General features: G+C 39.1%; 3 protein-coding genes across 9 annotated transcripts; 1 reads left to right on the top strand and 2 right to left on the bottom strand.

The window, feature by feature from the left end:
* Positions 1-16266: 16266 nt before the first annotated feature.
* Positions 16267-91661, top strand: LOC137254497 (GPN-loop GTPase 3). Of its 6 annotated transcripts, XR_010954014.1 has the most exons (4): positions 16267-16348; positions 16421-17085; positions 17246-17731; positions 91460-91590. XR_010954014.1 is itself a non-coding variant. In XM_067792209.1 (3 exons), the coding sequence occupies exons 1-3, from the start codon at positions 16304-16306 to the stop codon at positions 91626-91628; spliced, it is 879 nt and encodes a 292-aa protein (XP_067648310.1). In that variant the 5' UTR covers positions 16267-16303; the 3' UTR covers positions 91629-91661. The 6 variants fall into 6 exon arrangements, 5 of the variants coding, with proteins under 5 accessions (XP_067648310.1, XP_067648332.1, XP_067648341.1 ...); XM_067792209.1 differs by lacking the exon at positions 17246-17731 and having other exon boundaries at positions 91460-91661; XM_067792231.1 differs by lacking the exons at positions 17246-17731; positions 91460-91590 and adding an exon at positions 64070-64467.
* Positions 46536-85929, bottom strand: gfzf (GST-containing FLYWCH zinc-finger protein). 2 transcript variants are annotated; one of them, XM_067792183.1, is made up of 5 exons: positions 85169-85929; positions 80957-81987; positions 67453-68502; positions 47317-47458; positions 46536-47243 (listed from the first exon to the last, which is right to left on the bottom strand). In XM_067792183.1, exons 1-5 carry the CDS (start codon positions 85709-85711, stop codon positions 46671-46673), a joined length of 3339 nt encoding a protein of 1112 aa, XP_067648284.1. In that variant the 5' UTR covers positions 85712-85929; the 3' UTR covers positions 46536-46670. The 2 variants fall into 2 exon arrangements, with proteins under 2 accessions (XP_067648284.1, XP_067648293.1); XM_067792192.1 differs by lacking the exons at positions 67453-68502; positions 80957-81987; positions 85169-85929 and adding an exon at positions 48521-48651.
* Positions 91662-91722: 61 nt separating the features above from the next.
* On the bottom strand, positions 91723-97065 carry Sas-4 (spindle assembly abnormal 4). The gene is made up of 2 exons (XM_067792175.1): positions 94885-97065; positions 91723-93031 (listed from the first exon to the last, which is right to left on the bottom strand). Exons 1-2 carry the CDS (start codon positions 96964-96966, stop codon positions 91907-91909), a joined length of 3207 nt encoding a protein of 1068 aa, XP_067648276.1. The 5' UTR covers positions 96967-97065; the 3' UTR covers positions 91723-91906.
* Positions 97066-126540: the final 29475 nt, after the last annotated feature.

The following is a 126540-nucleotide window of genomic DNA, read 5'->3' as shown; positions in this document are numbered from 1 at the left end:
TCATAAACTAAGACTTTCCTAGAGCTGCGGATGATAATTTTGTGATTTTTAGGACCCCCTCTACCCTAAAAATCAACAAAAGTTTGAAAATCGTGGCACCTTATTCAAAATATTCCCCCGATACTGACGCATCTGAAATGAAATCAGAGAGAATTTAAGATAGAGATGTTGCAGGGACGAAAAATAGTGTGAAGCAAGCTTCACAAAACTGTAGTAGGTCACATTCACCACTTACCACAGCAGAATTTATTAAACTTCCACTGTCTGTATTTGTTATTTAACAATTATTTGTACACTTTTTATTCAGCTAATGTGTTCATAATTTTAAAAGTTACTCTCTAAAACTCCAATCAGTGTATTTTGTGTGCTTAAATTATGTTAAAAAGTGTGTTAAAGTTTTTGGTGTGATGGAAGTGACCTACTAGAATTTTGTGAAGCTCCACTGCTTTCCACTGAAGTTCTCGCATGGAACATCTTTATTCTTCAATTAGTCTTTCATGAAATAGTAGCTGTGTTTTTTTTACATCTATAGACGTTTACGCTTAAACTTTATATGGACAGCTAAGCGTCAAACTTTAAATACACCTGGGAAATTTCTGCGCATAAAATTTGTACTACTAAATTTCAATACGCATTATACTCAGATGTAACTGAAATATGTGTCTATGTTTCACCCTCTACACTAATTCTATATATTCTATGCGTGTCCACTATTCATCGCAACTGATTCAGCTATATATATATGTTATACATTATGGCCACCAGAGGTTTGTGTCTCCGATTTTAGGTACACCCTGTTCTGTAGCTAGTTGTCTAAGCACTGCCGCTAGATTGGTCTCCTAATCATTATCGAAGCGAGGATAAGCGTTTTTTTTACGCGCAAAGGTAAACTTATACGCTTGTAAAAAAAAAACACGGCTAGTAGCCAACTTCTAACTTTTGTTGCAAGCAAAGCATATGAAGATGAATTCGATTCACCAGCGAGTTAGGGGGCTTAGATTATAGCCTCGGCAGGTATGACTGTCATAAAAGGCGACTAACATACCAAATTGATTCAAGGGGTTGTGAAGCGCAGCCCTCTCAAGGGGTTTCCAGCGCAATATAAACATTTTCGGTAATTGTGCAGTTTAGGGTCCCCACCCTAAAATTGGGCGGAAGTCAACTTTATTTACCCGTTAAAAATATATAAACGAAAAACCGAAAAAGACCCGCGGGTACTTCCGAAACCGGGGGTGGGATCCATAGTATTTTTGCGCAGAACACCTTTCTGCGTTGGCGGCCTTGGGCTACGCCATGCCAAGTCCGGGTGTGTGGTATAACCGTGAGAACCGCCACGGTGATGCACAATTTTAACTGCAAATATCTCCGAACTGTTACGGTCTGCTGCTACGGTATATGGCTGCGATCCACTTGGGAGCGTGTTCACGGGAACACACCTAGCGATGTGGCAAAGGTTGCGATGAAAAATATCGAAAAGGAAGGAAGAGACAGACCGGCCATCACTAAGAAAATTTTTTCTTCTACCATGAGTTTCCGCCCGATACAGGAAAGCTGAAAAATTTCTGCTGACCTGGAACTAATTTCGTTGGGTATTGTCTTAAATTTTGTCTATTTAAATTGAATAATGCAGAACAATCGATTGAAGTGAAATATGAACCACAACAACGCCATTAATAAAAAGTGATGGTCGACGTCAACAGTGATAGCAATAGATCGCTTTAGCAGAGGGTGCTGCGGTTTACTAAGTGTACCGAAAAACAGCGAAAAGTATAATTTATTTGTATCGAAAAACAGGTCTAGCAATGTAGCAAACAAGCAGGCCGCCTATATTAGTAATCTGCAGGAGAGCGTTTCCAAGCAACAGATCAGTCTCAGGACCAATTTTAGTCAACAGCAACCACGCAATTGTGTTGTTTTCGCAGTAACGTAAGGACAATTAAGAAACGGCAGCAGTACGCGGCAGCGTAACCCACGAACGCCAAAATTAGCACCAAGTCATCAGGATCGTAAAGGTCAACACGGTTTTCTATTGCCACCAGGTTCACTTGATCACCTCGGACCAGAGCGCAACAACCACGAACAGTACCAACTCCAACCTGCAACGACAGCGACAACGGCAGAGCCAACACCAATGGCCTGCAACCTGACTTGGGTGAGTTCGTTCCAAAACAAAAGTAATAATAATACACAAAAAATGGAATTTTAGAATTAGAAAGTTTAATAGTCATAAAAGTAGCCTTGATATCAAAAATGTAGATCTGAAGTCACTTAAAAGTGCCAGGACCAAACAAAAGCCCGATTTAACGCTCAAAAAAAATTGTCAGTATAAAAAAATCAAATATGATAATCATTTTAAAATTAAGTACGCTTTTTCATTAAATCTCCCACAGTGAAAAAAAAAAAGTTAGTAAATGCGCTAAATCTTAGTACCTTTTCACATTTCTAAAGCTTTAAAATATGAATTTTGTTCCGAATTCCCATTTCGGAAGGATTTGAAAGAATTTCAACTAATTTTAGAAATGTTTAAAAGAATTTCAACACATTTTAGAAAATGTTCGAATGTAGTTTATTGTAGCACATGCAAATGAAAATTTTAATCAGCTTGGAAACTTGCTGATATGAGAAAAGTATAATTAACTTCATTAAACACAATCTAATTAAATGATGCTAGAAATTAAATTAATATATAATACATACAACTGTAGGAAGCAGGAATAGGAGGAGCAGTAAGAAAACGTGTAGTATATAGCATAAACATACATAATTGTATAATGAAATGGCTAAGCAAAAGCACAAGTATAGCGAAAGTTAGACAACAATACTTTAGCGTTTAAGTGTGCAAATACAAGCAAACAAAAATCTACACATACATACATACATATATAGTAGCGCATGCAACAAATATACATATATAAAGATAACATGCAACAATAAGAGTAAATAATTATTTACGGGAATTCGAGTTAAATCAATTGCATCAATTTGCATTAGATCAGATAAATTAATAAATCAATAAGTGAAGGCGTAACGTAATTAAATTATACAAACATACATACAAAAATAAGAAAGTGCGCAGGAGTTGAATTTGTTGTAAATCGAATTATATTTTACATATATTCAAAAGCGGTAACTAAAATATTAAAATTTATGCAAATAGGCGAAATTTAGGGCAGGGCAACGTCTGCCGGGTCTTCTAGCATATATATGCACGTATGTACCTATCTGGGTAAATATAAGATGCTAGACATACTCTGAATCACATTAATTTAGCTAAGATTTTAATTAACATTAAAATAAAATTATATTAAAATAAATAAATGCAACAAAAATTATGAGATAAAATAGAATTTTATAAAATAATAAAGATTTTAAATAAAATAACGGAAATAAGTTAAGATAAACTAAAATAAAAAGAAATACGATACAATAAAATTAAACTAACTATTCCAAAAATAAAATGAACTATAATAAAATAAGATTTAATAAAATAATAGAGATTATAAAATAATAGACATTAAAGTAAAATAACATTTAAAATTAATCTAAATCAAATTAAAACAAAAATAAAATTAAATTAAAGTAAATAAATCCATTAAATAAATAAACAAAATAAATAAATAACGATACAAAATACGTAGCTACAACAAAAACAAACGAATAACCCCAAAACTTTAAGTATGAGTATATTTAGTAGGGCATTTTTTTTTCTCGAAATCAACTCTTGCATTATATTAACCCTTGTCAATACACACACAATTAGTCGAGATTTTTTTTTGCTTTAGGTTTTCCTTATACTAGTGCAAATAAGCCTTAGTATAGTAATATTGCTAATTTTGACTAAGTTTTCAATTATAATGAATTTCAAATAAATATTGTAATATAAATGGGAATGCTGGCGTCTACGTTATTTAGAAGGCACTAGGTAGGCATACAGGTAAGGGGCCACCGGAATTTTAGGTGCGACGGTGGCCATGGATTTTGAGGGTGGGCATAGCACCGGGCGTCGCAACACCACCCGCGGCGCCCCTATATATATTCGGCCCTTTTTGTTTATTTTCCTTTTGGTTCTTTTATTTTATTTTCAGCAGTTTCTTTTGAATTTTGATTTCAGAGTAGTAACCGGTCATGTCCGGTTCGGTAATTTTTTTCTTGCGTCAGTTTTTTTTTTAATTTTTTTGAATTTAGATTTTGAATGTCAACGGTCTGTCCGTGACATCCGGTTCGGCCGGATGTTGTTTTATTTTGAATTTATAAGCGTTTTGAGTCGGTCTCTGCGCTCCTGTCGTTTTTTTTTTTTTGAATTGACAGATCTTGGTTTTGATAGGCATGATAGGAAATTTTTCCTGTTTATGGCGCAGGAACAGTAAGGTTGGCAAGGACCCGCCCCAGCCGACAATGACTAGCCACTGTGCACCACAAAATCATGCCGACCACCTTCCTTACTGCTTCCATCGTAAATTCGTTACCATAACAGATGGCGCCCAACGTGATTTGGTGCCCGAGGCGCTGTCGCGCTGGTCATTTTGGTCAACCTGTGAAGTTGACCATCCCACCAGTCCGAGTGAGCAGCCACAGAAGCTGCCACCTGCGTTGCGGTGGGATGGTTGGACGGATCAAGTAGTCCAGAGTGATCATCGTTGACAGTTGCTGAGGGCGCCATAACAGATGGCGCCCAACGTGGTTCCTGAGGCGCCGGGTGCGAGGGTCACTCCAGGTCAATTTGGGAAGTTGACCATCCCACCAGTCCGGGGTGAGCAGCCGCAGGAGCAGCCACCTGCGTTGCGGTGGGATGGTTCGACGGATCAGGGTGTCCGGAGTGATCATCGTCTCCGGTAGCTGAGGGATCCACGCGACTTTACGTCAAGTCTCCGGATTTTTTTCCACCCGATGAGGCAGTGCTGCTCGCACTTAAGTTTTTTTGTAGATCTTGGGGTTTTTTTTTTATTTTCCCGGAATGTTGTCCGTTAGTCGGTTTGGTAATAATATGTCCGCTAACTTGGTTTTTTTTTGTAAAGTAGTTTTTTTTAGTTTATTTGCCGAATTTTGTGTTGTTAGTGTGAGTGCGTGTATGTATGTGGAAAAAGAACCCCAGCTCATCCCACGCCCCAGGTGGTAGTTTAGAATACCACCTGGACTGTGACGGGTTGAGCTGGGATTCAGAGTGGCACTCCCTCCTGTCCCACCAGACTGGGGGAGCGGTTCCGAAACCGCTTCACCCATTGCGGCGGAGGCAGGCGGGGTGTCCAGCAAGGATGGACAGGAGGCCTCAACGCCCCCCAACCAGTCTCAGGGGCAAGCCCCTGGAGACTGCCCCTGCGTTGCGGCTGGGCGTGTTGAGACCAAACCGTGTGTGTCTGGAGTGACCCTAGTGGCCCCAACCAGTCTCGGAGGGGGACCTTAAGACCCCCTCGCATTGCGGTTAGGAGCACTAGGGGCAAGTATGAATGGATTTATGTTTTTTTTTATTAGCCTGTATCCCGAGTGCCTTCGGAAGGGGGATGTCAGCATTCCCATTGATTTCACGACCTATATCTAAAGTATTTAATCGCTTCTTTTCCAGCTTTTGGAAGTTTCATTTTTTTTTAAATATAAATTCATATATATAAACCTTTTTTTGAATTCCTAACGGCCTTACGTGGCAAAAGTTTTTTTTTGACCTATCAGTGACCTTTTTTTTTAATATGTCGCGCGACCAGTCGTTCGAACCGGGCCGGAATACCCCGTTTGGGAGTGCAGGGAATTACCGGGGAAACCAGAAACGGGGTAATAAAAATAGAGGGGCTTTCTCTCAGGCCAGGCGTCCCTTGGTGGTGCACACCCCAGTAGGCGGACAATATGGAGACCCCGCGTTAATAAACATGGGCTCGGACCTGAATGACCCTCGCGAGAAACTGGACGGACCTATAAGCACCGGTCACGTGAACGCGCACGATATCTCGGGGCTAATGCCCACTGGGCAGATCTACGCACCCGAAGGAGCTGGTGCTTTACCACCAAATCATGGGATTGGAAATTTCGGAGACGCTGCAAGTGATCGGGCGAATACCGTAGGAATGCGGGACGAAGCCAATCGTGGAGGCTCGTGGGTGGACGTGCTACACCAACTGTTCCAGGCTTCGCAGGAGGAAATGCGGAGAGAGATGGGCTCAATTAGAGCCAACATGGCCCAGCTCAACGCCGCTCTCGAATCCACGCAGAAAGCAAACCAGCAACACAGGAACGCGAGTAGGATGGACTGTAACCCATTGCCATCGGTAGTACCACCAATGTACCCGACTCCAAGCAGCATAGCCGTAAAACCGCAGGAGTGGAAAATCGCATTCGACGGCACTTGGAGTGTAGCCGATTTCCTCTTCAAATTAAACACCTTGTGTGAGCGCACACAATGCCCTGACGAACAAATAATGGCCAGTTTCCACTTATTCCTTTCGGGACGAGCCGAAGAATGGTACTGGCTGTTCACAAAACAAAACCCAAATGCGACATATGCCTTTTTGTGCTACTCGTTAAAAAGAGAGTTTGGCACTTTGAAAACGGACCACGAGATCATGATGGAGATCTCCATGCGGAAGCAAAAGGCAAGTGAGTGTTATGACGTGTTTCACGCGGACATAATCTCCTTGAACGCGCGCTTAAGGGAGCCGATGTCAGAGCTTCTACTGATTGACATAATAAAAAGGAACGTCAACAGTAGCCTTAAGCTAATGCTTTTTAATGCGGACGTAAGGACCCTCCATGATCTACGCGATGTAGCACGCACTTACCCAGGACGGCATGTAAGCGAAGCACGCGTGACAACCCCGGATATGAGGACGGAAAACGAGGACGGCGAGATGGATCCGCAGATAGAGGCGCTGGAATATCGACGCAGCAGAAGACCGGACTACTCGGGAATCCAATGCTGGAATTGCCAGGGAATGGGGCACTCCTATATATATTGTGAGGAACCCATAAAAAATCCTTTTTGTTTTAAATGTGGGTACAAGGGTGTATTCACTCTTAAATGCCCTAGGGACCATCGTAGGCAGGGAAACCAGTACCCGAGCGAGAAGGCGGGGGAACCTCGTTCGGCTTCATAGCTCCCACATCAGCCAGTGCTCGAGGCGTCGTCCCGTGCGCTGAACCAGAGGGTGAATCTCTGCATGGAGGTGGTGAGCTTCCGAGGTGCAGTAGTACCCTGGCAGAAGAGCCCTCAAACGTGATAGTAACCTTCCCTGACAGTACTGACAATTCGAATAGTTCTGAATCCGAGAGTCAAACGTCCTCATCCGCGATGAGCGAGCCCATTAGAATTCTGCGACACCAGCATAGGGATGTCGCTTGCCAAACGCAACTTTCACCAAACCTAGAAGAAAGGGAACATAGGTATAAACAAATAAGACATACCATTTTTGAACAATATCCGGTATCGGACAATATTTTGAAGTGTAGGAAGAGATACTACAGGAGAGTACAGGAGCGTAGACTGCTGGAAGCCACCACGTTAACGCTTACCGAGGATGAAAGGCCTTTAGTAAAGGCTAGAATTAAGGATAGTTTCCTTGTAGGGCTGTTGGACTCGGGAGCCAACGTCTCCATCTTAGGGAAAAACGGAGTAGAATTCCTAGAGGATAACGGCTTTGAATATCAGCCCTTACATGCGTTCGTATATACCGCGGGCGGCAACAAGCAAAAAATTTTAGGCTCAGTATCACTACCGGTCACCTTTAAAAACATCACAAAGGTTATTCGTTTTTACCTTGTCCCCTCACTTCTCCAAGAAGCCTATTTCGGGGTAGATTTTTGGAGAGCATTTGCGTTAGCTCCCGAAATATTCCCAACCGTAGAGTGTTTAGAGACTAGGCTTGAAAAGGAAGAGGAACTTAACCTCCATGAATTGTCACCAGACCAGAAATCAGAATTGCAAAAGGTCATCGAGACGTTTCCTTCGTACGAAAAATCAGGCCTAGGGCAAACCAAACTAGTGGAGCATCACATCGACACCGGTGATGCTGTACCTATAAAAAGCAAACATTTCCCTCTTTCGCCGCCGAGGCAAGCCGAAGCTTTTAGAGAACTAGACAGGTTACTCGAATTAGGAGTTATAGAAGAATCAAACTCTCCATGGTGTAGTCCTGTAGTACTGGTCCGGAAACCAGGTAAAGTTAGGCTGTGCATAGATTCGAGGAAGGTCAACGCGGTGACTAAGAAGGACTCGTACCCCCTGCCCCATATCAACGGCTTATTGAGCAGACTAAAAGATAAGCATTTTATTAGTGGCATTGATCTGAAGGACGCGTTCTTCCAGATCAAATTGACAGAGTCCTCCAAGGAAAAAACAGCATTCGCAGTTCCGGGGAGGCCTCTGTACCACTTCAAGGTGATGCCATTTGGTCTGTGCAATGGACCGCAGACTATGAGTAGGCTGATGGACAAGGCAATCCCTTCGCGTCTGCGGGAGAATGTCTTCGTCTACCTAGATGATCTAATGGTGTGTAGTACTAATTTTGAAGACCACCTGGACTTGCTAGCAGAAGTGGCCAAATGCTTGAGAGACGCAGGTCTGACAATAAACGTGGAAAAAAGTAAATTTTGTCAGAAGGAAATACGCTACTTAGGTTACCTGATAGGCAGCGGGTGTTTGAAAGTGGATCCGGGAAAAATAGAAGCAATGCAAAACTTCCCGATCCCTAAATCCCCTCGGCAAGTGCGTAGGTTTGTGGGCATGGCGAATTGGTACAGGGCGTTTATTACCAATTTTGCTGACTTGGCAGGTTCCTTGACCGACTGTCTTCGTAAGTCAGCAGGCCCGTTCAAGCTTACCTCTGAAGCTATAGAGGCCTTCGAAAAGCTAAAAGTAGCTTTGAGTTCCGCCCCTGTTTTGGCCCAACCAGACTTTTCAAGGGAATTCGTAATACAATGCGACGCTTCCAAAGTAGGTGTTGGCGGAGTGTTGTTCCAGGTCGATGATGAGGGCGCTGAGCATCCAATCGCATTCGTGTCGAAAAAGCTGAATAATGCTCAACGCAATTATACAGTAACCGAGCTGGAATTTCTTGCAGCCATAATTAGCGTGAAGCGTTTCCGACCCTATGTCGAAGGATTACCTTTTCGGATTGTTACGGACCACTCCAGTCTCACGTGGTTGATGACACAAAAAGACTTGAGCGGGAGGTTGGCGAGATGGTCACTCTTACTGCAAAGATACGATTTTAGAATGGAACATCGTAAGGGCACCCTGAATGTAGTACCAGACGCGCTGTCGCGTTTTGATGTTGACGAGTTAACTTTCACTACCACGCCCGGAGAAATAGATTTAGTCTCTCCCGAATTTTGCAGCAACGAATATTTAGACTTAACTCGGACCGTCACCGAAAACGAGGAGTCACTTCCGGATTCACGAGTGGTGGACGGTGTAATTTTCAAAAGAGTTAAGTTTCGTAAGGGGATGGAAGGGGAAGAAGACTCGCTGTGGCGTTTATGGTTGCCAAAAGGGTTGACGGAGGAAGCAGTGAGATTAGCACATGACGCTAACCGGAGTTACCATGGCGGATGGCAGAAAACCTTAGAACGTGTTAGGCAGAAGTACTTCTGGCCGCAGCAGGCTAAGGACGTCAGAGACTACGTCCAGCGTTGTGACACCTGCAAAACGGTAAAACCCACCAATCAGCAGTCGAGACCACCTATAGGGAGTACCTTTGAATCCGAAAGGCCATTTCAGCGGTTGTACTGCGACTTTCTAGGGCCGTATCCGAGATCTAAGCGGCGAAATCAATTTCTTTTCATAGTACTAGACCATTTTTCAAAATACGTTTGGCTAAAGCCCATGCAGAGAGCCACCACTGTAAACGTTATAAATTACCTCGCTTCAGAAATTTTTTCGGCTGTAGGGGTCCCTGAGTTTATTCACAGTGACAATGGTAAACAGTTTATCTCGAAGGAAATGAACCAATTTTTAGTAAATTACGGGGTGACGCACGTGAGGACGGGGCTATATTCTCCCCAAGCGAACGCATCCGAACGCGTCAATAGAGAAATCGTTTCTAAGATTAGGATTTTCCTGAAAGATAAACCTGACCATACCGATTGGGATAGGCATATACCCGAGATTTTATCAGTTTTGAGAAGTGATTTTCATACGGCGATTCAGTGTTCTCCATACTTTGCATTATATGGCCAAAATATGGTCCAGCATGCCTCAACGTACAACATTTTAGGGAAACTCGGCAGCCTTCGAGAAGACCAGGTTACGGTAATAAGCCGAGCTGACAAGTTGACTAATATTCGTGAGCAGATCCGTAGAAATTTAGATCAGGCCAAGGACAAGGGAGTAACCACCTATAACAAGCGCTCTAGACAAGTCAACTATAAGGAAGGTCAGGAAGTTTTTCGGAGAAACTTTGCCTTAAGTAATTTCAAACAGGGCATTAACGCCAAATTCCTACCCAAATACCTGAAGTGTCGCGTGCTTCGAAAAATAGGCAATGCACTGTATGATCTCGAAGACCTAAACGGGAAACTGATAGGTCGCTTTCACGCTTCGGACATTCGCCCGCAATGAACCAGAAAACGTTTCCTTGCCAATTTACAATTTGATTTTTTTTTTTTTATACCCACCAATTGGACCTTTTTTCTGGGCGTTTTGGCGGTCGGGGACACCTCGCCCGGTATTCTCCCCGAGCACTGACCTCATAGGATGTTCACACGCGTACTCACCGAGGACCGTGAACACCCTGGCAGTCCACGCTTAGGTCGGACTAGCCTTTCGGAGTTTGGACGAGTTCTCCATATCAAAATGTCTATACTCTTTTTTTTTTGTCAGGACTTTTGTGGGGGCGATAACCACTAAAACCTTTCGGAGTTTTGACGAGTTCTCCATAACAAATGTCTAATTGCCGCAAAGCCCTTTTAAACTAGGAAACAGAATTAATTCCCAAATTTGACTTAACTTTTTTTGATGGACCTATGTTGCCCGGCTAGCTTCGTAGTAGGACCTTGAGACTCTTATCTCAGGGGTGAGTCGTGCCCCACGTTGATTGGCATTGGAGGCCCCTGGCAGTGGCGTCCCACAGCGGATCCGGTTTCCTGTTCGCTCCATCGTCGGGCCTTCTAAGCGAAGCAGGTTTGTTACGGTCTGCTGCTACGGTATATGGCTGCGATCCACTTGGGAGCGTGTTCACGGGAACACACCTAGCGATGTGGCAAAGGTTGCGATGAAAAATATCGAAAAGGAAGGAAGAGACAGACCGGCCATAACTAAGAAAATTTTTTCTTCTACCATGAGTTTCCGCCCGATACAGAAAAGCTGAAAAATTTCTGCTGACCTGGAACTAATTTCGTTGGGTATTGTCTTAAATTTTGTCTATTTAAATTGAATAATGCAGAACAATCGATTGAAGTGAAATATGAACCACAACAACGCCATTAATAAAAAGTGATGGTCGACGTCAACAGTGATAGCAATAGATCGCTTTAGCAGAGGGTGCTGCGGTTTACTAAGTGTACCGAAAAACAGCGAAAAGTATAATTTATTTGTATCGAAAAACAGGTCTAGCAATGTAGCAAACAAGCAGGCCGCCTATATTAGTAATCTGCAGGAGAGCGTTTCCAAGCAACAGATCAGTCTCAGGACCAATTTTAGTCAACAGCAACCACGCAATTGTGTTGTTTTCGCAGTAACGTAAGAACAATTAAGAAACGGCAGCAGTACGCGGCAGCGTAACCCACGAACGCCAAAATTAGCACCAAGTCATCAGGATCGTAAAGGTCAACACGGAGTTCTATTGCCACCAGGTTCACTTGATCACCTCGGACCAGAGCGCAACAACCACGAACAGTACCAACTCCAACCTGCAACGACAGCGACAACGGCAGAGCCAACACCAATGGCCTGCAACCTTACTTGGGTGAGTTTGTTCCAAAACAAAAGTAATAATAATACACAAAAAATGGAATTTTAGAATTAGAAAGTTTAATAGTCATAAAAGTAGCCTTGATATCAAAAATGTAGATCTGAAGTCACTTAAAAGTGCCAGGACCAAACAAAAGCCCGATTTAACGCTCAAAAAAAATTGTCAGTATAAAAAAATCAAATATGATAATCATTTTAAAATTAAGTACGCTTTTTCATTAAATTTCCCACAGTGAAAAAAAAAAGTTAGTAAATGCGCTAAATCTTAGTACCTTTTCACATTTCTAAAGCTTTAAAATATGAATTTGGTTCCGAATTCCCATTTCGGAAGGATTTGAAAGAATTTCAACTAATTTTAGAAATGTTTAAAAGAATTTCAACACATTTTAGAAAATGTTCGAATGTAGTTTATTGTAGCACATGCAAATGAAAATTTAAATCAGCTTGGAAACTTGCTGATATGAGAAAAGTATAATTAACTTCATTAAACACAATCTAATTAAATGATGATAGAAATTAAATTAATATATAATACATACAACTGTAGGGAGCAGGAATAGGAGGAGCAGTAAGAAAACGTGTAGTATATAGCATAAACATACATAATTGTATAATGAAATGGCTAAGCAAAAGCACAAGTATAACGAAAGTTAGACAACAATACTTTAGCGTTTAAGTGTGCAAATACAAGCAAACAAAAATCTACACATACATACAAACATATATAGTAGCGCATGCAACAAATATACATATATAAAGATGACATGCAACAATAAGAGTAAATAATTATTTACGGGAATTCGAGTTAAATCAATTGCATCAATTTGCATTAGATCAGATAAATTAATAAATCAATAAGTGAAGGCGTATCGTAATTAAATTATACAAACATACATACAAAAATAAGAAAGTGCGCAGGAGTTGAATTTGTTGTAAATCGAATTATATTTTACATATATTCAAAAGCGGTAACTAAACTATTAAAATTTATGCAAATAGGCGAAATTTAGGGCAGGACAACGTCTGCCGGGTCTTCTAGCATATATATGCACGTACATACGTCTGGGTAAACATAAGATGCTAGACATACTCTGAATCACATTAATTTAGCTAAGATTTTAATTAACATTAAAATAAAATTATATTAAAATAAATAAATGCAACAAAAATTATGAGATAAAATAGAATTTTATAAAATAATAAAGATTTTAAATAAAATAACGGAAATAAGTTAAGATAAACTAAAATAAAAAGGAAATACGATACAATAAAATTAAACTAACTATTCCAAAAATAAAATGAACTATAATAAAATAAGATTTAATAAAATAATAGAGAGTATAAAATAATAGACATTAAAGTAAAATAACATTTAAAATTAATCTAAATCAAATTAAAACAAAAATAAAATTAAATTAAAGTAAATAAATCCATTAAATAAATAAACACAATAAATAAATAAGGATACAAAATACGTAGCTACAACAAAAACAAACGAATAACCCCAAAACTTTAAGTATGAGTATATTTAGTAGGGCATTTTTTTTTCTCGAAATCAACTCTTGCATTATATTAACCCTTGTCAATACACACACAATTAGTCGAGATTTTTTTTTGCTTTAGGTTTTCCTTATCCTAGTGCAAATAAGCCTTAGTATAGTAATATTGCTAATTTTGACTAAGTTTTCAATTATAATGAATTTCAAATAAATATTGTAATATAAATGGGAATGCTGGCGTCTACGTTATTTAGAAGGCACTAGGTAGGCATACAGGTAAGGGGCCACCGGAATTTTAGGTGCGACGGTGGCCATGGATTTTGAGGGTGGGCATAGCACCGGGCGTCGCAACACCACCCGCGGCGCCCCTATATATATTCGGCCCTTTTTGTTTATTTTCCTTTTGGTTCTTTTATTTTATTTTCAGCAGTTTCTTTTGAATTTTGATTTCAGAGTAGTAACCAGTCATGTCCGGTTCGGTAATTTTTTTCTTGCGTCAGTTTTTTTTTAATTTTTTTGAATTTAGATTTTGAATGTCAACGGTCTGTCCGTGACATCCGGTTCGGCCGGATGTTGTTTTATTTTGAATTTATAAGCGTTTTGAGTCGGTGTCTGCGCTCCTGTCGTTTTTTTTTTTTTTGAATTGACAGATCTTGGTTTTGATAGGCATGATAGGAAATTTTTTCTGTTTATGGCGCAGGAACAGTAAGGTTGGCAAGGACCCACCCCAGCCGACAATGACTAGCCACTGTGCACCACAAAATCATGCCGACCGCCTTCCTTACTGCTTCCATCGTAAATGCGTTACCATAACAGAACATAAATAAAATTTTTAGAGATTAATACGCGTCTTTTGATACTTCACTCGAAAATCTTGGCCTAACTTTAGGGTGGGCCCCTAAACTGCACTACTACCATATTTTCCAACCCAATTGTCAACCTCACCTACCCGTGGCGAATCCTGTTTCATGAAGAGCCGAGGCTCTGTCGACCCCGTATACCTGATGGGTCTAGGGGGTGGGAAGGCGGCATGGCCTAGAAGGTTGCATGTGCTCATACAAACTCGTTCCAGAGATGGTGGGGCTAGTACCTTTATGGTGCTTGTTACCGGAACGTACCGGATCTGCATCTGGTAAAGGACCATCAACATCGATAACACTCCCGAAGTCTTTCGGGGTGTCCTTATCGCTACAACAAAAACAAGATGAACTCGACATTTGCTTTGGCTTAGAACGCGTTTACACATGCCTTAATCTACAATAAATCGTAAATGAATAACCTACGAGTTTACATATGTTCCATCGTTGGGAGCTAGATCTTTTTATGTAAAATTTTTACGCTTCTTTTTGATTTTGTACTTCCAATTAGAAATTACACTCTAGAGATGGAACGTTTTCTATGAAAATATATTCGCATCTCTAAGGCTTGTTCCATGATTAACATGCCAACCTAATAAATCCGCACTGCGTATTTTTAGCGCACGCAAACAACCGGCGTTTTTTGCCCTAACCCAAATAAGCATGCGTTGCGACAATGTAAAGCACATTGTAAATTTTACCAAGTAGCGCAACTAACAGATGATCGGTGAAAATTCGCACATTCACACGAACAGTTCTCGACTCAGTTTCAAAACAAAACTTTAGATTATTTAACTCAAATTTTAAAGTGAGATAATCCTTACGAATTTTTGTATATAGAATATATAAGGCGTTTTTGTTGTTATTAAAACAATAGTTTTATTTTTATTAAAGCTTCTATCATTTTTTTTTTAACTTTGAAAAAACTCCGAACACCATTCCTTCATTTTATGACATTCGACTGCCTAGTCCACTGCCTTCCACTCTATTCGCAACATAACCTCTATTTAAGTTGCCAAACTATATAGTAAACAATGGTAAAGCATGTGTGCAAACGTCAAATCTAAATGTCACGCAGAACAAAAATTGGAAATCGAGTTAGGTTTTCACGCAGCAAATTCAATTTGGGTTGCTCTCATACAAGTTGTATGTGCATGAGACATTTTTGACAGAAAATGACTTGCGTGCGTTTATATTAGGTTGGCATGTAAATTACAAGAGGTTTGCTCGGCTGACAAATTTTCTGACAACTGCAGCCATTTTGCTCTCAATTCAAGTTGACATCCGTTAACTGTGTTGTTTTGTTAACGATGTTTCGGAAAATATTAGTAGAAAGCTTACAAATACCCGGTGAGTACTGAACTGCGTAATTCCTTAAAACAATTTTCAAAATTTTATGATTAATTTATTAACTATGCCATGATCTATTAGTGTGGCTGAACATAGGTAATTTTATGAAAAGTATGGACACTAAGGAATCGTGCACTTTCGTAAACCTATGAACATACGAAACCTAAAGGGCCAATTAATGGTGACTTATAACCATAAAACCATAACCAGATAAAACAGCTGATCGAACCTACCTAATGGAAGTCAATGTAATGCCACACCATAACGCTAGCTCCATAACCATACCATAGCCAACCAATTGGTTTTTGGTTTTTCGCAATATCCATAACCTAAAAATATTTGGGTTGAAGAATATATTAATTTTTTGTAGATTTTATTTATTGTTTTGGATATGTTTTGACTAACAGACTTATTTTGTGTGGTATATGTTTGTAATTTTTTGCGCCTTCTTCATTTTCATGAAATTTTCACGATTTTTAGGCTAAGGCACCAATGACTGATGCCAATTTGATACGGATAAGACAAAATATGGTTATGACTATGACGTTTTGTGAGGTTTAATTGGCCCTTTAGTGAATACTATATCGAGAAATCATCAAATATTTCACACTCCAGTATCGATATAAATGAATAGATATATCGATAGTATCCTCGACAGGCTTCCATCCCTACTATTTGAAATCAAAATCTCACTATTTGAAACCACAATGCGGTACGCCCAGGTGGTTATTGGCCCTGCAGGCAGCGGTAAAGTAAGCAAAGTTTTGGTAAACTGGCAATAAAGCACTTATTAACCCAAATATATATTACATTTTTAAATATAGTCAACATATTGCACATATATGCAGCGTCATGGACAAGATTCGAAACGTTCAATTGAAGTGGTCAACTTGGATCCAGCTGCTGAACATTTCGAGTATCAACCTTTAGTAGATATACGTGATTTGATTCAATTGGACGACGCCATGGAAGACGAGGAACTCCACTATGGCCCTAACGGAGGTTTGGTATTCTGCTTGGAATATTTAATACAGAATCAGGATTGGCTTAAAACACAACTATGCGGTGGAGACGATTCTGATAATGAGTTGGGCGGTGAACCGGATGACGATTATATACTCTTCGATATGCCTGGGCAAATAGAACTTTTTACACATTTATCAATGGGCAAGCAATTGGTTCAGTTGTTAGAATCGTGGAATTTCAGAATTTGTACCATATTCCTTGTCGACTCACAATTTATGGTTGATGGTGCAAAGTTTCTATCAGGCACAATGGCTGCTCTAAGTGTTATGGCAAATTTGGAAATGCCACATGTGAATGTTTTGAGTAAAATGGATTTACTAAGCAAAACAGTGCGAAAACATTTGGACAATTATTTGGATCCAGATCCTAAAGCATTACTTGGTGATATAACACAAGATTCAGCATGGGGACGAGCACATCGAAAGCTTTCGGAGGCGATTGGAAGTTTGATTGAGGATTTCAGGTAAATTATGTAGAAAAGTTAGAAGGGTATGGGACCTTTGATTTTTTAATTTGCATGCCACCAATTCAGGCGTTATTATTTGTTCAGAGAGTTGAACGGTGGTTGCACTTAGACAATGTTATTTTATAATGCTAATTATTATTAATTTATATTGAGCCAGTGTAGCACGGGTCTGTAGCCTTTATTGGCCTTTCACCTGTTAAATATTTGGCAGTATATTTTCAACATTTTAACAGTAGTTACCTAGCGGATGGATATGTCAAGGCTTAGTTTGGCTAGTACGTATTCATATTTTAAAGTAATCGGAAACTTCGATCTGATGACAGCTTAGTCGGCAAAAGAAATTACCAGCCTTTTATAGATTCGGTTACGAGTCTAGATATGATAGTTTCCATTCTTACGATCACGAGACTTTTGTGAAAAACTTTCAAAATTTTAAATAAAACTTGAATTATGTGAATATACAAAAAGGACTTCAGGAAGTTAGAAAGGTGATTCTATACGACAGCATGAAACTCCTTATAGCGTTGTGGCCCCAAGATGCGAATCCGAAAACGGAAAAGAAACATTTTGAGTCGAGCAAAAGATATCAACGAAAAACCCAAAAGGCATCCAACGTTCCACCGAAACCAGAACACCTTTCTAGGTATTAGTCTAGAACAGGGGTCGACTGCTATTATGCGGGAAATAAAAATTTTAACTCGGTCAAAATATATTAACGAAAAACTGGTCCGCGTGCTGGCGACTAAACTCTGTGCATGAAAAACTTACCTTTTTGAATGAAATTATCTTGGGATTACATAGAACTCATGTTCCGACTCGTACGTATCATTGCAGATCCTCCTCGTGTCCCTGGTTCAACGTGCCGGCTCGTGCAATGATAATAAGGCGAAATAAGATATATTCTCGCTTCAAGAGGTACCGCACGGAGGAAAACTGGCGAGCCTGCAAACTCGCGCGAAATAATAAAATAATAATAATAATAAAAATGAGTGCACGGCCCTTATTAAACGTGAGAAGTGCAAGTACTTCAGCAATTTGCTTGACTCGTCACTCCCGAACCATGTTGTGGCGTAACCTAAAAACCCCCCGGTGCATGTAAGTGATAGTCCACATTTTACCCTAAGCCCTGACATCCTCAATGATGCCTTTGTGAGTCGTGCCACCCCAATTCATAATTGACCGTCGAGTTGTTCGGACGTGTTTTCTGCGTGCTCGCAAGTTTATAATATATAATTTATTTAATTTTTTCTTTACTACATATTTAAAATGCCGTGTAGTTGTGGGCAAAGAGTTGATCGTTATCAACAGTCAATTCAGTGTGCTAGCTGCAGTGAACTTTTTCATCTTCCCTGTGTGGATATTCTTACAGATGACTTGGATTATTTTGTGAAATCTAATATTCCTTTTTACTGTAAAGCTTGTGAGAGAGCGCGTCGCAGTTCTTTACGCTCACCACCCCCCGTTCATCTTGTCAATAATTCTAATCAACAGTATCATGCAGATGCTAATAACAAAAACAATAAAAACGAACAATGTGTGTGCAGTGGGCAAGAACATGATTTAAAATCAATGTTGAGTGCAATTATAGACGAAAACAAATCTTTACGTTCCGAGGTGAAAGACCTACGTGCTGATTTGCACTCTTTGCTGAAGATAGTGTGTGACAATAACGATGTTGTTGCTAAAGACATCAAAGACATTAAAGCTGACTTTGTTATTATGAAAACATTTTTGCCGATGCCCTGCTCTCACTTTCAGTCGTGTGATGATGTGGGGTATGGTGTTGCTAAGAGCATTTTAACAAACGATGTTCGTGAGACTTTTGTTGTTGCTAACAATTCTGCAGAAAAAATATCGTTCGAAGCCAGAAGTGAAACCAACGATGTAGCGAAAATCTCTGTCGATAATTCTAATGACCCAAGCAGTGGTTTGAATAATTTTTCTGATATTGCTAATTCGGCGCCTGTTGCAGCTGACGTCGATGCTGACGCTTCCACGGCACAAGGCGAATCTGAGTGGAAAACAACGAATAAGCGCAAGAATAGGAGAAAAAAGAAAAATATACAAATGTTGACAAATGTGAACAAAGAAACGAAAGTAAGCAACCAAGATAAACCAATGCAAGTTGTTGTTGGTACAAGTTCAAACGTTGATTTGGCTGTAGTACGACGTAATGTTGTGAGGCGCATTATATGGTTGCATATCTCTTCGTTTTTGAATTCTGTCACTGAAGAAAATATTCTGAACTACCTTGCCGAACATATTTCTATCGATAAAAGCCAACTGCTTTGTTTTAAATTAATAAAGAAAGGTGTGGATCCGCATACTTTAAAATGGGTAAATTTTAAACTTGGCGTGCCTGAAGAGATATCTGGCACTATTTTAAAATCAGAAACCTGGCCTGCGAATGTCAAAGTGCAGCCTTTTCGTTCCGTTCGTGCAAAACGGGATTCCTGATGATGTTGCAGATATTCCCAATGTTAAGTCTAATTTTAATTGCCTAAAAATATACTTTCAAAATGTATCTGGTCTTCGTACTAAATGTTCGGAAGTTTTTATGTATAGTTCTGCATTAGATTATGATATTTTCGTTTTTGTTGAATCTTGGCTGAACGAGAAATTTTTTAGTAGTGAAATCTTTGATCCTCATCTCTATGATGTTTTCCGTAAGGATCGTGATCTTGTTAAAACAGGTTGCTCGAGAGGAGGGGGTGTTCTCATTGCTGTTCGGAGGAAATTCCAGGCGGCCGTGGTAACACTCGCTAACTCTGATACACTCATTGATCAGCTCTGCGTACGTGTTCATGGTTCTTCTGGAATCTTGTATTTGTGCGCTTCGTATATTCCACCGAACAGTGCAGATGCCTTATATATTGCACACGCTGACAACGTTCTATCACTGGTATCAAATGTGGGTGACAATCATCTTTGTGTACTTGGAGATTTTAATTTATGTAATTTGAATTGGTCTCATATTGAGGACACGGCTTCTTTTACGGCCTCTAACGTTAACTCTTCAGCCGAAATTCATCTTATTGATAGTTTCTTAAGTATTGATTTGGTACAAGTTAATGGGCTCTATAATAGGCTGAATAGAATTTTAGATTTAGTGTTCATCTCAAACAATGTTAACTACACATTGTCTGAATGCTTCACACCAATCCTGCAGACCGACAAACATCACGTTTCTATTTCCCTAGAATTGGAGTTTTATGAATTTGCTGAAATTACAGATAAGCCTGAAATTAATTTCAACTTTAGTGCTTGCGATATGTCGTATCTTAATGAAATATTATTAAGCATTGATTGGTGTGATTCATTCCGCGATAATGATGTCACATCTTGTTTTCATATTTTCAAAAATAAGGTTCATGAGTTGTGCTTGAAGCATATCCCAATATATAGGAAAAAAACATATAAGACGCCCTGGCATACTAAGAGGCTAAAACATCTGAGGAATGTTAAGTGCAAATCTTTAAAACAGTATAAAAGAACTGGAGATTCGGCGCACTACTCAAAATTTCAAAACGATTTAAAGGCATTCAAGTGCTTGAATAGGTTTTTGTACAGAAATTATGTTCTGAGCTTTGAGAGTAATATAATGTCGAACTCAAAGTCGTTTTGGCGTTTCATAAAGTCAAAAAAGGCCTGCTCATCTGTCCCTAGTAATGTGTTTTTCAACGACAAATCTGCAATCAATGCAGTTGATGCTGCGAATCTATTTGCCAATTTTTTTTGTTCTAATTTCGAACCAGACACTCGCGTCCACTCGAGTTTGCCTTCCATGAGCAACTCAGCGCTCAATTTTGGATCTTTGCGTGTTTCCGTTACGGATGTGGTTAATGGTATTGGGAAGCTTAAGCTGTCTACTAAGACGGACTCAGATGGTCTTTCTGTCATATTGTTGAAAAACTGCTTGTGTTTGGCTGATCCTCTTTCAATTATCTTCAACAACTCTCTGGCCACTGGGACATTTGTGGATGACTGGAAGCTAACTTCAATTTCTCCGATATTCAAGAGTGGTAACAAAAATGATGTTCGTAATTACAGACCTATTTCGAAGCTCTCATGTGTTTCCAAACTTTTTGAGATTATAGTAAATGATAAATTATACTTTGCAGTTAAGGGCCTAATTTCGAATAATCAGCACGGATTTGTTTCAAAACGGTCCACTGTTTCTAACTTATCTATTTTTTCTGAATACTGCTTTTCCGCTTTTCGTAATAGATTGCAAGTTGATACAATATACACTGACTTTTCAAAGGCTTTCGACAAGGTTTCGCACCAGATACTCTTGGCTAAGCTTATGGCGTTGGGTTTTCATTCCACATTTTTGAAGTGGATTGCGTCGTATCTTTCAAATAGACAATGCGTTGTTGAAATAGACAACGCCACGTCCCAGCCCTTCATTGCTTCCTCTGGGGTCCCTCAAGGAAGTATTCTAGGGCCCCTATTTTTTATATTATTTATAAATGATATCGGCTCATGCTTCGCTTTTGCGGAATACTTGTTGTATGCAGACGATTTGAAAATTTTCGCCACCATAACGAGTTCTCGTGACTCTGAAAGGCTGCAATCGGACATCCTCAATGTTGAAAACTGGTGTTGTTTAAATCGCCTTACTCTTAACATCAAAAAGTGTTTTCACGTGACTTTTTCTAAATCGGCTAATGTTCTACGGACTTCATATAGTATTGCGGGCTGTGCCCTGGAATCCGTTGAGGAAATTAAAGACCTGGGTGTATTTTTTGACGCGAAATTTGGTTTCGCTAACCAAGTTAACTACGTTATTACTCGGTCTTATGCCATGCTAGCGTTCATTCGTAGAAATTGTTCAGCTTTCACCAACCCTCACACCCTCAAGTCTCTTTATTGTTCTTTTGTCAGATCGAGACTGGAGTAGGCTGCTATAATTTGGAGACCATACCATACTAGTCCCTCTAACCGTATCGAGAGAGTTCAAAAAGTTTTTTTACGTTTTGCTCTCCGTTCTTTGAATTTTTCTGATCCTTTGCCGTCATATGAATCGAGATGTCTTTTAATTGAACTGAGTACGCTTGTAAATAGACGAACCATCTTATCGTGCTCGTTTATCATTGGCTTAATTTCTGGAGCTGTTGATTGTCCATCGCTCCTGGAAAAAATTCAGTTCAATGTTCCCTGCAGAAACTTGCGGCACTTTGAGACCTTTAAAATTAGTTTTGCAAGGACCAACTATGCGGTAAACGCGCCTTTTGCGAGGGCTTGTGCGGATCTCAATTTGTTTTTCAGTTCTTCAGGTGTTGACTGCACTTCTTCGTATGTAACCCTAATTAGTCATTTAAGATCTTTCTACTCTTAATATTATGCTAGTCTGTAAAAATTTGTAAATTTAAAGACTCAAATAAATAAATAAATAAATAAATAAATAAATAAATAAAATTCATGTTAATACCTTCCCCATACCCTGCCTCGCACATTCTGTGTCTGCGTGTCAAATGTTGGAGTTCAGAACCGTCTCAGAAGTGGAAATAGCACAATGCATATTTAAAATAAAATCGAATGAAATTGGTGATGACGGCATTCCCATAAAATTCGTAAAAGCGCTCGTGCCATATATTTTACCAACGCTCACTCACGTCTTAAATCACAGCATAACAACATCGTGTTTTCCTGATGCTTGGAAGATCGCTACGGTGCAGCCAATTTCAAAATCCAAATCTGCAAGTGTTCCTAGCGACTTTCGGCCTATAAGCATCTCACCTGCGCTCTCTATAGTGTTCGAAAAGCTGTTGTCTGAGCAATTACTTGAGTATATTGGTATACGGCAACTGCTGTCCCCGCTTCAGTCAGGCTTTATATAGCTGCTCCACTGCCGTATTAAAAATACTGAATGACATTTTGACAAAAACCAACTGACTATTGTGCCTCTTAGATTTTTCTAAAGCTTTCGACTCGGTAAACCATGACTTAATCTGCATGAAGCTAAGAAATTAGTTTGGTTTTGGTGTTTCCGCAACGCATCTTATGCGGAGTTACTTAGCGGGTAGAAGTCAACGTGTCAAAACTGGCTCACAATTATCTAGCCTTAAACCACTGCTGACTGGTGTCTCACAGTAGAGATATACGCCGCCGATTTAAGTCGTTCTTCGCACGCCGCCGCCGAATGTCAAAAATATCGGCGCGGCGGCGGCGCCCGGCGCGGTACTATATTTTCTACTAATTTAAGACTGTTTAGGCCATTTATTGTTCATGTCGAAAATTGGTCGGATATGGTCGAAAGTGTATCAACGGATGAGCATCGCTGCCAGTTATAAGAAACTAATTGCGAAATTTAACTCTTTCTAAATTTTCAAAAGTTATTTGAAAAAACACACTTTCAATGCTAACTTAACACGGACTTATTTAAACAAAACACTAAAAGAAGAGTTAGATTATAAATTTAGATATTTTTTTCAAAAAATTAATAATGAACAATCAATTCAAATAAAATTACCCAAGGCGAACATGTTTTCAAATTGTCCTCAAATAAAAATACAAAGTTGTTAAAAAAACCAAATTACACAAAAAGGTGCCGATTTTTTAAAATTTTACATTGCGATTGGCTGAAAGAATAAGCGAAATCCGTAATGCCAAATCCTTTACTAGGTTCTAGGGGCATAAACACTCCTTTGAAATGATTCTTACCTCATACTTAAGTTGAGGATTTATGTACGTATGAGAAGGGTTTGAAAAATCACTTGGGTTTACATTCAAACATCTATTGTTCATTTGCGAAACTATACAATAGCGTCTGAAATGTTAATTTTGATTTTCACACTTCATCCTTCAACACCCAAGTCTCCCGCTTTGACATTTCCTAAAGTTGGCGGCCCTATCCAAAACTAGTCCCTTTGAGTGAATCACATTGATTATAGCCTATCAACCAAGTTTAAATATCACCTACACGTTACGACTCCTTTTGCAAATGTGAATACGTAGGCACATATATTTATCTGGTGAGGCTTTGTCCTTCGCAAGAACACTCAAAGTGGTGAAGCAAAAGCTTTCCCAAGACAGTCGAACTAATGACCGTGTGTGCTACTACCCTAACGTAGTGGACAGTCCAACTAGTCTCAAAACTGAAGCTACGCGGTCATCCATAACGGGCTCTTATATCATAAGGCCGGAAAACAGCAGCTAACATCTTTCAAGTTAAAATCGGTCGACTTTCAAAAAAAATATCGTTTTGATTTAACGAGGATATTGAAATCAATGTTGTGAATACAAACGTCCGCAAACTTTGGTCTTTATTTTAAAAATTTTATGCAGGGTCCATGTAAAATTTTAATTACGTAGATGCGCCGAGGATTATACGATTTTCACCCATCACGCAATGACATCCACTTAGACTGCTTATCATTTCGAGGGCGGCATCCTTGGCCGAATAGTCACTCCCTAACGTTTCAAGGTGTTTCTCTGGTGTAGCTCGGCAGCATAGCACGACAAAAGCATCCGTTGGAAAGTCTTCGGAGCTGCACCTAGAGCTTCTAGGAAAGTGACGTCGACGAAGGTATGAGTTCGAAGTCGCAGTCTTATAGCTTCTGTGCTGGCATATGGTGTGAGGATCAGGAGGCGTGCGAGATCTTGAGGCAAAAACTACGGATCTTTCGAAATGGCCAACACGTTGATTTCCTTAAATACATACAAACAAAACCTTTCGTAAATATTATTTTTTTAAATAGAAAAATCAAGCTTTTTAAAGTAAGAACACCGGTGTACGCCGGCGCGCCGCCAACGCCGCCGCCGCCGGTATATATTAGAACCTACGCCGCCGCCGCCGATAAAGTGATGGGCGTAAACCTCTATCTCCCAAGGATCTATTCTAGGTCCTTTATTGTTTAGTCTTTTCGTAAATACATGTTGTTGTTGTTGTTGTTGTAGCAATACTCGCCCCACCTAATAGCCGCGACCGATCACAAATTGTCATCAATATCCTCTAACGGGAGTCCAAGGAAACTTGCCGTTTCAACAGGGGTGGACCATAAGGAAAGGGGTGTTAGAGGCGTTGGTTCCACATTACAATTAAAGAGATGGTTGGAGTCATGTGGGGACACATTGCAAGCGGGGCATACATTTTGTATGTCGGGGTTGATTCTGGATAGGTAAGAGTTTAACCTGTTACAGTATCCAGAACGAAGTTGAGCAAGAGTGACACGCGTTTCCCTGGGGAGTATGCGTTCCTCTTCCGCGAGTTTTGGATAATTTTCTTTAAGTACTGGATTCACCGGGCAATTCCCGGCATAAAGGTCCGACGCCTGTTTATGGAGTTCACCAAGGACCTGCTTGTGTTTTTTCACTTCATACGGCTGGGTTCTCAGGTGCCGTATTTCCTCAAAATTCTTACGGAGATGACTCCTTAAGCCCCTAGGCGGTGCTGGTTCATCAATCAGTTGTTTGTTGGGATGCCCAGGTTTCTGGGTATTCAACAGGAACTGTTTGGCCAGCATCTCATTTCTCTCCCTGATGGGGAGTATTCTCGCCTCATTATGCAGATGGTGTTCTGGGGACATAAGAAGATAGCCCGTGGCGATTCTGAGAGCAGTATTTTGGCAGGCCTGTAGTTTCTTCCACTGGGTAATTTTTAGGCTTGGCGAACATATGGGTGACGCGTAGTACGTAATCGGCTGGCTAATTGCTTTGTATGTAGTCATAAGCGTTTCTTTATCTTTTCCCCAGGTACTGCCAGCAAGGGATTTGAGGATTTTATTACGGCTCTGAATTCTTGGAAAAATTGCGGTTGCGTGCGCACCAAAATTTAGATCCTGATCAAACGTCACACCCAAGATTTTGGGGTGTAGGACAGTCGGTAGCGTAGTGCCATCGACGTGGATGTTCAATATGGTCGACATTTGGGGCGTCCATGTTGTAAATAAGGTCGCGGAAGATTTAGTCGGTGACAATGCCAGGTTTCGCGAGGCGAAAAAACTGGAGAGATCAGGGAGATAGCCGTTTATTTTATTGCATAGATCATCGACCTTTGGGCCTGGGCCTGTGGCCATTATTGTGCAGTCATCGGCGTAGGAAACGATTGTGACTCCTTCCGGTGGTGAATGTAGTTTAGATATGTAGAAATTAAACAAAAGTGGGGATAGGACACCACCCTGTGGCACCCCTTGTTTAATTCTCCTTGGTTTTGATGTTTCGTTTCTAAATTGCACCGATGCCTGCCGACCACCCAGATAATTTGCGGTCCACCTTTTAAGACATGGGGGAAGGGTAGACCCTTCCAGGTCTTGCAGTAACGAGCCATGGTTGACCGTATCAAAAGCTTTTGATAGGTCTAGCGCTACGAGTACTGTTCTATGGTGGGGGTATTGATTTAAACCGCAATTTATCTGGGTGCTAATGGCATTTAGCGCGGTGGTAGTGCTATAGAGTTTTCTGAAGCCATGCTGATGAGGGGCTAGCTGCAAATTTGCTTGGAAATAGGGGAGCAAAATGACTTCAAGCGTCTTTGCCACTGGCGATAGGAGAGATATCGGACGATACGACTCACCTATGTTAGCTGGTTTCCCAGGCTTTAGTAGCGGGACCCCCTTGGCAATTTTCCATTTCTCGGGTATGACAAAGGTGGAAAGAGACAGGTTGAAGACATGCGCTAAATATTTGAAACCCTCTTTCCCTAGGCTTTTAAGCATCGGCATGGATATGCCGTCTGGGCACACTTTTGGCGTTCTCAACCTCTTTAGCGGTGATGGTGATTGGTGACGCGCTGAATTTGTGTTTATGTGCGTGTCTATTGGCTCTCCGTCTATCTTTGTCGACCGTAGGATGCATTATATATTGTCGGCAGAAAGCGCTCGCGCATTTTTACACATCCGACAGCACTTTGTCGCCAAAGGCGATGGAAACTTTGTCTTTGTGCTTAGTCGGATTCGATAGGGACTTTACGGTGGACCAAAGTTTACCCACACCGGTAGAGAGGTTACAACCTCTTAGGTGCTCCTCCCATTTCGCCCGCTTGTGTTCATCCACAAGCAATCTGATGCGTTGGTTTATATCCCTTATTTGGGGGTCGCCTGGATCAAGCTGTCTTATAAGGTCACGTTCTCTCGCTAAGTTTGCGGCCTCCGCCGGGAAGTGGGGCCGGATTTCGGGAATTCTCCCGGCGGAATGAAATGTGCCGAGGCGGATTTAATGACCTTACGGAAGGCACGCTGTTGTTGTTGTTGTTGTTGTAGCGATTAGGTTACTCCCCGAAGGCTTTGGGGAGTGTTATCGATGTGATGGTCCTTTGTCGGATACAGATCCGATACGCTCCGATAACACAGCACCATTAAAGTGCTGGCCCGACCATCTCGGGAACGATTTATATGGCCACATTGAACCTTCAGGCCATCCCTCCCTCCCCACCCCCAAGTTCCATGAGGAGCTTGGGGTCGCCAGAGCCTCGTCTGTTAGTGAAACGGGATTCGCCGCTCGAAGGTGAGGTTGACAATTGGGTTGGAGAAGCTATATATTGCGCTACACAACCCCTTGAATCCCGGATTCAAGGGAAGGCACGCTCCCCTTGGCGGGCATCAGTCGGGATAGGAAGGGCAGCTAGGCGGCTGTCTGTAAAGGATTTATATTCTTCCCACTTTCCTTTTTTGAAGTTTATGAAAGTGCGTTTTTCAGTGACGATGAAGTCGGCGGTACGCTCAAGCGAAATAAGTATGGGCAGGTGGTCGGATGCCAATGTTACCATCGGCTGCCAGTTGACGCAGTTTACGAGTTCTGCGCTCACGATTGAGATATCTGGCGAGCTGTGACAGCTTCCTACCATACGTGTGGGGGCGTCTCCGTTTATTGTGCAGAACGTCGTTTCTTCTATTTGATCCGCCAACATCTCACCCCTACTGTCCGCCCGCAAGTTTGAATGCCATAGATCATGATGGGCATTGAAATCGCCTAAGATAATGCGATTGTTGCCAGTGAGTAAGGCCCTGATATTAGGGCGGTATCCACTGGGGCAACAGGTGGCAGGAGGGATGTAGATGTTGATGATTTCTAGGTTTGCATCGCCTGACCGGACAGATAGGCCTTGACGTTCTAAGACATTGTCCATGCGGTCGATGCCAGGATCAAATATATAATATTGCACAGAGTGGTGTATGATAAACGCGAGACCGCCTCCATTTCCGCTCTCGCGGTCTTTCCTGTGGACGTTATATCCAGAGCAGGTCTGCAATGCAGATCTTGCTGTGAGTTTAGTCTCTTGAATCGCAGCAATGCGGATGTTGTGCCGCTTCATGAAATCGACTATCTCCGTAATCTTCCCAGTTGGTCCATTACATTTTAACTGCAGAATTCTGAAGTGCATAAGGGGAGACGTCGCCACTTTGGGGGTAAGTGACGGGTGACTACGCCTGGGTTGTGGAAGGCCAGGACGCAATTGCTGTTGTGGCACTGGGACTGGGCGTCCTTGGGCAAGCATTGGGGTACCCGGATGATTTGGGCTTGGGACCTGACAACATGGCGCGATGAAACCCGTCGGGGGGTTGCCGTCGCGGAGACCAGAACATCTAGGAGAGTGGCATCACCCAAGGCAGGAGCTGCATTGGGCGGATGTCCAAAACCTATATATTCTGTGCTGGCAGACGGTGCAAACGGAGGTAGGGACTAAGAGTCTGTTTCCCTGGAAGACGGGGGCAGGGGCTGATGCTCAGCTTTGCTACCAACTCGACTACGAAGGTAGTAGTTATGAGTGGTATCAGCTGTTTGAGTTGTTGGCGCCGTGGGGCGCGAGCAGCAGCGGGTACTTGTTGTGGCTTGCTGAGCAGCGGGGCTGCTGGAAGGTAGTGGGGGGGGGGGGGGGGCGCTTAAGCGTAGACTACGGGACGCCCTTGGGCGTGAGCAGCAAGGAGCCATTTATAAAAGTTACGTGGACGTCGGGTTTTGGGATCAAGCCCAGAACAACCTGTCCGATGCAACCATCCCTTGCACGAGACACACTGAACAGAGTATGACCGTCCTAAAAAGATTCTTTTCCGGCAGATGCAGCAAAACCATTTCTTAGGACCGGGGTCAGGAGACGGACCCGGATTGGATTCGATGCCTTCCCGGAGTAAGAGAGTATGGAGCAGTCCTGCTGCAAGGAGCTGCTGGGAGGATGACAATTTGTGGGAGGGACGAAACAAATTAAATGGGGTCACACTGAAATGACAGTCCTTGGTCGGGAAAGATTCCGAGTCGCTCCGGTACAAGGAACCGACTGCCTTGGGAAGCGTTCGTAAATACATCTTCTATATCTGTCAGCATGCCAATATGAACGCTTACGCTGATGACATTCACTTATATATATCTGGAAGGTATGATGATACCAATCATCTTTGTGAAAGGTTCAATAATGACTTAGCATCCATTTCGGCTTGGGCCTCGAGAAATTATTTGTGCCTTAATACTGATAAGTCTTACATCCTCCCGATATCTAAAAAAGCTATATCTTTCTCAAATACAATACAAATATTTCGAAAAGACCAAGCTCTAGCAACATAAACCAAGAAGCTAGTCATATTACTAAAGCAATACGCATAGCAGCCAATGCTTCGATCTCTCAATCTTCCCATAAGGCCAGAAATCACGTCCCTTGGTGGAACAGCAACCTTGCAGATCTCCGAAAACAAAAAATGATTGCATGGGAAGCTTTTAAAAAATCTCCAACGCAACAGAATCTTCTCGTGTTCAAAAAAAGAAACGCAGCTTTCCGGAGGGAAATAAAAACAGCAAAAAAAATCTAGCTTCGAAGACTTCGCAAAAAGTATAAACATAAACACATCTTCACAAGAATTATGGAATAAAGTCCGAAAACTTACAAATCGGCATACACAATCAACAATAGCAGCAATTAAAACTCCACAAGGAACAACAATCGATCCACAAACGATAGCCCATCTCTTTGTATCCAACTGGTCCCAATATTCGAATGACACCAATTTTCCAAATGAATTTAATCAAGCCAAATCGTTGAATATAACACCTAACAACATCACCAACCCAACAGCAATGAAAATGGAAACCAATATATCAATGGACGAAATGTACTACACTCTAAAAAGTACTAAAGGAAAAACTCCAGGGTATGACCGCATTTCATATAATATGATTAAACACTTCAGTCTTGCCCAAAAACGAGGCTCTTGGACCTATACAATAATATCTTCCAATCGGGAATTATCCCCCAAAACTGGAAAACGGCAACCATTATTCCGATCGCAAAACCAAAAAAAGCCGTCAATCTTCTAGAATCGTATCGACCTATCTCTCTAATCTCTGTTTGTCGAAATTAGTTGAGACAATAGTCGCTGCACGTCTAGTTTGGTTTACAGAGGCAAAGAAGCTTATCTCATCCAACCAGGTCGGATTCCGACCAGGAAGAGGATGTACCGATGCTCTGCTACACATCGACTATATTGTGGCTAAAACGCTATCTACACATAACCACATCTCGATATTATCCTTAGACTTCGAAAAAGCATTTGATAGAGTGGGAGCTCATATCATCTTGGACAAACTTCACCGGTGGGGAATTGGACCCAAGATATTCAACTTTGTCAAATCATTTCTCGAAAACCGAAAAATCAGAGTCAAAGTAAATGGAAAATACTCCAAACTATACCCTCTATCAAACGGGATTCCGCAAGGGTCACCCCTCAGTACTGCTATTTTCAATCGCATTTAACGAAATAAGCCATATCATACAAAAACACAAAAGCGTTAACCACTGCATCTACGCTGACGACTTATATATATTATGTAATACTAAGAGCAATATGCGAGGCGAACGAAGAACTACAGAACGTACTAAAATAAATCGAATTATGGGCTTTAAAGTCAGGTGCCAAAATCTCCTTAGAAAAAACCAAAAACTACATATTTGTAAAAAACACAAATGCGACTACAATAGCCACGTAATAGAGTTAAACGAACAAACCATACAGACCGTTGATGAACTGCGAATACTAGGGCTTACATTTACAAAAAATTTTACCTGGAAAAGTCACCTTCTAAAGCTAAAAAGAGATCTACTTCCCAGATTAAATCTGATTTCGTATTTGTCTTACAAAGGATACGTGCATATAAACACCCTCGTACATATTACAAAACCATTATACTAATCAAAATCAACTACGGGCTGTATATATACGGGTCCGCTTCAAAAACAACCATCAACATAATAAAACCTACGTATTACAAAGCAATGCGAACTAGTTTGTTTGCTTTCCGCACCACCCCGAAAAAAAATCTATTAACTGAGTCCGGCTTGCCCACTTTAGAAGAACGGATTCACATAGTCAACAGTAACCCGGTTTCAAAAAATTCTATCTTTAAATTCCTCAATAATAAGAGAAGACGTCAAAAAAATTTTCTCACATAAACGCACATTCAACATCACACCATCACTTCTTCGCATCATCAAGCTATGCAGCGAATATAACTCGGAACAAAAGCCCAGCACACTTCGATCGCATCACCCAACATGGACTCTAGATACCCAATCATGTGATATATCACTACACACCTACAAAAAAGACACCACCCAGAACTCAGTATTTCAACAATTGTTCCTGGAAAAGGCCAACACCTACAAAAATAGCGTCTGGAAAATAATATACACCAAGGGATCAAAAACGCAAAACAGTGTTGCTTTCAGTATATCAACCGATACTGGCGACTGCATCGGCATGAAATCGATGCTCCCCTTCTCTTCAATCTTTTCGGCGGAAGAAGCAATACACGAAGCCGCAGTCTACGCTCTTCACAAAAAAAAAAACAAAATACGAGATATGCTCCGACAGTCTGTCGGTGCTTCAAGCAGTCAAAAATCCAATCTGCAACAATTGGGAAACAGTTAATCAAATAAGAGACTTAACAATAAACAAGTAAGGACGGGACTGTCTTCATGAATGAGGCTGAACAATAATCTTATCCCGTTTGTAATCTCCAAATAATCGGATGTATAAGATAAGAAATATATAGTGAACAGATGTACATACCTAAACGATTTTTAAGATAAATATAAAATAAATAAAATAATAAAAAAAAAAATTTAAGTTAAACGGTTTTATTGAAAACAATACTTACATGAAGTAATAATAATACTAAAAGCTAGAAAATAATTAGGTAGGCCCTAGGTACTAGTCATCACACTCCTCATCAATCTAGGGCATTGATCAGACAATTAAATAAAATCGTGGGACGCGTGAAATTTCTAAAAATGTGAGGCGTAGCATAACCTGATTAAAGTTCAGTTGGTCTTATATATGACTCAATAGAAATTTGACGCGTCCAACGATTTTATTTGTCTGATCAACGCCCTAGATTGATAAGGAGTGTAATGACTAGTACCTAGGACCTACCTAATTATTTTCTAGCTTTTAGTATTATTATCACTTCATGTAAGTATTGTTTTCAATAAAACCGTTTAACTTAAAACATTTTTTTTAATTATTTTATTTTCAAGTTTTTAGTCTTTATTTAATTGCCTATTATTTCTTATTCTATTTAGTTCATTTAGTGACATTTAGTGACCAGGACTCTTTCCTGACAATTTGTTACAATATAAGTCCTCAATACATAATCCTTCCAAAGACTTTACTCGACTCTGCGCCACGAATGCTTGCCCCTCCTCCAACTCCAAAATATTTTGATGTCACTTCTACCGGACTGTATGTAATATTTGTTCCAAATATGAGCCAAATCGGACATCATAGGTCGCTTTCTATTCATGTATGTATTACGTGTTCCACATACGGACCAAATCGGACCACAAATACGATTTTCTTGAATATATCGATCTTTGCGCCACCCAGCGGCAATTTTTTTCATAGGTCGCTTTCTATTCTTGTATGTATTATGTGTTCCAAATATGAGCCAAACCGGACCACAAATCCGATTTTTGTGAATATCTCAATCCTTGCGCACCTAGCGGCGATTTTTTTCATAGGTCGCTTTCTATTCTTGTATGTATTATGTGTTCCAAATCGGATCACAAATACGATTTTTGTGAATATCTCGATCCTTGCGCCACCTAGCGGCGCTTTTTTCATAGGTCGCTTTCTATTCTTGTATGTATTATGTGTTTCAAATCGGACCACAAAATCGATTTTTGTGAATATCTCGATCCTTGCGCCACCTAGCGGCGATTTTTTTCATAGGTCGCTTTCTATTCTTGTATGTAGTATGTGTTCCAAATACGAGCCAAATTGTACCACAAATACGATTTTTGCGAATATCTCGATCCTTGCGCCACCTAGCGGCGATTTTTTTCTTATTGCATTGTGATCGGGTTCTGAACTATACCTATTCCAAGTTTCAACCTTGTAGCTGATCGGGAAGTTACTTAAATTTCAATTACAACCAGGCTGTCAAGTCAAGCTAAATAAAACCGTTTAAAATGGCAAAAAACCCCCTTTTCTGAACGATCGGTTGTATGGGATATATATTATATATAGCTCCGATCGAAATGATTTTTACAGGAAATCTATTATATATGAGAATATACATATATCACCAAGTTACACGTTTTTATATTGGAAACTAAGGGAGAAATGGCCAAAAATCTTTCTATCTGAACGATCGGTTGTATGGGATAGGTATATACTATATACATATAGCTCCGATGTTGTTGTTGTTGTTGTAGCGATAAGGTTGCTCTCCGAAGGCTTTGGGGAGTGTTATCGATGTGATGGTCCTTTGCCGGATACATATCCGGTACGCTCCGATACCACAGCACCATTAAGGTGCTAGCCCGACCATCTGGGGAACGATTTATGTGGCCGCATTAAACCTTCAGGCCAACCCCTCCCTCCCCAACCCCAAGTTCCATGAGGAGCTTAGGGTCGCCAAAGCCTCGTCTGTTAGTGAAACAGGATTCGCCGCGGATAGGTGACAAAAAAAAGAAAAAAACAAATTAATCATCAAAATTGAGCTGATGGCATGAGTAGCCCTCTCTTTCAGTTAGTTCTGATATTCATACCAGTACCTAACCAATAATAATAATAATAATAATATTGCTGGTAAAGTTCTAAAACTGGTGCCAAAAGTGACCAATCTTGGTTTTATCATCAACAGCAGCTTGACATGCGATGATCATGTAAACTCTATATCTCTTCACAGACGCCCAACTTTTAATTTCCGTTTTCGGATTCGCGATTCTGGATCCAAAATGCGTCTTTTGACACCCCTACCGATATTTTTAGTCGTGTATTAAGAGTGTCAGAATGTCGTATAGAATAACCGTTAGAAATATAGTATTATAAATTACAATTTAAAATATTAATTAGTAGTCCCCAGGTAAGGTCGGACGTTGTAAAATTGATAAATTGTGGAGAACTTTTTTCCATGCCATATACTGTAAAATTTCCCCACTAAACTCACCTAAACCATCTTACTATAGCTCAATTTGAAATTGCATCTATTGATACTGCAATCGAAGAAAAAACAAGTCTTAAGCCTTTTTGATTTTTTAGCATTTTAAAATGTTACGGTCGCGACATCTCGTTGTTACGGTCGCGACATTGCCAGTTTCTTGGGTGTTTATGGAGTGATGATCCAGAACGGGTTGTTGTATACAAAGAAATATATCCTACCTGGGTAGTCTGAACAGCTCCTTCCTTTGGTCAATATCTCTATAACGAGGCCTTACATAGAAATATCATTAGTGACATTAAAGTCATTGGACTTGGCATAGTTGAATCTTTTCCATTTCCCGTTTCATTAAAAATATCAGATTTAAGTATAGTGCCTCAGTCTCAAAGAAAATGTAGCAAATGTTACGGTCACGACACGAATAAAAAGTTAGAAATACTATAAACGACTTAGACCCGGTTTTTCAGTAGTTGGTTAAGCTTAGCTTAAACTAATTTTGCTTAACCTCTAGTCAAATTTAAACTCCAGTTAAATTACAAAGCAGTTTTTAAGTCACAGGGCAAGGTCGCCTTTGGGGGGTAAGATTTTTTGTACGGCAACATTGATTTTTCATTATCTAGATAATTTGTAGATTCGGCAATGTGAACCATATGGATCAATTTGTTGTTGCATTTACATGTTAAATTTTTATCAGTATCTGGTTCACTGTTCACTGAAACGCAAGGAATATGAGCTCTAATGGTACTCAAGCCTAAATGCTTGTTGGGTATATTCGACGCCATTTCGAAGCAACGTAAATAACTTATAGGTTAACTAAAGTTCAGCCGCAGATCGGCCGCTTAAGCTTAGCTTAAACTTCAGTTAAAGTAGAATTAAAGTAGAATGATAAGCTCAGCCCCCGTTTCGGAGGGACCCGTGGGTAAATATTTCGTAGTTTTTCATTAATATCTTTTGAACGACTTAAGTTTCCGCCTTCGGATTAATAATACTGATGTCAAGACGCGTCGTTTGACACCTCTCTCAATATTTTTGGACGCGTATTAGCAGTGTCATGCTGTCCTATAAAATTTCACAAAAATGTCCTATCTGAACTCAAATTCAATATACATATCTAGCGAATTGGTACATTATTCACCGTGAATCATAGTAAGATTTCGGCATAACCTCGAAGAGGAATATCGGTTCATAGTATATGTAAATAAAAGGCTTCATTTTTTGATCTAACTGATGGACCAGTAATCAAGTGAATAATAATTTGTTGGTTAGATGAAAGCAAAGCGAAGGCCTTTCAACGCCGAATTCTTCCTTTGACACACTTTTAAAATGGTAAATCAGAGCGAAAGGACCATAATGGTTAAAATATGATTCCCACAAACTAAGTATTTTATATCAAAGGTGTGAGGAATGCTCTATAATACAACAGGATTTTTCATGAACTACGTTATAGTATTCAGAGCTTACCAGTACATTTGTATGAATGGCTCAGCAGGATAACGAGGGCATGCTCATGAGTCAGCGACAAAAACGGGCAGATGACTCGTTTTGTTAAAACAACATATAACTTTTGTGCTGAACGCTACCAGCCGTCAGAAGTTAATAGGATAGGTTATTAAAATCACTCTCACGGTCATATATTCCAGCAATTAAAAGCATATTTAGGGTCGGGACAGGGGCACATCTATGCCCTCAGCATTCAGCAATAATCATGGACACCCGACGAAGTATTGCGCTCAAATCAACTTCTAGTCACAGTTTAGTAGAATTTCAAGCAGTAACATAGCTAGACACGACTAAAGGTATGCCTGTCGTAAGATGTGACTGAAATACCAAAATGATTCAAGGGGTTGTGTAGCACAACCATTTAAAGGGGTTGCCGGCGCAATATGTAGCTTCTCCAATCCAATGGTCAACCTCACCTACCCGCGGCGAATCGTGTGTCTTTAAGAGCCGAAGCTCTAGCGACCTCAAGTTCTTCATGCATCTTGGGGGTGGGAGAGCGTTGTGGCCTAGGTTTCATGTGATCACACTAAATCGTTCCCGAGATGGTCGGGCTAGTGCCTTAATGGTGCTTGTTACCGGAATGTACCGGATCTGCATCCGGCAAAAGACCATTGACAGCGATAACACTCCCCAAGGCCTTCGGGGAGTGTCCTTATCGCTACTACAACAACAACTAAAGGTAAACTATTTCGTCTGGTTCTATTTGAAGTCGCAGTCGTAACATGTGACCACATTGAATCTTCTAGGCCACCTTAGGACTGAAAAGCGATACCAACCATCCATTTCTTTCTCTAGGAAAAGATTTCTCAACGATTTGAGAAAAATCGCCTTGGATTGGGCATTGCTGGAAAATGTGGCCAAAGTAAACTACCTGGTAGTCCCATTTGACACCGAGCAAATATGTGCATTAGATCAGCTCCAGTTGATTTTTACCGCAACTTCATGGAATAGGGTATTTGGGATTGAAATTTTCCGACGATTAAACTAGATTCCGTATTCCATCCGGTTTGGGGAGACAAAATCCTCCTTTGCTTTGAATCATTGCTGCCTCATGAGTAGATGATATACTCTTACAGATATATGTATATATTTATTTATTATCATGCATATATTTTATCAATGTCTAGTACCTTTTTGAAAACGGAATTATATTTTTCCCCTTTTTTTTCTCCTTCTAACAAACAACCGCCTGTGCGGAGTGTCACATTAAAAAAAAAACGATACACCCGAAACGTCTTGTTATTGAATCATGAAAAAGACCAAGATGTGAATATCGGATACAAAGTGATCTTTCGTGTTTAGATTAACAACTAAACGTTCACATGTACCTACACAGAAATAATTTTGTTGACTTTTTATTGTAGAATGTTTAAATCATGGAAACCTGTGAATATGTTTCGTGTATGTATGTGATTACTAAGCACATAATTGGGCGTTTGCTAAACAATGCATGCATTTTATGCAATATGAAAGTAATTCAACTTCTTCAAAACAAAAACATACGTTTATCACATTAAACCTAATTATTCATAAATAATACAATACAAGTAACGAGATTTTGATATAGTTATGCGGCCACCGTGGTGTGATGGTAGCGTGCTCCGCCTATCACACCGTATGCCCTGGGTTCAACTCCCGGGCAAAGCAACATCAAAAATTTTAGAAATAAGGTTTTTCAATTAGAAGAAAATGTTGCTAAGCGGGGTCGCCCTTCGGCAGTGTTTGGCAAGCGCTCCGGGTGTATTTCTGCCATGAAAAGCTCTCAGTGAAAACTCATCTGCCTTGCAGATGCCGTTCGGAGTCGGCATAAAACATGTAGGTCCCGTCCGGCCAATTTGTAGGGAAAATCAAGAGGAGCACGACACAAATTGGAAGAGAAGCTCGGCCTTAGATCTCTTCGGAGGTTATCGCGCCATACATTTATTTTTTTTTTTTTTATGCATGAATAAATATACTTGGTAAGAAGGAATAGAAGTAGCAATTTGTCAGTCAAACGAACCACCGCTGTATATCTAAATGGTTAGCGCAGCGTGCGTAAAGCGTACTGATCATGAAGGCTTAGCACCCTTCGAAATGGATCTATCTGCGCAGCTATGGCAGGTTGTCTGAAAAATTTTCTACTTACTATTCCAAAAACAAAATACAATTTTTCAAATATGGGAAAATTAAAAAATAACAATAATTATCGTTAGAAAAAAATTATTGTTCTGGCCTTCATGATGTAATAATAAAGGTGATGTCAAAAACATAACCTCACTTTTTCGGTAACCCTATTTTCCAGTATTTACTTGTATTACAAAAGCATTAAACTTTGATTGCTTCATTTTTATACGAAATTCCCGAAAAAATTTGTTTTCTGCAAAATTTTGCCTATATTATTTTGGGGAACACAAAGTTACGTTAATATTTTTGGCTAAACAATTCTAGTAGCAGCTTATCTTAATATATGAAAATCACGTGTCACAAATATTTGGCCGCGATGGACTCCTAAACTACTGAACCGGTTTTGAATTTGTTTTGCACCCCGTGTGTAGTTTGATCTAACTTGAAATATAGGATAGGTTATATCTCAGTTTATATTGCAAATTTTTTTATTTGTTTATACGTAATATCAAGAAGATACGTAATAATAAAATGTTACGTATACGCACCGGCACTCACATTTTCAGGGGTGCGGATATACTTCCGTGTAATTGGTTGGTGTTTAATTAAACAACGTGCTTATCAATAAAAAATGTTATAGCGAATGATATCAAGTATAGCACATCACCAGGCCCGCCGAGAGGGTGGGGGTTTCTGGGGGGGCCCGCGATTTAGAGGTACTATGACCATTTTTTTTTTAATTCAGGAGAGTCTTTAGTTGTTCCATGTGCAATTTTTAAGCCGAATTTCAAAAGCAACGAAAATCTGTATTTCGTTTTAATATTATAGTGAAGTGTGAAAAATAAAAATCTATATATATAAAAAGAAAGAGATGCGTCGGTAGATTTTGTTCAAACTTTCACACAAGTTGCGTAAACCTCACGCGGTGGTTACTACATAGGTTTGGTTGCGATCGACGTACAGGGTCTCGAGATATAGGCCGAAACGTGGACCCGAGTATGATAAGAATATGGATAACAAATGAAAGCTGTTGATGAGTGCTTTAGTAGAGGGTAATTTTCATACCACTGGGTGACTAGGGTCTCGAGATATAGGCCAAAACGTGGGCCAGTGAATGCCTAGACAGAGTTTATACAATATGGATATCAAATGAAAGCTGTTGATGAGTGCTTTAGTACAGAGTCATATATTATCCAGATATTTATATTATTAGAGATCTAACGAGTACTATTTGTCGCCAGTTCGCACATGCCATTAATTCGATCCACCATTTCAAAGCTATTGTAATTTAAAAATAAGTTCCGATCCCGGATCGGAACACGTAATACGGGCCAAGTTTAAAGTTGTACAAGATATAGAAAGTGAGATAAAAAATTAGCCTGCCTCTGCAGCTATGCTTTTGTGTGTCTAAACTCTGGACGAATATCCACTTCGTTTTCACTTTTACATTTTTAGCTGGAATGTGCCAAAATCACTTGACACTTTGTGAATAAAATAAATTTAACCAAGGCGAATTCAGTACCAGGTGTTGTTATACCAACAGCTGATTGCTTCTTCTTGATTATTTTCCATACAACGTCTTGTACAACAGTTAATTAATCGGAATCAATGAAAATTTTCTTTTGACTTGACATTCTTGTGCACGGCGAATTGGTTGAATTCGCTTTGCCACCACCTGGTATGGATTCGCCTTGCAACGCCTTGTACTACAATATGTCAGTTAATCGAAATTAATGAAAATTTTCTTTTGACTTGACATTCTTCTGCACGGCGAATTGGTTGAATTCGCTTTGCCACCACCTGGTATGGATTCGCCTTGAATTTAACCATTATTTTCGAAGCCAAAAGAAATAAATAAATTTCCATCAGAAAAGCGAAAATTTAAATTAGAAAAAAATGTAAAAATATCTAGCTATTATCTGTCTCGACTCTGCGTTCGTTTAGACCCATGATGAAATTAATATTCAGGTGTTCTCATCCCATTGACGTTTTTCCTTATTCTGACAAGTTCGGCATGCATAATTTAGAGGGTTGTCTATCATACATAACTGCCTTCGAATTCTACTACGATCGGAGTAGATTTAACTATACCTTTAGAAATATAATAACGATGTAAACCGCTACCAGAATTCTTTAGACATAAACATTACTTTGTATTCCCCAAAAGATTATAGACAAAATTTTGCAGAAAACTTCATTTTTTAAGGAAATTTGTAGGAAAATTTTAGCAAAAAAAATTTAGTACTTTTGTAGTACAAATACTGCCAAATAGAGCTGCCGAAAAAGTGAGGTTATGTTGTTGACATCACCTTTGTTATTTGATCATGGTTTAGACCCATGGTGAAATAACCATGTGAAGTAAGCCGTCAATTGTCTCGCTCTAAATTCTTCTTTGTTCTGTCATCCGGTTATCTGAAAATTTTTCACTAATGTTGTCCCCGAAAAAATTTAGTTTTTTTTTTTTCATTTTGCAGGAGTAATAAAGGATAGTTTTAGTACTTTTTTCACATACGCTAGTAGGTGCATATCGATAAACCTTTACTGGATTTAATTACAGAGATTCATCCAAAAAAATTTAAACAGGTCTTTGTTAAAACAAACTATTTGTTTTTACGTCATATCCAACTAAAGGGCCAATTAATGGTGACTTATCCATAACCAGATAAAACAGCTGAGCGAAACAACCTTATGGAAATCAATGTAATCTATTAACGGTGCCATACCATAACGCTAAATCCATAATCATACCATAGTCAACCAATTGGTTTTTGGTTACTCGCCATATCCATAACCTAAAAATATTTGAGTTGGTGAATTTAATATCTTCTTGTAGATTTTATTCATTGTTTTGGATACGTTATGACTAAGAGACTTATTTTTTGTGGAGTATGTTTGTAATTTTTTGCGTTTTCTTCATTTTTATGAAATTTTCACGATTTTTAGTTTAAGGCACCATTAATCGATCACATTGGAAATGGTTATGAGTATGGTTACGACTATGGCTTTAGGGTTAAGGAAGTTTAATTGGATATGAGTATGGTTACGACTATGGCTTTAGGGTTAAGGAAGTCTAATTGACCCTTAAGGGTTTTAGCCTGTGCAGCGCTACTAAAGACATTCGAGGAATACCCCCAGCGGGTTAGGGGGTAGGTATGTATGCCTGTCGTAAGAGGCAACTAAAATACCAAATAGATTCAAGGGGTTGTGTAGCGCAAACCTTTTTTTTTTTGTTTTCATTAACAGCCGAGCGACCCCGAAATATTCATGGATCTAGGGGGTGGGAGGCGGGATGGGCTAGAAGGTCGCAAGGGGTCATACCAAATAGTTCCCGAGATGGTCGAGCTTGGTAGCGGAACGTACCGGATCTGCATCCGGCAAAGGACCATCAACATCGATAACACTCCCCAAGGCTTTCGCTACAACGACAACAACAACAACTTTAGAGGAATGTTTTTGGCTTTCCTACAACAAGAACACCAAAACTGTCGTATTCACACCCACTACGATAGAGGAACTTTACAGTTATGGATTTTAATTTAGAATATATAAATCTGGCTCGATCGGATTAGCATTTCTGGTACTAGGCCGACTGCCGCGGGGCTTGGTACCATTAATAATACATCATGAACTCAACTGTCAGGAGTTTTTTGGGGATCTTCTGATCAAGTTTGTATAATATATTAGAAGGGCATATGTTTTAGTTCCGACTCTCAACGACAAATCAACAGAACAGATGGCAATATCAATGCATTTTAGGGATGGATACACATTTAAAAGTATTGTGATCACTTCCAAGTGGGACTGTAAAACTTTGCATCAAACCCGAAGCCCATTTAAGTGCGCAGAGTTACTACAATTCATCTAAATAATGGATAACACCTCTGCCTTTTATGTCCGGTTTTTTATGAAAGTTTCAACTGCAGTTGAAGTGACCTGAAGTTTACTTTAGACGCATTTATTTAATTTTACCGCAGTTTAGGTTAGGTTAGGTTTAAGTGGCTGCCGTCCGCATCGGAGCGGCACACGTAGGCCTTTATAGGCCCATTGTGAAACCACACGGATTTGTTCCTACTCTCCAAATCAAACCACTTCGTTGAGTTATCTATATCAGTCAGATCTACGAGAAACATCTTGCCCATAAACCGTTGCCTTCTTTTACCGAGCGCTGGACATTCACAGAGTAGATGCCTAACAGTTTCAGGCTCTTCTTCGTTGCCGCAGCTTCTACAATAATCATTAAATGGAGCGCCAATCCTTTCCGCATTCGGTCCAATACAAACGTGACCAGTGAGAAGTCCTACCACTAAGGAAAGGTCCCTCTTACGGAGGATTAGAAGCTCTCGCGATCTCTTCTCATTCCATTCCGGCCATGTGAGTTTTGCCGTGTGGCATCTATCGTGATGCTTCCACCTGGTTCCATAAGTAGATCCTCCTTTAACTTAAATTTTTTTTATTTTTAATCGATGCCAAAAACAATGCAATTTCGCACTGGTCCTGTGTATCCCTTCTGCATTGGCGTGAGGTGACACTTGTATGCTGAAAAAAACAGTTTCTGTAATGGCTTTCGTAGCAAGGTGCAGGTATTTATTTTTCTACTCCTATTTTTTCAAAGCGGGTAAAATCACTACCGTTTCAGTTAGCGTACATCTTCTGTCTTTTTTTATTTACTTCACCTGGTGATTCTACCATGGTTTAGACCCACGGCTCAATTATATGCTTGGCTTATCTCATCAGCTGATTCTATTTTTTCATTTCACTGGTATAAAATAAAATAAATGTAAGGCGCGATAACCTCCGAAGAGATCTAAGGCCGGGCTTCTCTTCCAATTTGCATCGTGCTCCTCTTGATTTTCCCTACAAATTGGCCGGACGGGACCTACATGTTTTATACCGACTCCGAACGGCATCTGCAAGGCAGATGAGTTTTCACTGAGAGCTTTTCATGGCAGAAATACACCCGGAGCGCTTGCCAAACACTGCCGAGGGGCGACCCCGCTTAGAACAATTTTCTTCTATTTGAAAAACCTTATTTCTAAAATTTTGATGTTGATTTGCCCGGGGTGCGAACCCAGGGCATACGGTGTGGTAGGCGGAGCATGTTACCATCACACCACGGTGGCCGCCACTGGTATAGGAATTGTCAAAAGGCGAGGGGAAAACGCAAAATTTAACCAACACATTGACCATTATTTTCTGGCTTGGTGGTCAATTTTTTTATAAAAAACAAATAGTTTCACATCACTTTAAGTTATTTTTTTAGTGAATGCATCTAATTTATCGCATTATTTTTCCACAACACATAAGAATTGCAAACCTTTATGTTTTCTCTCCATTCCATTCGCCCAACACCAACACGCAGATTTTGACAATCTGAACAAAGGTATGTTGTTGCTGTAGAGATGAGCCAACCATATATTTGAACGATGGTTTACATGGTCCCCCTCAAAGTTTCCAGTAAATTGGGAAATAGTTAAGAATTCAAATTACAAAAATATCGGTTTTTGCCAATGGAGGAGTTGCGTGCAAAAAGGGTTCAAGGATCAAAAATAGAAAGCTATAGTTTTATACCCACACCAAATATTATTAATATATGTGACCCGGTCTATGAAAAGGTGGCTTATGACTCAAAAAAGAAATTGTGAGAAACAGCTGTTAACAGCTGTTTTTTTTGTGAGAAACAGCTGTTCATAATCGTGTGCTTCTTCATATAAGCGAATGTTAACTTCTCCCGATTTCGCTGAAATTTTATATTTGCCATTTTTATACTCAGCTGAGCAGAGCTCACAGAGTATATTACCTTTGTTCGCATAACGGCAATCCGTAACGGCATAAACTAATCGAGATAGATATAGACTTCTATATATCAAACACGATAACTTGAGTAAATGTTGAGGTATCTTGATGAAATTTGGTATGTAGGTTCCTGGGCACACATCTCAGATCGCTATTTAAAATGAACGGACTATGCGCCCACCTTTTCGATATCGAAAATTTCGAAAAATCCAAAAAGTGCGATAATTCATTACCAAAGACGGATAAATCGATGAATCTTGGTAGGTGGGTTGGCCTTAGTAAAGTTTTGGACAATGGGCGTGGCACCGCCCACTTTTGCAAAAAGGTAATTTGAAAGTTTTGCAAGCCGTTATTTGGCAGTCGTTGAAGATAACATGATGAAATTTGGAGGGAACGTACTACTATTACTATGTATGTGCTAAATAAAAATTAGCAAAATCGGAAAAAGAACACGCCCACTTTTTAAAAAAAATTTTTAGAAGTCAAATTTTAACAAAAAATTGATTATCTTTACAGTATATAAGTAAATTATGTCAACATTCAACTGCAGTAATAATATGGTGCAGCAAAATACAAAAATAAAAAAAATTTCAAAATGAGCGTGGCCCTTTTTCATTTAATTTGTCTAGAATACGTTTAATGCCATAAGTCGAACAAAAATTAACCAATCCTTGGCAAATCGGTTGAAGCCACGCCCAGTTCTTATACACAGTCGACCGTCTGTCCTTCCGCTCGGCCCTTAACACGATAACTTGAGCAAAAATCGATATATCTTTACTAAACTTAGTTCACGTACTCATCTGGACTCACTTTATCTTGGCAAAAAAAATGGCCGAAATCCCAAAATGACCACGCCCACTTTTTCGATATCGAAAATTACGAAAAATGAAAAAAATGCCATAATTCTATACCAAATATGAAAAAAGGGATGAAACATTGTAATTCGATTGGTTTATTGACGCAAAATATAACTTTAGAAAAAACTTTGTAAAATGGGTGTGACACCTCCCATATTAAGTAGAATAAAATGAAAAAGTTCTGCAGGGCGAAATCAAAAGCCCTTGGAATCTTGGCAGGAATACTGTTCGTGGTATTACATATATAAATAAATTAGTGGTACCCGACAGATGATGTTCTGGGTCACCCTGGTCCACATTTTGGTCGATATCTCGAAAACGCCTTCACATGTACAACTACCACCACTCCTATAGAACTAAGGCCCACTCCATTTTAAAATACTCATTATCCCCTTTCTTTTAATACCCATATTGTACAGACGCATTCTAGAGTCAACCCTGGTCTACCCTTATAACGATATCTCGAAAAGGCGTCCAACTATAGAACTAAGGCCCTCCCTTTTAAAATACCCATTAACACCTTTCATTTGATACCCATATCGTACAAACAAATTCTAGAGTCACCCCTGTTCCACCTTTATGGCGATATCTCGGAAAGGCGTCCACCCATAGAACTAAGGCCCACTCCCTTTTTAAACCCTCATTAATACCTTTAATTTGATACCCATATCGTACAAACATATTCTAGAGTGAACCCTGGTTAATATGAGAAGTGGAACATACAAACATTTCATTAACATACCACTGTTGCTACTATGTTATATTAGGGTGGGTCGATTTGTATGGACGAAAGTTAACCGGTATCGCGCCATCGATTTTTCGATAGGATTTGGGCTCAGGAAAAAAATTCCACTACGCATAACTAAAAAAATACGTTTCGAGCATGCGAAATTTAATTTTTTTGACTTTTTTTCCGACCCAAAAATGTCCGCTAAAAACGTTGTCGATAACAGTTTTTAAAAAAAAATATATATATATATACATATATAAACATAAATATATAAATATTTTTTTTTTTTCAAAAAACTGTTATCGACAACGTTTTTAGCGGACATTTTTTAGTCGGACAGGGAGGGTATACATGAAAATTTTACAATCAAAGGAAATTTTTTTTAGTAGGTCATGAAAAAAACCTTAAAAATCAAAGTCGAAAAAAAGTAAAAACAAAATGAAATTTCGCAGGCTCCAAATTTTTTTTTTTTTGCGTATGCGTAGTTGAACTTTTTTTTCCTGAGTCCAAATCCTATCGAAAAATCGATGGCGCGATATCGGTTAATAAATCGACCCAGTCTAATGTTATATGCAAAAAGTTAATATCTATTCCCAATTTAGTTTGCCATTTTTGGCGAAAATTTTGAAAATTGGATTTTATCAACATATACATTGGAAAGATTATGTATGAAATATGCTATATATTAAGGAATTGTTTCAAATACTGCAACAACAAAAATGCTATATCACCGCAAATGTTTAAAACACGACAATCTCAAAAACGTTATTTTCAAAGAAGATCCCCTTTTTGCTAGCAACTCCGCAATTCAAATAAAATTTTAGTAGTTTTCGAGCTAAACGGTTCACAGATACGGATGCAGCCAGTCACATGAAGCTATATGCGTCTGGTCAAATGTAAAAACTACTTTTTTTGTGCACCGATGTAATTCTTATTTACCGTCCCTGGTTTCAAGCAAAAAAAGTTCAATTGTTGCTGGTTAAGGAAACCGCGCGTGTTGGAACACTGTGCAGCTCACATTTAATGTATATTCTAATTCAAACAAACAAAAAACTTACTAATCTGTGATTTTTGTGTGAATACAAACATACATATTTATATGCTTATTAATATTTAATATCCTTTCCTTTTATTAATGAGAATTTATTAGTAAACCCTCTGGCTCATTATAGTTAGTTTGCCCTTAACAACCGTACAAGAAATGTCCTCTTGTGAAACTCGAAAAACTTCTAAACTCCCGTCGAAACTTTCGCTTTGCGTGTTGGATGGAATGGATGGTTCATATGCGAAAGATCGGGTGGATTCTTTTCAAATTGAGCAATTTCTTGCATACCAGCATTTGCGATTATCCACGAATCTGGATTTTCCTGTTTAAATCGTTCATACCATTTTATAACCAACGGATATGTAGATAAATCAAAATTGATTGCTTCTAAGCATATCGTAGCCGTAATCAAAGCAAAATCAGCAATAGTTACATTATCGGTTGCAGCATATTTGGTACCACCTTCACGCAAATACGTTTCCAAAACGTTCAATGCATTATTAACTTTTTTCAAACTCATATCAGTACGTTGATAATCAAAAAATATTGGTGCCATGCAATGTGCTGAAATCGCTGAATAATAGAAAGCCATATTAAAGCAGAGTCGATGATTAACAATAGCACGTTTGGCTGGATCTCTTGGATATAGTGGATTATTTGGTGCATATTTATCGCAAAGGTATTGCATTATTGCGATGCTCTCGGACAAATAAAATCCAGCATCATCTAAAACTGGTATCTCTTTTTGTGGATTCATCTTAAATGCAAAGCGAGAAAGATAAATGATGTTGGGTGTACAATAAAGTCACATAAACAAATATATGCATTACCTTGGCATACTCCGCGGTCATATGTTCACCGGCAATAAAGTCAACATCGATCAATTCGTATGGTATGTTCAGAGTTTGAAAGACCATGCGCACGGCTAATGATGGTGGTCCATCAGATACAGCATACAGTTTCATTGTCATACTAAAAAAAGGAAATAACAAAAAATGTTCATGCAAATAATAATTAAGGAGGCTGATTATCGTTTATTTTGATAAAATATAGCTAAACAAAAGCACTACGACTAATAATGCCAAAAGCTCGCTAATAGCACGAATCCCCATCTTTACAACCAAAACTTTATTTATAGATTTGGATTCCAAATAAGAGCGAAAAAGGGACCTGTACATAAAAACAGCAATTAGAAATAATATATATGATATATACCACCGATCTCTATGATTTTTTCAGACAACAATATATGCTATATACGTAAGCAATCGGTGAAATTTGAAGCCTCTAGCTGTTAAAATGGGCCAGTAATTACGAAAAGCTTCTTATCTGAACAATCGGTTGTGGGGGATATGTATATGCTATATATACGACCGATCTCATAAATTTTTTCCCAACAACAATATGTGCAATATCCGAAAGCATATGGTGAAGTTTGAAGCTTCAATCTGATAAATTGAGGAATATATGACAAACATCCTTTTTTTCTGAAAAATCGGTTGTATAGGGGATATATGCTATAGTGGTTCGATACGTCCGGTTCCGAAAAATGTCTAATCGGACACCTTAATATACACGATCACCAAATTTTATCAAGATATCTCAAAAATTTAGGGACTAGCTTTCATACAAACAGACAAACGGACATGGCTAAATCAACTCAGCTCTTCCCCCTGATCATTTCGGTATACTAATTGGGGGGTCTATCTATTTTCCTTCATGGACTTACAATTTTGAGTTTTGCGACAAAGTTAATATACCATTTCATTTTCAAGAAAGGTATAAGAACAATTGTATAAAGCAATTTGAGCATTTCTCGCTAATTAAAAAAAATGTATTTACACGAAAAACCGTTGATGTTTTTTTTTTTTTTGGATGGAAAGCGATGCACCCTAATGTTAATACTAGAGACATGAAAATGAAATATAATTACTTTTTTAAAGTCGTTTAATTATGTTAAATTTAACACTGCTAGCCATTTCAATAAAGCAACAAATATCTTTTTTACAGAAAGTCAAATTTTATTTTACATACCTTTCACCCACCGAATCAATTTAAAAGTAAAATTCGAGCAATGAAAACCTAAAACTTGTTTCCAGCAATGTTGATGATAATCAACTAACAAAAAATGTTAGCTATGCAACTATTTGTAATGCCAAAGTTTCTGTCTAGTCATTTGTCTAATTCTAAATTTTTAAACACTCCAAAGCTTTGGAGAGCTTTCAAATTGTTGTTATTTTTATTTTTGCAAACTAAACCTGAATAGCTTCGATTGGGTATTGGATACGAGGAAAATACATGCATGCCTCACGTTTTACCACATACAGCTGTAAGACAAAATGTATATGGGCAAATCCCAAAAACTTTTATTTTTTTGGATACTCGGGTTTTACACACGGGCAAAAAACTTAAGGCCAGAAAAAAGTACAAGGACATTATTCGATATAACAGAAGTACAGAAGTGTTGAAATAAATGTATATTTAACATTGCGACCTCAATTTATATATATGTTGCTCGATCTTTTGACCATATCTTTTTGAGGCATTATGTAAGACGAGTAACGGCGATGCACCATAGCTCCAATTTACCCCCAATGTTCCTAACAAAAAGATATTTGCGTGATACCATGTTTCAAAAAAAATTTTTTTTCTCCAAAAAAACCAAAGTTTGGCGGATTTCCCCATAACTTTTGAAATTTTCTGATATGTACAACAACGATATTACGAAAACGGATTGAATTTGGAAATGAAAATGAGGACTTTGTTCGGAACTTCAGTCACTGCTGCAGTACCGTTGGTGTTACCAACAAGCAAACAAAAGTTTATCTTATAACTTTAAACGAGCAATTCTTATATATTTGTATAGCCGAACGATCTCGGGAACGGCTCAACCGATTTAAATAAAATTTGGCACAGAGATAATATATCACCTTCTAAGACTTTCTGCCCCACTCAGAATGTTTCACAAGGTTGCCACCTATTCGAAATAAAAAAAAATTGCATGAGATATGCCGATATGGGTATCAAACGAAAGGTATTTCACTCCGCATTACAATAGGGGCATTTTTGGTTAGGGTTGCCATTTAGGCTTGCCACCTATTCGAAATAAAAAAAAATTGCATGAGATATGCCGATATGTGTATCAAACGAAAGGTATTTCACTCCGCATTGCAATAGGGACATTTATGAGTAGGGTTGCCACCTATTCAAAATTTAAAAAAATTGCATGAGATATGCCGATATGGGTATCAAACGAAAGGTATTTCACTCCGCATTACAATAGGGACACTTTTGAGTAGGGTTGCCCTTAGGGTTGCCACCTATTCGAAATTTAAAAAAATTGCATGATATGCCGATATGGGTATCAAACGAAAGGTATTTCACTCCGCATTGCAATAGGGAAATTTTTGAGTAGGGTTGCCATTTGGGCTTGCCACCTATTCAAAAATAAAAAAAATTGCATGAGATATGCCGATATGTGTATCAAACGAAAGGTATTTCACTCCGCATTACAATAGGGACATTTTTGAGTAGAGTTGCCCTTTAGGGTTGCCAACTATTAGAAATAAAAAAATTGCATGAGATATGCCGATATGGATATCAAACGAAAGGTATTTCACTCCGCATTACAATAGGGACATTTTTGAGTAGGATTGCCATTTAGGGTTGCAGTAGTTAGACGAAATAGTACTCTACTTACTCATATTCTATTAATGCTTTAAAGGAGAACATTAAAGTTAAAAATCTTCGTAAAAAAATCTTACTCATGATTCGACTTAATTTTCTTAATTTCACACACGCTAATAAAATCGAAATGCAATATCAAGGCACGGTGGCGAATTCTAGCAAAATATATTTAAATGCATATTTTTGGCAAATATGAAATGAATAATTGAAATTTCTCACAGATTACTATTTGAAAGATTTCTCACAATAGCAAAAAGATATCTCACCATGGTAATTTGCTACCGTTGAACACTAGAGGCATATGTTCAATTTGAAAACGACATCTAACCATTTAACTACTTACCAACAGATGGCGCTTAGAGAAGGAAGTTGACATTTAATTAAACTCGTGAAATTTACAAAATTTTGGAATGTAATAAAATTGAGAGACTTTCATAGTGCATAACTAAAAAAATGTTTGAAATTAATAATTCGGCGCATGTAGATACTCAAGAAACGTTGCCAGCACAACGAAACGCTGCCGAGCAAAGCTCGGTCGCCCAGGTACTTAAAATAAAGAGGAGCACGACGCAAATTGGAAGGAAAGCTCGGCCTAAAATCTCTTCCGAGCTTATCGCACTTTTTATTTATTTATATTTGTGACCCTTTGGTTATTCGGGTTACTGCGTAGCTGCTCGTCTGCCTTCTAATGTTATTGTTGTAGCAGTGCTTCGCCCCATCTAAAAAAATTGTCATCAATACCCTCTAACTGGAGTCCAAGAAATCTAGCAGTTTCAACAGGGGTGTACCAGAGTGGGCAGGTTGTTAGAGACGTTAGTTAACATTTCAAGCAGGATATACATTATGCATGTTGGGGTTGATTCTGTATAGGTAAGAGTTTAACCTGTTACAGTACCCAGATAAAAGTTGAGCTAGAGTGACGCGCGTCCGACTAGGGAGAGTGCGTTCCTCTTCTGCGAGTTCAGGGTATTTTTCTCAAAGAACTAGGTTCGCCGGGCAATTCGTGGCATAGATGTCCGACGCCTTTTTATGTATATCACTTAGGACCTGTTTGTGTTTTTTTCTTCATACGGCTGTGGTGCTCAAGTGCCGTATTCCCTCATAATGCTTGCGGGGATGGCTTCTTAAGCCCTTTGTAGGTGTGGACTCTGAATACTGTGTTGTGAAGCCAGTAGTCACCTATGCTTCCTTAGTTTGGTGGCTGAAGACCACGCAAAGAACAGCAATAGCAAAGTTAAGCAAACTGCCTAATGTACCTAAAGTGTATTGGCATATGAAATCCCGTATTACAACTACGCTCAGAATCTCACGGAATTTTAAAGTACTGACCCTGACTCACGAACTTCAAGAAATCGATACCAATGTTTTACACAGTTACTTTTAAGCTAGTGGATGAATGCATTGAAGTAATAATCTGGGAGCCAAAAACAAGGTTTTGTTATGATGGGTTCACGGGCATTAGGGGCATGAAGGGAATGAACAGGCAAACTACCTAGCCAGCACGGTGCAGGGAGACACAGCAGTTCAGACTAGAGGTTTACGCCGGTCAGTTAATCGGCGGCGGCGGCGTGGTCGGCGTGCCGACAAAGTGATCGGCGTAAACCTCTGAATTGAATGGCTGGACTTCAGAGTATCACATTTTCCACAACTAATGAATATGGAAACATACTGCTGACGTCAATGGTATGTTTGACGATCTGGGACAATATCATTAACTTGCGGATGAGTGTATGGGAGGCTTGTAAAGCGAAAATTAAAAAAAATAATATTTGGATAGGTTTTGTTTATATGCATTTAAGGAAAGCGACGTTTCGGCCATTTCGGAAAGATCCGCGGTTTTTGCCTCAAAATCTCGCGGATCGTTCAGAAAATTTCGGGAGTAGCTCCTTGCGGAGAGAGGGAGAAATACTTAAAATGGTCACACTTTTGTAGCGTAGTTTCACCGAAGGAGATGTTCTGAGCTAACTCTAATACCCGTCGTCGGCACGATTTCTTTAAATCATTTATGGGTCCATGCTGGTCACGCACAAAGGCGACTTACGGTTGCTATCAATTATCTATTAATAGTCATGACTCTCGTGGCACAGTTTTAACGATTAGCGTCAATGCTGGCTTATTGTGTTTCTAGGAGCTACAATTCCTGACGTGTGCACAGTAGCAATCCCGACCACCAGTCGCTACCACGCATCCTGGCCCTACACCATATGCCAGCACAGCAGCTATAGGACTGCGTCTTCGAACTAATGCCTTCGTCGACGTCACTTTCCTAGAAGCTCTAGATGTAGCTCCGAAGACTTTCTGATGGATGTTCTTCCGAGCTACACCAAAAAAACACCTTGAAACGTTACTTACTTACTTAATTGGCGCTTAACCGTCTAAACCGTCTTGGCCGGAGCATCATCTTTCATTCGCATAACATGGCCTAGCCTGCGCAGCCGCTGCGTTTTAATTCGCTGGACTATGTTGATGTCTGCGTATAGCTCGTACAGCTCATCATTAAATCTTTTTCGGTACTCGCCATCGCCAACGCATAGAGGTCCATAATCTTTCGAAGAACTTTTCTCTCGAACACTCCCAAAGCCGCTTCAACTGCTGTTGTCATGGTCCATGCTTCTGCCCCATATAGCAGGACGGGTAAGATAAGTGACTTGTAGAGTATGATTTTCGTTCGCCGAGAGGACTTAACTTTTCAATTGCCTACCTAGTCCAAAGTAGCATTTATTGGCAAGATTGATTCTTCGCTGGATTTCAGTGCTGATGTTGTTGCTAGTGTTGATGCTGGTTCCCAAATAAACGAAGTCTTTTACTATTTCGAAATTATGGCTGCCAACAGTAGCGTGGTTGCCACGGCGCGTATGCGCTGACTCTTTGCTCGATGACAGCAGGGCCATGATCGTCATCAATAGAGAGTGTATTTATCCGAGGCTTGTTTTTATATTTCATTGGGGTATGGTTTTACGTGGCGGATCCCAAGCCCAGCGCACAACCCGCTCAGCGGGGGTGATTACTTGCACGTTTATATAGCGAGCCGCTTACTCCAAAATAGACGCCCGCTTGCAGCCGCACCTCGAGGTGTACAGACACTGCCGATGATATCTCCCCTGCTAGCCCTTAAACCGATTATGTCAGAGTGGCCTAGCCAGGTTGTCGCCTTCTCACATTAGCTCACCACTAAACGGGTGTTTAGCGGCTACCCAGAGGATACTTGGCCGCAATCGACCGGCAGTAGTGAGCTGCTTGAACCGCATGCAAAAGAATCGCTTTGACCATTCCCAGCTGAATGGCGGTCAGAAGCTTTCCCCACTTTCGTGGACTTCTACACACGGCTCCACCCGCCAGTCGCAGTACGCAGTCTAAGTGGATATCATTGCGTAAATGGGTGAAAATCGTATAGTCCTTGGCGCATCTACATAATTTAAACTTTACAAGGACCGTGGATAAAAGTTTTAAAATGTATATTGGTTTGATGAGCTTGAGGCCGTATAGTAAATAAAACAAACATAATTACATGCATCAAACACGAACTTTTAAGACAAAACAGAAGAGAGACAAATATACTGAGAACTCAGATCAAACAAATGCTTGACTCACGGTACTCAACCGCCGATATTTTTTACATTCGGCGGCAGCGTGCGAAAAACGTCGCAAATCGGCGGCGATTCAGACGACAATAGATTGAATGCCCAGTGCAAAGGCAGGCCAAATTGTTTATACCCCCAGCAACGAGAGAATCAACCAAATTCAATAATCTAAGCAGAGAGGACCTACAAACCTTCGCTATCTATCTGATCCACAAATCTGTCACTTTTGTGAGCTATATTAAGATGAAACGCCGTTTCACATTCTCGCTCTGGCAAGATAGAGGCTTTCCCATCTAGGTTGCCTGACTCTTAACCCTCGTCGTTAAAAAGCCTGAAGGTAGTTAAATACATCAAAAACATCCACATACAGTAATAGGCTGCCAGGTCAAGCACGATAGATCTAAATAAAGGTCACAGTCTATTGAGCCCTAGTCATGATAATTTCATAATTTATAAACTAAGCAATAACACCTTGTAGAACTGTTCTGAAAATTAGAATTAAACTACCAAAATAAGATGCGCATGCACCAGAGAAAATTAAACTCATCAAACTTTAAACACACCTCTGAAATTGCTGCGCATAAAATTAGTAGTTCTAAATTTCTATACGCATTATACTCAGATGTAACTGAAATATGTGTCTATGTTTCAACTCTACACTAATTCTATGTATCACCTCTTAAAATGGTGCGTGTTCACAATTCATCAGAACTGATTCAGCTATAGGTTATACGCAGACATACAACAAATGTTTGTGTATCCCCTTTTCGGTACACTGTGCTGTAGCTAGTTATTTAACCACTACCGCTAGATGGGTCTCTTAAGCATTATCTAAGCGAGGATAAGCGTTTTTTACGCGCAACCGTAAACGTATGCAAGAGTAAAAAAAACATGGCTATTGTAGGATACATCACATATGGAAAACTCGTGACCGAAATATGAACGGACTGCGATGATACAGGGTGTCGATAATTGGCTTTTTTTTCAATAAATACTTAGACCAGTAAGGTTTGGATGATTCGTATAGTACTTATTCTGTGCCTTTAAAAAAATATTAAATAAAACTTTGACTGATTTTTGTAATGATTTTTTTCAACTATTTTAAAGTTTGCAACTTTTTGCAAAATGAGCTTGGTTTAATTTGTTTTAGTGTTGCTCAAATTAAATCCCAAAAATATCCCGCTTTGAAGCTTATGGGAACCATCGCGTTACAGTTTCAAAAAAGCAAAATATAAATATTGACGTTGCAAAAATAAAGTGACCCGTACAGTTATGGTAGGGGAGTCAGAACTCTTTATGGTGACTTGTAGAGTCTTTTCTACAAGTTTCTCTTTCTTATTTAAAAAATTAAACGCGAGACAATTTACCTTTACTTGTTTATTAAAGTGTACTTCATTCGAGTAAAGTTACAATTCGATTGAACTTAAAAACTAAGACACGGTTCAAAATAGGTATGCTGCAGCGACGAAAGCGATGAAGGTGGAAGGGCAATAGTTATGAGCTCAAAGCGAAGAAATAATTTGAATACAAGTTATGACAACAACAAAAGCGATTAAGATATGTTAAAATGAGTGTTCATGGAGTTAGAGAACAATTGCAAGTTCGACGATAGCGAAGACTGATTGGAAAGGCAGGTGTGGCGATGATAATTTATTAGATAGGGGCGCGAAAACTTTATTTTAATCAACACTAGTTCCATAGGTGGACGCCGTTTCGAGATATCGGCATAAAGGTGGACCAGGGGTGACCCTAGAATTTGTTTGTACAATATGGGTATCAAAAGAAAGGTGTTAATGAGTATTTTAAAAGGGATTAATCCTTAGTTCCATAGGTGGACGCCGTTTCGAGATATCGCCACAAAGGTGGACCAGGGGTGACCCTAGAATTTGTCTGTACAATATGGGCATCAAACGAATGGTGTTAATGAGTATTTTAAAAGGGAGTGGGCCTTAGTTCTATAGGTGGACGCCGTTTCGAAATATCGCCATAAAGGTGGACCAGGGGTGACTCTAGAATGAGTTTGTACGATATTGGTATCAAATTAAAGGTATTAATGAGGGTTTTAAAAGGGAGTGGTGGTTGTTGTATAGGTGGTCGCCTTTTCGAGATATCGCCATAAAGGTGGACCAGGGGTGACCCTAGAATTTGTTTGTACAATATGGGTATCAAAAGAAAGGTGTTAATGAGTATTTTAAAAGGGAGTAATCCTTAGTTCGATAGGTGGACGCCGTTTCGAGATATCGCCATAAAGGTGGAGCAGGGGTGACCCTAGAATTTGTTTGTACAATATGGGTATCAAAAGAAAGGTGTTAATGAGTATTTTAAAAGGGAGTAATCCTTAGTTCTATAGGTGGACGCCGTGTCAAGATACCGCCATAAAGGTGGACCAGGGGTGACTCTAGAATTCGTTTGTGCAATATGGGTATCAAACGAAAGGTGTTAATGAGTATTTTAAAAGGGAGGGGGCCTTAGTTCTATAGGTGGACGCCTTTTCGAGGTATCGCAATAAAGGTGGACCAGGGGTGACTCTAGACTTTGTTTGTACGATATGGGTATCAAATGAAAGGTGTTAATGGGTATTTTTAAAAGGGAGTGGGCCTTCGTTCTATAGGTGTTCGCCGTTTCGAGATATCGCCATAAAGGTGAACCAGGGGTGACTCTAGAATGTGTTTGTACGATATGGGTATCAAATTAAAGGTATTAATGAGAGTTTTAAAAGGGAGTGGTGGTAGTTGTATATGTGAAGGCGTTTTCCAGATATCGACCAAAATGTGGACCAGGGTGACCCAGAACATCATCTGTTGGATACCGCTAATTTATTTATATATGTAATAATTAAATGAAAAAGGGCGGAGCTACGCCCATTTTGAAATTTTCTTTTATTTTTGTATTTTGTTGCACCATATCATTACTGGAGTTGAATGTTGACATAATTTACTTATATACTGTAAATATATTAAATTTTTTGTTAAAATTTTACTTCAAAAAAAAAAATTTTTTAAAAGTGGGCGTGGTCCTTCTCCGATTTTGCTAATTTTTATTAGGCGTAGATATAGTAATAGGAGTAACGTCCCTGCCAAATTTCATCATGATATCTTCAACGACTGACAAATTACAGCTTGCAAAATTTTAAATTACCTTCTTTTAAAAGTGGGCGGGGCCACGCCCATTGTCCAAAATTTTACTAATTTTCTATTCTGCGTCATAAATTCAACTCATTTACCAAGTTTCGTCGCTTTATCTGTATTTGGTAATGAATTATCGCACTTTTTCGGTTTTTCGAAATTTTCGATATCGAAAAAGTGGGCGTGGTTATAGTCCGATATCGTTCATTTTAAATAGCGATCTGAGATGAGTGCTCAGGAACCTACATACCAAATTTCATCAAGATACCTCAAAATTTACTCAAGTTATCGTGTTAACGGGCGGACGGACATGGCTCAATCAAATTTTTTTTCGATCCTGATTATTTTGATATATGGAAGTCTATATCTATCTCGATTCCTTTATATATGTACAACCAACCGGTATCCAATCAAACTTAATATACTCTGTGAGCTCTGCTCAACTGAGTATAAAAACGGGGATCGCCCTGTATTTCTATAAATAGAACAAACCAAATACCATTTTCTTTAAAACCGCCAACAACAAAAAGCATAACTTTGACGCGTGATTACATAAAAAGTATTACTGTGCAAAGAAATAAAATATGCAAGGAAAACAATTGGGATGAGTTTACAACAACTAAGGCATGACGTGGCTGAATGTGTTTGCAACACTTGAACTATCGTATGAGAGCGTGATCGAATCCCACTCCCGGGAGAAAAGGCTTTGAAGAGATTTACAAGGTATCGAAACAGCTTTCGCCTTTTCCGTCCTGATGTAACGAAGTTTAAATTTTTCTTCCAAATTATTCAACAAATTAAAGGAATTTCCATTTAAAACTTTTTGTATGCAATACTGGCCGGTTCGATTTATTTTTATTGTAGCTCCAAATAGAGACCCATGTACTCCCTTTTAAAAATGTACACTGCACCAAAAAAGTACATGTATACTAAAAAAAAGTGCGTATATTTTAAGAAAACCTCTCCAAAACCGTATTAATAGAATTTAAGAATATAAATAATATAAAAAAAAAAAATAAATTAATGTAAGGCGCGATAATCTCCGAAGAGATCTAAGGCCGAGCTTCTCTTCCAATTTGCGTCGTGCTCCTCTTGATTTTCCCTACATATTGACCGGACGGGACCTACATGTTTTATGACGACTCCGAACGGCATCTGCAAGGCAGATGAGTTTTCACTGAGAGCTTTTCATGGCAGAAATACACCCGGAGCGCTTGCCAAACACTGCCGAGGGGAAACCCCGCTTAGAAAAATTTTCTTCTAATTGAAAAACCTTATTTCTAAAATGTTGATGTTGCTTTGCCCGGGGTGCGAACCCAGGGCATACGGTGTGGTAGGCGGAGCACGCTACCATCACACCACGGTGGCTGCCAAAAATAATATGGTCGCCATAAATAATATGGTTTCTTATATTATAAGAACGAACTTTTGTCGGAAATATAATTTTACGAATTTTTTCTTAGACCATACGCAAATTTTCTTAAATTATATGCAATTTTTCTTAAATTTTAAGAAAAAATCGGAGTGAATTTCTATGAAACTTTTTCTTAAGAAAACATGTACGTTTTGTGTTCAGAGTACTGGCCACTTTGTGAGGCATAGTGGTCAATTTGTATAAAAAATTAAAATAATTTAAAAAAATGTAAGGCGCAATAACCTCCGAAGAGATTTTAGGCCGAGCTTCTCTTCCGATTTGCGTCGTGCTCCTTTTGATTTTACTTACAAATTGTCGGGCCGGGACTTACTTGTTTTATGCCGACTCCGAACGGCATCTGCAAAGCAGATGAGTTTTCACTGAGAGCTTTTCATGACAGAAATACTCGGAGTTCTTGCCAAACACTGCCGAGGAGCGACCCAGCTTAGAAAAAATTGTTTGCAATTTGAAAAACTTGTTTCTAATCAATTTGTATGGTTGTTTGGATACTCAAACTGTAACACGATGGAACCCGAAAGCTTTAGTGTGAAAGTCCAAAAACTCATGAAAATTGACGTTGCCCCACAAAGTACCTGTAAATCTTAAAAGGGAGTACATGGGCTCTATTTGGAGCAACGCTAAAAAAATCGAACGTACTAGTATTGCTAAAAAAAAAGCATATTGGTATTTTTCATTATTTTTAAATTTTTTGCAATACGAGATGAGGATTATTTTAGTGTTGCTTAAAATAAGAGTATTTACTCCCCTACAAAAAATGTTCAGGTTACTTTGTGGTGCAACGTCAATTTTTATATATTTTTGCTTTGAAATTGAAGCGCGATGGTTCCTATAAACATCAAAGCAAAAAAACGTCGAAAAATTTACATTGATTCATAAAGTGCCCTTTATATTTTTGGAAGGGGAACATTTGTGCTTTAGTTTTAGCAACACTAAAAAAAATTAAAAGCAGGCTCATATTGCGAAAAGTTGCAAAGTTTTAAATACATAGTTGAAAAAAAATCATTACAAAAATCAGTCAAATTTTTATTTAATATTTTTTTTAAAAGGCACAGAATAAGTACTATACGAATTATCCAAACCTTATTTTGTACGTTGAAATATGGTGGTCTAAATATTTATCGCAAAGAAAAAAAGGCAATTTTCGACACCCTGTATCATCGCAGTTTGTTCATATTTCGGTCACTCCTTTTGCACAGGTGACGGTTACGTAAAATGACAACATTTTCACCAATTTTTGAGGATTTTGAAGGTATCAAGTTTTTCGAGTGGGACCACTTGACGTGAAAAGTCCCGTATATTGTCTTATGAACGAACTTGTTATACTCAGCGTGCTTTGCACACAGAGTATATTAACTTTGATTGGATAACGGTTGTTTGTACAGTTATAAAGGAATCGAGATAGATATAGACTTCCATATACTAAAATCATCAGTGTCGAAAAAAAATTTATTGAGCCATTTACTGTTTACTCAAGAAAAATTAACGGATTGTAATAAAATTTGGTACACAGATTTTCCCTATAGCAGGAATTATTTCTAGAAAAAATGGACGCGATCGGTTAAAGACCACGCCCACTTTTATATACAAGATTTTTAAAAGGGTCGTAGATGAAAATATTAAGCTATATCTTAGCGAAAAACAGTTTTGAATCAATGATATTTCACTTATTAAGTTTTATTGTAAGAGGAAATGGGAAGACATTTTTTTTAAACGGGCGGTGCCACGTGTTTGTAGAAAAGTAATTTATCTGAAATGAAATGTACAATTGAAGCTCACGCCGAGTATATAATGTTCGGTTACACCCGAACTTAGACACCTTTACTTGTTTTTTATTATTTTTTTTCAAGTTTTTAGTTTTTATTTAATTGCCTATTATTTCTCATTCTATTCAGTGCCTCATTATTACAAGGACTCTTTCCTGACAATTTGTTACAATCTAACTCCGCAATACATAATCCTTCCAAAGACTTTACTCGACTCAACGCCACGTATGGTTGTCCCTCCTCGAACTCCAAAGTATTTTGATGTCACTTCTACCGGACTGCATGTAATATTTGTTTCAAATATGAACCACACGGACCACAAATGCGATTTTTTTTAATATCTCGATCCGTGCGGCACCCAGCGAGAATTTTTTTTTTCACAAAGCGAATTATATTTCTGTATGTAATATGTGTTTCAAATATGAGTCAAATCGGACCAAAAATACGATTTTTTGTCTATCTCGATCCTTGCGCCACCTAGCGGGAACTTTGTTTTATAAAGCGATTTTTATTTCTGTATGTAATATGTGTCCCAAATATGAGCCAAATTGCACCAAAAATACGATTTTTTGAAATATATCGATCCATGCGCCACCTAGCGGAGTTTTTTCTCCTTTTTATTGCATTATCATCGGGTTCTGAACTATATGAACAAGTTTCAAGCTTGTAGCTTATCGGGAAGTTACTTAAATTTCAATTACAAAATTCGTAAACAACGTTCGCTACACAGAGTCAAGCTAAATAAAAAAGTTTAAAAAGTAAAAGAGGTGAGGGAATGGTGTCTGTACCGTACTAGCTTCGTTTTGCATAATACTTCATTGTAAAATAATCAATAACAACGTACCAGAGTTAATACGTCGAGAGCGGTTTATTTCAATGATTTTTCTAAAAGTTCATAGTAACCTCTAAAAACCATTAAAAAGAATACAAAAATACGCCATCAGTATTTTTGGGAGTAAGGAATTATTTTACGGCGCCCCCGTTAAGTTTTTAAAATGCGAAAAATAAGGACCACTCTTAATATACATACATAGGTATCTATATATAGTTCACAATTCTAAAGTGCAATCCACTTAAATAATTGCTTTAACATTTTCTTTCAGTTGCTATTAAGAAAACTTGATGGAGGTGTGTGATTGTTATACACCATTTGAAGTTTAAGAATGTGGGCGTACGAATAAGAAATGACAAACAATATTGGCAAATTAGTAATTATCATGTATGTACAATGTGCATATATTACGATTTGCGCCATTTTTTTTTTTTTTTTTTTGTAGGGAATGAGAATCGATTAGCGAAAAAACAGTTGGGAATTTCTCTTTATTGACTAGGCAAATAAAATTGAAACCAATTAAAGCCCCTAAGAGCCAGACACAGTGACTGGGAACTATTATAACTCAATCTCAAGGAAGGATAGACGTCGAAAGGCTGCAATCGCAACAGACTTCCAATGATTTTGCTACTTGACTCTTACACCTGCTCTCTGAGAGCACAAGCGAACACGACGGAAGGAGCACATCTCCAGAGGACTTCGCACCGCCACGTTGCAAACTACGAAAGAACACGCTGCCTACAGCGCAACACGAAGAGTGTGTGAACGCTACTGTGAGTTGAAAAGGGAATCGAGGAAGAAAACAGCCGACGTGATTGACAGGAGCTTAAGATGCTAGCCAACAGGAATACCGCCCGCAAATTTTACAAAAAAAAAAACCACGACAAACGAAAGGTTTTAGTCCGGGAAAAACTCACGTAAGAACCAAACCGGCGACCTGTAAACTTTGTTGTTGTGTGACTGTAAAGATGCCATTATTTAATTTTTTAGATCGTCGATTTAGTAAGAAAGCGTTTTGATCGCCATTCGACCAGCATTATTTAATAATCAATTCCGTTGCTCGGCATATCACAGTCCATCCCGACAACTGATTTAATAATATAAATATATATTCTATAGTATTGTGGCCAATATTAGCATTTCTGTTCATCACTATGCTGCTACTAAATAAATGCACTACTGCACTCTGCTTTGAATACAAAAGAAAAGTGGAACAAAATCAAACAAATAGGAATTGGTAAGCCAAAAAGTGACCTGTCTCATCCCCCTGATGTCGACATCAACGAAATAAATAATACTTTTGTAAGACTACCAAACTCAGACGACAATGTGTGTATTGATAACTACTCCGTGCGTGTTAATGTTGACACTAGCCCTTTCGAGTTTGTTTGTGTCGATAATTGTGATGTTGTCCAAGCCATACTTTCTGTGAAGTCTAACGCAATGGGGCTTGATGGTATATGTTCAAAGTTTTTAAAAGTCATTCTTCCCAAAATCCTTCCCCACATTACTTACTTGGTCAACTCAATTTTGACGACCGGTGTCTTCCCAATATACTGGAAAGCTGCAAAAGTTATTCCAATCCGTAAACAAAATAATGAGTATCGACCAATAGCCATACTCCCTTTCCTCTCTAAGGTCGTTGAACGTATTCTACATGGGCAAATCGTATCATATGTACATGAATACAAGCTCCTGTCAGATAGTCAGTCCGGTTTCAGGTCAAAGCGGAGCTGTACAACGGCACTACTATCTGTGACAGAAGAAATTCGTGAGCGAGTGGATGAAAGTTACATTGCCTTCTTAACACTTCTTGACCACTCCAAAGCTTTCGATTCTGTAGACCACACTCTGCTCTGTAGGAAGCTGGAAAACCTATTTAACTTCTCTGGTCATGCAGTTGCCCTTATAAGATCATATCTTGGCGATAGGACTCAAGCAGTATGTATATATGGTGAAAAGTCTGACTTCCTTCATGTCTTAAGAGGCGTCCCTCAAGGCTCTATCCTGGGTCCTCTGTTATTTGTTCTGTACATCAATGACTTACCCGATGTCCTTAAGTATTGTAATGTTCATATCTACGCTGATGATGTGCAGTTATTTACGTGTTGTCCTCGTGATCAAACTAGCTTGTGCATAAGTAACTTAAACCACGATTTGAATCAAATATTTTCATGGGCTGCTATGAATGGCTTATGTATAAACCCGAATAAGTCAAAATATATTGTTATTCATAGAAGGTTTTTTCCCACTAATGATTTAGAGAATGTAGTGTTCGACAATTCCGTTATAGAATACGTAGATACGGCGAAAAACTTAGGTGTAATTTTTAACAAAACATTGACATGGAAAGACCATATTTTTAGAACGGTTGGGAAAGTGTATGGAATGCTTCGTACACTATGGTTAACACAGTATTTCACGCCTTTGCACATAAGACTACTTCTGGCTAAAGCGTACTTAATACCTACGCTACTCCATGGTTGTGTGATTTACTCAAACTGTGACTATCTGTGCAAGAACAAACTAAATGTTGTTTACAACAACATTGCTAGATATGTTTATGGGTTGAAAAGATTTGACCACGTATCTCAACATGCTGAAAGGTTGCTAAACATTTCTTTAGAAAATCTTTTAAAAGTCAAAACACTGTCCTTCCTCCATAAATTGATACACACGAAGGAACCTGACTATCTATATCGTAAGCTTATTTTTCTGCAATCATCAAGATCGGTGCTTCTTCTTAAGCACATCAGATACCGCTCGCTAACCTCTGAGCGCCAATTCTTTGTTACTGCAATACGTCTTTGGAACTCGCTACCTACTAGTCTTCGACTCTTAAGTAATGCTGTGCACTTCAGAAAAGAGCTAACATCATTTTTTAACGACTCTTAAACTGGATCTCAAATTGTTGTTGTTAAAATGTTCATTTCTAAGTCCTTTTCCTTTCTCTGTGCCTTCCTTCTTTATTTGTTAAATACTATTCAATCTATAACCAGCCAAAGGTTATCATCATTACTGCTGTCTTTTAATATTTATTAACTACTTTTCTTTAGTTTTAAGATTTACATTTACATACATAAATATTTCACTATTGTCCGCTATATTTAATTTAATTTGATTAATCTAATTTATTATTATAAATGTTCAATTTTTATAGCTCATGCTATTCATGACTAGCACTGTTAAATAATTTGTCAAAATTGTTGTGCTAGGAACAAATTTTCAAATAAATACATACATACATACAATAAACCAAGCAGCCACACTTATGTACACACATGCATGTAAACAGCTAACAGTAAAGAGAATATTTCACATACATACGTGTAGGCAGCAGCTAAGAGCAGAATTTATTACTCACACATACACGCGCATAAACTATAAGACAAAACGTGAATATCAGATACATACAGGAGAAATAAATAAGCCTGGCTTTAGACCTTAGGAGAAATATGCGAACGAGGCAACAGAGAGTATAAAAGCATCGCAAGCTGAGGAATAATGAATCAGTTTGATTTTAACACGCTTTGAGTGAAGCACGCGTGTAATTAATTTGTGAAGTACTACTACTTCAGTAGAGTTGTAAATAAAGAACATTTGGCTATACTGAATATTTGAGTTATTCATTCGACAGTTCAGCTATACGAACGTTAGCAGACGGTACATAATTATCAAGAATATCCCAAAATTCGTTACAGTATAAATTCCGTTCACTTTGTATACTTCTGTACAGTAAATCCGTAATTATATTTATTCTGATTAGTTCTTAAACTTGTTAACTAACAAATAATTAAAAAACGGAACAATATGGTTTGGTAACATTGTTTTTATGATAACTGTTTTCGTGAAAATTGGCGAAATCGATTGAAAGCTACGCCCAATTTTATACCCAGACCGTGTGTCTTTCCGTCCGTGAGTTAAGGTCGTTACTAAATTTGGTAAATATATCTCTATTTTTGGTCAAGTTATCGTGTTGACTGATATCACAATAAATTTCTATTAAAAATGGGCAAAAATATAATATAGCCACGCCCTTTTTTTCGATATCGAAAATTTATAAAAATGGGATAATGTATAAACAAATACTAATCAAGAGATGAAACTTGGCAAATGGATTGGCTTTATGACGCAAAAATTATTTTAGAAACATTTTTTAACAAGCCGTAAGTCAAACGCCGTTGCTGCTACTATTTTTTTAATATTATTGAATTTTAATATCAAAGCAATCGATACAAAAACTGGACGACTTTTGTGACCTCTAAATTCAAAGCAAAATCAGACACACCGAGGGTCCTGGACTAGCAAAAGCAACATCGAAATACTTTAGAAATATTGTGTAGAACGTGTTGCCTATCTAATGTGTTTTGCCAAATACTGCCAGTGTATTTCTGTCATGAAAATTCATCTGTCTGCCGCAGTCGATACAAAACATGTACGCTTTGTCATGCCAATTTTTAGAAAAAAATTAAAAGTGGCACGACGCAAATTGGAAGAGAACTCGCATTCCGTACTAGTCGTTTCGTCTGAGTGGACGTGCATTGTCATCCTCGGCTCAACTACAATTTTTTTCGACCTTTTTTGGTTGAGCTGAAAATTAAAATAAGCCTAAATAAAGGTTGGCTTCTGTGCTTCCTTCTGGCGTTTTGGCGGAGTTGGGAGATGCAATGCTTCCCTGACCTGGAGTTAGGGCGGTTTTTTGCACTCCTAACTGCAATCGGTGAGATTTGAAAGCTGTCGTGGTGTCATTTAAAAACCAAACGTTATATACATAACGGGATAGTGAAAAAAATATGGCAAAAAGCCACATATTGAAACAGCATACATATACATATATAAAAGAAAATTCTCGAAAAAATTCTACATAACTAAGGCCCGGTTTTTCAGTAGTTGGTTAAGCTAAGCTTAAACTAAGTTTGCTTAAACTTTAGTCAAATTTAAAGTCCAGTTAAACTACTGAGCATTTTTTCAGTTACAGTTTAAGGCCGCCTTTTGGGTAGGCTTTTTTGTGCGGCAACATTGGTTTTTTATTATCTAGATAATTTGCAGTCGATACAACAGCTTTTGTTTACCCAGCAAACATGGACAAAAATTTCTCCAGCGAAAAATATCTAGTTCCGCAGGTGATATCCAACATCATTATTTAATTATTCTTCAATCAGTTAATTCTCTAGTTGATATCCAACTTCATTCTCCAATCACTATCCAACCTTTGAGAAATTTTATAAAATGTATAGTTCTCGATTCTCCAACGTCGAAACACTCCTTAAGGCGCCATTCTTAAATTATTTTCTGACCTTTGAGAGATGTACAGTTCTCAAATGAATGTACAGTTCTCAAATGAATATTCAACACATTTCTCCAGTTGATATCCTACATTGGATATCGAGTTGAGGTGGAGCTCAAAACAAAATCTCCAAGGAGGTAACACCAAAACCAACAGCTGTTTATTGTGAGAAATATAAATTATATATATTTTTGATTTTATTTTCGTGAAAATACTGTGGTATGGAAACTTACATTCGAGTACAGTTAGAGAAACACACGTTGGGAATTAAATTTTTTCAATTTAAGTAATAGCATTTTTCGCTTTATAAAAAATTCCCTCTTTTGCTGAGTACGCTATGATTCTCAAGTTGAGCAACTGTTTCGAAACAACTCTTGACATTTTAGAAGTATGCTATTAGTCAACATGAGCTCCAACGGTACTCAAGCCCAAATGCTGATTGGGTATATTCGGCGCCATTTCGAACGAACGCAAATAAGTGAAAGTTTAACTAGAGTTTAACCCTGCCAGATCGGCCGCTTAAGCTTAGCTTAAACTTCAGTTAAAGTAGACTGAAAAACTGCAGAATAATGCTATGTTCAAACAGTAAAATAAATTGAGGCAATATCAATTCAAATTGAGTGGTGTTCATACAACTCAATTTAGCTTACACAATAGTAATTTGATGGCCGGTTGGCTCATCTCTACAGCAACAACATACCTGTGTTCAGAATGTCAAAATGTGCGTGTTGGAATTAGGTGAATGGAATGGAATGAAAACATAAAACTTTAAAATTTTTGTGTGTTGTAAGATAATGTGTTCAATGTTTTGGTTTCATTTTGAGTTTGCCATCCTCTTCTGACAAATCCTACTTCCTGAGTTGAACTTGTACTGAAAAACCGGGCCTAAAAGGAATAAATCTTTGTGCCACGGGTTTTTACTTTCCGACATGTGTTAGCTGCTTAGGCACGACTAAATGTTGCAAGTATAACTTAACTTGGCGCTTTAAGAGGCAAATTAAAAGTCCTCCAAAACGGAAAAAAGGAAGAGAACTTGTTTATATTGTTTGAGCAAAACAGTTATCCACCGTTTCGATTTCTCTAATTTAAATCTTAAAATGACATATAACTGCTATTGAATGTCAAAGGAACATTTTTATTCTGTGATCACAAGCAATAATCGCTTAAGTCCTATCCTTTTACATGAGGCTTATGTGATTATTGCTTATGACCACAAATATGTGTAAAAAATAAATCATTTCCAACAATTCACTTACCCGATTGCATCATCTATTTCTGCATCAAAATTGTCTAGTCCCATTTCTACACTTGCCTCCTTGCCTAAAATTTTTGAAAACTTTGTATTTATAGCATCAAATGATGCACGAAATGTATTATCGGTTTCCGCTGTGGCTCCATTTTTGAACTCATTGTATAATCGTCGCTTGATGTCAGACTCAATAACCGGATGTGTATGATTGTTACTCGTACGAAAAACACGAATTTCATTTTTTATATCAATTGTTGCTACCCGACTTCTGCAATTCAATTCTGGGTCTTTGCTTTTTATGCACAACCAATATTTACGATTATTTGGTTGTCTGCCTTTTATGTAATAAATAAAACCATCAACGCATAATAATTCACCTCCTTTGGCTGAACGCAAAATTGAGACATTATCTAAATTCATTTCGGTATTTTTGATTTTTGTTGGTAATTGGTAGGGTTTTTTTTTCTTGCCCGATTTTGATACATTTACATAATCATCGTCGTCATCATCATCTTTTTTAGTTCTTTTTTTCTTAATCCGTTTTGATGCATCTGAATAATCATCATCATCATCATCATCTTTGTTAGCTCTTTTTTTCTTAACCCGTTTTGGTACATCGGAATAATCATTATCTTCTTTGTAAGTTCTTTTTTTCTTTGCAGGAACCGATACATCTAAAGAGTCCTCATTTTTGCAGATTTTCTTATTCCGTACCGGCTTGGATACATCTAAATAATCTTCTTCAGTTTTAATTATTTCAATCGTATTTCCATCATCCGCATATGTATTTATATCTAAATACTCCACTTCCATTTCATTTTCACCAGCGGTCATTTCCTCGACCAAAGCTTCATAAGTAGAGTTAAAGCTTTCATCTTGCTTTTTAATGTTTGTTGATGTTTTAGATCTAGTGATCATTTTTTCAACTCTATTGCCCTCACGCATTTCATCTAATTTCGTGGGTAACGCCGACGTGCTGCTCATAAATTGATCATCTGAATCTAAGCCACTGGAAAAGCTCGATACGGAATTTTCATCTGCTTTCATGACAGCGAGGCTAAAAAAAATACAAATTTATATTAAAATAAGTCATGCTTGTCGGACTTAAACTCGATTATCTTATCTTATTATTATTAGAAACGTCAAAGGTTTGTATTTTTGCATTTTCAGATCTCTGTTTTAGAAAAGTTATCAAATATGCCGTATCAAAAGTTTGTACTGTGAGTTTCGGATTCACCTATTGACTTCTTCGGGATTATTTCTAGAAAACTTCAGGACTTTATTTGGACCATCGGAACTATTTCAGAGCCATTTCAGCTTCGTTTCGTAACTCACCTAACTGGCGATAAACCGTTTAAACGGTTATGGCAATCCAACAAGGCACGCAAGTCACTTCTTCGTTGTGATAACTGGTTCCAACTTGCAATATCAAGTGGCGACGTCCTTTTCCTCTGCTTCCACCATTCGCACACACATCATCTAGCCACCGTAGCCGCAATCTCTTCATAAAGCTCTTACAGCTCATTAACAAATCTTCGGTACCCGCAGTCATTTCACGGCTTTGTCTGTTCAATTTTAGAATTTCCGGACTATTCCGTAAATATCTACAGATAATTTCGTCCACTTTGGTGTGATGGTAGCTACGCCTACCACACCGAAAGTTCCGGGTTCAAGGTTTGGGAAAAGCAAAATCAAAATCTTAAGAAAACAATGTTTTGAACGAGAACAAAAAATTTCTAAGCTCGGCGGCCTCTCGGCATTGGTTTGGCAAACTCTACGAGTGTATGTCAGCCATTAAAAGCTTCTCAGCAATAATTCACATGCTTTCAGATGCCGTTTAAAGTCGGCATAAGATATGTAGGTCTCGTGTCGCCAATTTGTATAAAAAATTAAAAAGTAGCACGCCGTAAATTGGAAGAGAAGCTCGGCCTTAATCTCTTCGGAGGTAAATCGTGTCTTGTATTTGATTATGTAATATAGGCGGATAGTTTTGGGACTGCCTACGGGACCTTTTCGGTCTGAATTATGTTTGCAATATCAATACTATTTCAGGACCGTTTTCCGGACCATTTCGGAAACGTTTTAAGAATGATTATGATATAAAAAAATGTCACATTGTCACATGTCTTGGACCTATTTCGGAAAGATATGCAATGGAATCGTGACATACGATCACGGATCGAAAACTGTTTTCACTCAAGCGATAAAAATTAGGCTAAAAAACTATTTAAAAAAATAATCTAGTGAAGACGTGTTGTCCCTAATTCATATATTTCCATAATTCGATACATTTCGGAGCTATTGTTATTAAAAAACCGCATTCGATCACGGATCGTCTGTTACGATTCGGCCCCTGGATTTGGGATTGTTTTTGAATCAATTCAAAATATTTTTGTAATAATTTCGGTACTACCCCTAAACAACAGAGGCCGACAAAATTAAAAAAAAGTGCAGAACCAGAAATGAGCTAATATACTTTTCGAAAGGTCTTCTGTACGCTAATTCTGAATACCGCGTTAGTTTTTTTACTTTTTTTTGTTGTTTTCGATATATTCTTACATAAAGGTACGAAATCACGTTTCATCCTGCATTCTATACAAAAAAAACGCTTAATTTTTCCCTATACAAATTTACTTGTTATATATTGTAACGAATTTACTGCAATTCCCCTTATTTGCAATCTTCTGCTAACGTTCATATCGCTAAACTGTTGAATAAATAACTCCAATATTGAATAATGGAAAAATGGCCTTTATTAAAGTACTTCACAATAACACTTATACTTTGCAACTAGCTTGCTTAATAACCAAACTGACTGATGGCTTAAATAAAACTGATTTTTCGTTTCTACTGTTGCCGCCCTTTTATACTTTTCGATTTCCTTGTTGCATATTTTTAGGCTTTTCTAATTCTAGAACTTACTAGTTAGTTATCAGCTACAAAATCACCAGCCACAACTATGTTTATTGCTTCTCATAATACTTGCACAAATTATTGCCCTCTCTTGTGAGCACCTTAGATAAGATATATGCATGTGTTTGTGCGTTGCTTCTCAGCTGCGTGTACCTACATATGTATGTGTAGAAATAATGATTGATTCCTTTATGTAGATACAAGTGACTGTCTGCTTTATTGTTGTTGTGACTTCATTTACTTAGCATCAGACTAGGAATGTGAGTATCACTTACTGTCACTCATATTCGTCACACTGCCCTCCACCTAAGTCTGATCGTCCCGATCAGACAAATCTCCCGATCTAAACGCCGCCAGCATCTCCAAATGTACCACTCTTCTACTCCGTGGTTTCCCAGTGGTTTGTATGTGGTAGATGGTATCACTGATCTTCTTCACAACTGCACCGAATCTTGGATGGAACACCTTTCCGCCGGTGAGGGTTGTATAGCAGTACCAAATCTCCCTCTCGGAAACCTTCCGAACTATTTTCCTTGTCGTACCTGTGTTTCATCTTACTACTCATATCGATCGTTCCCTCGCACTTTGTTGCTGGGCCAATGAACTACTTCGTAGAGCTTGCGCTTGACGGTTTGGCTTCGCATAATCAGTATCGTTCCCACGTTTCACAACAGTAGTGCACGCTGGCTTGAAACTACTCTCGCATTCTTTCTGGGAAATTCGTTGCTTCGGTTTTGTGCGTCCATTAGGTTTTGTCAATGCCAGTGTTTCTCTCGCGGGGACTTTTGATTTTGCTTTATTTGGCCCATCCGATCTATCAACCTTTGCCTTTGACTTTCGTAGTCTTTGTCGAGTCTTTTCCACCAGTACCCGATTACTACTGAACCCTTTCTGCAAACTGAAGTTAAGTGGTATATCCTGGTTCTTATAACGCATCACCCTTCTCTGCATATCGATCTTGATGTCATGGTCAACCAAGAAGTCCACTCCCAATATGACTTCATCAACGATCTCCGCCACAACGAATTTGTGTAGAACTGTGACCTTTCCAATCAAGACTTCACATACCACTTTTCCCTGGACTTGGTTATACTCGCCAGTGATCGTACGCAACCTTGCTCCAGGTAACGGTTTTACTCTCCTGTTGACCAAGTCAGATCGGATTAAGGAATGAGATGCGCCCGTATCTACAGTCAGTACACGTTCTTTGCCATCCACATTCCCTCTGACGGTAAGACTGCTCGATTTTCTACCAATTTGCGACACAGATATCACAGGACATTCAATAGCTGGAGCTATCTCTCGATCTCTACATCTTACTCGCTTTTGGTCATCCCCTCCAGCTTTGTTATTAAGACCACCCGTGCTGTTGAAACCACTAGGATCAAGATCGCAATGACGTGCAATGTGACCGGGCTTCCCGCATTTGAAGTATTTGATAACTTTTTCACTCCGCTTTTGCGATCTTTTAAGCGCCTCCAATATTGCGTCTACCCACTCTGGCCTTTCCACTTCCACACGGCGTGCTTTGAAAACTGGCTTACACAGAAGCGACGCTGTTCCCTGAATCAGAGCATGTGATACCGTTTCTGCGAATGTTGGCTTTGAGTTTGCGTATGTAGCTCGCTTTGTTTCGACGTCCCGTATGCCATTTATAAAACTCTGGATTTTTGCCCTTGCAGTGTGTATTCCACGGGACCGTCCGCATTTGCAAGATGAGCCAATCTTTCAATATCTGAAGCAAACTCCTGCAATGTCTCATTTGCTTTTTGGTAGCGGTTTTGCAACTCAATTTGGAAATCTGTTTCTTATGTTCGCTTCCATAACGTCTCTCGACAGCGCCCATCAATGCTTCATAGTTGTTCCGCTCTCCTTCGGGAATCGTCTGTAAGATTTCGGCTGCTGGCCCCTTCAATGCTACGAATAGAGCTGCAACTTTATCTCCAGCATTCCAGTTGTTCACTGCTGTGGTCTTCTCAAAATGTAGCTTAAAGACCTGGAAAGGAACAGAACCGTCAAAGGATGGTGTTTTTACCTTTGGATTACTCGCTGGAACAACTTGGCGATTTAGTTGCAACTCCTGTATACGATCTTTTAAGGCATCTATCTCGGCCTCCATTTTATCTTGTCGACCACTGAACCCTTCCTGAAACTGTGTTAGTTTCTCTTCCATACGCGATTCTAGTTGTGCAGAGATCTGCGATGATACCTGTGCTGAAATTTGTGTCGACATTTCTGATATACGTGCCTCTTGTGCTTCAATTTTAGATGTTATTTCTGGCGACATTTCTGAGATACGTGTCTCCTGTGATTCAATCTTCGCTGTTATACGGTTCTCCTGCGATTCTAGTTGTGATGCCATATATGTCTTCTGTTATTCCATCTTGGATGTTAAACGTGTCTCCTGCGATTCCAGCTGAGATGCCACTGTCGATGTTTGAGCAGTTATTGCAGCCAATATCATGTTCAAGTCTGTGCTCGTAACTGTCTGCGATGTTTCATTTTTCTCTTCAATTTTTGTTGTTGTATCGTCGACATCAAGATGAAAGACGTACTCTTCCACGTTAATTCCTTCTGCTTCCATTGCCTCTCGTAGTCGTGCCTGAAGTTCGAGTTTAATGCCGGTTGTATTCAATCCACGGTTCTCCAACTCCTTCTTCAGTTGCTGGATCTTCAATTCACTGAACTTTGCCATGTCTTTGTTGTCCTCTGGAATTTATTCAACAATTCCCCTTCTGACACCAATTGTAACGAATTTACTGCAATTCTCCTTATTTGCAATCTTCTGCTAACGTTCGTGTCGCTAAACTGTTGAATAAATAACTCCAATATTGAATAATGGAAAAATGGCCTTTTGTATTTGTATTTTGTATTTATTAGGCAATTAATCCCAGCACAACAATTTGGCAAAAATTATTTTATAGTGCTAGTCGGTAAAAGGCATAAAATAGGAACAATTTAAACTTCAAACTTAAAGCTAATGACTATGGCTAAGAAAAGGTTACAATAAATAATATATTTAATAAATAGTAAATAAATAAAATAAACGAATGATAGAGTACATTTGCTTAGAAGAAATCAGTATTTTAATTGTCTAGGTTATTATAGAAACTTGTTAATTCTTTATTGAAGAGCAGAGCATTGCTTATAAGCCTAATTCTAGAAGGGAGCGAGTTCCAAAGACGTATGGAAGTAATGAAGAACTGGCGATCAGATATTAGCATACGATGTCTGAAGTGGGTAAGGAGAACAGATCTAGACGACTGGAGAAAATTTAGCCTCCGATACAGATAGTCAGGTTCCTTCATATATATTAATTTATGTAGCGTAGTGAGCGTTTTAAGTTTAATAAGGTTATCGAAAGAAATGTTTAGCAACCTGTAAGCATGATGAGAGACGTGGTCAAGTCTTTTCAACCCATAGACGTATCTAGCAATGTTGTTATAAACAACATTAAGTTTCCTATAACATACATAGTCACAATTAGAGTAAACCTCACACCATAAAGGAGCGTAGGTATTAAGTACGCTTTTGCTATTAGTAGACGAATATGTAACGGAGTAAAATATTGTGTAAGCTAGAGTGTACGAAGCATCCCATACACTTTTCCCACTGTGCGGAAGATGTGATCTTTCCATGTCAAGGTTTTGTTAAAAACTACACCTAGATTTTTTGCCGTGTCAACGTATTCTATAATAGTGTTGTCTAAAATTAAATTTTCCATTCCACTTTTATCTAGTGACCTTCTGTGAATGACTATACATTTCGACTTCTTAGGGTTAAGACATAAGCCGTTCATAGAAGCCCACGTACCAATTTGACATACATCGTAATTTAAGTTATTAATACATGAACTGGTACGATCACTAGGACAGCACATATACAATTGTACGTCGTCAGCATAAATGTGAATATTACAATACTTGAGAACACCAGGCAAATCGTTTATATACAAAACAAATAACAGGGGACCAAGGATTGAGCCTTGTGGGACTCCTCTTAAAACACTGACGAAGTCAGACTTTCTGCTACCAACACTTACTGCCTGAGTTCGGTCGGCCAAATACGATCTGATTAGGGCTGTTCCACAGTTGGAGAAATTAAATAGGTTGTCCAGCTTCTTGCAGAGAACGGTGTGGTCGACCGAGTCAAACGCTTTTGAATGGTCGAGAAGAGTCAGGAAAGCAGTAAAATTTTTGTCAACTTGTTCTCGAATATCCTCTATCACCGATAGGAGCGCCGTTTTACAGCTACGATTTGACCTGAATCCAGACTGGGAATCTGTGAGAAGGTTATTATCCTGCACATAAGTATTTATCTGGCAGTGCAAAATTCGTTCGACGACCTTGGAAAGGAAAGGCAGAATAGCTATAGGTCTATACCCCTTGTTTTGCTTGGGGATTGGGATTACCTTAGCAACTTTCCAACATTTGGGAAATACACAGGACGTCAGCATAGAGTTAACCAAGTAGGTTAAGTGAGGAAGGATTTTAGGAAGAATTATTTTTAAAAATTTCGGACATATACCATCGAACCCCATAGCATTAGACTTTACTGAAAGAATGGCTTGAACGATATCACAATCATCGACACTAGCAAACTCAAGAGGACCAAAATCAACATTAGCGCGAATACAATAATTGTCAGCACATATGTTGTCAGTTGAGATTGGCAGATTTACAAAATTTATATTTATCTCGTTAATGTCTACATCAGGGAGGACAGAAATATCGCATTTGGATTTTCCGATACCAATATGTTTAATCGACTTCCAGGTTTCCTTCGAACTCAAAGCAGCACTAAACTTGTTATTATAAAATTTCTGCTTAGCTGACCTAATGGCTTTGTTTGCAGCGATCCTAGCTGCTTTGAAGCAGTTGTGAGCCTCCAGGGTTTTGTATCTTTCCCATCGTGAGTCAGCAAGGTTACGCTGGTGAATTAAGTGTTTTAGATTGGCGCTAAACCAAGGGGTATTATTGTGTGTAGCAGCCTTGAGTTTCACTGGCACATGGTTGTCGAAAAGCCTAATAATATGGTTCTGTAGGAATGATGCCTGATCATCGACCGATGTCAGCGTACGAATCAAGCTCCATTCGACCGACTCCACCGCTGCATTAAGGGAACTGTAATCTATGCTTCTAAAATCACGATACGTAAAGGAACATTGGATGTGTGACGTTTGAAAGTTGTAACTAAGAAATATCAGGTCGTGTTTTGAAAAGCAAGATGCCGACAATTGATCGTAGTGGAGCAATTTCAGGGGATCATTCACAAAAAATAAATCCAGCAAAGAAGAATTTGAGTCAGTAAAGTGTGTAGGTGAAGTTAAATTGGTGGGAAAAAGTCCAAGAGACTCCATACTTAGCTTTATAGTTGAGTCGACGAGAAGGTAGGAGTTGAAATCCCCAGCGATGATTATATTATCATAGCTTATAAGTAGAGGCTCCAGAAATTCAATAAAGCCAGAGAAGTCAACTCCACGATTAGGTCTGTATGCACAGCCGATAAGAAGCCTTTCATTATTTACAGAGAACACGTCTACGAACACATATTCGACAGAATCACTTGGACTAGCACTGCAGCAAAGTTTACAGGATAAACTACTTTTAACATATATAGCAACACCACCACCATGACCACGTCTATCAGCCCTGAAAAGTTGATATCCATTTAGTTGCACCAAATCATTTTTGTGACATGAAGAAAACCAGGTTTCGGAAATACATATAACATCTATATCAGAACCCTCAGATATGAATCTCAATTCATTCAGCTTTTTATATAGGCTTTGCGCATTGAGATGGATGACTTTGAGCCCTTTAGTACGTTTGCTGAATACGCGCAACAGTGTATGTAAGCAGTCTTTGGAACTGGACAACCTATAGTCTAGGACCAGCACTATCTATGGGATATAAAGAATGCTCTGCGATGCGTAACAATAAAGACAACATAAATGATTGTTTACAAGTATGATAGGAAGAGATAAAGACGGTAACGAAGAGACTCAAGAACTTAAGTAATATACCATACATAGAAATTAATTTATTGATCATTGTTCGTTGGCGCATCATCAACTCGAAAGGAACTCGCGCTTTCTTCACCGGTATTCTCAACACGCTCTAGAAAATCCAAGCTATGTATTGCTTCAGGGCTGGCGTTGGCTGTTCGTCTGATATGTACCAGACCCTCCTTAGAAAAAACCGCTACTACCTTCCCTTTCTTCTTTAGACGGATCGCTGCCTTGAAGATCGCATAATTTTGCCTGGACAGCGAAGCATATAAATCGGAGCATTTGAATTTATGCCCACATGAACTAGTTGTAGACCCTTGATGTTTGGATTGTTTTGGCGCCTAAAGGTGCCTATACTTTTTAGCAATTTGTTTCTGTCTGTCGGCGACTGAAATTTGATTATTACGGCCGGATCTGTCACGCTGTTGTCTAGTTTCCGTAGCCGAAAAATGCTCATTATAGGAATTGGTTGCAATCTAAGAGTGGAACAGAGGTGATGAAAGACACTTGTTAAGTTTTCTCCTTCCGTAAAGGGAATTCCGTGTACACGGACTTCACTTGCGGCAATATGGCTCTCTTGCTTTGACGCATTGTTTTTGAGTGTTTTTACTTCCTCTTCGAGATAACCAACGCGCTCGAACACGCTCTCCAGCTGAGTAACTCTTGCATTAAGCTCACTGACCTCTTTCTTCATCACCACAAATTTGTCTTCTAGTTTTTTGCATACGAATTCAATGAGCCTTTTTTCCGAGTCCAAAATTTGCTTAGCAATCAGATCGTTGAACTTAGCAAATCGCTGATCCATGCTTTGCATTAAACTAGGAGAGAAGCCGCTGATCCGTTGCACCTTTTTGGCGCTATCAACCTCGTTATTAAGGTCGTCACCACGACGCTTACCATTGACTTGATCCATGGTGTTCGAAAAAAACGGGCCAAAAATAATGCTCGAAGAAACTGAGTGGCAGCTCTAACGCAGCTTAGATTATTATGACGCAGGCTTTTAGCATAGACGCAAACCACAAAATAAAGCTTGAATCACAAACAAACTTCAGTGACTATAAAACTTTTGGCGGGAAGATACACAGTTGATGAAGGTGTGAAGGTGTCAAAAAAAACAAGTTGACTGACAACAACAAAGCAGGAGCACCAATCGCAATATACTGCCAAGTTAGTAAAATTGAATTGGACAGAGGATCTTATTTTCCACAGATAAATGTCACGTTTGTTAATGTTTAGACACAGGTTGCAAGAATTAAGACTCACAATAAACAATGAATTTGAAAATTTAAAGAGGAGCACAAATTACTTTAGCTTTCACACACCAGGGTTGCCAACATTTGCCTTTATTAAAGTACTTCACAATAACACTTCTACTTTGCCAACATTGGCCTTTATTAAAGTACTTCACAATAACACTTCTACTTTGCAACTAGCTTTCTTAACAACCAAACTGACTGATAGCTTAAATAAAACTGATTTTTCGCTTCTACTGTTGGCCACCTTTTATACTTTCCGATTTCCTTTTTGCATATTTCTAGGCTTTTCTAATTCCAGAACTTACTAGGTAGTTATCAGCTACAAAATCACCAGCCACAACTATGTTTATTGCTTCTCATAATATTTGCACAAGTTATTGCCCTCTCTTGTGAGCACCTTAGATAACATATATGCATGTGTTTAGGCCACCAGCCTAAATATTCGCTACCACCCTAATGCACATTTTTTGGCAATATTATTATTTACCGGTAACGGCCCACCCCTGCCGAGCGCTGACTTCAAAGGGGAAAAACTCGACGAAAGTTAGCTATCGGCAGGTGGTGCGGACCTTTTTCGTTTTTAAATCTTTTTTTCTATTTGGAACGTCAAAGAGCCAGCAGCTAGCCCCAGGTGTGCGTTGCTTCTCAGCTGCGTGTACCTACATATGTGTAGACATAATGATTGATTCGTTTATGTAGATACAAGTGACTGTCTGCTTTATTGTTGCTGTGACTTCATTTACTTAGCATCAGACTAGGGATGTGAGTATCACTTACTGTCACTCATATTCGTCACAATATTTTTATATACGTTTTTTACCCTACGTCCTTGATCATGTCGCACATGAGGTGAACATCTTATATTGGTTATGGGCTGTGTAGCAGATGCGAGTAGTCGATAAAGATAGTTAATTTCATCTTAAATGCTTTGTTTCATAGGTTAGGTAGTAGTGGCTGCCCCATGGGCACACATAGGCCAGTATCAGTTGGCCCGTTATGGTACCACAGAAAGACACCATTAGCCCTCCTCTTCGAACGATTTCGAGGACCTGATAAAAGCCACCAAGTCCCTTATATCATGCTCCCAGACAGCGTTGTCTGGGGCCACTTAACGCTGGGCAGTTGCAGATGAGGTGCATCACCGTTTCCTCTTCATCGTCTTCTTTACAACTTCTGCAGCATCGTCGAAAGGGTGCTCCTAGCGTTTCCGCATGCCGTCCGATGAGGCAGTGCCCAGTCAGAACTCCTACAAGTGAGGAGATTTTGTCCCTACTTAGGGTGTAGACGCGACGGGATCTCTTAGTATCCCATTTAGGCCCGGATTGCTTTGATATTCTACACCCCAGGGTTAGTAGCCATCTTTCGTTCGCTTGACTGTAAGTATACTCTTTTAGCATTAGCTTGCAAGTGGCAAAAGGCATACCTAGGCGTTCTTTGTCAGGAAGAATCTGTCTGGTCGTACCCTGCCTAGCAAGTTCGTCTGCAGCGCAGTTTCCCTCTATGTGTGTCCCGGGACCCATGTGAGGTGTACACGGTTCTGTTGGGCCATCTCCTGAAGAAATCGGCGAAAGTTTAGTGTCAATTCGGAGTTGAATGAATAGGAACCAAGGGAGTTTATTGCCGTTTGGCTATCGCTGAAAATAAAGATTTCCTTGCCGGTATTTTGTGTGCCTATTTGAGTCGCGGCTCCATGATAACTGCTACTTCTGTTTGGAAGACGCTGCAATGATTTGTTTTAAAAGTTTATGATAATTTTATTACGATAATGCATGGTGTGCTAAACCCGTCTACATGCAGTTATTAAGTGACTAAAGTGCCTAAAAGTAGACTTAGAATTTGTGAAAAATTTGGTATGGAGAAATTATCGCAAACCTAACATAGTTTAAAGAACAATATCTTCAAAACGAAAATTTTTCTAAAAAATGAAACTAGATTTTCAAGAAAAATAGTTGCACTTTCCAATTGTTAGTTGTTTTGTAATAAAAAGAAATTTTCGTGAACAAAATATATAGCAGCACAAAACGTGTTTTCACCACATTCAGGTACAAATATCTCAAAACCATAACAAGTTAAACAAGTAAAGGTGTCTAAGTTCGGGTGTAACCGAACATTATATACTCAGCGTGAGCTTCAATTGCACATTTCTTTTCAGATAAATTACTTTTCTACATAAAACGGGGCATCGCCCGTTTAAAAGAAAATGTATCCCCATTTCCTCTTACAATAAAACGAGATAAGTGAAATATCATTGATTCAAAACTATTTTTTGCTAAGTTATAGCTTATTATTGTAGTCTACGACCCTCTTAAACTTTTTTGTATCTAAGTTTCCGTGGTCTTTAACCGATCCGGTCCATTTTTACCAGGAATATTTTCTTCTATAGGGAAAATTTGTGAACCCAATTTTATAACGATCCGTTAATTTTTCTTCCGGTTATGGCTCCCGAAACAGAAAATTGCTTAGTCATAAAAGGGGCGGTGCCAAGCTCATTTTCTTAAATTTGAAGTTTTTCCTATTTATTGTTATAAATCCACTTGGGAAATGAAATGCCATTGATATAAAGCTCTTTTTTGCAAAGATATAGCTTATTTTATTCGTCCACGACCCTTTTAAAAATCTTTTATATAAAAGTGGGCTTGGTCCTTAACCGATTTCGTTAATTTTTCTTCAAAGCATTCCTTGTAGTAAAGGCAACCTCTCCGAATTTTGTTACGATAGGTTTAACGGTTTTTGATTTATGATTAATAATATTTGTAAAATTGATTTTATCACAAGTGGGCGGTGCCACGCCCATTTTAAAAAAAATTTCAAATTTTTACCAAAAGTCTCAAGATCAGTCATACGTCAAATTGCAACATTCTAGGTGTATTATTTACTAAATAATCAGGTTTTTTGTGTTTTCCAAAATGTTATATATATAAAAAGTGGGCATGGTTATCATCCGATTTCGCTCATTTTCAATACTAATCTATTCTGGGTCCAGATAAGCTCGTGTACCAAATTTGGTGAAGATACTCTAGATATTTACTCAAGTTATCGTGTTAATGGACGGACGGACATGGCTCAATCAAATTTTTTTCGACGCTGATGATTTTGATATATGGAAGTCTATATCTATCTCGATTCCTTTATACCTGTACAACCAACCGTTATCCAATCAAAGTTAATATACTTTGTGTGCAAAGCAGCTGAGTATAAAAATTCTGATACTGGATTTAGAATCAACGTACCAATGTGTTTAAGAAGTATTAACTCATTTCTTGGTACAAAATAAGTCGGACTGTGTTATCATTGGATTCATGTCACGATTTAAATAGTGTAAAAGTATCTACCTCGTTGTTGTATCACCCTCACTCGTTGTTGTTGCTTGTTCTTCATCATCCGCTTTTTGATGTTCCGATTTTGTCATTGCATGTTCTTCATCATCCCCTTTTTGGCGTCCCCATTTTGTCATTCCACGATCAACGGCTTCTTTTGCCTCTTTAAGAATTTCTTTAAATTGGTCATTCAATTCGCATCCAGATGCATTCATCATATTTGATATATTTATGCCAGCCTTTTGAGCATTTTGCGCAACAAAACTTCTACGCAAACGCCTTTTAATATCTTGCGAGTGATCTCGATGCAAATGTCTACCAGAAACTCGAGTTATAATTGGACCTTTATGGGTCATTTCGGTTGTAACGCGCGCATTACATTTGTAAAATTTATCACGCCGTAAAAGGCATGTCCAATATGCACGTCCATTTCGAGGACTACGCGTATCCAAATGGAATATATAATTGTCAAGACATAACACTTTATTTCCTTTTGCTGAGGGTAAAAATGTAAATTTTGCATTATCTGAATCTGTTTTTGTGTTAGTAGATATCGCTGCAAGCGGATCGGCGGAATATGTATATGTAACATGTTGCGGTTTTGTTCGTTTTTTTTTCGGTTCCTCATCTTGTGATTTGGTTTTATTTAGACTTTCCATAATGCGTTTTTTTGGTGGCTTATTTGTTCCTGTGTTCTTGTAGATTACATTGTCTTGCAATGGCATGAATTGCATTGCTTCAACGTCCTTGTATTCCTTACCATCATCGGATAATATTTTAATATTATTCTTTACTAATAGTTTGCTTAGTTTAAATGGAGTATAAGCTTCGTGACAGTGTTTAATCTCCTGACGATCCTTTACACGATGCATACCGTTTGATAAACACTCAGTGAGTATACGAACTTTACAGGGTGGATCTTGTTTTATGCACTCCCATCGATGAGTAGTCGAAGTGATGGATTTTGATTCTAAACGATAAAGAAATCCTTCTACACATATCATTTGCCGTCCAAGAGCTGTTTTGAGCATATACAAGTTTTGTTTCTGAAAAATACATGGATAATAGATTTGTATACATTTAAAATAATTAAGCTTTATTTTAGTAAAATATGTTAAATAATTTCTAAGGTCTAAGGAAATGAGACCGTTAATTTGTATGTAAACTGTGCTTTTTGCAACATAGTCGCTCCCAAGGCAAACTTCCGGAGTAGTGTGGAATCGAATCTAACTTGCGACTCAGTGCTACGGGGGCAGGTACAAATAAGTATATGATACTTTTTGCAAAATATTTGCAATATCTTATAACACAATCTTTGCTTTCCTTTTAACATTTTAATTAGAATACTTTTCTCAGTAAATTTTCTTGTAGAAATCTTATCCCATATCAAAATAAGTTCTAAACTTTATGCCTATATTCTAACCCCCTTATTCGTTTCATTCAAAGCGTTTGTGTTTACAGGACTCCATTTTCTGTTTAAAAACATCCTTAATTATTATTTGCAATTTCAGATTTTAAACTGAAAAGGTTCTAAAAAAAAGCGAACCATAATTTTAAGTTTTTGTTGGCTGGGGGTTCCAGCGGGTTGAGGGGCCTAGAATATTCGTAAGAGGCGACTGAAATCCATAAGACGGGAGATTCGTGGGGTAAAAAATCGTTCCAGCGGCAGTACGACCGATACGTGAAAACGATAGCACAGCTTATTGGGGCTAGTCGATTTTGGCAGTTCACATCTGCTATCCCTGTTACGCCATAATTGTCGGCAGTTGGGAGCACCAAGAGAGATCAAGTCTTCCTGCCTCTCTCAACTCAAAATAGAGCAGTTGTAAGAAATAGTATCTTGGCCGGGGGTCTGCGTCCATTCGTATAACATAACCTAGCCATCGGAGCCTTTGGGCTTTTATTCCCTGCTTTGTCGTCATATCTGTGCAAAGCTCGTAAAGCTCATCATTAGGTATACTCTCCGTTGGAATCCGGGCAAAACTATGTCTTCCGGAAAACTTCTCGAGCAATCCAAGGGCTATATCATCTTCCTTCCACATCGTTCATGATCTAGTCTGTAAGATTCTTTTTGGTCATAGACTGAATAAACTAAAAAAAATCTAAGGCATACATCAGGACAGGTATGATGAGCAGCTTGTGAGGTTTGGTTTTTGTTCGTCGAGAGTGGACATACTTTTCAATTGGCTCTTCAGTTCAAAGAAGCTGACGTTTGCGCTGTTAATGCTCAAATTTCAATCAGTTTCTTCAACCATTCTGTAATTTCAGCCTTGTGTTGCCACAATTAAGGGATGCGGCCAACTTTTACAACTGGGAGGTGTCACACCTATACCCCAGCGGGTTAGGGGGTCAGAATATACCCGCGGTAGGTATGCCTGTCGTAAGAGGCGTCTAAAATACCAGATTCAAGGGGCTGTGTAGCGCAACCCTTTCAAGCTCCTCATGGAACTTGGGGGTGGGGAGGGAGGGATGGCCTAAAGGTCTAATGTGGCCATATAAATCGTTCTCGAGATGGTCGGGCTAGCACCTTAATGGTGCTGTGTTACCGCAGCGTGCCGGATCTGTATCCGGCAAAGGACCATCACATCGATAACACTCCCCAAAGCCTTCAGGGAGTAACCTTATCGCTGCAGCAACAATAACAACTGTTAATGCTGGTTCCCAGATAGGCAAAGTCCTTCACAGTCTCAAATTTATATTTGTAAACAATGAAGTGGCTGCCAAGTTGCAAGTGCGCCGATTAATGAATGTCAGCAAGTACTTCGTCTTGTCCTTATTGAACCCAAGGCTTTGTTTTCCAGCCCAGAAAAAGCAATGTTTAAGTCACGTTTGTTAAAGCCAGTGATATGTTGTTGTTGTATTAACGATAAAAATCAAGGTGTTGTCAGCGCAGTTTATAGCTTATCCAGCCCAAAACCTCACCTACCCGTGGCGAATCTTGGTTCTTTAGCAGCCGAAGGCTCTGACGACGCCAAGTTCCCATGAAACTAAGGGGTTGGGCGGGATGGCCTAGTAGGTCAAATTTGGTTATTAAATCGTTCCCGAGATGGTCGGACTAGTATTTTAATGGTGCTTGTTACCTGAGCGTACCGTTTCTATATCCAGCAAAGGATTACCAAGATCGATAACACCACCAAACCTTCGGATTTGTTCTTATCGCTACAAAAACAACAACAAACTGGACTGTGAAGGACTTGTTTATGTTGTAGCAAAAAAAAGGAATGTCTTCGTCTGTTAGGGACGTTCAGAAATCAAACGCAGAATAACTAACCAACAAGCGTTACTTTTGACAGTAGGCAATTGACAAGTAAAGTGCTCTCTCGACTAATAAAAAATCACGATCTAAAAGTGGATCCTCATATCTGACTTGATGTATAGCACGAAGCCCTGCGCGGTGTTGAGAGAAGATGAGGTGGCTCTTGCAGTGATCGATAGAAGTTTTCTGGAGGATTTATGGTCCTGTCCGTTATACCAACGGTAATTATAGAAAGATGATGCTGAGTTGGTATTCACGATAAAAACACTGATGATGATGAGCTGTATGAGTCCTGAGTGGGGCTGTGTAGCGCAATCTTTCAGGTTGCCAGAGCAATGTATAGTTTCTCCAAACCCAATTGTCAACCTCACCTATCCGCGGCGAATCCTGTTTCACTAACAGACGAGGCTCTAGGAGTCCCAAGCTCCTCATGGAAGTCGGGGTGGGGAGGGAGGGATGGCCTGAAGGTATGTGGCCACATAAATTGTTCCCGAGATGCTTAAGCTAGCTCCTTAATGGTGATGTGTTACTGGAGAGTACCGGATCTGGCTAGGTCATGTTATAGATAGAAAGTATTTCAGTCGACACCATAGTTCGGAAGCAAAAGACCAGAGGAAGAAAAAGACCACCACTGAGTTGAGTGAGGCAGGCGGTTGAATACTTGACCTCCTTGGTGATTCCACTTGGCGTCAATCATCGCGAAACAAGGAAAGCTGGCGTAACTTTTTGCGAAACGGTCTAAATCGCTTGCACGGCTAAGCCCCATTTATTTAATAATAATGATGTTATACAAAGAAAAGTTTTCTTGAAGAAAAATCGTATTGAATATAGCAAATCAAGGTGATTTTAGCACTTTCGGATACAAATTGCGCCAAGGCCCTTAGAAAATACTTGGTTAATTCCTGGGTATACAATTTTTCGGCTTGTGTAATTAATGAATTCATATGGATAAATCTTTAAAATATACATACCTTAAGATTGAAGAATTTCCCACCAACTTTCGAACAATAACTATCAGTAATAACTGCGCCCACTGGTTTTTTAGTTTGTGTTTCTTTAGGTGTAAAAAGCTCATCCTCATCAACCGGCCATTCATCTGACTCCTCACCATCGGCAAATCGCCGTGCAATTGAACCGCTATTGTCGTGTTCATCATCTGATGATCCATCATCTCTGGGTTTGTCATATTTGCACTTCAATTTACATCGTTTACCGGCTAAATCTGCTTGGAGTTTTCGTTCAACAACTTTGGATATTTCGCGTTCAGTACAGCGTTCGTGTGAATGTTCATTTGTCACTCGCACAATTTGATGGTGCGACTCATCACCATCCACAATAACAGTTGCTATCCGTGCCTTACATTGGATTTCTTTATTTTTTTGCTTATTGCATATCCATCTGCACCTCTTTTTTCCACGATCAAGAAAATGATAAAGAAATTTGTCGACACATAGCATATCATTACCCTTTGCTGAACGCACCATTTGCACATTCGAAATGTCCATGTCTGTCATATTTGTAATAAATTAATTTTTATTTGAATTAAAACACCAAATTTGGATTTTTTATCCTCCGACTAAACACCACAGATTTATCAATACCAAACAGAGTGATTTTGGGTTTTCAGTGATTTTTTTTTTGGAAATGCATCACGAAAAAATTCCTAATTTTTCACGTAAGAAAAATGGCCGCACCATTAAATTTTCGTGTTGGTTGACTGTCAATGTTGCCAGATTGATTTTTTACTAATACATTGAAACCCGAGGTCGTCCAAAGTTGTTCTATGAGTTGGGTTTTGACATGGTAAGACTATACAAGAGCCATGTTTTTTTACACGCGTATACGTTTACGTTTGCCCATACGCTTGTAAAAAATAAGGCTAATGTATCCTTAAAGGTTAGCAGAGACGATTGTAAAGGCTCCATTACTGATACTTAGCATAGACTTGACTTGGCTTGCGAACTGTCACTTACAGTTCTGTTAATTTAACATTGCATGTTACTGATTACTCAAAACTTAACTTGACTTAGAAGTCTGTTGAATTTTGATTTTCTATGTAAGTTCTAAGTGACGTTTACATTTTGAGATGCCATTTGTTTGTTTCCATTTCATTTTGACATTTTGTCATACAAATTGACATTTATTTAAAAATAAATTTCAACGCTGATTATGATGCCAGGTTGTATGCGCCAAGTGGAGTATAATCGTGGCTAAGTGGCCAAGTTTACGCCAAGTCAAGTCAAGTCTATGCTAAGTATCAGTAATGGGGGCTTAAGATAGAGATGTTGCAGGGACGAAAAATAGTGTGAAGCAACCTTCACAAAATTCTAGTAGGTCACATTTACCACTCACCACAGCAGAATGTGTTAAACTACCAAGGTCTGTATTTATTATTTGTACATTTTTTATTCAGCTAATCTGTTCAGAATTTAAATTTTTACTCTCTAAAACTCCAATCAGTGTATTTTGTGTGGTTAAATTATGTTAAAAATTGTGTTAAAATTTGTGGTGTGGTGAAAGTGACCTACTAGAATTTTGTGAAGTTCCGCTGCTTTCCACTGAAGTTCGGGCATGCAACATCTTTATTCTTCAATCAATATTTGAGGTTAGCGCACATTACGCTGCGCGACATGTAGCAACAGCGGCGCTTCACAGTACGACATATTTTGGTAATTCACATTAAGCGGCAAAAGTTAGTGTTTATTTTTGTTTGCAAAATGGACGACATAGTTTTTGAAGCTATAATAATTTCATTTTTGTGCGAAGAAGAGGAAAGGAGAAGAATGGTCACCTATGCCTCGATATAAGGCAATAGATGACATTCCGCCCCGTAATTATCCCTATCGAAACTCACAATTAGCAGCAGGGAAGTAAACAACCCCCACTGAACTGGAATAAAGCGGTGAGGAAAGATTGATGTCCCTTGGTTCTCTCAACTTTTACATTGTTTTACCAAAGAGGATAAATAAATATGAGCCACTGTCAAACCACCACAGTCTGCTACGAGTGGCGAGTAACTCGCTGGAAATCAAAAAAAATAATGTCTAATGTTTTCTGTGAGGGACATTTTTAATTGTCTCGCATTTATCCACGCCACGTAGGCACCTTATGCAAATGTGATTTTTGGATAGAGAATTAATTAATTAAATATAGTCGGAAAAATAAACACAAATACCCCACTAAATGTATAGAAGACATTTTATGCACATCTCGCCCAAAAAAAAACCTGCGATTACCCTAACCTAAAACATTACGCAAAATAACGAGTGACGTCTCTTATTATATTTAAGTGCCCATTACTGATACTTAGCATAGACTTGACTTGACTTGGCAACTTAGCCACGATTACACTCCACTTAGCGCATACAATCTGGCGTCATAAGCAATAAATGTCAATTTGTATGACAAAATGTCAAAATGAAATAGAAACAAACAAATGGCATCTCAAAATGTAAACGTCACTTAGAACTTACATAGAAAATCGAAATTCCACGGACTTCTAAAGGGCCCATTACTGATACTTAGCATAGACTTGACTTGAGAACTGTCACTTACAGTTCTGATAAATGAACATTGCATGTTACTGATTACTCAAAACTTAGCAACACTTGACATAAAGCTGGAGTCATTGGTGCCGTTTGTCGTATCGCTGTAGTCGTATCCCTAACGTAATCAGCTGTTTATCGTTACGACGGTAAACCAAAACCCAATTGGTTGGCTACGATACGGTTACGACCTTAGCGGCACCAATAATCGATTGCATTGATTCTCATAAGGTTGGTCGAATCAGCTGTTAAAAGGTTACCGATACGGTTACCGATAAAGCACCAATGTCTCCAGCTTAAGGCTCCATTACTGATACTTAGCATAGACTTGACTTGGCTTGCGAACTGTCACTTACAGTTCTGTTAAATGAACATTGCATGTTACTGATTACTCAAATCTTAACTTGACTTAAAAGTCTGTTGAATTTTGATTTTCTATGTAAGTTCTAAGTGACGTTTACATTTTGAGATGCCATTTGTTTCTTTCCTTTTCATTTTGACATTTTGTCATACAAATTGACATTTATTTAAAAATAAATTTCAACGCTGATTATGATGCCAGATTTTATGCGCCAAGTTAAGTATAATCGTGGCTAAGTTGCCAAGTTTACGCCAAGTTAAGTCAAGTCTATGCTAAGTATCAGTAATGGGGGCTTTAGAATCTGTTGAATTTTGATTTTCTATGTAAGTTCTAAGTGACGTTTACATTTTGAGATGCCATTTGTTTGTTTCCATTTCATTTTAACATTTTCTCATACAAATTGACATTTAATGATTATGATGGCAGATTGTATGCGCTAAGTGGAGTATAATCGTGGCTAAGTTGCCAAGTTTACGCAAAGTCAAGTCTATGCTAAGTATCAGTAATGGGCCCTTAAGTCAAGTTAAGTGTTGCTAAATTTTGAGTAATCAGTAACATGCAATGTTCATTTAACAGAACTGTAAGTGACAGTTCTAAAGTCGTCAAGGCTATGCTAAGTATCAGTAATGGGCCTTTTATCCTCTGGTTTTACTTTACTATATGTATGCACATCTTATATATATCGCTTTAAACTAGAAGTCTTTCAATTTCATGTTTAATGGATTGAATTTGGGATTTTAATTGCGATCTATTTTCGCATAAAAGTCACGATTGTACTAGAATCGATGGGTGCTGTATCAGCAGCCATAACAATAATATCGAAAGAAAAGACCGCGATTGAGGGCGTCTTCGTTAGCTCCTTGCCCAATTGATTATAATTAAACACCTGTTGCAACAAATTCCTCCACTCTCTGTGGATATTTCGGCCCAAATAAAATTGTTTCTCATTCGCTCAAATACATTTTGCGCGCGGGGTTTGCCGCTAAATGATTCATACCTAGCGGCAGCAGCACTGCGCGACACTTCCCTATGCGGCTTTTTTTGTCTAGTTTATCAAATTTGAAGCGCTGTGCCGGGTCGCGCAGTGCTGCTGACGCTAAATGTGAATTGCCCCGTAAGCATACATGCATAGAATATTTTGCAGTGAAGTGCAGTGCTGCGTAGTGCAGCTTAGTGTGGCCTTAATACATTGTCAATGTTCTACTTTTGAGATACCTCAGCCGCGTCATAGATGTTGCCCTTTATATTTGTTGCCACTTTTAGTACGCGTGGAATCCACAAATTTATTTTCAAATAAAAGTATTTTTATCGGTCGTTATGTGTTTAACGTAACACCACGTACGTGCTGTCATTGGAAATTGCCCTACGTCGTGACAGATTGTATCTGCTGAGCCCATAAGCGGCGCGACATCACTTTGTGCATATTGATATTATCAACGTTCCCCGCGATACGGATCCCTATCAAGCCCACAAATCACGCACAGAAGATTGTACATTCACGAGTTCAAAATTGCTTCGTTCTGCGCAAATACGTCACACTTGACTGCTTCAGCGAATGAAAGAGAAAAAAAACAAGAGATAAAGGAAAATGACGTAAAAATTGTCCATAAATAATGTTTACATAATGTATAATGTATAATGTATTTATTTATTACGGCTTTCCTAAGCCTAACTTAAATCTATTTTACATGTTTATAATTGTCTTCTGGACTATGCAATCTAGAATAGTTACATCTATGTCCTACCTTGGAGTACTATGGATGGGAGACTTCCAGATCATGCGAACAAAGCGTTGCGATTATGTAGTATGTAGGCATTTTACGCATGTTAGTAAAGCGCGAAGGCAACATCTGCACGGCGATGCACTGAGTTAATCGAGTGATGCGTTTCAGTATGTGCTTCGGCAACCTTTTTTGTATGCGCACAAGAGCTTGGAAGTCTTGGCGCTACACAGCAGTATAGTTTCGCTGCACTTCTATCGATGCTATGGAAGTCCGCCTGTCCAGCACTAAATTGGTAGTGTTCTGCAATAATTGTACAATTTTTGTTTAAATTTATTGGAATGACATGATTTAATATCAATCGGTAGTTCATTATATGATTTAAGACCTTTATAATACAGATTACATTTGTCTGCTTCAGTTTTATAAGCCGGCAGATTAAAATCATTTTTATTACGAGTATTTACAGAGTGCACATCTTTTACATATTTTATATTAGTCCTCAAATACGCAGGCAAAGTTCCTTCTATTATGTTTTTAATAAATTTTATGGTATAATAAAAAAGTTGCTGTCTAATGCTAAGCCAATTAAGAGAGCATAGCATGTCTCTGATAGGTGTGTCATACCGTTTTTTGAGAATGAATCTCATAGCGCGGTTCTGTTGCTTTTGTAGCTTGTATATCTGACTATCTCGCAAGATGAAAAATATAGTTGGGCAATAAATAAAATTAGGTTCGATTATAGATCTGTAGACGATGATTTTATACCTTCTATTTAAATATTTGCAGGTTCGTTGTGTAAAATATAACTTTTTCGCTATTTTTCCTACCGTATAATCCACGTGCTCGTTGGAATTCAGCTTATCATCTATTTTTATTCCCAAGTATTTTATAATGCTGACTTTTTCAATTAGTTCGTTATTTATATTTAAGTTTTGTAGCTCATTGTTTTGCGCAATGCACCACCTATAATTCCATCATATATCAGGCAAACCTAATAAAAACGCACTGCCGCAGTTTTCTGTTAAAAATGTCTCACTCACATGCGAATTATATGAGCAACCGAAATTGAATTTACTGCGTAAAAAGCTAACTCGATTTCCAATTTTTGTTCTGCGTGACATTTTGGTTTGACGTTTGCATACATGGTTTATATTGTCGCAACGCATGCTTATTTCGGTTAGGGGAAAAAAGCAGTTTAAGTGCGTGCGTTGAAAAACCAGTGCGTTTTTATTAGGTTGGTATGTATGAACGTTGGGGATAAGTACACAATGCTATGAAAATTTAACATGCAAATGTTACAATGTGACCGAACGGGATACTGAAAGCCTGTGCAATGGCTAATACCCTCGACCCCTCAACTAGATTTTTACCTTTTTATAAACGCGACCGAAGGCCGCCAATGCAAAGGTGTTCTTCGCAAAAATACTTTGGATCCCATCCCCGATTCGGAGGTTAATTTTTCGGTTTTTCGTTAACATCTTTTGATGCCTTCGCATTATTAATACTGGTGTCTAGACGTATCGTTTGACACCTTTTTCGATATTTTTGGTAGCGTATTAGCAGTCGACCCCTCAACTATACTTTTACCAAAACCTAAGCACAGCATAATAATTATATTTTAATTATTCTCAGCCTTGTACGATTTGTTCCGTTAAATATTGACGACGAGGAAAGTATACAGGACTTACTACTTCAAATTGATAATGTTATACAATACGGTGAAGATGCAGATGTGAAAATACGTGATTTCGATCAGCCAGAAGATGAATCCGAATCTATTAATGAAACAAAACCTGAATAATGTACATACATTACTTTATAGAGTTTATATATATATATATATATATATATATATATATATATATATATATATATATATATATATCTATTTGTAGTAGTTTTTCAAAAGTGTATTACTAATATATTTAAAATAAATGCTATAGAATAAACAAATTTTATTTAATTTTTGTATTATATACTATAAATACGCGTAATTTTTTTGCATTTCGATTTTAATATAATTTACAAACAACACAGAACACTGATGAAATATGTATGTACTCCCGCCAAACTGGTCATTTAGTTCCTCTCCGTATCCAGTACGAGATTGCCATCTTTATCTTTCAGACGTACACGTCCATTAGAGTACCGAGTCTCTTGACTACCGTCAGGATAAACAATCTTAACTGTACCATCAGGATATTCTCGCCGTTTATTTAGTTTTGTATGTATCTCCTTCTGACCATTTGGCAACATTAGAATTCTATCGCCATTACGCATTTGGACTAAGGTCGTGCCATCAGCGAAACGCCACTCTTCTAATTTATCTCTTTCTGCAGGATTTGTAATTTTTACAGAATTATCAGGTAGATGAATTTCAACAATACCATTTTTATACCGATGCTCCGTTTGGCCATTGGGAAACTCTAATATTTCCAAGCCATCTAAATATGTTGTATGCCAAATATTTGTTTCAGCATAATAATATTTAACAGTGCCCTCATTAACATTTGTCTCTTTTATATCTTTATTGAAATACAGCATACGTATATTCATTCCATCAGCTGAAATTTTTTTCAAGTTACCATTGGGATACCAAATATCACGACTACCATCCGAATTAATTATTTCACGTCTACAATTGTCAGCAGCTTCTGAAGTATTACTTTTAGCATGTGTTGTTGTTGATTTTAAACTCTTTGTTGTTGCTGCTGATTTCGCACTATAATCTATAATTGTTGAATCCAACGACTTTTTCGTCGGGTTTTCGTTGTCTTCATCTTTCCCATCTTTATCACATTTGAGAACTACAGTCTCTTTGGATGTATTTGAACGTGAGGAACTTTGTATTGATTTTAAACTTATTTTATTTTGTGTCATTCTTAGCTCGGCGATAATGTCGTCATCTTCATCATCATCATCAACATCAGTATCCCCCTCATCAGCAATATCAATATCGGAGTTATTATGTTTATTAGGAATTTCCGGGTTATATAAAATAGTGGCATTTTCGATATCGTGTGATAAATTTGTTCTGCTTGTGTTTCTTGTGTTCGGTGGCGCTTTCATTACACGTTGAACTTTGTTGGCATTCGCTTTGTGAAGGACTGCTGGTGAGTGGGACGAGGTATTTGTGTGCTTGCTGCGAAATCGGTTGTTGAAATCGCCATGTTCTGGACTCGTATTATGGGAGTTGATATAGTTCTAAATATAGTAAGTAAAAAAAGTCAATGTATCATACTCGACGGTAGGTTTGAATAGCATTATTGGCCCTTCAGCAGGTTAGGAGGTCATAATATACCCGCGGTAGGTATGCCTGTCGTAAGAGGTGACTAAAACACCAGATTCAAGAGGTTGTGTGGCGCAACCCTTTCAGGTTGCCAGCGCAATATATAGCTTCTCCAAACCCAATTGTCAACCTCTCCTGTCCGTGGAGAATCCTGTTTCATTAACAGCCGAGGCTCTGGCGAACCCGAACTCCTCATGGATCTAGAGGGTGGGTGGGCGGTATGGCCAAGAATGTCGCACGTGGTCATAACAAATCGTTCACGAGATGGTCGGGCTGGGTACCGGAACGTACCGGATCTGCATCCGGCAAAGGACCATCAACATCGATAACACTCCCCAAAGCCTTCGGGGTGTCCTTATCGCTACAACAACAAAAACAACAACAATAGCATTATTGCTTTTTTACACTAAAACGACTGTTGAGCAGTGTTACCCTATGATACATGATAAATGCTTGTTTTTTACCATTTAATATCTATGTTATTTTATATTTTTGAGCTCAAGGCCGGATTAAATAAAACACTTAATTTTTTAATTTGATTTGTTTTATTTTAATTATTTGTCAATATTTCGACTTTACTCTGAAGTCATCATCAGGACTGAATCTTCAAATGCGCTTTCAAGATTCAGTCCTGATGATGACTTCAGAGTGAAGTCGAAATATTGACAAATAATTAAAATAAAACAATTCAAATTAAAAAATTAAGTGTTTTATTTAATTCGGCCTTGAGCTCAAAAATATAAAATAACAGTTTATACTGACGACCAAAAAAGAAAATAAATGATTTAATATCTATTACAAAGCGTAGGAAAAGGTATAAAATTGAAGACATGTAGGCATGCCTGAGTTAGCGAAATCGTGGCATGTAACAACGAAACAATCACAGACCTTTGCGCTGTCCTCACCAGAAATTCAGGAAACCCATATTCCTTGCCTGCATACTGATAATGAAACCACTTGAGTGTGAGAACTGAAAATGGTGATGAATTCGCTGAGAAGCTTTTCATGCTAGAAATACATTCGAATGGTTTGCTAAACCACTGCCGAAGGGCGATGCAGTTTAAGAAAAGGAATCTTGTTATATTTCAATTTTGGTTGTCCTGTTACTCTTGTTTTTTTCCTCGAAGCAGTCAAGAGTCATACGCCCTCTGACATCTGGAAAACATATCCATCTTCTTCCCTGCATTCCACCTGAATATTTAAGTAGTAACGTAGTTCTAGTGGAGCAAACACACAATATAAATACTATAAATAGACATAATTTTAAATTGCCATTTTTTCGAACAGAAATAGATAAGCAAAACATTTTTTACAAACGCCTAAGGGGTTACAACGAGCTCCCATTGGAAATTAAAAACTGCAATGAAATCTTAGTTTTTAAGGCAAAATTATATGAATTTTGTGAAACTCTACCTATAAGATAGAATAGTACTATTTGCATCTTGAATTAGGCTTTAAGCCGTAATAAATAAATAACTAACTAAATAAGACGTATGAAAGCTCTTATCGGAGATATCGTATAGAGGAAATCACAATAGAGTTGGCTTACAAATAAAATGATATAATCATGTTCTCCTTCCCAATATTGTCATGATAGTTCGAGAAAGGCATAAATATCATCGGTCCGATTTGTACTAAGACGTTACATTTTTTTTAGGTTTTCTCAATTTTCAGGAATATCCTCAACAGAAGACACTGAATGGGTTTTGGTATGAAGCTCTAATATGTAACTATAAATAATTTATAAAACTAAGAAGTCTTTACGTACCAACTTTGGTGCCAATTTAGCTATATTTCTATTGATTTCCATAAGCATTTTGTTATTACCATCTCGTTCAATTTTTTGTTTCTCATTCTGCAAACGTTTATTTTCTTTTGTTAATCGTTCAATTTCTTCATAAAGTTGTTTTTGATCGCGCTCTAAATTTTTTATTTGGACACGCAAACGAGCTTGTGCAGATGCATGTAACTGATCCTTTTGTTTAAGCTGCATTTGCAAAGATTCCAATTCGTCCTTCAGACGTGCCACTTCTTTACGTTCCTTATTTGTAAATGCTTGCTTTTGTATACGCATTTGCTGTTCAAATTTGCGTTTGTCTTCCTCAATTTTCATACGTTCATCGTGCAGATACATTTCCATTTGAATTTTATCATCTTTCAAACGATCCAGTGCTTCATTACGCTCTTGACTAAAATGTGTTCTTTCTATTTCATATTCTTGTTTGGCACGCATTAGTTCTACATTGTTACTTCTAAAGGCGGCTATTTCTTTTTCCAGCTCTTCCAAACGCATTTTAATTACGTTACTTTTCTCTTGCAATTCTTGTGTTAGCGCAGATGGTGGAGATTGTATTACCATGTTTTGTTCTATGGCATTGCATTCACTCTCATTCTTGCCTAACAACGCACTGAAGAGTGCATCTTTGAATTGATGAAACAAATCGGAACTCTTATTCGACGCTGTTTCTTCATCTAATAACACTGAACTATCCGATATGATGTCGTTACGGGAATCATATTCGCATGTAGTGTTTTCTTCAGAGAAACGAACGCGTAAATCTAGCTTGTCCGTATTTAATGTAGAATTGTGTTTTGTCTCATCACTAAGATACGTAGAAACGTGTGGCGTTTGGCTGTTATTATAGTGCTCGTCGATTGTATCGGATAAATTACCGTCGTCGTCCGAATCGGTTCTTAAAACTTCTTGAACCGCCGGACGTAAACCACACTCTGCGTAGATTTTGTCCACTGGTATATCGCTTTCGTTATCTTGATTTTCTTCAGTATCTTTTTTATGTTCCATAAAGTTTCTCATACAACTTGAGTTCATGTCAATAGTTCCCTCAGCCGCCTGTCGCTCAAGTAATTCAAATATACTTAAGTTTTCTTCATCATCCAGTTTTCCATTTTTAGTGTTGAAGTTATCGACGTTTTTTGTAGCAGTACCCGCACGAATTTCCTTAATTGGAATCGGTCTTACAATTTGTGGATCGAGCACTTTTGACCACGTTATTGCGGCAAAGGGCTCAACTTGTTGATTATTGACATTATTTTTGTAATGTTTTTTCGATTTGGCTTCTTTATTTGCTTCTTCACCTAAGCGCACATTTGGCAGCGTAATAGATATTGATGAGACACAATGTTTTGTTGTTTTACAATCAGGTGTGGAACTGTAACCAGGTTTTGATTTGGCCAACATTTGCTGAAATTGCTTTTCATTTCCATCGAATTTTTCCGATTCATCTATTGCTTCAACTTTTTTAGGGTTTTCCTTAGGAATCTCCTTTGATGGATTTGCTTTTGGAACCAATCTTCTTCGTTGTAAGTTCTTTATTTTGGGATTATTTGTAGCATATTTATAACGTGGTAAATTATTCAATCGTAATGATTCTGGTGAGATTTTATATCGTTGTTTAATGCCTTCACCCCGTTTTAGAAATGGTCTCTTTGGTTTTATGGCTTTAACTTCAAGATCGTCGTTTTCGCACTTACTATACGTTGGCTGATTTGAAAATTTTACTTGCACTTCTTTGCTACCTTCAAACATAATTTTTTCCATTTCTATGATTTCACTGTCACATACATTTCCATGCCTTTTTCCTTGATCGAATGGTTTGTCACCACTACCATCATCCTCATTTTCAATTATATCGCTGGCATGAAAGAATCCCAATTTCTCATACATGTTCTGATGTTCCAAACCAAGCATTTTTCTTTGCATATTCTGGCGCTCATCCAGTAAACGTTTCTGTTCTTCTTGCCATTCATTTAGCTTTTTCAACTGATTTGCTATACTCACTTGGGACTCCATTGTATTCTTGTTGCAATTGTCTTGTAGCATTTCCAACATGTAATTTGTTGATGTTAAAGAATTTTTAGAAAATAAATTAAATTGCAGAATTTTTTCAAACAAAATCTTGAAAAGTTATTTACTTCAGCACTGGCAACTATCCGGTAATCGATAGTTAACTCACAGGGCTGTGTGTATATATTGCTATCGATTTTCGTTCTACAAAAATCCATGGTTCAACTATATACAGGTTGGCTCATCTGTAAAGCAACAAAATATGTCTGTTCAAATTGTCAAAATCTGTGTATTGGTGTTGGTGCGAATGGTATGGAATGGAAACATAAAACTCAGTTTTTGTATGTGTAAGTAAAATGTTGCCAATGTGTTGGTTTCATTTTGAGTTTGCCATCTCCTTTTGACAATCCCTTCGACCATGCAATGACATAAATAAAATCAGCTGATGAGATGAGCCAACCTGTACATAATTGAACCATGACAAAAATCAAAGATTATGGCGTTTCATCAGAAATCACGCACACAAGAGTGCGCATTGCGGATGTAATCAAAAGATCAGCTGTTTTTTATGGGCAATTTTTACGTAATTTTCCTTTAGCTCTTGTTTTTTTCTCTCTTCCTTTCATTCGCACAAGCAGTCAAGTGTGACGTGTGCGCAGAACGAAGCAATTTTGAACTCGTGAATGGAAATCTTCTGTGTGTGATTTGTGGCATTGTGAATGATGACAAAGTGTGTTATCTTATCTGTCAACTGCCTGACAGGCTGTTCAATATGGCTACTTTTCAGCGTTTTGACAGGCTCTTCAATATGGCGGCGCCTATCTTCAGCGGGTGATAGAAAGAGATACAGAATGAGACAGCGATAGGCAAATACGAATCAGGTGATCCAATCACTTTGGAATTTTGACGTCTATGCAGAAGAGATCACACTTTGTCATCATTCACAATGATTTGTGGCGTATCACAAATCACCTTCCCAGATTGCGCATTCACGAGTTCAAAATTGCTTCGTTCTGCGCAACTACGTCAGGGGAAAGGGAGAAAAACAAGAGCTAAAGGAAAATGACGTATGAATTGCCCATAAAAAACAGCTGATCTTTTATTTACATGCGCAATGTGCAATCTTCTGTGTGTGATTAGTGATGGCCTATAGTCCGGTCAAAATAAAATAGATTTTAAATTTAGTTGCATATTTTTTACATAATTTTCCATGAGCTATCTGACAAAAAAGCTGCAACTAAATATGAAACCTATTTTATTTCGACTATGACTATGCGCTTATAAATATATATACTTATATAATCACCCTTATAGCGAGTTTTATTTTCACCCGAAAATATTCACAATTTTTGTTCACCATATCGCAGAGGGTGGCGAAACAATTATTCGTGTTCGAAAAAGATTTCACCCATTATTTCACCTTATAGGCAGCTCGTTTGTTCAGGCGAAATGAATAGCGGGGAAACCCAAATTTATTCACTTATATTTTACAGGCGAACGAGAGAAAAACAAAATGTAAGTAATTTTTTGTTTTGAAATTTGATATTCTTATAGTTTGCAATTTGTTTCTTTTAATTTAAAACGATTTGATTTATTTCTTTTGCTTTATTTTTATTTGAACAACCTCTGCGTTTCGCTGTCACCGGAAGAAGAAGGCCCCAGAGCAAAAGCGAAGTTGGCTGCATTTCCGCCAGCAGGTGACATTTACCATCTGTCAGAAATGCATGGTATAATAAAATGGGTAACCCTTCAAAACACGCGAGTACTCTATAAGTAATGTAAGGAACACTTCTTTGGGAGTATATGACTGCTCCAAATCTAATCTGTATTCATACAAAAAATGTGCTCCAATTAACATTGCGATGTCCTAGGAGAGGAGTAGGTGATCGCACTCTCGCTTTGTTTGTGAGTATTCCATAGAGTACATAAGTGAGAGTACATTCCAAAGTACTTTCACTGTAGTACTCCATGGAGCACCCACAGAGGATCATATGCCAAAGTACTAAAGAGGAATTGTGTTGTCGGAAAGAATTATCGGAGTGAATTTAATTTAAAATGAAAGTAAATGAAGAGGGGCAATACAACTTTTATATTTTATACTACGAATATTCTTATGTTATTTAGCATTTGCGTAAATAAAGAAACTAATATTTCTCTATACATACTATAGTATGTATACATAGAACCAGTGCGCTGTTGCATTTTATCAGAGTTGCCAAAGTAAAATTTTATTATTAGTTATTTGCATGCAATATTTTACTTTTGGCAACTCTGTTCGATCGTCATCGTGTCGTGATCAGTGTCGTTAAAAAACGAGCTATGATCGGCTGATGGTGGTCCGCAAACGCATTGCAAAGGAGTATTGTCAGAGTACACCAACATGAAGAAAATGGAACACGTAATCCAACAATTTTTGCAGGGAACATGACAGATTAAATATAAGTACATTACAACGCGACAAATCTGACTTAATGATTGACCTCAATCAGCTGGGGCTGTGTGACCTGTTGCAGTTGGTGACTGAAGTGGGCATTGTGAATGATAACTAAGTGTGATATCTTCTGCATAGACGCCAAAATTCCAAAATGACTGGATCACCTGATTTGTAATTGACTATCGCTATCTCATTCTGCAACTCTTTCAATCACCCGCTGAAGATATGCGCCGCCATATTGAACACCCTGTCAAAACGCTAAAAAGTAGCCATATTTAACATCCTGTCAGGCAGTGGACAGATAAGATATCACACTTAGTTATCATTCACAATGGAAGTGGCTCTTGTTCATCATTATTAGGCAGGCACCGTTTACGAATTTTCATAGCTTCAACAATGCCGTCATATGGCAGATGTGTCAGTTGGCAGTTATCTATATCCCTTATGACATAACGATCATTCGGTAGTACTTTGTGTGTAACATACGGGCCCCTATATTTTTGAACGAGTTTCTTATTAGTTCCTACCGTGATATGCACGTGCCTAATGACTACAAAATCTCCCACCGAATACAGAACACTGTGTTTCAAAAAATATTGGTAATTATACTCTTGAGAACGTTCTATATTCCTAAGTGCTTTTTGCCTATTTTCCTCATGGTCTCTAGTGGTTTCATCCACTAGTTTGTCTTCCATAGATTTGGTAAATTCATCCACGATACTACCTCTTTGATTTACACCAAAGAGTAAAACGCTAGGCGAGTTTTTCGTAGTACTATGAATACTGTTGTTTAGAGCATATTCTGTTTGAGGCAACTTGGCGGTCCAGTCGGAGTGTTCCACGGACTAAGTAAGTTTACTCAACATCGTCTTGAGGACACGATTTACTCTCTCGACCTGTCCATTTGCCTGCGGTGATGCTACTGCGACCTTCACATGGCTTATATTTCTTTTCGATAAGTAGTCACTAAACTCGAGGGACGTAAAGCAAGTTCCGCGGTCAGTTATGATACGTCTGGGGCGGCTATAGTAAGTGTTATGTTTCATAATTTAAACGTTTATATTTAACTTTTATTAGTATTCAAAAATTATTTCGAAAAGTAAAGTAAAACTCAATAATATAATAAATTGTCATCTCAAATTTTCCACGTGTGTATTCTTGATAATGTAATGCTCAACTCAATTTCCGGCATGTATAGCAAAACGTCAAAATGTAATTCCGTGTTGGCAATGGTGTGCCCAACACCTTCGCTGTTTAGTTTGATTGGTCCGGTGAAAATCTACATGGAGCTCGTCGAGAACGGCCTGAGCGACGTTGCGGAGCTGGTTGTTCTACGTTATTAAGTGGCATAGAACGTTCTTTCTGATTGATTTGCTCAGGACCGTCATCATGGTGATCTTCGAGGTGATCCATGTTGGGGTTTTCGATTTGAGTGCTTGAGGTTTCGTCTAAGTGATCTAAAATATGATCCTCGCGTTTAGGTGTCTGTTGAGCCTGTGATCCACGAAGGTGTAACTGATTTGCGTGTAGCCTTTTCAGCTTTCCCGTGTCCATTAAAACGTTGTACATCACGCTGCCGATACGTTCTATGATTTTGCCTGGTTTCCATTCAAACTTCTTGTTCGATATATGTATTGCAGCGTACACGTTGTCGTCGGGGGAGAATTGCTTTTTCTTGGATCCATGCTTTTTGTTGAACTGGTTTCGCATTTCAGTAGTACGGTTTTCGCTTTGTTCTTTTCTCTCCCTAGGTGGATGGAGTAAATCTAAACGGATGCGAAGTTTTCGATTGTAAAGTAGTTCAGCCGGTGATTTGGATCCCATGCAATTTTCGTTCGGGGTGGAGCGATAACTCAATAAGAATGTTTGTAAATTTTGATCGGTTGTACCCTCCTCGAAAAGTTTTTTTAAAGCCCTTTTGAATGTATCGACAAATCGTTCCGCCTGACCATTGGACATAGGGTAGTATGGGCTGGAACAAAGATGTTGGATACCTCGTTCTAGCATGAAATTTTCATTTTCCATTGTCCGAAACCAAGGTGTCTGGAAATCCATGTCTGGAGAACATTTCGTTTAAAATGTTGATGGTTTGCTGAGTAGAGGTCGAGTCCACTTAGAGTAGGAGTCCACCATTACTAAGAAATAGTATCCATTGATCGGGCCTGCGTAGTCGACATGTACACGTTGCCATGGTCCATCGGGTGTAGGCCACGGGCTTAGCGTTGGTTTTGTTGGAAACTTTGCAGCCGCTGCGCATTGATGACAATCGTTAATAAAGTTAGTGATATCTTTATCTATCGTGCGCCAATATACATAGCTACGAGCGATTGCCTTTGTTCGTTATATACCTTGATGCCCTCGGTGAAGTTCTTTTAGGATTCGCTTTTGGTAGATTCTAGGTATCGCAATTCGATTTCCTGCCATTGTGCAGTCCTTAGTAACGGTAATAGAATCTTTGCGGGCAATATACTGTCCGATGTCTGTGTTTTCCGGGAGTTTCTGTGGCCATCCCCTTTTGTGAAAATCTAAGACATCTTTCAAGACTGGATCTCTTGCAATCTCGTATTGTAGCATTTTATGTGTGATCGGCATTTTCTCTATACTTTCTGTGAAAATTGAATTAACCTCATTTTCTAGTTTAATGGAAGCTATGATGAAATCTTCTGAATCGGGAATTGTGTTTTTGATAAGGTGCGATAGAACATCGGCATAACCGAAACTATTTGCGTTTATGAATTTAATCTCGAAGTCATAAACCAGCAGTTTGATAGCCCATCTTTGAAGACGATTTGCTTCGTGAGCGAGCACTGATTCCCGAGTTTTTCCCGAATATCGCTAAAAGTGGTTTATGGTCGGTATGAAGAGTGAATTTGCGACCGAAGATCATTTTATGGAATTTGGTCACAGCGAAAATTAAAGCTAAAGCCTCTTTTTCAATTTGACTGTAACCTTTTTCTGTTTCAGTGAGTGACTTTGATGCATGGCTGATTGCCTTTTGTGTGCCGTCTGGATACTCGTGCATTATACAAGCGCCAAGTCCGTGTTAGGGTCTGCTGCTACGGTCTACGGTTACGGTCCACTTGGGAGCGTGTTCGCGCGAGCACACCTAGTGATGGGGCGAAAGTTGCGATAAAAAGTATCGAAAAACAAGGAAAAAAAAAAAACAGATCGACCATCACTAGCGAAAATTGCCATGAGTTTCCGGCAAGAAAAAAAAAGGAGGAAGGTTGGTAAATTGCTTGAGCAAAATTTTTGGCGGCCCTGCAATTATATATAAGGGATCATATAACACTTAGGGACACAACTTCACAGCAAAGGCGTCAAGCTCACTTAATATACTGCTTTAGTAACCTTATTGCTCACTTCAACTGCGCATCCCCAACGATACTCAACTAATCACAAAACATCCTCGCCGGCTGTGCGCGTAAGCAGGTAAATGTCCAGAAACTAGGAAAGAGTTGATAGCACAAAGTACCGAAACCGTTCATTCCGACAAATCTCGTTTCTACGCGTCTATTTTGGGTGGTAATAAAACTTACACCGGTTGTGTTGTGTGGACACAAGATCTAGTTGAAGTAGGTCGGCGTTCGCAGTCACACATAGTGAGATAAACCCCTTCCTCTACGTTTACGAAAAACACTACCACCTGCGGAAAAGCGTCCGACACCACCTCCGCCTCCAGGGCCAGCAGTACGCTGCCGCGTAATACAACTAACGTCAAAATGGCCAAGTCATCCGGCTCGTAGAGGGCAGCACGAAGCTTTATCGCCACCCGGTTCATTCGGTTACCTCGGCCCGAAGCGCCAACCACCACCAACGGCACCTACTATTATCACGAGCATCACCATCGGTAGTACCCCCCCCCCCCCCCCCCCCCCCCCCCAACCCCTTCATTAGCACCAACCACCAGACGTACCGCCACCACCAGTTGCAATGCACGTAGCAGGGCCGCGAACATAGGCCTGCGGCCACTAATGTTAACACTGACAACAGGCGGTACCACCGACAACAATACTAGCCGCAACCTTATCAGCTACGATCATAACGGCTACAACAATACTAGCCGCAACCTTATCAGCTACGACCATAACGGCTACAACAATAGTAGCCGCAACCTTATCAGCTACGGCCATACAGGCTACAACAATACCAGCGTAACAATACCAGCTACAACAACAACCGCAGGGCAGCGAACCTAGGCCTGCGGCCATCCCGATTACGACAACGAATATCAGCGGTTAAAGCGGTGAGTTCGTTCCGATACTGACTAAATATACGTATTTGTAGCCTCAACCTTGTTCTTTCATTTTTTTTATGACTGCAACAACATATAGTATTTAATATACAAACATCTTCAAATTTAAGGCTACAACCCTAGTATAGAATCTTAACATGTAATACATACATACATGCGTATACCTAAGTTAAAGAGAGCAAGCAGCATCCAGTAAAGCATTGTAGTAAAGTAAAAAAAAAAAGTAGACGTAACGTAATGTTAAGTTAAAGAGGTTTAATTAACTTAGAAGCAAGAAGAAAAAAAACAAAACAATACCAGCACTGACTGTTAAATGCAAAACAGTTTATGTTTTACTTGAACATGTAAAACGATTTCGTTAATTTTACTATAAATTTAAAAGTTCACGTTTTACTTGAACATGTAAAACGATTTCGTTAATTTTACTATAAATTTAAAAGTTCACGTTTTACTTGAACATGTGAAACGATTCCGTTAATTTTACTATAAATTTAAAAGTTTACGTTTTACTCGAATATGTAAAACGATTTCGTTGATGAGTATGATTTACCCCAAGTTTAATCTTAATTGCTTTTATAACAAATTTTCTTAGTACATATTACATATTAGTGTCATTATACTATGCGTTATACCAATTTGCTATTTTGTTAAACTCAAAATAAGTTCTACTACAATAACATAATAATTTTGTAAGGGGGCCACAATTATCGGAATTTGTATCGAAACTTTATAGCCCTAAAATATGTTTTGTGAATAACAAAAAAAAAAAAAGGGCATTAAACCAAATTTTTACTTTGTATGTAGTATATTTACTATCCATAAGCACATTTAATTAAATTTTTTTTCTCACACCAAGCGTTTATAACCCTTATCAAAAAAAAAAGGGGGCGACATAATATAGGTATAGCTTGAAATATTACGAGCAAAAGTAAGAGAAAAGAAAGGAACCCCCAACAGGACAAACTTAGCCAGACTTAAATATTCATATTAGATTTCGTTTTCAATTTCGGCCCAATAAAGTGGGAAACTGTTGGAGCATTTTTTTCTCTCCCTTTATATGCTACACGCACTTACATACATTTTCATAGCGTAAATAGCTGCTCGTAGTTCAACATTTTTTTTGTTCTGAAGTTGTTTTGGGACGATGCTATAAGCAGCCTTGTTTTGGCCTTGGAGCCTAGGCGGTAGCCCTGGTTAAGAAACCTGTACTACCGTAAACATTTTTTTTTGTAGCATACATACGTTAATAATAATGAAATTTGAATAAACTTTGTAATTAAAATGGGAATGCTGGTGTTCTGGCTCATTTAGAAGGCACGTAGGGATACCAGGTAAGGGGCCACCGGAATTTTAGGTGCGACGGTGGCCATGGATTTTGAGGGTGGGCATAGCACCGGGCGTCGCAACACCACCCGCGACGCCCCTCTATATATTCGGCCCTTTTATTTGTATTTTTATTTTTCAGCCGCTTTTTTTTTCATTTTGATTTTGAACTTGTGGTAACCGGTCATTTCCGGTTCGGTAATTTTTTTTGCTGCGTTAGATATTTTTTTTTGAATTTAAATTTTGAATGTTAACGGTCTGTCCGTGACATCCGGTTCGGTCCGATGTTGTTTTAGTTTGAATTTATAAGCGTTTTGAGTCGGTCTCTGCGCTTCTGTCAGGGTTTTTGATTTTGACAGCTTTCAGTTTTGATAGGCATGATAGGAACTTTTTTTCTGTTTATGGCGCAGGAACAGTAAGGTCGGCAAGGACCCACCCCAGCCGACAATGACTAGCCACTGTGCACCAACACATCATGCCGACCGCCTTCCTTACTGCTTCCACTGTAAATGCGTTTCCATAACAGATGGCGCCCAACGGTTTGGCGTCCGAGGCACTGTCGCGATGACAGTTGCTGAGGGCGCCATAAGAGATGGCGCCCAACGTGGCGCCTGAGGCGCTAGGCGCGGGGGTCAGTCGGGTCAACCTGTGAAGTTGACCATCCCACCAGTCCGAGTGAGCATCCACAGGAGCTGCCACCTACGTTGCGGTGGGATGGTTGGACGGATCAGGTTGTCCGGGCTGGTCATCGGGGGCAGTGGCCGAAGGGGTCACGGGACTTCACGTCAGTCCTCCGAATTTTTGTATTCACCCGATGAGGCAGTGCTGCAGGCACTTAGTTTCTTTTTGTAATTGGGTTTTTATGTTGCCGGAATGTTATCCGTAGTCGGCCAACTTTGTTCGCTAAATTGGGATTCTTATATTTTTTTTTGTAATGTTTAAATTGTTATAGTTTTCTTTAGCCGAATTTGTGTTGTTAGAGTGAGTGTGTGTGTGTATGTGGTGAAAGAACCCCAGCACATCCCACGTCCCAGGTGGTAAAGTAGAATACCACACGGACTGTGACGGGTTGAGCTGGGATTCAAAGTGGCACTCCTTCCTGTCCCACCAGACTGGGGGAGCGGTTCCGAAACCGCTCCACCCATTGCGGCGGAGGCAGGAGGGGTGTCCAGCAAGAATGGACGGGAGGCCTCAACACCCCCAACCAGTCCCAGGGGCGAGCCCCTGGAGACTGCCCCTGCGTTGCGGCTGGGCGTGTTGAGACCAACCCGTGTGTGCCTGGAGTGACCCTAGTGACCCCAACCAGTCTCGGAGGGGGGCCTTAAGACCCCCTCGAATTGCGGTTGGGAGCACTAGGGACAAGTATGAATGGATTTGTGTAGTTTTTTTTTTTGAGTTAGATTTTTTTTTGCCTGTAGCCCGAGTGCCTTCGGAAAGGGGATGCCAGCATTCCCATTGATTATATAAAACATATATATAACTAATCAATTTTTTTTGTGCAGCCTTGTCTTTTTTTCGTTAGATACGACTATCTATTTTAGTGTTTATGCTTGCGAGTTTTTTTTGGTATTTCCTCGCGCATTTTTTTATACCTATATATATATTTTTTTTTATTTTTAAACCAACCCATCGTTTAGGGTATAAGGTGAAGGGGGAATTCTGACCTTTTTTTTTTTACCCCTAACTGCATTACGCGGCAAAAGTTTTTTACCAACTACCACATAACTAGTTAAATTTTTTTTTCACCGGACTATGTCACGCGAACAGTCGTACGGCCAACCGGGCCGAAATACTCCGTTCGGGAGTGCGGGAAGCTTTCGCGGAAACCAGAACCGGGGCAGTAATAATAGGGGGGCTTTCTCCATGGCCAGGCGTCTCTTGGTGGTGCACACTCCAGTAGGGGGACAATACGGAGATCCCGCAGTAATAAATATGGGCTCGGACCTGAATGACCCTCGCGATAAACTGGACAGACCTGGAAGCACCAGTAATCCAAATGCACCCCTATTAAACGCGCATGATATCTCGGGGCTAATGACCAATGTGTCGACCTCCGCTCCAGATGGAGCTGGTGCTTTACCACCTAATTATGGAATGGGAAATATAAGAGAAGCTGCAGGTGGCAGGGCAAATGACGCAGGAATGCAGGACAAAGCTACTCGTGGAGGCTCGTGGGTGGACGGGCTACACCAACTGTTCCAGGCTTCGCAGGAGGAAATGCGGAGAGAGATGGGGTCAACCAGAACCAATATGGACCAGCTCAACGCCGCTCTCGAATCCGTGCAGCAATCAATTCATCAAAACCGGAACGCAAATAGGATGGACCTTAACCCACTTCCAACAGTAGTACCACCAATGTACCCGACTCCAAGCAGCATAGTAGTGAAACCGCAGGAGTGGAAAATCTCGTTCGACGGCACTGGGAGCGTAGCCGATTTCCTTTTTAAACTGAACACCTTGTGTGAGCGCACACAATGCACGGACGAACAAATAATGGCTAGTTTCCACCTGTTTCTTTCCGGGCGGGCCGAAGAATGGTACTGGCTGTTCACGAAACAAAACCCAAATGCGACATATGCCTTTTTGTGCTACTCATTGAAAAGAGAGTTTGGCACTTTGAAAACTGACCTCGAGATCATGATGGAGATCTCCATGCGAAAGCAAAAAGCAAGTGAGTGCTATGACGTGTTCCACACGGATATAATCTCCTTGAACGCACGCTTAAGAGAACCCATGTCGGAGCTTCTACTGATTGACATAATAAATAGAAACGTCAACATTAGCATTAAGCTGATGCTTTTCAACGCAGATGTAAGGACCCTTCATGATCTACGCGATGTAGCGGGCAGAGGTGAACAAGTGCTGAAAGAAAGCAAGCTGTTGGGAGCCACTTACCCAGGACGGCATGTAAACGAAGCACGCGCGACAGCCCCGGACATAAGGATGGAAGGCGAGGACGGCGAAATGGATCCACAGATAGAGGCGCTGGAATATCGACGCAACAGGAGGCCAGATTATTCGGGAATCCAATGCTGGAATTGCCAGGTAATGGGCCACTCATACATATACTGCGAGGAACCCATTAAAAATCCCTTTTTTTTTTTAATGTGGGTATAAGGGTGTATTTACTCCTAAATGCCCTAGGGACCATCGCAGGCAGGGAAACCAGTACCCGAGCGAGAAGGCGGGGGAACCTCGTTCGGCTTCATAGCTCCCACACCATCCGGTGCTTGAGGTGTCGTCCCGTGCACTGAACCCGAGGGTGAATCTCTGCATGGAGGCGTTGAGCTTCCGAGGTGCAGTATTACCCTGGCAGAAGAGCCCTAAAACGTGATAATAACTTACCCTGACAGTACGGACAATTCGAATAGTTCTGAATCCGAGAGTCAAACGTCCTCATCAGCGATGGGCGAGCCGACCAGAATTCTGCAACGCCAACAGAGGGATGTCGCTTGCCAAACGCAATTTCCACCAAACCTAGAAGAAAGGGAACATAGATACGAAGAAATAAGACCTACCATTTTAAACAATACTCGGTATCGGACAATATTTTGAAGTGTAGGAAGAGATACCACAGGAGAGTACAGGAGCGTAGACTGCTGCAAGCCACCACGTTAACGCTTACAGAGGATGAAAGGCCTCTCGTAAAGGCTAAAATTAAAGATAGTTTTCTTGTAGGGCTGTTGGACTCGGGAGCCAACGTCTCCATCTTAGGGAAAAACGGAGTAGAATTCCTAGAGGATAACGGCTTTGAATATCAGCCCTTACATGCGTTCGTATATACCGCGGGCGGCAACAAGCAAAAAATTTTAGGCTCAGTATCACTACCGGTCACCTTCAAAAATATCACAAAGGTTATTCGTTTTTACCTTGTTCCCTCATTGCTCCAAGAAGCGTATTTCGGGGTAGAGTTTTGGAGAGCATTTGCGTTAGCTCCCGAAATATTCCCAAGCGTAGAGTGCATAGAGATTAGACTTGTAAAGGAAGAGGAACTTAACCTCCATGAATTGTCACTAGACCGGAAATTAGAATTGCCAAAAGGTCATCGAGACGTTTCCTTCGTACGAGAAGTTAGGCCTAGGGCAAACTAAATTAGTGGAGCATTACATTGACACCGGTGATGTCGTTCCCATAAAAAGCAAACATTTCCCTCTTTCGCCACCGAGGCAAGCCGAAGCTTTTAGCGAACTAGACAGGTTGCTCGAATTAGGAGTTATAGAAGAATCAAACTCCCCGTGGTGTAGTCCTGTAGAACTGGTCCGGAAACCAGGTAAAGTTAGGCTGTGCATAGATTCTAGGAAGGTCAACGCGGTGACTAATAAAGACTCGTACTCCCTGCCCCATATCAACGGGTTATTGAGCAGACTGAAGGATACGCATTTTATTAGTGGCATTGATCTGAAGGACGCGTTCTTCCAGATCAAATTGACAGAGTCCTCCAAGGAAAAAACAGCATTCGCAGTTCCGGGGAGGCCTCTGTACCACTTCAAGGTAATGCCATTTGGCCTGTGCAATGGATCGCAGACTATGAGTAGGCTGATGGACAAAGCAATCCCTTCGCGTCTGCGAGAGAACGTCTTTATCTATCTGGACGACCTGATGGTATGTAGCACTAATTTTGAGGATCACCTGAAATTGCTAGCGGAAGTGGCCCAATGTTTGAGAGACGCAGGGCTGACAATAAACGTGAAGAAAAGTAAATTTTGTCAGAAGGAAATACGCTACTTAGGGTACTTGATAGGCAGCGGGTGCCTGAAAGTGGATCCGGGGAAAATAGAAGCAATGCAAAACTTCCCGATCCCTAAATCCCCTCGGCAAGTGCGTAGGTTTGTGTGTATGGCGAATTGGTACAGGGCGTTTATTACCAATGTTGCTGACTTGGCAGGTCCCTTGACCGACTGTCTCCGTAAGTCAGCAGGCCCGTTCAAGCTTACCTCTGAAGCTATAGAGGCCTTCGAAAAGCTAAAAGTAGCTTTGAGTTCCACCCCTGTCTTGGCCCAACCAAACTTTTCAAGGGAATTCGTAATACAATGCGACGCTTCCAAAATAGGTGTTGGCGGAGTGTTGTTCCAGGTCGATGACGAGGGCGCTGAGCATCCGATCGCGTTTGTGTCGAAAAAACTGAATAATGCTCAACGCAATTACACGGTAACCGAGCTGGAATGTCTCGCCGCCATAATCAGCGTGAAACGTTTCCGACCCTATGTGAGGGATTACCGTTTCGTATTATCACGGACCACTCCAGTCTCAAGTGGTTAATGACACAAAAGGACTTGAGCGGGAGGTTGGCGAGGTGGTCGCTCTTACTGCAAAGATACGACTTTAAAATGGAACATCGTAAGGGCACCCTGAATGTAGTACCAGATGCGCTGTCGCGGTTTGATGCCGATGAGTTGTCTTTCACTACCACACCCGGGGAAATAGATTTAGTCTCTCCCGAATTTAGCAGCAACGAATATTTAGACTTAATTCGGACCGTCACCGAAAATGAGGAATCGCTTCCGGATTTAAGATTGGTGGACAGGGTAATTTTCAAACGAGTTAAGATTCGTAAGGGAGTGGAAGGGGAAGAAGATTCGCTGTGGCGATTATGGTTGCCGAAAGGGTTGACTGAGGAATCAGTGAGCCTAGCACATGACGCTAACCGGAGTTACCATGGCGGGTGGCAGAAAACCTTAGAACGTGTTAGGCAGAAGTACTTCTGGCCGCAGCAGGCTAAGGACGTCAGGGACTACGTCCAGCGTTGTGACACCTGCAAAGCTGTAAAACATAACTAATCAGCAGTCGAGACCGCCTATAGAGAATACCTTTGCATCCGAGAGGCCATTTCAGCGATTATATTGCGATTTCCTAGGGCCATACCCGAGATCTAAGTGGCGAAATCAATTTCTCTTCATAGTACTAGACCATTTTTCAAAATACGTTTGGCTAAAGCCCATGCAGAGAGCCACCACTGTTAACGTTATAAATTACTTCGCTTCCGAACGGGGTTAGGATTTTCCTAAAAGATAAACCTGACCATACCGATTGGGATAAGCATATACCCGAGATTTTATCAGTTTTGAGAAGTGATTTTCATACGGCGATTCAGTGTTCTCCATACTTTGCATTATATGGCCAAAATATGGTCCAACATGCCTCAACGTACAACATTTTAGGGAAACTCGGCAGCCTTCGGGAAGACCAGGTTACGGTAGTAAGCCGAGCTGACAAGTTGACTAATATTCGTGAGCAGATCCGTAGAAATTTAGATCAGGCCAAAGATAGGGGAGTAACCACCTATAACAAACGCTCTAGGCAAGTCAACTATAAGGAAGGTCAGGAAGTTTTTCGGAGAAACTTTGCCTTAAGTAACTTAAAACAGGGCATTAACGCCAAATTCCTACCAAAATACCTGAAGTGTCGCGTGCTTCGAAAAATAGGCAATGCACTGTATGATCTCGAAGACCTAAACGGGAAATTGATAGGTCGCTTTCACGCTTCGGACATTCGTCCGCAATGAACCAGAAAGAACGTTTCTTTGCCAAATTACAATTTGACTTTTTTTTTATATACCTACCAATTGGACCTCTTTTTTTTTATCTGGGCGTTTTGGCGGTCGGGGACATCTCGCCCAGTATCCTCCCCGAGCACTGACCTCATAGGATGTTCACACGCGTACTCACCGAGGACCGTGAACCCCCTGGCAGTCCACGCTTAGGTCGGACTAGCCTTTCGGAGTTTGTACGAGTTCTCCAGATCAAAATGTCTACACCTTTTTTTTGTTTTGCATTCCGGTGGGAGCGATAACCACTAGAAATCATCTTTCGGAGTTTTGACGAGTTCTCCATAACAAATGTCTAATTGCCGCAAAGCCCTTTTAAACTAGGAAACAGAATTAATTCCCAACTTGACTTAGTTTTTTTTGATGGACCTATGTTGCCCGGCTAGCTTCGTAGTAGGACTTTGAAACTCTTATCTCAGGGGTGAGTCGTGCCCCACGTTGATTGGCATCGGAGGCCCCTGGCAGTGGCTTCGCACAGCGGATCCGGTTTCCTGTTCGCTTCATCGCCAGGTCTTCAAAGCGAAGCAGGTTTGTTAGGGTCTGCTGCTACGGTCTACGGTTACGGTCCACTTGGGAGCGTGTTCGCGCGAGCACACCTAGTGATGGGGCGAAAGTTGCGATAAAAAGTATCGAAAAACAAGGAAAAAAAGCAGACCGACCATCACTAGCGAAAATTAACATGAGTTTCCGGCAAGAAAAAAAAGGAGAAAGGTTGGTAAATTGCTTGAGCAAAATTTTTGGCCGCCATGAAATTATATATAAGGGATCATATAACACTTAGGGACACAACTTCAACAGCAAAGGCGTCAAGCTCACTTAATATACTGCTTTAGTAACCTTATTGCTCACTTCAACTGCGCATCCCCAACGATACTCAACTAATCACAAAACATCCTCGCCGGCTGTGCGTGTAAGCAGGTAAATATCCAGAAACTAGGAAAGAGTCGATAGCACAAAGTACCGAAACCGTTCATTCCGACAAATCTCGTTTCTACGCGTCTATTTTGGGTGGTAATAAACCTTATACCGGTTGTGTTGTGTGGACACAAGATCAAGTTGATGTAGGTCGGCGTTCGCAGTCACACATAGTGAGATAAACCCCTTCCTCTACGTTTACCAAGAACACTACCACCTGCGGAAAAGCGTCCGACACCACCTCCGCCTCCAGGCCCAGCAGTACGCTGCCGCGTAATACAACTAACGTGAAAATGGCCAAGTCATCCGGCTCGTAAAGGGCAGCACGAAGCTTTATCGCCACCCGGTTCATTCGGTTACCTCGGCCCGAAGCGCCAACCACCACCAACGGCGCCTACTATTATCACGAGCATCACCATCGGTAGTACCTCCCCCAACCCCTTCATTAGCGCCAACTACGAGCGCAACAACCACCAGACGTACCGCCACCACCAGTTGCAACGCACGTAGCAGGGCCGCGAACATAGGCCTGCGGCCACTAATGTTAACACTGACAACAGGCGGTACCACCGACAACAATACTAGCCGCAACCTTATCAGCTACGACCATAACGGCTACAACAATACTAGCCGCAACCTTATCAGCTACGACCATAACGGCTACAACAATACTAGCCGCAACCTTATCAGCTACGACCATACGGGCTACAACAATACCAGCGTAACAATACCAGCTACAACAACAACCGCAGGGCAGCGAACCTAGGCCTGCGGCCATCCCGATTACGACAACGAATATCAGCGGTTAAAGCGGTGAGTTCGTTCCGATACTGACTAAATATACGTATTTGTAGCCTCAACCTTGTTCTTTCATTTTTTTTATGACTGCAACAACATATAGTATTTAATATACAAACATCTTCAAATTTAAGGCTACAACCCTAGTATAGAATCTTAACATGTATACATACATACATGCATATACCTAAGTTAAAGAGAGCAAGCAGCATCCACTTGTAGTAAAGTAAAAAAAAAAAGTAGACGTAACGTAATGTTAAGTTAAAGAGGTTTAATTAACTTAGAAGCAAGAAGAAAAAAACAAAACAATACCAGCACTGACTGTTAAATGCAAAACAGTTTATGTTTTACTTGAACATGTAAAACGATTTCGTTAATTTTACTATAAATTTAAAAGTTCACGTTTTACTTGAACATGTAAAACGATTTCGTTAATTTTACTATAAATTTAAAAGTTCACGTTTTACTTGAACATGTAAAACGATTCCGTTAATTTTACTATAAATTTAAAAGTTAACGTTTTACTCGAATATGTAAAACGATTTCGTTGATGAGTATGATTTACCCCAAATTTAATCTTAATTGCTTTTATAACAAATTTTCTTAGTACATATTACATATTAGTGTCATTATACTATGCGTTATACCAATTTGCTATTTTGTTAAACTCAAAATAAGTTCTACTACAATAACATAATAATTTTGTAAGGGGGCCCCAATTATCGGAATTTGTATCGAAACTTTATAGCCCTAAAATATGTTTTGTGAATAACAAAAAAAAAAGGGCATTAAACCAAATTTTTACTTTGTATGTAGTATATTTACTATCCATAAGCACATTTAATTAAATTTTTTTTCTCACACCAAGCGTTTATAACCCTTATCAAAAAAAGGGGGGTGACATAATATAGGTATATCTTGAAATATTACGAGCAAAAGTAAGAGAAAAGAAAGGAACCCCCAACAGGACAAACTTAGCCAGACTTAAATATTCATATTAGATTTCGTTTTCAATTTCGGCCCAATAAAGTGGGAAACTGTTGGAGCATTTTTTTCTCTCCCTTTATATGCTACACGCACTTACATACATTTTCATAGCGTAAATAGCTGCTCGTAGTTCAACATTTTTTTTGTTCTGAAGTTGTCTTGGGACGATGCTATAAGCAGCCTTGTTTTGGCTTTGGAGCCTAGGCGGTAGCCCTGGTTAAGAAACCTGTACTACCGTAAAAATTTTTAAATAAATAAATAAATAAAATACGTTAATAATAATGAAATTTGAATAAACTTTGTAATTAAAATAGGAATGCTGGTGTTCTGGCTCATTTAGAAGGCACGTAGGGTTACCAGGTAAGGGGCCACCGGAATTTTAGGTGCGACGGTGGCCATGGGTTTTGAGGGTGGGCATAGCACCGCGCGTCGCAACACCACCCGCGGCGCCCCTCTATATATTCGGCCCTTTTATTTGTATTTTTATTTTTCAGCCGCTTTTTTTCATTTTGATTTTGAACTTGTGGTAACCGGTCATTTCCGGTTCGGTAATTTTTTTTTGCTGCGTTAGATATATTTTTCTAATTTAAATTTTGAATGTTAACGGTCTGTCCGTGACATCCGGTTCGGCCGGATGTTGTTTTAGTTTGAATTTATAAGCGTTTTGAGTCGGTCTCTGCGCTCCTGTCAGGGTTTTTGATTTTGACAGCTTTCAGTTTTGATAGGCATGATAGGAACTTTTTTTCTGTTTATGGCGCAGGAACAGTAAGGTCGGCAAGGACCCACCCCAGCCGACAATGACTAGCCACTGTGCACCAACACATCATGCCGACCGCCTTCCTTACTGCTTCCACGGTAAATGCGATTCCATAACATCCGTAATTTGACGCGTCTGCAGCCACAATTATCTTTTGATTTGGATCGTAATGTGCGAGCAATACATCGGAAGACAGAATGTTCTTGAGATGTGTGAAACATTTAGAGTGTTGACTATTCCAACGCCATTTGGTATTTATTTTTAGCAACTCGTCAAGTGGTCCTCGGTATACTCGCATTTTGTCCACAAATTTTCCATAAAAGTTGATAGCCCCTAAAAATGAGCCAACTTCAGAAATGTTTGTTGGTTCCGGCATTTCGCGGATCGCCGTGATTTTCTCTGCATTCGGTTTCAAGCCCTCTGAGTTAATGATGTAGCCAAGATATTTTATTTCGCGAAGTGAAAACTTACATTTTTCAATTTTAAGCTTGAATTCATGTTCTTGTATGCGGCGTAACACTTTTTCGAGATTGTTGTCATGCATTTCTTGTGTGGCACCGGAAAAAAATATGTCGTCGATGTATGAAGTGACGCCTTCCAAACCGGCAAGCATCTGGTCCATAATTTGTTGAAAAATTGATGGGAATACTTTTACTCCAAAAACCATGCGATTATAGCGAAACAATCCCAGGTGTGTATTTATTGTGAGTAAATGTTTAGATTCATTATCTACGGCAATTTGTAAAAAAGCATCTGCCAAATCAATATGGCTGAAAATTTTCGCGTTCGATAATTTTGAGAAAATATCCTCCGGCAAAGAAAGTGGTTATTTGTGTGTCTCCATGCATCATTCAGACCAGTTGAAAAGTCTGCACATATGCGTTCCCTACTGTCTGGTTTCCTAACTACTACGATGGGAGCCGCCCAATCGCTATAATATACCGGTGAGATTATGCCACTTTTTACAAGACGATTTATTTCGGTTTCTACAGATTGTTTAACGGCATAGGCAACTGGTCGCGGTGGGCGAAAAACTGGCCTGTAGTCTTTCTTGATGTATAAGTGCGCTGTTGCTTTGTTGTACAGTCCCATTTTGTTCTGGAAAGAATTCTTTTACATTATTTTCGTTAGTTCGGGGTCTTGAATAATTTGCTGTTGTAATCGCCATACATATATCGTTGATCGACATGTTATCTAGCTGAAGTGCTCTTATCCAATCGAGACCCATAACATTGAGGTCTTTTACTGAAGTTACGTAGCATATGGAAGTAGCCTTCCTGTTTTGAAATTCAATGTTGCACTCAAATTGAGCTATGAGTGGCAGCTCACCTGTTGCGCTGCGTGCTTGTTGCATAACTTTATCCACTTTATTGATTGAAAGCTTCTGCAAAGCCCTTTTGGTTATGATAGTGATATCGGATCCAGTGTCGAATTTTAGGTTTATTTCGATTTCGTTAATACTAACCTTTATAAACTTTTTGCTGCTTATGTGGTTGACTGAAAATATTGTTTTTGTATCAGCGTTTTGGTTTTTTCTTAACGTGAGTACCCTTGTTTGCATGGGGCTTCCCCTTCACCTTCTTTACCCTACAGTATCCGTTCCTGTGTACGACTTCATTGCATTTTTTGCATTTGTATTTCTTGAATGAACAATTCCGGGAGTAATTTGGTGAATTTGGTGTACTCTTTTTGTTTTGCGTATTTGTAGAAGTTTTTATTTGTTGCACTTCCAAATTTTTCTTTTCGACAAGCGCGGTGTCTGACTTAAAGTTGATGCGCTGACATTCTCGTGAAATAATTTCAAGAGTGATTGTAATAGCCTCGCTGTCGATTTTGCTTAAGAGTTTTGTACGTATTTCAAAATCTGTTTGGGATTTAAGACCCATGACGAACACCAAACATTTGAATTGGTCAATTGTTAACTCGTTTAGCTTGAATTTCTCGCAGTGTTTGTTAACCATTCCTGTGTATGTGAGAAAATCCATATTCGCGTCTTTTGTCAATTGCAAACAGTTGAATCGTACATTGAAAATTGATGTTTGACTACCAAAAAGTTGGGTTAGTTTCTGCACTGTGATGTCAAATGAAAACTCACGTGGGTGTTTAGGAAGAATATAATTTAGATATTTACTATGAGCGTTAGTGTTAAGTTTACGAAGCAATAATCTTACTTTTGCGGCATCGTCTAACTTTGCTGCATCTATTAAAAATAGATCTTCGTAGCGTGCGAACAACGTATCGAAGGTTACATTGTTTTCCACGTCTAAACAAAATTCAGATATGTTGGCTGCAAGCGCTTCTAGGATGAACTCTGGGCCTTTGTTTGAATCGGATGTATTACCTACGGGTTGTGATGTCCCTTTGGTAAGTAATTTTTCCATCAACTTTTGCATGTCATCGTGTTGTTGCTTCTGCTGAATTTGCATTTGCTTAAGCACTGACTGTATTGCTTCATCCATTTTACTTCTGATAGGAATCGCTAATCCTCGTCGCCACTGTTACGTTTCGTACTTTTAAACGTTTATATTTAACTTTTATTAGTATTCAAAAATTAATTCCAAAAAGTAAAGTAAAACTCAGTAATATAATTTATTGTAATCTCAAATTTTCCACGTGTGTATTCTTGCTAATGTAATGCTCAACTCAATTTCCGGCATGTATATCAAAACGTCGAAATGTAATTCCGTGTTGCCAGATGATGGCAATCGTGTGCCCAACAGTAAGGAATATATGTATCTGGTGAGCAGCACACTTCTTTTGTACTCGTGGAATTAACCGGATATAATTTTACAAATTTTGTGAATGCGTCAATCACGACTAATATATGTTTGCGTTTTGATTTAATCGCTGGCAAGGGACCGAAGTGATCTAAGTGAATGGTGTCAAATAGTATTGGTTTTTTAGGAATACTAAACATGTTATGCTCATTGGAACGAGCTGGAGCAGAGTACTCAATACACTTAAGACAATTTTTAATGAACCGGTCAACTTTATCGCTTATACTTTCAAACCAATAAGTCTTGCGTATTTGATTATAACATTTCTCTGTTCCTAAATGGCCAAATTTTTCGTGAGTTGTGCGGATTATATTTTCGTCCATCTCTGAAGGTATACAAAGCATAATCTTCTCGCCAATTCTCCTACACACTAAACCGTCCACTAGTTTATACCCTCTAACTTCCTCTTTCTCCAGTTTGGTCATGAGCTCCCTAAGCTGCTCGTCTCGGTTCTGAGCAATTTGGATCTGAACATCCAGATCATCCAAGTCTACAGCGGCCACTAACTCACTTTCAACTTCGTCAGACCAGGGTTGCGAATCTACAAGTTGAGAATACTGACGACTGCTAATACTGCTTTCATCGGATTTTGAAGTAAAATTTATGGAATCGTATTCTCTTTCCAACAACGGACTCCGGCTTAGCGCGTCTACATGGCCCAGATTAGCTCCAACCCGATGCTGAACAGATTAATCAAAATTGTCCAGCTCCAATGCCCACCTAGCTATTCTTGGATTGATCTGTTTCTTATTTAGGGTCATAGCGAGTGAGTTGCAATCTGTTATGATTTTAAATGGCACACCTTCTAAATATATTCTAAATCTGCGGAGAACATATATGATCGATAGGGTTTCTAACTCAAAGCTATTATATTTAGACTCAGCTGGTGTCGTTTTTTTGGAAAAGTACGCTATCGGATGAAATTTCCCATCGTCCTGCTTTTGTAAAAGCACAGAACCAAAGCCCTGACTGCTTGCATCGCAATGAAGTTGTGTTTCACGTTTGCGATCATATATTGCTAACATCGGTGAACTTACTAAAATATTGCGTAATTCCTCAAATGCCTTGAAACATTCCTTTGAAAACCTGAATTCAGCATCCTTGCGTAGTAAATCTAAGAGTGGCTTAGCGATTTTAGAAAAAGAAGGGCCAAATTTTCGAAAATAAGAAAACAAACCAATACAAGATCGGAGCTCTTTATGATTCTTTGGGACTGGGTAATTCGCAATTACCTTAATATGGATCCTCGAAGGCTGTATTCCTGAAGGAGTAACTTGATAAGCCAAATACTCAATGACGTTGTAGCAAAACTTGCACTTCCCAAGCTTAAGCTCCAAATTTTTTTCATAAGTCCTCCTAAGCACTTTACGTAGGATCTTAATATGACTTTCAAGATCACTTGACGCTATTAATATGTCATCGATATACACAATGATTTCTTTTGCATCAATTAGGTCTCGGAAGATGTTATAGACAAATCTCTGAAAATTAGCCGGTGCATTCTTTAACCCAAATGGCATTCTAAGAATCTCGAATTACCCATGTGGTGTGACAAAAGATGTTAATGGAATAGATCCCTCATTCATTGCTAACTGATTGAACCCATCTTTCAAGTCCAAGAGAGTGAACCACTTTTTCCCCGACATATAATCTATACAATCGTCTATTAGGGGCAATGGAAAATTGTCGCGGACTGTTTTCTTATTCAACGCTCTGTAATCGATGTGCATACGAGTTTCGCCACTATTTTTTTTACCAGGACAATCGCAGAAGCATAAGGGAAGTTACTAGGTCGTATAATTTCGCTTTTCATTAAATCATCAGTAATCTTTTGTACCTCTTCCCTATCCTTAAACGATAATCGTCTTGGCAAAGAATAGAAAGGTATATCATCCGTTGTTCGGATTGTCATTTTATAGTCATACGGTTTTTTTTCAATTGATGTAGGCGATAAATATTCACTAGAAAACAGTTCCATTACTACCCCTCTTTCTCGTTTAGCCAAACTGGGCCCTATATCTATTTCCCACCGAAAAATACGTTCATCTATTGCTCCTACCTCTTTCACAGCTGAATCAAACAGATCCGTCATATCATAGGGGTAATTGCCCATTTCTTTTGAGGCCTGCTTATTATGATCACATCTGTCATATACTTCACTTAATGTAGGCTTATTACCATCTAATTTAACACTTAAGTCACCATCAACTAATTTATTAATAATCGAATCAGATATATATTTTTTCGGATCTTCTTTATTTAATTCAGTATTTCTTGAAGGTACCTTTTGTTTTACGTTTTTATTAAATTCATTTGATATTTCATTTAATTGTATTAAGGGAATGTTAAATTTTTGCAAAAAATCTCGACCAAGAATTAATGGAAGAGTTAAAGTTTCATCTGGAACTATTATTACATTAATATTTCATTAATTTACGAAAATAAATTGCACACAATGATGTGCCAAAAGAATATATCCTTCTTTTACCAACGCCAACGAATTGTGTAGGCTTTGCCCGATATGACAGCTTAACAAATTTTTCAGCAACTGATCTTTGCATAAGGCTAATAGAACTACCGGAATCGAAAAGAGAGATGATATTTGTAAAACCTGTACATCTGTTTCGATTTTTATCGTAAAAGGCCACACTTACCTCTTGCTGAGATTCTAAAGGAACATAGTCATCCATGGATACGGCTGCAACTTGAGATGTTTGGGTTTTCTTCTTTGGGCAATTGTGATGCATATGTCCTAGTTGGTGGCAAATAAAACATGACCCGGCTGGGCGTTGCGGCTTTCGGCAGGCACTCTGATAATGCCCGAATCGCGAGCAGTTGAAACAACGTACAGTGGAAAGATCTTCAGTAGTGTCTGCCTTTACTACGGTATTTGATACCTCTGTGCTCAACGGTTTGCGAACACCAACGCTGTCACGACGTCGCTCGTAACGTTCCATTCGGCGTATGAGTTCGCTTATGGTATTAGCGCCATACAAGATGCTTATATTGTTGCTGCTGTCTGGGATTCCGTTCACTATAATGTCTACCAACTCCTGATCCATTATCTCCGATTGGGCATCGATTGATGTAATTGCCACCACATAACTGACACACCATTCTGACGGTTTTAGTTTGCATAACCGTAGCTGGCGATAGACCTCCTGTCGAGAGCAATTACGGCGGAACATTGCGCATAATAAAAGCTTCAACGTGGAGTAATCCGTTAGGCCTTTGTTTAAAACGAATTATTTCTCTGTCCCAGTCATGCATCGGCACAATGCTAGGCATTTATGACTTTCATTGTAGTTGTTAGCATCAGCATAGTCTTCAAACTGTAAAATCCACCGATATATATCGTAGTAATTGTCGCCACTAAATTTCGGGACTGCTGTATCAAGTTCGTCGAAATGAATGTACTTTCCTATGCGCACGACCGGGCCAGACTCCAATTGCTGGACTACACCTTGGAGCTCCATTACATCTTTACGTAGCTTCAATAATCTTAACTGCTCTTCAAGGTGTTTTATTTCTCCATTTGATGGTGTGGCTTCAAGGCCAACAGATACGTCAGAAGCAATAGTTGGGCTTATGGCATAGTTTGCAGCGGATCCATTGATATGAGGCTGAGTGGAACCATATCAGGCAACGTTGTTAGTATTCTCACTGGACATTACGACGGTCCCACCAGAGGCATCGGACAGCATAACAGCGGGTGAATTATGATGTACAGCAGTAGTAGTAACAACAGGCAATGTAGTGGCAGCAACAGCGTTAAAAATAGGCAATGTAGTGGCGGAGGCAGCAGGTGATGTAGTGGCAGAGGTAGCGGTAACGGCAAGAAATGTAGTTACAGCGGCAGCAACAGGCAATTTAGCAGCGGTGACAACAGGCGCTATAGTAACAGCGGCAGCGACAGGCAATTTGGCAGCGGTGACAACAGGCGCCATAGTGACAGAGGTAGTGGCAGCAGGCAATGTATTGCCAAAAGTACTAGTTACAGGGGTCGATGAAATGGCAGAAGCAGCAGGAGCAGGCGGAGGTACAACGATGGCAGAGCTGTAAAAGTGTGCAATCATTTGAAATATTAAATCATTGATTTAAGAATGCTGTTTCTTCATTCTTTCATTCCTTGTTAAGGAATGTGGCTTAAAAGTCAACCCATTCTTCATTCAGTAGTGGGAAAAAATAATGCGGTCTTGAACTCTTCGAAGAAAGAATGAAGTAATTGAATGAAACACAAACATTTTTCAACACAGAATAAGCATTCAAATGAATGCAGCCTGTTATGGAATCGCATCTTTGATGGAGCAGTAAGGATGGCAGTCGGCATGATCTGGAGGTGCTCTGTGGCTAGTCATGTCGGCTGGGCAGGGTCCTTGCCAACCTTACTGTTCCTGCGCCATAACAAAAAAAAAGATCCTATCATTCCTTTAAAAAAAACCGTGAAAAAGCGCAGAGCCGACTCAAAACGCTTATAATTCAAAATAAAACAATATCTGGTCGAACCGGATGCCACGGACAGACCGTTAAATATTCAAAATTTAAAAAATTAAAAAAAAAACTAAACGCAAAAAAATTACCGAACCGGACATGACCGGTTACTAACTGTTGAAAATCAAAAAAAAACTGAAAATTAAAATAAAAAGGGGAAAGGCCGAATATAACTTGGAGGCGCCGCGGGTGTTGTTGCTACGCCCGGTGCTTGTCCTCAAAACCATGGCGCCACCGACGCACCTAATTTTCGGTGGCCCCTTACCTGTATTACCTAGTGCCTTCTAAATAATTAAGGACATCAGCATTCCCGTTTTAATGACAAATTTTATTTAGTATTCATTATGTACTCGTTTATTTACAACCTAATAAAAAAAACTTAAATAACGAAAACAAATTTCGAAAAAAATCGCAGTTTTTAAAGTCTTCATGTAAACTTACAATTGTTTAGTCAATAATTTTGAACTACAAACTTATTCCAGTTGGAGTAAATAAAAAAAAGCTGAAGTCTTTTCAAAATTCGCATTGGTTTATTTTTTTTTTTTTAACAACTCCTTTTTGAAGGCTAATTTTGGTCTTTCTTCCATACAAAGTGTAAAACTGTGGACAATTAATAAAAATGTATATTTGAATTAAGTAGTGCAAATACTTTTAAAAACTATTCTTATTTTTAAATTTTTTCGAAATTTTGTTCGGGTAAACCCCAACAGCTTTCATTGTACAATTCATTAACCGTTTTTTTTTTTTTTGTATAATTTACGTAAATGTAATATGTAAGTAAATTTTTTTTTTTTTCTCTGCTATTTTTTTTTTTCGCACCTATACATATGTAGTAAATTAAGGTGGGTCTTTTTCACGCATTTAAAAGGCAATTCCAAACCGGCACCCCTATATTTAAATAGTGATATATATATAAAACTTGGAAATCATGTCAGTTAAACTTTAGCCCTGCGTACTGCAGCTGGGGTTGAAAAATGTATAAGAAATAACCATTTTCTTTCACGTTCATAATTAATAACTGCTAGCAAAAGCGGTAAAGTTCTCAGATTTAACAAAGAGGAATGCTGCATTTATGCTGAAAACGCTTCACACATCTCCTCTCTGGTATTTCAGCCTTTACAGCCGTTATACTAAAATAAAGACCTTTAAAAAACTGTGGCCATCAGCTTGCATACTATATTATTTGAAGTACAGGTTTTACTGAACAATGGGACCCACCCTAATTCAGCAGTAATAAATATCCAATTTTATATATTCTTTGTTTTTCTCTTGTTAGTTTAAACAATTGATTGAATGTATATAGAAAAGGTGTAGGCCGATTTTGAAAACGTTTTAAAAAAAAAATTTTTTAAACTCGCAAGTTTTCGAAAATATTCTGGAAATTTACAAATTTTCATTTAAAATTCTAAGCTAATTTTTCTGAGTATGCTTTCGGCAATTTTTTCCCTCCGAAGAAAATTTTAGATTTCCTTGCATTATAAAACAATTTTCTTGTCTGTATGAAAGAAAATCTAAAATACCCATATATGTAATAATGTTTAGGTATTGTAATGAATTTACTGCAATTTCCCTTATTTACAATCTTCTGCCAACGTTCGTATCGCTAAACTGTTGAATAACTAACTCCAATATTGAATAATGGAAAAATTACCTTTATTAAAGTACTCCATAATAGCTTGCTTAATAACCAACTGATTGATAGTTCAAATGAAACTGATTCTTCATGCCTCAGCCTGTGCCGCTTTTATACTCTTCGGTTTCCTCGTTCACCCTAAGGTCTAGTAATTTCTGAACCTAATGCTTGTTTATGAGCTATATACACGTATATTTCCAATTTGTATACATATGGGTGTGTATATGTGAGCGGCTGATGATGACATGCGCTTGTGAGTACCTCTCTCTGTTGCCCCGCATATATGCGTGCAGACATAATGATTAATTTGTTTACGTACATACAAGTGTAGCAGCTTGCTTCATTGTGTTGTGGCTTTTTTTACTTAGTATCAGATTAGTGATGGGAGTATCACTTAGTGTCGCTGATATTCGTCACACTGCCCTCCACCTAAGTCTGATCGTCCCGATCAGACAAATCTCTCGATCTAACCGCAGCTGGCCTCTCCAAATGTACCACTTTCATTTTGGTTCGTGGTTTGCCAATGGTTTGTATGCGGTACACTACGTCGTTGATCCGTTTTACAACTTTGTATGGGCCTTTCCAGTTACACTGCAATTTCGGGGACAAACCTTTTTTTCGTTGTGGGTTGTATAGCAGCACCAAATCTCCTTCCTGAAACCCTTCCGAATTAATTGCTTTATCCTACCTCGCTTTCATCTTGTCACTCATAATCTTTGCTCGTTGCCTTACAAGATCGTGTATCTCTCTCACCTCTTCTTCCAAGACACCAGTGGATTTCTTGACATTCCTCTCCGCATCGGCACCTATCCCATACTTCAAATCAGCTGGCAGTCGAAGTTCATTGCCAAAAATTACTTTTGCAGGGGTTTGGCCCGTTGTCTCATGCACTGCTGATCGGTAAGCCATCAAGAATAATGGTATGCGGATATCCCACTCCTTATGGTACTTGTCTACTACTTTCCTTAAATGCTCCTCCAAGGTTCTATTGAAACGTTCCACCATACAATCGGACTGAGGATGCAATGCATTTGTCCGTGTTTTTCGAATGCCCAATGATTTACACATTTCTTGGAACACAGCTGATTCAAAATTCCTGCCTTGGTCAGAATGCAACTCCATTGGTACACCATACCTTGCAACCCATTCGTTTTTAACCACTTCTGCTACTGTTTGTGCTTCTTGGTTTGGGATTGGGTATACCTCTGGCCATTTACTGAAATAATCCATAACCACCAGTACGTATTTGTTTCCGCGGTTGCTAGTAGGAAAGGGACCTGCGACATCCATAGCGATCCTTTCAAATGGTGCACCTGAAATATACTGCTTCATCTGGCCATGGCTTCGTGTTTTGGGCCCTTTCGCTCTGTTGCATACCTCGCAGTTGGCAATCCACTCGGTGACCGACTGACGGCAACCAACCCAATAGAATCTCTGCTTAATTTTCTCGAGCGTCTTTGTGATTCCAAGATGACCTCCACCTGGACCATTATGCAGCGCGCTGAGCACGTCAGGAATCCTCTTTCTGGGAAGAACTATCAGTTTCTTCTTGCATTGACCATGCTCACTCTCCCATACTCGATGAAGGCAACCGGATATCAATTCTAAACTATTCCACTGTGCCCAATATGACTTCGCAATGGGACTCTCTGCTGACATCTCTTCTCTGCTTGGTCTTTCGTTTCGTTCGAGCCCTTGCATAACATGTGACAGATCTGTATCTTCTAGCTGACACTTTCTTAGTTGTTCCTTGTCCCATTCATCCGTACACGTTATAGTCATTAGCCGGACATCTATAATGTCTTATTTAGCCTCGGCCCTTGAACAGTGCTTGCATTCCAAACTACATGGTCTTCATGACATTGCATCGGCATTTCCATGGGTACTACCTTTCCGATGCTCAATGGAAAAGTCGTAGCTTTGTAGTCGCTCGATCCACCGTGTCAATTGTCCTTCCGGATTACGGAACTGCAGAAGCCATTTAACGCTGCGTGATCTGTCCTGACACGGAATCGCTGGCCGTAGAGGTATTTATGAAAATATTTAATGCACTCTACCAATGCCAACAGCTCTCTCCGTGTAACGCAATAGTTCCTCTCTGGTTTTCCAATCGAACGGCTGTAATATGCAACTACCTTCTCCTATCCATCAACCAGTTGTGACAAAACGCCTCCTATAGCATATCCACTCGCATCTGTATCTAGAATAAATGTTGCTCCTGGAATCGGATATGTCAACATTGGAGCAGTGCACAAAAGCTCCTTCAATGTTTGGAAGGCCACCTCTTGCTCCTTTTTCCATTCAAAAGCTTTATTTTTTCTTGTAAGCTCATGGAGGCTATGGGCTACGCTGGAAAAATTTGGTACAAATCGGCGGTAATATGTGCACAGCCCAAGGAAACTTCTCAATTCATGTAGGTTCTGTGGTCTCGGCCAATCCTTTACAGCCTCTATCTTTTCGTTTGCAGTGCAGATGCCCTCTGTCGTTACCTTGTGACCCAAATAATTTACTTCCTTTTTAAACAGCGCACACTTTTTGGGACTTAACTTCAGACCAGCGCCAGCTTTTCTCTGGAAAACTTCCTTCAAGTTCTTAAGGTGTTCCTCAAAGTTCTTGCACAATACGATGATGTCGTCGAGGTATACCAAGCATGTTTTCCAATGTAGACCTTTCAGTACCTGGTCCATGAGTCTCTCAAAAGTAGC

Source organism: Eurosta solidaginis, chromosome 1 (assembly GCF_040869045.1).
Source record: "Eurosta solidaginis isolate ZX-2024a chromosome 1, ASM4086904v1, whole genome shotgun sequence".
In the NCBI taxonomy this organism is placed as follows: domain Eukaryota; kingdom Metazoa; phylum Arthropoda; class Insecta; order Diptera; family Tephritidae; genus Eurosta; species Eurosta solidaginis.
This window is presented reverse-complemented; position numbering and strand designations above follow the sequence as displayed.

Bases quoted from the DNA above. Each gene is read 5' to 3' on its own strand.
- LOC137254497 (XM_067792202.1), top strand. From the start codon at position 16,304: ATGCGGTACGCCCAGGTGGTTATTGGCCCTGCAGGCAGCGGTAAA. The intron at 16,349-16,420 runs GTAAGCAAAGTT...TTTTAAATATAG, and splicing joins GCCCTGCAGGCAGCGGTAAA to TCAACATATTGCACATATAT. The intron at 17,086-17,922 runs GTAAATTATGTA...GTATCATTGCAG, and splicing joins AGTTTGATTGAGGATTTCAG to ATCCTCCTCGTGTCCCTGGT.
- gfzf (XM_067792183.1), bottom strand. From the start codon at position 85,711: ATGACAGACATGGACATTTCGAATGTGCAAATGGTGCGTTCAGCAAAG. The intron at 68,503-80,956 runs GTAGATACTTTT...TATTTTTTTTAG, and splicing joins GAGGGTGATACAACAACGAG to CCTCGCTGTCATGAAAGCAG. The intron at 47,459-67,452 runs GTAAGTGAATTG...TCCTTTTTTTAG, and splicing joins GAAATAGATGATGCAATCGG to TATGACAATGAAACTGTATG.
- Sas-4 (XM_067792175.1), bottom strand. From the start codon at position 96,966: ATGTTGGAAATGCTACAAGACAATTGCAACAAGAATACAATGGAGTCC. The intron at 93,032-94,884 runs GTACGTAAAGAC...TACTATATTTAG, and splicing joins CTAAATTGGCACCAAAGTTG to AACTATATCAACTCCCATAA.